The sequence below is a fragment of the Lissotriton helveticus genome, chromosome 1_1, assembly GCF_964261635.1.
Source record: "Lissotriton helveticus chromosome 1_1, aLisHel1.1, whole genome shotgun sequence".
NCBI classification, from domain to species: Eukaryota; Metazoa; Chordata; class Amphibia; order Caudata; family Salamandridae; genus Lissotriton; species Lissotriton helveticus.
This window is the reverse complement of record NC_136057.1, coordinates 527,148,711-527,292,889: the sequence shown is the minus strand read 5'-3', so window position 1 is coordinate 527,292,889 and position 144,179 is coordinate 527,148,711.

Below are 144,179 nucleotides of genomic sequence, written 5' to 3'. Positions count from 1 at the left end.
CGAGCAGGGAAACAGGCATTAATTTGGGATCGAGGGAGCTGCATGTTAGCAACTCCCTGGATCTCAAAGTAATGCCGGCTCCCGCAAGAGGCGTGAACAGCTGGCAGGGAATACAGGGGCCTTGACGAACCCCACGCGGTCCCCAACGAAGAGGCCTGGCCCCGGGGGATGGGGTTCCTAGGGGTCCCGAGCCCCCAGCCAGTTAAAGCAATATATATTTTAAAGCCTGGCCCTTGTGGATGGGGACCCTGGGGCCAAAATCGGCCCAGCCCCCTCCCTTGTTATAAAAAAACAGAGGTGCAAGTCCCGGGGGATGGGGTCCCTGGGGCCAAAAATTGCCCAGGAGAGGAACACTCAGCCTCCCTCCATTTCAATTATAAAATAAAAAATAAGAGGCTGGGCCCCGGGGGATGAGGTCCCTGGGGCAGGAATTGGCCTGCGAGAGGCCAGCCACGTGGCCCCGCTCCCTTTTTTATAAAATAAAAGATAAAAAAGGGGCAGGCACCCGGGGACCAGTTCCATGGAGCCCAAAAGGGTCCAGGGAAATGGGGGCCACATGGCCGCCTTCCTTAAAAACAAAAGCAGTAGAGGTGGTTGAAGACCATGCCCCCCTTTCTCCACCACTCTGCAAACGTGCCTCTCTGTGCACTGCTGGTGGGGATATGAGGTACCCTTGCATCCTGAGGGCCTAAGGACTGAATTGGGCTTTTTGCCCCAAGAAGCAGTGGGCTAGGAGGCAAGTTTGCAGAGTGGTGGAGAAAGGGGGAATGGCCTCTGACGACCTCTCAGTAATCCAGCTATGTTGGTCTTACTAGAGGTAACAGGAGGGCTAGTTGGCCCCAAGAACCCACAAGAGCCAAGAGAACTTCATCCCCAAAATAGTAGTGTGCCAGGAGGCGCTTTTGCAGTGTGGTGGAGAAAGGGGTCATGGCCACTGAAAACCTCTCAGCACACCTACTGTGCGAGACTTGCTGGAGGTAACAGGACGGATAATTGACCCCAAGGAACCTCAATTGCATTTGCAGAGTGGTGGCGAAAGGGGGCGTGACCTCCTATCAGGTCTGAGCAATCCTGCTGTGTGAGCCTTACTGGAGGCACCACGAAGGGTAGTTGACCCCCAAGGACATCCTTGAGGGCTAACTAGCCCTCCTGTAGCTCCAATAATTCCAACACAGCTGGATTGCTAGGAGGTTGTCAGAGGCCACGCCCCCTTTCTCCACCATTCTACAAACGCGGCTTGTGGTGCACTTTACTCCTGAGGTATCTTAGGGACCAAGAAGCCCTCCTGGTATCTCCTGTAAGTCCTACATAGAGGGATTCCTGAGAGCTGGTCAGAGGCCCAGCCCCCTTTCCTCACCCATCTGCAAACATGACTCCTAGTTAAAAAACCATAGCAATTCACTGAAAAAACGAAAGGTTAGAGGGACGTTATAGTTAGGAACTAGCATTTTAAAAACCTTAGAAACTCACTGAAATAACCACAGGTTGCAGACACATTATAGTTATGCTCAGGTTTCACTCATACAAAACCAGAGACATTCAGCAAGTATAGTTAGCCTAGCTAACTATATCTCATGCCCCCGCAATGCACTGCTTATGACATGGTCACTGACATCACTCATGACATTTCAAATTACATCATTGATGACATCATCCACAGTGTCTCTGACACACCCACTCACACCCCAATATAACCTTTCATATATCCACTCCAACTTTCACACATCTATTCTCAATAGCATTGACACAACCATACCAGTACTTACCCCCACCCTCTGATTCATAGGTCTACACACACATCCACTCAGTCACCCCTACAGCCACTCATACACCAACACACTCACCAATACAGCCCCTGATATATCCTCTCATACAGCCACTCACACACTGTCAGGCACTCATAGAGCTACTCACACACCTACTCATTCACCCATAGTGTCAATCCCACAGCCACTTACTCACCTATATAGTTATACACACACCCACTCTCTTATTCATGCAAATACTAACACATACTCACTTATCTATATAGTCGTTGACACAAGCACACACCCAGCCATACAGCCACTCTCACAATCACTCACTTACACAGTCACTCATATACTCCAACACTCGCCTATACTGCCTTTCACATATGCAGTTACTCACTTATATACCACTGACCTATCCATTAACTCACTGACACAGCCATAAACACACTCAGTCACCCATACCCCTCACAGACGTACTCAAAAACCCATATAGCCACTGGCTCACCCACTCACTCATCCATACAAGCAGTCACACCCCCCCCCAACCACCCACACAGACACTCATACAGGTACACTGACAACCAATCAATTACCCATACAGCCAATCAAGTAGCCACTCACAAACCCATGCACCCACTTAGACACCAACTGACAGACTGATACAGGCATTCACCCAACCTAGTCACTCCCCATTCATTCACTGAGAAATTTAATCAATCACTTATGAAGTCAGACATGCAACCACTGAATCGTCCATACAGGCACTCATATACCCACTGATTTACCAATACACATCGGTATATATATTTTTAATACTCATAAACGTTTTTAAAACATTCACAGTCACTGAATAATGTCATCAGTGATGTCATTTGAGATATCATCAGTGATGTCAACATTGATGTCACTGACCACGTAATGAGTGATGTAATATATGAGACCATTAAGCAGTGCATTGTGGTGGCGCGATTTATAATTAGCTCAGCTAACTATAACCGTTGACTTTCTCTGGCTTTGTGCAAGTGAAATCTGAGCCTAACTATAACATCTCTGCAACCTTTGTTTTTTTCCAGTGAATTTTTTTATATATATATATATATATATATATATATATATATATATATATATATATATATATATATATATATATATATGCAAAAAAGAAGGAGAGAACTCTGGGTAGTTCCCAAGTTTAGGTGGAAGGCAGCACCCTCAGCACCAGCGACACTCTAAATTTGCTCACCTCAGATGTCTGCTTTTCTATCAAAGTTTTTAAGCATAGGATTAGCAGAGAGCTATCCACGCCGAGATAGAAATGGACAAAGTCTTTTGCCATTTGTATAGCAAAGTCTTTAAGCATAGGATTAGCAAAGTGCTATCCACGCCGAGCTGCAAAATGACAAAAGCCATTTATCACTCCAGGCACAATATTACAGCTTTGAAATATTGAAGCTTTAATATTGTGCCTGGAGTGATAAATGGCTTTTGTCACTTATAGGACCAACACTCGGAACCATTCGATGTGAACATCCTGGAAATTCATTGCTACGGACGCAGCAGGGCATCTCAAGAGCCCGTTTAATATATCGGAAAGAGCCAGCTTAATTTCTTTCCTCACTGTGAGAACCCGGCCGGGTCCTCACGTGAGTCTCTTTATTCTATTCCTTCACCACTATTGGGTCACACCACTCACATTAAGCTGCGCCACACGACATCAGATGTCCCCACAAAAACAGTCCTGAGGAGACCCCCCACACTTAGTGGGTCGAAACGTCGTCGACAACCTTATAGAACAGACCAGCATACAGCCAGTGTCATCATACACCTAGGCTGTTGATAATTGCACAAACTGAATGGTCGATTCTTGTCTATGGAAACCCCGTGTAAATTGTACACTGTATATAGCCACACCTGTTTTTCGTTGCATGCTTCACTTGGGGACACAACGCACAAAGTGTAGCGATAATGAAAGAAATGGTAACCAGGTATAGAATCTGGCGCACAACTAGATGTAAGGCAAAGTAATATGAAATATAGTTAACGAGTGCTCCTAACCAGGTGTAGAATCTGGCGCACAACTAGATGTAAGGCAAAGTAATATGAAATATAGTTACCGAGTGTTGCGCTTTTTGAAGTTAAGAAAGTGTCCTATACTATCTGTGTATTTATTAAAACGTCAAAGATCAAACTGTGTAGAGTGTCCATTCTGCCCTCTGATGTTAATAGGGTCTTTACAATATTCATTGCCATTGTGCATACTGATTATCATAATTGTTTGTCTATTAGCCACCAGAACCATTGTTTTCTTGTATAAACCTAATACCCTGGTTCCCAGTGAGTAGGGTTTCCAGTGAGTAGGTTTCCCCAGTAGTTGTGGCAGAAGATAATGGGTCTTCAGCAGGTATCAACATTAGTAGGTAAAATTGGCATCTGAGGTAAGGGGAGTAGTTTGCGACCTGATAGGATTTATTGTTGGTCTTTGTGAATTAAGAATCTGTGCACCATAATACCTCCATTGACTAAAGGATCCTAGAGATTATCATAGCCCAAATTTAGCCTGGCCTTGAGGTGAATAGGCAAACTGTTCAAGGTTTCAGGATTAGGACTCAAAATTACAATAACCTCTCTTGTGGTAAGAAGGAGTTTTCCTGTTTGTCTAAGCAGAGTTGTACCAGTTGAGGATTCCAAATATAAGTAATGCACTTTAAGGTTTGTAAAAGTGTATTGGAAATGAATTTGAGCTGCGAGTCTTACACCTGCCCAGCATTTCGACAGCCTTCTTGAATTAAGTCATAGTAATTTGAGCCTTCAATTGCTCTCTCTCTCTGCTCACATGGCTGTCTAAGGAGACAAGCATCCACTAGAAAGCTGTTTAGTTGATTTACACGTTGAGTTTGAGGCTAAAAGTAGAAGAGAGGCTAGTACTGCACAAACATAGCATTGATCTAGGCAGGGTACATAATGGGATTCTGCCATTGCCCTTAAAGGAAAGAAACTCGGTTCTAGAGATGTCAGAGTGCAGACAACACACAAGTAACTTTCCTGCTTTGTCACCCTCCAATGTTTTTGTCCATATAATAGCAGAAATCAAAGAATGTTCCTTGTTTCCGCGAGTGCTGATTTGTGCTGGTCACAGGTTGCCTCATACATGTAACATTTAGTTCCACACAAAGATCTTCACTTTATGGTGCGTCGAGTATTTGTACAACTCTAAGTCATGCAAGGCACCCCTGGCTCTATAGGATTTCCTGAAATTCGAGGAGACTGTGGGCCAGATGTAGGTAATTCTATTTTACCGACTCATAAATACCGAATTTTACCGATTCGGTATTTATGAATCGGTAAAAGAGAAGGTGGGAGATGTAGGTAAAATCGGTATTTGAAATACCGATTCTGTAATTACAGAATCGGTATTTCCCATTGATTCCTATGGGATTTGAAGCCCATAGGAATCAATGGGAAATACCGATTCTGTAATTACAGAATCGGTAAATACCGAATCCTGCAAGGGTGCAGGGGTGTCACTTTGACACCCTCTAGCACCCCAAATACAGGCATGTGTGCCATGTGGCACACAGACATGCCCTACGGGCACGTCTGTCTGTCACATGGCATAGGTGTGCATGCACACCTGGATTTGGTATTTTACCACCCAATTGGATTGGACACTAAGCCAAAATGATCAAACACAAAGAAACATATAGCTTAATTCAATGAATAAAACAAGACCAAAACAACAAAAATCCAATTTGTAGAACCGGAGATATTGACTTTAAAAGTTTTAGTTAAAAATAGCACCAAAAAGCACATCAAGGATGCGGCATGCAGTTGGGGTGAAGTGTTGGTTCCAAAGAGTTGTGAAGCTGTGATATAAAGTCTGTCACCATCATTTATGCTGCCATTAACAGGAGATACAAGGGCCTGCACCGAGGATGCATCACACAGTGATGGTTATGAAGGCATCATGGGTTGCTGTAGTGATGCAGGTCTTTGTGAAGTGTACAAACCCCGCAACAGCAGAGAAGCCTCAGTTTTGCTCGGGGTTGTGCCATGAAGTAGAGGCGATACGTGGGTTCCGCTCAGTCCACAGAGGCTGGTAGAGAACCTTAAGCTCACTTCCAAGGGTCTAGGACTGGGATGGCACCAGTTGGCAGGGTGGACTCACAGATGGCAGAGTCCAGGTGCCGATGAATGGTTGTTGGAAGCTACCCAACTAGCCCTTGGAGTCGCTCTGGGTTCTGGGTTCAAGAGATGCAGGTCTAGTCCTCACCCAGTCATGAGGGCAGGAGGCTGCAGGTTAGCACAGCAAAGCATGAGTCCAGCAGTGTTCAGTTCAGCAGAGTGACAGTCACTCAGCAGCACAGCAGTCCTTCTCCCTGGCTGAGTATCCGCAAGTCCAGGCGTGCACTGAAGTGGTGGTGTCTGAGGTCTCTCATTTATACCCAGTGGTGCATTTGAAGTAGGGGAGGAGCTTCTAGTGGTTTCCCCCTTGACGTCCCCAGTCATCCTGCCTCCCCTATGCTGGCTCCTGACAAACAACAGGGGGTGCGCAGCCCTTAAGGTGCAGGCAGGACACAGCCTATTAAAGTGTAAGTGGGGCCATGCCAAGCTCCTCCCTCCCATCCAGCCAGAGATTGCCCATCGAGGCACACCCAAGTGTCCTGTTGTGTGTAGCTGTCTAGAAGGAATACACAAAGTTCAACTGTTAACTACACCCATCCATGTGACCAGAGACAGGCTGCAGGCCCCAAATGGTAAAGGCAAAAAATGCCACCTTTCTAAAAGTGGCATTTTCAGAATTACAATTTAAAATCAGACTCCACCATAAGTTAGGATTTTAAATTGTGATTCCAGAGACACCTAACATGAAGGGTTATCTCTTCCCATTTGGAAATTACATTTATGAAATGTATTACGACAACTCCAGTGATATTCCATGGGCCTGTATGATAGGCCTTGCAGTAGTGAAAAAAAAAATTCAAGAGTATTTCACCACCAGGACATGCAAAAGTTTAAATTACATGTCACACCTTTTAAATATATTGCACACTGCTTCTGGGCTGTCCAGGGCCTAACCTAGGGGTGACTTATTTGTATTAAAAAGGAAGGTTTGTGCCTGGCAAAAGGTTAATTTTGGCAGGTTTAAAGGGCAACTTGAGTGGGTGACAATCAGTTAATTTATTTATTTAGAACGTTTTTTATAGCACGAACATGAACACCGAGGGTTTCAGAGCGCTTTACAGTTTATGCATCAAGCAGAGTACAAGCAAACAAAAATGAATCAACAAAATGACAAATTCACAGTCCTAAAATGTCAGACATTCTCATGAAAAGCCTTACTCCGTGTAAGGACAAACACTGAGCACGCTCTTTGCGACTTGGCGCGTAATGACAGTAATCAAATCTGTGAGTTGACTATATTGAAAATTCTCACAATCCCAGTCAAATTCGTTTCTTGGTTTTGGAAGTCATTGAAAAGTTGCCACACAGAGACAACAACAAACATCTGCTCCAGCGTGAGCTATATTGAATACACAGACTCAATGCACTACAGCCCAAAGGCCTCAATGAAAGACTGGAGTATAATTGTCACCTATGACACTTATTGACATTTCTATTTCCATTTACTACCTTGTGATGAAATGCTTAATATTAATTCGTATTTCTCTCTTTGCTGTCAACCTGGGTTCATTCTCACTGTACATACTGCATTGGTATAACATACTTTAATGGTTACTTCACTTCCTTTATTTCTTTATTCCTTTTTTCATCGCCATTACATTCACTCTATTTACATCTGTCAGCCTTTCCCATTTTCTCATTTTCTCAATACTCTATTCTATACTCTATTTTCTTTATCTTTAGTCTAGTTTCTAAGTTTCCCCGTTTTATTATTTTTATTATCCTCTTTGTTATCAGTTTTGATTTCCGTGCCCGTTTATTCTATGTTGACTTTAAATGTTCGCCTAAATTAACATGTGCACTGAGATTTATTCGTATTTACCCGTTATCGGCACATTTTTAAAGTCTTGTTTCTGTGTTCACAATACCGAGCTATAATACGCATGCGCACGCTTCTCAGCGTCTTCCGGGATTTTCCATGGATTCACTCGCGTGTAACAACGTACCGGGTTTAACTTCACCTAGCGGGTAAGCTCTATCATTTGGCAGGCCCAGTATTCCTTTAATACTTTGCGTTTTGCATGGTCACGGATTACTTAACTTCCCGTACGAGTCTCGAGTTAATTTCAGTCTACGCTGGTAAACGTACCGCGCATCTTTAAGGTTTCTATTTTCACCAATGCATGTTCACGTGTAAGCCGTTATGAGTCCATTTACATTTACCTGGACATCCGGGACTTTTTTCTACACGTTGCATGTCACTGTTTTTCATACCACTTTCTAGTTATTTTTCCACTTTATTTTTTTTTTTCATTTTTTCACTTCATTGACCAACACGGATTATGTTTGTCTTCATCCTAATCTTGGGATATGCACATAGCGAATCTTTTTTACTGTGATTTTTTTACTGTGGACTTTCACTGTTCTAATACCTTCACCACATGTTTTCTGTTACCTTGCGTCACAGCTTTGTGCTAAGCATTCCCCTCTCTTTATAGATCAGTGATGGACACATGTTTTCTTTGCTATTTGTTTACAGACTCCCCTGATGAAGTGCATCGCACGAAATGCATAGGGGATAAAGTTCACGCTGTTTCCAAATATTTATCAATATTGGAATTCATGTTGAGATTCATCCAATTGATGCAAACTGCTTTAAATGCACTGATCATATGATGGAATATGAAGAAGAGTGACATGAATATGTTTAAAAAATAAAGCAAGAATTCTTTGAATCAACTCACAGATTTGATTACTGTCATTACGCGCCAAGTCGCCAAGAGCGTGCTCAGTGTTTGTCCTTCCACGGAGTAAGGCTTTCCATGTGTATTTCAGCCCCGCACCTCAAGGACTAAGAGGTGACCACCCTGAGCACCCATAATAGTATTTACAACTTTTTGACTATTTTTAACTTGAATTACCCAGAGAGTGCAGCGGTATCCACATATTTCAGACATTTTCAGGAGCCAGGCAGCTGGGCCACAAATCAACGTCAATGGGCCCAGAATCAGATGGAGAGGCCAGACTGAGGCAGAAATGTCTTCATCAGGAGCCCTTTGACTTCTTTTTTGAAGAGGACCGTGGAAGGGTTCACCCTTACTTCGGGGGGAAGGGAGTTCCCGGTTTGAGCAAAAGAGAGCTGGCGCTTCTGGAAGCTCTACAACCACATGAGAGCTTGTAGCCGTGGGACTGGGCAGGAAGAGGACACAAACATATGCACTGACTGGTGGACCACTGACCTGCGTTCCATCCCCTCTCTCCCACCGTATCAGGGCACTTGGGAGACCGAGTCCAAGGAATGGTGGAACCAGCAAGAGAAAAAGAGGATGGCTCCTTTAACTGGGCCTACAGCGATGATAAGAACACGCCCCCCTATGACGCGCTGCACTGTGGATTGGCCAAAAGACCGGAAGAAGAAGGTCAGGTGTGTTTCGATACCGAGGAGAGTGGATTGGAGAGAGGAGAGCGAGCTGAGGACGAGGAGGACGGAGTGAGAAGGAGAAGATCGAAACCGGAGGAGACGAGGACGGAGGACGCTGTGCCTGGAGGCCAACAGTACCACGCAGCGCCCAGCCACACTCACGGAGGAGTGTGGCTCAGCCAGGTACATCAGCGTGTATCGGGCTGGTTGGGAAGGCGAGGCGACGCTGTGTAAATAGTATAAATAACCACTTCCCCTTCATTGCCTTCACTCCTCCTTACCTCCCTTCCCTCACAACGTACCCCTCACGATCCTACCACTGAGCGGACTGTATATTACACCTTCACCGGTGTCCTCACATCCCGGGAACCCATTGGGATATCGCCTAACTGAGCAGCATACTAATAAAATCTTCTTTCCTCCGCCTGTGGCGTTGGGACATAACCAGAGGAGGTGAAGCGGTCCGTGAAGAGCCCGGACAGAGACGGACAAGCCCCAGAGGTTCCCGCGCACTTCAAGCTACCATAGACCTGGCTACTTTAGCCCCAGAAAGACAGACTTTGAGAAAGAAAAAGACACCTGTCTCCGTGCTCCTTCATCAACCCCGCCACAACTGGTGTCAGGAGTGGGATCCGCCCCTTCCATCCTGGTACCAGAGATGGATCAACTGATTCAACACCTTATCAAGGGGCAAGAGCAGGTTGAGTGGGCTGTAGCGCGCCAGATGACATCAGCCCAAGCCGACCGGGAGGTGTTTAAAGCAGCCATGTCAGCACAGATGGAGGGTCTACAGGAGGCAATAAAGGAACCAGGAGGGGCGCCCCTGGTGGACGGAAGAGGACCGGTACCCCACCCTTTGGGGGTGTCGCTCCAGGAATATACCACAGGCGAAGACCCTGATGCCTTTTTAATGAACTTTGAAAGGGCAGCCCGGGCATGTGGATGGCCCGAGGATAAGTGGCCGTATTTTTTGGCTCCACTGCTGTCAGGAGAGGCGCAGGCTGCGTACCAGGTGGCAAATGCATCAGGAGATACCCCCTATCAGGATATAAAGACTGTAATTCTCGACCACCTGGGGCTGGATGCAGAAGCGTATCGAGTCAGGTTCAGAAGAGAGAAAGGAATGCCTGGAGAAAACCCGAAGACCCTGTTCTTCCGGCTTAAACACGCAGCGAATAAATGGATAAAACCTGAGAATAAGACCAAACAAGAAATCATGGACTGTATATACATGGAGCAGTTCATGGAAGCCCTACCCTATGGGACACATTGGTGGCTAAAAGAGCATGCGGGGTTAACACCAGCCCAGGCCATAGAAATGGCTGGTAATTACTCTCGGGCCCAACCCAGAGCGTTTCCCTGGGACTCTGAGAAACCGAAAACGCTACCACCTTCCAAGCAGGAGAAAAGAGGAAAAAGTGGACTAGAGCCACCCAAACCAAAACCATACAGAGTAGAGTACCCGGTGGTGAAGGGTCCCCGATGTTTTGACTGTGGGGAATGGGGCCACATCGCCCGCCTGTGTCCCCTGAGGAAACAAACAGAAGAGCCTATGGAAGTAGGCTACGCTCCTAAGGCTGTGATGTACACCGGAGAAATGGGCCCGTCCTTTTATGTAAGGGTGATGGTCAACCATAAATGGGTTAGGGCATTGCTGGATTTGGGGTGCCGACAATCAGTTATACAAAGGGCCCTAGTCTTACCACACCAGGTCATACCCAACACCCAAGTGTATATCAGATGCGTACACGGGGACGTAAAGCCCTATCCAGTAGCTGACGTTACATTACAACCCGTAATGAGAACACCATGTACGGTGAGAGTGGGAATGGTAGATGCACTGCCAGAGGACCTGATCTTAGGGGTAGACAACCCAGACTTTGTAGCCCTTTTTCAGACAAAAACCCAGGGAGCAGAGGGGAAATCAGGACCTCCACAAAGTGCCCTCATAGTGTCAGAACCGTGGGCGCTGGACCGGAACTTCCGCTTTGCCCAGGCAAACGATGCCACACTATTCAATGCCTGGGAGGCGGCTCATGTTAGCCAGAACGACCCCAATGCCCCTTTCCCCAGATTTGTCATTTTGAACGAGCTCCTATACAGGGAGGGAAAAGAAGGGGAACCACAACAGTTGCTAATCCCCAAGGACTTCCGGGAACAGATACTCTACTATGCCCACACCCACCTAACAGCAGGCCATACAGGAGCAAAAAAGACCCTACAGAACAATCTTTAGTGGTTTTTCTGGCCCGGTCTCTATAAGGAAGCCACCGCGTTCTGTAGAACCTGCGAAGTGTGTCAAAAGAGAAACCTGCAGAGACCCCCAGCAGTACCGCTACAACCGATGCCAATCATCGGACAACCCTTTGAGAGGGTGGGCATGGACATTATCGGACCCCTACCACGTTCTTCAAAAGGGAATACCTATGCTTTAGTGATCATAGATTACGCTACCAGATTCCCAGAAGCCTTCGCCCTTAGCGCTCCCACCTCCAAGAACATAGCAGAGAAGTTCCTGGAGCTATTCTAAAGGGTTGGGTTCCTCAAAGAGGTCGTAACGGACCAAGGGACACCCTTCGTGTCCAAACTAATGAAAGAGGTCACTAAGATTCTGAACATACGACAAATACGCACCTCAGCGTACCATCCACAGATGGATGGATTAGTGGAGCAGTACAACCGCTCCCTCAAAAGCACGTTACGAAAAATGTTGTCCCTGGAAAACCGGGATTGGGACCGGCTGCTCCCATTGGCCCTATACGTCCTGCGGGCCCAAACACAAAGCACCACCGGCTATTCCGCGTTCGAGTTGCTTTATGGGAGACAGCCCCGGTCGCTTCTGGAAATAACCCAATAGGCATGGGAACGAGAGGAGCAGGAGGAATCCAGGTCACTTCTGGAGTATACACAACTCTTGAGGAGCAAGATAGGGAAACTTAGAGACTTGGCATACTCCAACATAGAGCGTAATCAGCAGCGCGAGAAACTGACTTATGATAAAGGCAAAAAGTGGAGGGTCCTGAGGGAAGGAGATGGGGCACTGGTCCTCCTACCATCTACCTCACATAAGTTCCATAGGGAGTGGAAAGGCCCTGTCATAGAGGTAATAGGAAACACTACATATAGGCTACAGATATCTCCGGCTTGGAAACAATGTTTCCACATCAACCTATTAAAGAAATGGTTGGAACCTGTCCCCAGGAACGCTCAGTTCAGTTTGCCTTCTACCCTGGAGTCCTCTACATTGGGGGCTTTACCGGTGAACGCCGAACTGACCCCAGAAATGAGACAAGAACTGGACTCCGCTCTTAGCAACTTTGCGGATCTGTTCTCTGATCGCCCAGGGCGCACCACATTGACAGAACACAGGATAGACACCGAACCTGGTAAACACGTTAAAATAAGACCATATAGGATACCAGCCGCGCGACGCCTGGAAGTGAGAAGAGAGTTACAGGAAATGCTGCGTCTTGAGGTTATAAGACCATCCCGCAGTAGCTGGTCGTCCTCTATCGTGATGGTACCAAAACCAGACGGTACCACCCGGGTTTGTATGGACTTTCGCGCCCTTCACTCCATATCGTCACTTGATGCATATCCCATCCTGAGGGTGGACGAGCTGATAGAGCGCATAGGAGAAGCACGCTTCATAACTACGCTAGACCTTACAAAAGGATACTGGCAAGTGCCTGTCTGTGAGGAGGACCGGTGTAAAACAGCCTTCTCAACTGACGAAGGACTCTTTGAGTTTAATGTTCTGCCGTTTGGGCTCCATGGAGCCCCTGCTACCTTTCGGCGATTGATGCACGAGATACTCCACACTTACAGTACATTCTGCTCAGTGTATCTAGACGATATAGTCATTTTTAGCGGATCCTGGCAGGAACACCTAAACCACCTCCAGACAGTTCTATCAGCGTTGAGGAAAGCAGGTCTACACATAAACGCGAAGAAATCCAGGGCCGCCTACACCAAGGTCAAATATCTGGGGTTTATGCTAGGGGAGGGGGCCATTGCTCCACAAGAGGAGAAAGTGAAAGTCATAAGGGGTACCCCCTTCCCTTCTACCAAAAAGGATTTACGGGCCTTTCTAGGCCTCATATGGTATTATAGGAGGTTCCTCCCCAACTTCGCAGAAATGGCCAGCCCCCTGACCAATCTCCTCAGGAAGGAGGTGAGCCCTAAACAGATACAACAGCCCCCAGAAGAAGCTAAGCAGGCCTTTGAGAATTTGAAAAAAGCCATAACCACCAGCCCGTCTTGATTGCACCAGACTTTGACAAACCCTTCCTAGTGGCCACAGATGCCTCGGACATTGGCATTGGAGCGGTCTTGTCACAAATAGGCAACGACGGGCTCGAGCATCCCCTCCTGTATATCAGTAGCAAACTGCACCCAAGAGAAAAGAAATACCCCACTATCGAGAGGGAATGTCTGGCCATACGCTGGGCAGTAGAAAAATTGAAATACTATCTGGAAGGGAAACCCTTTACCCTCTCTACTGACCACGCTCCACTACAGTGGATGTATCGGCAAAAGTCGCAAAACCCCAGAGTTCTAAGATGGTTCCTATTCCTACAACCATACTCCTTCACCATCCTACACAAGAAGGGCAGAGACCATGGTAATGCAGATTACCTATCTAGGGCCTATCCTCTCCCCGATCGGGAGAAACCAAGGGGGGAGGAGTGTAGCCGTGGGACTGGGCAGGAAGAGGGCACAAACATATGCACTGACTGGTGGACCACTGACCTGCGTTCCATCCCCTCTCTCCCACTGTATCAGGGCACTTGGGAGACCGAGTCCGAGGAATGGTGGAACCAGCAAACTAGAGAAAAATGAGGATGGCTCCTTTAACTGGGCCTACAGCGATGACGAGAACACGCCCCCCTATGACCCACTGCACTGTGGATTGGCCAAAAGACCAGAAGAAGAAGGTCCGGTGTCTTTCGATACCGAGGAGAGTGGAGTGGAGAGAGGAGAGCGAGCTGAGGACGAGGAGGACGGAGCGAGAAGGAGAAGATCGAAACCGAAGAGACGAGGACGGAGGATGCTGTGCCTGGAGGCCAACAGTACCACGCAGCGCCCAGCCACACTCACGGAGGAGTGTGGCTCAGCCAGGTACGTCAGTGTGTATCGGGCTGGTTGGGAAGGCGAGGCGATGCTGTGTAAATAGTATAAATAACCACTTTCCCTTCATTGCCTTCACTCCTCCTTACCTCCCTTCCCTCACAACCTACCCCTCACGATCCTACCACTGAGCGGATTGGATATTACACCTTCACCGGTGTCCTCACATCCCGGGAACCCGTTGGGATATCGCCCAACTGAGCAGCATACTAATAGAGTCTTCTTTCCTCCGCATGTGGCGTTGGGACGTAACCAGAGGAGGTGAAGCGGTCCGTGAAGAGCCAGGACAGAGACAGACAAGCCCCAGAGGTTCCCGCGCACTTCAAGCTACCATAGACCCGGCTACTTTAGCCCGAGAAAGACAGACTTTGAGAAAGAAAAAGACATTTATAAAAATAAAGCCTTATCTCCCCCGCACCTGTCTCCGTTCCCCTTCATCAACCACGCCACAGAGCTCCTGTTGCTGAGCAAGGTACAGCGAGGTCTTGAATTGGATGGCTTTGTGTGCCATGCATGCAATTTATAACTGTATCTGAGCTTCATATGGAAGCCAGTTCAGGGCCAGCAAGTCCAGAGAAATATGGTTGAATTATCTTGTGCCATTTATGAGCCTAGCAGCAGAATTGAGGCCAGCCCTCAGAGGAGCCGTCTTTACTCTGGGCAAGCTGCAAAGCGTTGCGCTATCATCGTCCATCTTTGGTATCACTAATGCTTGCACTGCAACCTTTAGGTCATGAGCAGGAAGATAGAGTTTGAATTTCCTTAGGATGCTGAGTTGGAAGTTCACTCCTTTGGTAAGGGAGCTGATGTGCTTCTGCATGTTCAGACTTTTGTCTAATATGATACCCAGATAGGATGCTGAATCCACAAGGTGAGGTCTGCAGTTAAGAGCAGTAAGTTGATTCAACCATTGTTCCATGACCAGAGATTGTTTGTGGGGTGAGATTAGAAGTTTTTAAAGCATTTAGTTTCAGGTGGTTACGTGTCAGCCAGCTTTGTGTTTCCAGCAGGATTGAGTTGAGGGATTGAATGTCCTCGGGGGAGGCGATCTTCAGCTATAGTTGAGTATCATCCGCATACATGTGTTAGTGAATGCTGGATGATTTCAGACTTTCTGTCAGAGGCTCCATGAACAGGTGAAAGAGCGTGGGAGAAAGTGCGGAAACTTGGGGAACCCCCAGCGTGACCGGTGCAGGATGGGAAAGGGATTGGTTCACCTTCAAGCTTTGGGATCTGTTCTGAAGGAACAAAGAGAACCAGTTAAGTACAGGCCCAGACAGCCCCATCCTGTGTTTCAGGAGGTTGATTAGGTTATCGTGTTTGACAGTATCAAATGCTGACGAAAGATCAAGAAGGATCAATAGGCACGACTCATTATGGTCCAGCATTCTTAGCACACCATCGACAATGTGCGTTAGCGCAGACTCTGTACTATGGGCCGGGCGGAAACCAGATTGGCATTGGTCCAGGAGTTAGAAATAGTCAATTTGGTTACAGAGTTGGGCGAGCACACATTTCTCCAGGAGCTTTGACAAGGTGGGGAGGTTAGAGATTGGGCGAAAGTTATGAAGGTCCATGGGATCAGCAGATGGTTTCTTTAGAATCTGGATCACTTGACCCGATTTTAGGCAATCTGGAATAGCACCTTGTCAAAGTGATGCATTGACGATCGTAGTCCAAAGTGATAGTAAGGAGGATCTAAGTTCCGGGAAAAGGTTCCATGGCAGAGGGTGGTTGCAGTGATTGGAAGGCTTCAAAGTCGACAACATTTTACAAATAGAGCCTTCATCCCAGGTTTGTAATTATGGGTTTGTCCGGCTTGTGGAAATTGAATTTGGGACAGTCCTAATAATTAACTTGTGGGTTGGTACAATGTAAAGTGAGCTTTTTGGAATGTAATAATGTATGTGAAAATGTATTCCATTGGTCAGAATTTGCCGCAGTGGGTGTGCATTTGTAATTAATCGAAAAAAGCATAAAAGGTGATGTCTTGCTCTATGAAAATTGAGCAGTCTCCTGAGTTGTACACCGTGTTGTATTGCTTGGTTTATAGTTACTAGCTGCAGCTAATAAATTTGATCTTTGACGCCATCCAGAAGTATTCCGTGTCTCTGTATTCCAAGACAGGAGAATCCGAAGACTTCGGGTGTGTCCCTGGCACCGCTGGGTTCTAAGAAACCCGGTTCTTCAGTGGGGGCAGAATTGAAGTTAGCCACTGTATTCAAGATGGTGGGGAAAAAGTTATCAAATACCACAAGATTGCGTTCTGATGCTTGTATAAGGAGGGCTCCGTATTTGTAAAAGGAGATGGTGGCTTCAGCTCTGTAAGCCGAGGAGGGCGCAACCATCAATCTAAGACCATGTGGCGTTTTCAGGGAAGTGGAGATCTTGAGCAGAGAGTACATGGCCTTCCACCATTGAGCATGACGTTTATTGTAGAAGATGAGATCATTTAAGATAACACCCTTTCTGATGGAGAAGAAAGGGTCTGAGATAATGGTTTCTGGATGGATTTTATGTTGTCTGTGTTTGAAGTTTTTTGCGGCATTTTTTTGATGGGTTAGGGGGATATATGATTCGGAAAGCATTATGGCCAGCCTGCTCCAGGTTGGGAGAGATGAGGTTCAAAGGTTTAGGATCCATAGCAACACAAGTCATGTTTGCCAACAAAGGAGGCGTAGGTAAGCCAATGAGAGGCATGGGTAGGTCAAGAGCCTGGGCAGAGGTCGGGGACTTGTCGAAGGAGTTCAGAGTGATAGCAGACGGAAAGTTTCTTGGGGTGTGGAGTTGAAACACACTTGCCCGCAACGCGCCGGTCAGTTCAGGCAGGCATTTCACGCACTATCTTACAGGAAATGACCGCCTCAGACTCTGTGGTACTGGTGCCACCTAGGCAAGGCCACCCTCTGTGGAGAATTGTATTTGAATACAATAGGTAGTGAGCGCAGGGTATTTCGTGCAGGTCCTTGAAGGACAAATCGATATCCTGGGTGGTCCACATAAAAGGATGTACTTATCCTATTGGCCGAAGGGAGTGCCTTAACAGTAGACCATGTAAGATGTTAAGAAGGGAACTTAAGAACCAGGCGTGTGGGAATCAGTGCTGCAGCTCCACTAGTAGCATTTGATTTACAGGCCGTGGCCACAATTAATACGACTTTACTAAAGACTTCTAAGTGAATTAGATATGCCAATTGGGTATAAGCTGAAGTTACCATGTTTAGAGGAGAAAGCAAAAGCACTTTGGCACTGGGTAGCAAAAACTAATTTAATAAAAAAATAAATCGGAAGAAGGCAAAAAGTTTGGGTGTGACCCTACAGAGAGGGCCAGTTCCAACACCTTGTGCGGAGGTGTATTGTTTTATAGGATGTTTTCCTTCTGCCAAGGTCCGTTTTATATGTTTGTATAGTTTCTTTCACTGTCATTCTTTCACCCTTAGTGGACTTCTAAATTGTAGCACAAGGCTTTTTTCTCCTCTCTCGCCAGGGACACATCCATTCAACATGATCATCCCTATGTGTTATATCACCTTTCAGTGGGGAATGTGGGGGTAAACTATTTCCTTCTTCTCCACTCCACCATTTAAGTGAAGGCCCCGGGATACTGCCTAATAGATTGCTATCGCTGGTGACCCGGACCCTTAGAAGCTATTTCTGCTGGCACTTACCCCTACTTGTTATCTCTGCTGGCACTGCTACCTACTTGTGACCTCTAATGGCTCTGGCCCCTAGCAGCTACCTCTTCTGATACTGACTCATATCAGCACTGGTCTCTAGAAGCTACCTTTGGTGGCACTGATGCCAAGCTGCTACTTCACCTGACATTGAACCCTAGTACGTACTTTTGCTGGCACTGACTCCTAGTTTCTACCTCTGCTGGCCAATTCCTCTGAATGCTTCCTCTTCTGCCCCTGACCCCTAGCTACTTTAGCTGGCCCTGATCCCTAGCATCAGCCACTCCTGAAACTAAATATTAGGAGCTAGCTCCACTGTTACTGATCCCCATCTGCTCCTGCTTCTGGGATTGGATCCTGTAGCTATTTCCACTCACACTGATCCCTATCTGTGACCTCCGATGGCAGTGATCCCTCACTACTCCCTCTGCAGACTGATGGCAATGGATCCTTGCTGCTGATACTGATCACTAGCAGCTACCTCTGCTGGCACTGATCCCTAGCTACTCCCTGCGCTTGGACTGACTCCTAGCAGCTTCCTCTGCTGGCACTGATCCCTAGCAGCTATCTCTGCTTGCTCTGATCCCTAGCAGCTACCTCTGCTGGCAGTGATCCCTACCAGCTACCTAAGCTTGCACTGACCCTTAGCAGCTACCTCTTCTCCCACTAATCCCCAGTTACTCCATATGTTTGCACTGACTCCTAACAGCTACCTGTGCTGGCATTGATCCCTACCAGCGACCTCAGCTTGCACTGACCCTTAGCAGCTACCTTTGCTGGCACTGATCTCTAGCAGCTACCTCTGCTGCGACTGATCCCTAGCTACTCCCTGTGCTTGCACTGACCCTTAGCAGCTACCTCTTCTCACACTGATCCCTACCAGCTACTCTCGATGCTGGCACTGACCCCTAGTAGCTACCACTGCTGGCTTTGATGCATAGCTGCTACCTCTGCATACACTGATCCATATCACCTGTCCCTGTTGGCACTTTTCCCTAGTTGCTGCCTATTCTTGGACTGTCCTGCTGCTTCTACCTCTACTGACACTGACCCCTAGCATCTGTCTCTGCTGGCACGGTCCTCTAGCATCTACGTCTGCTGACACTGACCCCTAGCATTTGTCTATGCTGGTACTGTCCTCTAGCATCTACGTCTGCTGACACTGACCCCTAGCATTTGTCTCTGTTGGAACTGTCCTCTAGCTTCTGCGTCTGCTGACACTGACCCCTAGCATCTGTCTCCTGGCACTATCCTCTAGCTTCTACGTCTGCTGGCAGTGACCCCTAGCATCTGTCTCTGCTGGTACTGTCCTCTAGCTTCTATGTCTGCTGACACTGACCCCTATCCTCTGTCTCTGCTGGCACTGTCCTCTACCATCCACTTCTGCTGACACTGACCCCTGGCAACTGTCTCTGCTCGGACCGTCCTCTAGCTTCTACTTCTGCTGACACTGACCCCTAGCATCTGTGTCTGCTGGCACTGTCCTCTACCATCTACATCTGCTGACCCTGACCCATAGCATCTGTCTCTGCTGGCCACTGTCCTCTAGCTCCTACTTCTGCTGGCAGTGACCCCTAGCATCTGTGTCTGCTGGCACTGTCCTCTAGCATCTACATCTGCTGACACTGACCCCTAGCATCTGTCTGCTCGTACTGTCCTCTAGCATCTACGTCTGCTGAAACTCACCCCTAGCATCTGTCTTTGCTTTCACTGTCCTCCAGCATCTAGGTCTGCTGACACTGACCCCTAGCATCTGTCTCTGCTGGAACTGTCCTCTACCATCTTTGTCTACTGGCAGTGACCCCTAGCATCTGTCTCTGCTGGCAGTGTCCTCTAGCATCTACGTCTGCTGACACAGACCACTAGCATCTGTCTCTGCTGACACTGTCCTCTAGCATCTACATCTGCTGACACTGACCCCTAGTATCTGTCTCTGATGGCACTGTCCTCTAGCATCTACGTCTGCTGAAACTAACCCCTAGCATCTGTCTTTGCTGGCACTGTCCTCCAGCATCTACGTCTGCTGACACTGACCCCTAGCATTTGTCTCTGCTGGTACTGTCCTCTAGCATCTACGTCTGCTGACACTGACCCCTAGCATCTGTCTCTGCTGGCACTGTCCTCTAGCATCTATGTCTGCTGACACTGACCCCTAGCATCTGTCTCTGCTGAACCTGTTCTCTAGCTTCTGCGTCTGCTGACACTGACCCCCAGCATCTGTCTCTGCTGGCACTGTCCTCTACCATCTACTTCTGCTGATACTGACCCCTAGCAACAGTCTCTGCTCGCACTGTCGTTTAGCTTCTACTTCTGCTGACACTGACCCCTAGTATCTGTCTCTGTTGGCACTGTGCTCTAGCTTCTACTTCTGATGACACTGACCCCAAGAATCTGTCTCTGCTGGCACTGTCTTCTAGCTTTGACGTCTGCTAACACTGACCCCTAGCATCTGCCTCTGCTGGCACTGTCCTCTACCATCTACTTCTGCTGAAACTGACCCCAAGAATCTGTCTCTGCTGGCACTGTCCTATAGCTTCTATGTCTGCTGACACTGACACCTAGCATCTGTTTCTGCTGGCACTGTCCTCTACCATCTACTTCTGCTGACACTGACCCCTAGCAACTGTCTCTGCTTGCACTGTCCTCTAGCTTCTATTTCTGCTGACACTGACCCCTAGCATCTGTCTCTGCTGGCACTGTCCTCTACCATCTACGTCTGCTGACACTGACCCCTAGCATCTGTCTCTGCTGGCACTGTCCTCTAGCTCCTACTTCTGCTGACACTGACCCCTAGCATCTGTGTCTGCTGGCACTGTCCGCTAGCATCTACATCTGCTGACACTGACCCCTAGCATCTGTCTGCTCGTACTGTCCTCTAGCATCTATGTCTGCTGACACTGACCCCTAGCATCTGTATCTGCTGGCACTGTCCTCCACCATCTACGTCTGTTGACACTGACCCCCAGCATCTGTCTCTGTTGAACCTGTCCTCTAGCTTCTGCGTCTGCTGACACTGACCCCTAGCATCTGTCTCCTGGCACTATCCTCTAGCTTCTACGTCTGCTGGCAGTGACCCCTAGCATCTGTCTATGCTGGTACTGTCCTCTAGCTTCTATGTCTGCTGACACTGACCCCTATCCTCTGTCTCTGCTGGCACTGTCCTCTACCATCCACTTCTGCTGACACTGACCCCTGGCAACTGTCTCTGCTCGGACCGTCCTCTAGCTTCTACTTCTGCTGACACTGACCCCTAGCATCTGTGTCTGCTGGCACTGTCCTCTACCATCTACATCTGCTGACCCTGACCCATAGCATCTGTCTCTGCTGGCCACTGTCCTCTAGCTCCTACTTCTGCTGGCAGTGACCCCTAGCATCTGTCTGCTCGTACTGTCCTCTAGCATCTACGTCTGCTGAAACTCACCCCTAGCATCTGTCTTTGCTTTCACTGTCCTCCAGCATCTAGGTCTGCTGACACTGACCCCTAGCATCTGTCTCTGCTGGAACTGTCCTCTACCATCTTTGTCTACTGGCAGTGACCCCTAGCATCTGTCTCTGCTGGCAGTGTCCTCTAGCATCTACGTCTGCTGACACAGACCACTAGCATCTGTCTCTGCTGACACTGTCCTCTAGCATCTACATCTGCTGACACTGACCCCTAGTATCTGTCTCTGATGGCACTGTCCTCTAGCATCTACGTATGCTGAAACTAACCCCTAGCATCTGTCTTTGCTGGCACTGTCCTCCAGCATCTACGTCTGCTGACACTGACCCCTAGCATTTGTCTCTGCTGGTACTGTCCTCTAGCATCTACGTCTGCTGACACTGACCCCTAGCATCTGTCTCTGCTGGCACTGTCCTCTAGCATCTATGTCTGCTGACACTGACCCCTAGCATCTGTCTCTGCTGAACCTGTTCTCTAGCTTCTGCGTCTGCTGACACTGACCCCCAGCATCTGTCTCTGCTGGCACTGTCCTCTACCATCTACTTCTGCTGATACTGACCCCTAGCAACAGTCTCTGCTCGCACTGTCGTTTAGCTTCTACTTCTGCTGACACTGACCCCTAGTATCTGTCTCTGTTGGCACTGTGCTCTAGCTTCTACTTCTGATGACACTGACCCCAAGAATCTGTCTCTGCTGGCACTGTCTTCTAGCTTTGACGTCTGCTAACACTGACCCCTAGCATCTGCCTCTGCTGGCACTGTCCTCTACCATCTACTTCTGCTGAAACTGACCCCAAGAATCTGTCTCTGCTGGCACTGTCCTATAGCTTCTATGTCTGCTGACACTGACACCTAGCATCTGTTTCTGCTGGCACTGTCCTCTACCATCTACTTCTGCTGACACTGACCCCTAGCAACTGTCTCTGCTTGCACTGTCCTCTAGCTTCTATTTCTGCTGACACTGACCCCTAGAATCTGTCTCTGCTGGCACTGTCCTCTACCATCTACGTCTGCTGACACTGACCCCTAGCATCTGTCTCTGCTGGCACTGTCCTCTAGCTCCTACTTCTGCTGACACTGACCCCTAGCATCTGTGTCTGCTGGCTCTGTCCTCTAGCATCTACATCTGCTGACACTGACCCCTAGCATCTGTCTGCTCGTACTGTCCTCTAGCATCTATGTCTGCTGACACTGACCCCTAGCATCTGTATCTGCTGGTACTGTCCTCTAGCATTTATTCTGCTGGCAGTGACCCGTAGCATCAGTCTCCTGTCACAGTCCTCTAGATTCTACGTCTGCTGGCAGTGACCCCTAGCATCTGTCATTGCTGGCACTGTCCTCTAGCTTCTACTTCTGCTGACACTGACCCCTAGTGTCTGTCTCTGCTGGGACTGTCCTCCCGCATCTACGTCTGCTGACACTGACCCCTAGCATCTGTATCTGCTGGCAGTGTCCTCTAGCATCTACGTCTGCTGACACTGACCCCTAGCATCTGTCTCTGCTGGCACTGTCCTCTAGCATCTACATCAGCTGACACTGACCTCTAGCATCTGTCTCTGCTGGCACTGTCCTCTAGCTTCTACATCTGCTGACAGTGACCCCTAGCATCTATGTCTGCTGACACTGACCCCTAGCATCTGTCTCTGCTGGCACTGTCCTCTAGCTTCTACATCTGCTGAGAGTGACTCCTAGCATCTATGTCTGTTGGCTGGGACCCCTAGCATCTGTCTCTGCTGGCACTGTCCGCTAGCTTATACATCTGCTGACACTGAGCCCTAGCATCTGCCCCTTTATCTCTCTCTGTCGCGACCTGTTCCACTCTGGTCATAGGTTATCAGTCTGAAGCGCCAGGATACCCGTAGGGTGACAGTATGCGCTATACAAGTTCTAAATCAATCAATCAATCAATCAATCAATCAATCTGTCTCTGCTGGTACTGTCCTCTAGCATCTGTCTATGCTTAAAGTGACCCCTAGCATCTGTCTCTGCTGGCCCTGTCTTCTAGCATCTGTCTCTACTGACAGTGACCCCTAGCATCTGTCTCTGCTGGCACTGTCCTCTAGCATCTGTCTCTGCTGGCACTGTCCGCTAGCTTCGACATCTGCTGACAGGGACACCTAGCTTCTACCTCTGCTGACAGTGACCCCTAGCATATGTCTCTGCTGACAATGACCCATAGCATCTGTCTCTGCTGGCACAGTCCTCTAACATATGTCTCTGCTGGCACTGTCCTCTAGCATCTGTCTCTGCTGACAATGACCCCTAGCATCTGTCTCTGCTGGCACAGTCCTCTAGCATCTGTGTCTGCTGGCACTGTCCTCTAGCATCTATGTCTACTGGCAGTGACCCCTAGCCTCGATCTCCTGGCACTGTCCTCTAGCTTCCAAGTCTGCTGGCAGTCACCCCTAGCATCTGTCGATGCTGGCACTGCCATCTAGCTTCTAGGTCTGCTGGCAATGACTCCTAGCATCTGTCTCTGTTGGCACTGTCCTCTATCATCTACGTCTGCTGACACTGACCCCTAGCATCTGTCTTCTAGCTTCTACATCTGTTAACACTGACCCCTAGCATCTGCCTCTGCTGGAACTGTCTTCTAGCTTCTACGTCTGCTAACACTGACCCTTAGCATCGGTCGATGCTGGCACTGTCCTCTAGCTTCTACTTCTACTGGCAGTGACCCCTAGCATCTGTCTCCTGGCACTGTACTCTAGCTTCTACGTCTGCTGACACTGACTCCTAGCATATTTGTCTGCTTGCACTGTCCTCTAGCATCTAGTCTGCTGACACTGACCCCTAGCATCTGTCTCTGCTGGCACTGTCCTTTAGGATCTATTCTGCTGTCAGTGTCCCCTAGCATCTGTCTCCTGTCACAGTCTTCTAGCTTCAAGTCTGCTGGCAGTGACCCCTAGCATCTGTCTCTGATGGCACTGTCCTCTAGATTCTACGTCTGCTGACACTGACCACTAGCATCTGCCTCTGCTGGCACTGTCCTCTAGCATCTACATCTGCTGACAGTGAGGCCTAGAATCTGTCTCCTGTCACAGTCTTCTAGCTTCTAAGTCTGCTGGCAGTGACCCCTAGCATCTGTCTCTGATGGCACTGTCCTCTAGATTATACGTCTGCTGACACTGACCCCTAGCATCTGTCTCTGCTGGCACTGTCCTCTAGCATCTGTCTCTGCTGGCACTGTCCACTAGCATCTGTCTCTGCTGGCACTGTCCTCTAGCATCTGTCTCTGCTGCCACTGTCCTCTAGCATCTGTCTCTGCTGGCACTGTCCTCTAGCATCTGTCTCTGCTGGCACTGTCCACTAGCATCTGTCTCTGATGGCACTGTCCTCTAGATTCTACGTCTGCTGACACTGACCCCTAGCATCTGTCTCTGCTGGCACTGTCCTCTAGCATCTGTCTCTGCTGGCACTGTCCACTAGCATCTGTCTCTGCTGGCACTGTCCTCTAGCATCTGTCTCTGCTGGCACTGTCCTCTAGCATCTGTCTCTGCTGGCACTGTCCTCTAGCATCTGTCTCTGCTGGCACTGTCCACTAGCATCTGTCTCTGCTGGCACTGTCCTCTAGCATCTGTCTCTGCTGGCACTGTCCTCTAGCATCTGTCTCTGCTGGCACTGTCCTCTAGCATCTATGTCTGCTGACAGTGACCACTGGCCATGCACCTTAGCAGCTCCCCCACCCCCAGATATTTTTCAATTCTTCCCCGTGGTCGACGCCAGCTCTTGTGCTTTATCCTTTCCTGTGCTTAATCAGATGGCTGTAATTGGCTGTCTGTGAGAGGCGCACTTAAGCGAAATATGCTGTAGAATCATTGACCTCAGAGCATTTCCTGTTGCCACAATATTTACTTTAGCACTCCTGCGCCTCCTCTCTCAGAGAACAGCCACTTGTTTCTTCTGACGTCAATCTTGCCAAAGTGTTTTTGTGGTACTTATATGAAAGGAATAGATCAGGCCACCTAATGGGTTATCAGCAGCACCACGGCACGGCAGCCCCTGACTCCCCCTGTAGTGTTTCCGATGCCATCTTTCAAGCCCAACCCATACTCAGCCGACGACTCCTTCTGCAGTGAGCGCAGATGTGTTTCGGACGCTTTTCTTAATGTCCTCTTTACTAACATCAAGTGCAGCTTCCTGGGCCAGTGACATGGCTAGGGATGACTCCACACTTTCGCTTCTGGCATGCAAGTCAAGGATTTAAATCATGTCAAGGCCAACACAGACTTTTATTTTATATTTGTTTAATTAGGTAATAAAATGTCTGTTTTGGCAATATTGTGATAGCATGTGCTAGAGAAATTCTTTGCACCCCCATTTTTGTTTTTGTTATTATTACATATATTTCCAAATAGATTCATTGCTTTTTGCCCTTGCTTTCCTCGTAGCATTCCTTCTAAAGCTAGTATTATATCTCTGCTGTTACACCTTTCCGTTTCTTCATGCACACTTTAACATTTATGCAGTGTTTAGTGGATGAATGTGAGACATCTGCCCTATTTTGTGTACACTGACCTGTATACACTGTAAGGGCCTGAATATAAGTAAAGGTGCTATTTATTGCACCTGGTAAATAACAATACCCCGGGATTTTTATTTATCAGTTGCGATAAAGAGCACCTGTTAGGCATAACATGCGGATTTTGGTGTTTACCACACCAAAATCGGCATGGTACAGTAAATAACATACACATTTCCCCAGTTAAATTACGTGCCGAAATTTAACAAAGTTTGAGGTATTTAACCCGTCGGATAATTATCGTATGCATTAAATACCTTTGGGCCTCATTTATGAGGCCGTGCGTCACTTTTACGCCGTCGGTGCGGCACCAGTAGCGTAAAAAATGTGCCCTGTTGCACCATATTTACAAAGTGACGCATCTAGGTAGATGCGTCACTTTGTAAACCCCTGCACCACATTATACCTGCGCCAGGTATAATGTATGCAGGGGGGGGTCCCGGCGCAAGAAAGGGTAGTAGAAGTGACGCAGTGAAATCTATAAGATTTCACTGGGCCACTTCTAGGACACAAATGCGTCAATATCTTACGCCTGCCTCACAGCAGGCGTAAGACTGACGCAGGACCTTGCACATGGGGCTTGCCCCATGTGAAAGGACACATTGCTGGAGTTGCGTCACTTTTGTGACACACTCCAGCAATGCGTCACTTTTGCGCCATACAGATACGTCAGAAATACTGACGGATCTGTAACTCCTTGCGACATGATGCGTCATACAATAAATATGACGCATCAATCATGTCGCAAGGAGGGCGCACTGAGAAGTGACGCATCGCTGCTTTAATGCAGCTGCTAACGCGGGATTACTGGTTACTAATTATCTTACCAAATCCCAAACTATGTCGACTGAATCGTTGGTACCTGTCGTTGAGTAAAAGGTAATCTCACAATAAGTCAATCAATTTAAGAACTTACACCACGCTAAATGACCACCGACCAAATTTAAGTTTTAAAGATTTAATATAAAGTCAAAGATAACTGAAGATACAAACTTCTCAAAATGAGATTCAAAAGGTAAATTGGTATCACTATAAACATGAACTTCTTGAATAATCTAAGTCTGAAGAACAAGATAATAAGTACAAGCTCAAAAACCATTAGGGTTGTCAAAATAGATATAAGTTGCAATCTCAAAGTCATTACAGAAAAGAAAATTAAGGTTAGTCTGTCCCTACACTATCCTAAGTGACATCCCTACTTAGCAAGATCTTAACCCTCTAGGTGTCAGCCGTGGTGACTTCCTAAGAAGATCACGCACTTCTCTTTGTCTCTTCTCTGATAATGGGTCTCTCCTGATCAGCCTATCTGCCTACCCATCCGCTTCCTTAGGCTCCCAAAATCATCTGCTCTGCTCTCCTCCCGGGTCTCTTTCCCTAATACCAAATCACATTTCTGATAGGAACGCCCTTTGGGACGCCCCTCACGTGGTATCTCTGTGCGCGGCAAACTCCATGATGGTACTCTTGAAGACCCTCGTTAAAGTTGACCTTGGTTCCCAGGCTTCTTCTCCAATGCGCCGATACCCCCTAAATTCCTGGAAACTCCTACAGGCCTGCGCAAGGCGCCACTGAACAAAGTCCCTTTCATTCGAGCTGATTAGGACCCTCGCACCTGCATACAGCTCGTCCTGCAGTGGGCCTCAAATTCCAGACTCCACCATATCTTAAGTCGTAAAACACTCTCAAAGCTCTGTGCTGGACACCTCACGACCTCTTCTCTAACGAGCACATGGCAATTTAAACGACATGACATTATCTGCTCTGGCCTACTTGATTTACATGCAGCAGGTCCCTGCACTCTTAAAACGTTAACTTGATTTAAACAGCAAACATTCTTAACTAGCATACGTTTCTAAAATAACACATCTATAAAGCATATACTTTTAACCCTAAGTTCAACAGTACATTTGGAAGAACCATGTCAACCTTATCTCACATTATTTTAGCAGCACGTTCAGGTTTGCTGTGAATTGCCCTAAGGCCTACACATTATACTGGATTTCAAAGTTACATTTAATTCGGACATGATTCTTTTAACATGAGAACATGAGGTTTTCACATATATTCTAACCTTTCTACATTATCTCACACCGTTATAATTATAGTTACTCCACTTAACATTCTATACATTTCGCTACTGAATATAAAACACTCTATATATTTCACTCCTAGATATAAAACACTCGTGTGCAAAACATGTTTAAACTAACTACGTGCTTGTAAATATGGCGTACTTATACATTTTTTTTCAAACTTGTGCTCTCTCACAGCGATGCGTCACTTCTCATAAATGAGGTCCCTTTGTACTTAGTTCCCACACATGGATAAACAGTGGTTTACGGCACCGATCAGAATATAATGAGCAACTCATAATCAGGGCCTAAATTGGACAGATGAGACGCAGCCATTTTTAACTGTTCAAAAGATGTTATGTTATTAATTCTTCACAAAAGCCCAAAAAGAACTCCAGATCTAGAGGTCAGTCCCTTCAGCCCTTGACTTGCATATACTGGGCCAGATTCACAAAGTTAAAGTTTGAGGAAAGTCTAACTTTACGACTTTTGGTATTCACAAAGGGCATTTACGATTATTAAATGCCCTTTGTGAATACCAAAAGTTGTAAAGTTAGACTTTTGTCTCACTTTACATTTGTGAATCGGGCCCGCTATTTTCAGTTGTCATCATTTGGATGGTCTGTTTCTCAGGGCTATAGCCTTTCCTGAAGTGTTTCATTCTGCCCTATGTTTTAATTTTAGGTTTTGTTGATGAGGCTTCAAATAGTCCGTTTACTATGCCGGAGAGGACCTGGCCGTATCGGGCCCCAGGCATTTTCCCAGGAGGCTGGAAGGGTGGGAGCTGGTTTTGGAGTGGTTGGGGCTAGTTTTGCAGCAGTGCTGGAATATCGGCCCCCATTAACAAACCAGCAGTGTTTGTGGGTGGTTAAGTGAAGCAGCAGTTCTTCACATTTGCACCCTCGCCCAACACTCCCCTCCAAATCCCCTGTGCCGGTCTGATAAATTGCCAGGGCTGCTTTGTGTTCTCAGTCCAACCCGGCAGATGACTCATAGCTTGTAATTAGATCTTGTGTGTATTGTTTGATGTATTTATTTTGCTGGCACTGCAACAGTCTAATTTCTGATTTATGTTTCTCTTTTTTTGAAGGAAGTGCATGTAGTTTGGATGCATTAGGCACAATGCTATTCATTCATCACCCTTGCATGGTCATTTGTCTTTCTTTGCTCTCACAATAACATGATGTCAGATGTACCGTGTAACTTTTATTTTGTTCAAAAATCAGTGTTTTGTGCACATATATGATTTCTTAAAGATGCAATGGCAATGCAGGCCATTTGTTAAAAGTGTCTACTGTGCAATATTTTGCTAAATATGCCTTTTATGCTTGCAATTAACAATGCACACTTCATCTTCTGACTCTTTTCGTAGAGTACTATTCTCTCAGCGTTTAGATTTACTCTGCTAATGCATTCAATGTAATGAATAGCCTGTTCTTTTCATTCTACTGCATGAATGGTTGTGTTATATTTCACAATGTGCAATATAAGCAATGTTATCATATGTCTTAAGGCTGAGAATTGTAATTATTACCATCACCACAATTAACTCCACCATTACCAATATAATCACCATAATTACACCACCAATACCACAAAACCCATACTTTTTTTATTATCACCTTCACTCCCATCATTAGCACTGCTGCCCTTACCACTATTACCATCACCACCATTACCCGCAATGCCATTACCATTTCCACCACCTGTATCAGCACCACAATCACCGCTATCACTACTACCATCACCAATGCTATAGTCACCATTATCATCAGCACTGTCCCCAATATCACACACCACCACTTTAACCACTGACATCACCACCACCACCACTAGCACCATCAACACTAATACTATCACCACTACCAGCACAAAGACAGTCACTACTGCTAACACTGTCACCAATATCAGCATCAATCACCACCCTTTTCATCACCATAACCATCATCACTGGAGCCCCTATCACCAAAACCCCTAACATCACTATTACCCCCATCACTACTACCAAAATCACTTCCACCCAGGGGCGTAACACAGGCCCCCGCAGCCCACGCTGTGCGGGGGGGCCCCTAGCTCCAAGGGGTCCCCTCGGCACTGAACTCTGGCCAGGAGAGCTCCTGATTGAGCCCGGAGGGGGCCCCCCTAAGTACCATGCAGGGAGGCCCCCTCACTTTTCGTTACGCCAGTGCTTCCACCATGGCTACCACCATCACCGCTATGATCACTATCATCACCAGTCTAACCACCTCAACTATTAACAAAACCACCAACATCAATACTACTACAATCACCACTATCACCATCACTGGATCACTGAAATATTATCGACGGTCACATTATCGACTAGCAATAATATCGTTGAAAAATTATCGACTACAAAAATATCGACTTTGTATACTTATTACACAAAATACAAAAATATCGACTACAAAATATCGAGTACTTAGAATATCGAGTACATACATATCGTCTTATTAAATATCGACTACTAATATATCGTTGTTCATGAAATTACACCTAACACTACCAAAATATCGACTACTAAAATATAGAGTACAAAAATATCGTTTCTAAACTAATATCGAGTTATTTTTTGTACCCTTTCATGTCTAAAATACCATATTACTCATCTATAAAAGTCATTGCTCTATACAAAAAACATTTTACATATAAAACCTGTTACTTTTATAACATTACTATTTATCATCATTTCCTATACATTATATTAAATTGGTTATATCATTTGAAAAAGAATCTTTACATGTAATTCAATTTTTCATAATATTTTTATACTTACACATCTATTTTATTTAACAACTAACCTGCTTTAATGCGGAAACCACCACATACCACCATTCTCACATCAACAAACACACCAATTAACTTTAAAAAAATTCAAACTAGCCTATACAATTCTTCCTTTCATCCTACAACCAATCAAATCCAAGCACACAAAATACACATACGATAAAAGGGATAAATCCATTCTACCATTTGCTGTTGCTAACTCTATAGAAAGAAGATGCCAACACTATGAAGATTTTGTTCCTGAACAAACATCTTTAAAGATCCAGCTCACTAGCTAATCATTCAAGTAAGTTACATTGCATTATTTAAAAATCTAAATTAGTAGTCTACTATTTTACTTATATCTCCTAACTCTTCCACTTATGTAATTTTTATCTCCTCCTACTTTTCTGATAGAAACTACTACAAACAAAATCCTAATACCTGCTCCTATTTCTTCCCCTGCAAAATAAGATAGTAAGTATATATTAATGCTCTGTTCTACAACAACAGCTGTTTTTAAACACTATTTCACAAGATTCATACTTTACTTAAAACATTTTATTCACAGATATTCAGCGATTTTCCGATTTCAACACTACAAATGTATAGAACTACACTAAATACACATGTAAATATATATGTTTTTGTTATTAAACAACCTAAATTTAAAATGCTAGTTTCTAAACAACATATCTTGCATATTACATCTTCCCTACAGATCAAATAAAAACATCCTACATCAACTATACCAAAAGACAAGACTACCCTTGTAAAAAATGTAAGTATACATCAATTAGTGTAAAACTTCAGAAATAAACAAGAACTATGTTCTTAACACCATGTTATGTATTTTATATTTCCTCTACAGATATTGTGAATACATCATACATCTATTCTACCTACAGCAAAGAAAAGTACATATTTAGAAGTTAGTATACTTTTAAATATTTCCAATTTCCCAACGTTAAAAATAATTTTTATAATATGTGACATGTATTTATTCTATCTTCTCTACAGATCTAAACTTGACTACCTTGATGTACTCCATCAAATACTACAACTCAACTATTTAAACAAGTAAGTATATGTAATGTTCACATCAAATGTAGTACTAAGCAAATTAAAAAACTGCTTTCTCCTAGGAAAAACGTGTGTTATGTATATACATTAACTTAGCATTTCTATATTTTCTTACCAACAGTAAATAAAGAAATACATACAAGAAAGTCCTTCAAAATACAGTTCTGCATTTGTGATTACTACTTTTAGTAAACGTAAGTATAAATACAACATTAATTATGTTTGCACCACTAAGTGAAATATATGTAATTTGATTTGGTTTCTTTCTACTCTTTCCTAGAACAAGTAAAACAAAATGACAGAAGGTGCAGAATTTGTAATGTCACAGAAAAATAAATTACTGTTATGTTATATGGGTTATGTTTATAGTCAGGAAAGACAAAGTGGTAGAACAGTTTTCTGGAAATGTACAAAATATTACTCAAACAAATGTTATGGAAGGGCTACTACAGAGGAAACTAATGTGCTATTTACCAGGGAACACAATCATCCCCCCAATGTCACAGAAATTGAAATAAGAGATGCTTTAGAAAGTATAAAGACTGCTAGCACACAAAGTGATAGACCAACAACACAAATCCTTAAAGAGGAACTGTTAAAAGTCCCAGCCCATGCTTCAGGTCAACTACCCTCTATTGACTCACTAAAACGCACAATTGCATACACTAAAAGACGCACTTCCACAACTCCACCCAACCCTACTACTTTTGAGGAAATTATTATTTCACCAGAAATGTCCATCACACACAATAAAGACAAATTTATCCTTTTTGACAATGAAAGCAGTACAAACAGAATCATAATGTTTGCAACTGCAAGTAATTTAAGAAAAATCCAACAGTGTCCCCAATGGATGATGGATGGAACATTTAAACCATGCCCAAAACCTTTTTATCAACTATATTCCATCCACGGGTTATACCATAACTATAACATCCCTTTCATTTACTGTTTGCTACCAAACAAACAGCAAAACACTTACACAGAAATATTAAATGTTCTCAAAAATGAAATCAATAATTATTTTCCAGAAAAAATAATTATTGATTTCGAATTAGCTATGATTAATAGCATTTTGAAAATATTTCCCCACACAGCAATCCAGGGTTGTTACTATCATTTCAATCAGAGCATATGGAGACATCTCCAAAAATCAACTTTAAGTATTTTGTACTCAACAGATAGCACCTTTGCCTATCAAATTAAAAAATTGATAGCACTGGCCTACGTTCCTGTTACCGATGTAGCGGAACACTATAATTTATTAATTGACAGCACATATTACAAGAGAAATGAAGATAAACTAACCCATTACTGGATTATTTCGAAGATACTTGGGTGGGAAGGTTGCACAGATCTGGACATCGACGCCAACCCAAATTCCAAATCCCTTGGTGGAATGTCTATCTTAGTACTTTAAACAAAGAGGCAAAAACCAACAACAGTGTAGAAGGGTGGCATAATGCTTTCCAAGCTACCACAAGCAGAACAAGACCCACATTCCATAACCTACTAGAAGCTTTGATAAAAGAACAAAGCTATCAAGAACTAAGAATGGAACAATCAGTGACCCAAATTGGTCCAAAACTAAGTAAACAAACTAAACAAATGTTCCGACAACTGCAAAGTCAAGTCACACTATACCCTACAACTAGAGGATTCGAATATCTGTCAATAATAGCTAAAACCCTACTTTAAAAATGTCTACAAAATATACTAAAATCTTCTTACAATAATGGTACATATAACAATCATAAACATTTCTAAACAATTATAAATAATACATATTTGTTTTACAAACTTATCAAAATTTTGGACATTATTTCAGAACAAAAATGCAATATTTATAATTACATCACACATACACATTACATAAAGATCGACATTTCCCACCCAATAAATAGAAATATAAAATTACGTACAATTTTTGTAGATGACAGAGACGTAATGAAGCAAAATACAATCCATACAATCCATTACAAAGTAAGAGAAATCCAATATGGGAAACCATCAAAAACTCGAAAATAATGTTAAAATAAAATAAACGCTCCAGGAAATCCCGAAAACTGTAGTGTGGACACTTTATTATTTAAAGTGATATACACACAACTTTTAAAAAAACGTTGACGCATACCAATGTATCAATCCAATACGAAACCCTCAAAAAACCAGAAAAAAGGTAAAAATTATTAAAATCCGCTCCTGGCAAACACGAAAAATAGGAGATACACGTTAAAATATAACCATAATAAGTCATACATTAGTATCTCCCAAAAAAAAAACACGCTTCCTTCCATGTAGTTTTCATGCGAGGAACCGGAACCTGTAAAAAAACATACATAACGAAACCCACCCACAAATAGCCTATAAAATTTCTAAATACACTCACAATTAACATTAACCATGTAAGAAAACATTTCCTAACAATTCAAATAACACTAGAACTAAAACATACACGATGCATCTATAACGACGACATTACACCTAAACGCTACATAAACAATTCATACATACACTCAAAAACACTACACAGTTCGAATATACCCTCACACATTACCACTCAGTCATAAATAGTATATAAAATTTACCTTACCTCTCTCCACACGAAGCAACACCCAACCGCGAGCTTCTCCAGTCCTGAATGAAGCGCAATAACCTTACGTGGTAAAAAAGTAGTCCCCTTAAACCAATTTTGAGAAGGTATCATAGAAAATACAATGTTATAGTCTAAAAATATAATACATACATATTGTTATTGTAACAAATTAATACAGTAGACTCATTATAATTTAAACTGTTTAAAAAATATATATTTTTTAATATTAATTAATATATAGTAATTAATATATATTAATAATATTAAATAATTATGTAACACTTGAAATAATATATGTAAAAAATTTAATTTTGTGTACATTAATAGGAAAAAAATTGTGTTTCTTTATAACTAAACATGATTAATTGTTTTGTTAATAATTAATAATAATAAATAATATAACTTATTTATTATTATTAATATAAAATTTATAACCATTTACTATATAGAAAATGGCCTTAAATAATGTATTTTTATTTCTCTGAATGTATGTATTTCTGAAAAGAAAAGATAAATGTTTAAGTTCATTAATTAATAATAATAATAATAATTATATTTGTTATTATTTTTATTAATTAATTATACATTTTAAATAATAATGTCTAAGTATTATAAAAGTATATAATTGCATAAATAATATTTTACCAATACCAGATATTATTATTATGCATATTATTCCCCTTTACAGTTATAAAGTTAACAACATTATATATTTATATGTATAATTTAAAAACAACATTGTCAGAAATATGTGTAAAAAAATGTCTTAATTAGTATTTCCATATCTTGAGCAAATATAATAATTGTCATGTTACTTTATACAAATGTAAATATTTAAAATAAATATTTAATAATATTAATATCTAATATTAACATTATTATATATAAATGGAAGAAACAGAAAAAAACTGGTATTTTATTTATTTAAATATAAAGACTTGTAACAGAAAGTGATTGATAATAAGATTTTGTTTTGACATAAAAAATGTTGTGAAAAATTGTTGTGTCACAAATTAAAACATGTACATAAATGATAATGTGTTATTCTGCAAATACAACCTTTCCAAAAATCTTTATGTTATATTTGATAGTGATTGTATTGTATTACACATGAAAAAATAAATAAATTGTAATAAAGTTTTGTGAAAACATCCATTTTGCATTTTCTTGTAATATAATAACACACTAAATAAATGTATATGCAAATGTGCTGGACACTGACCAATTAATAATTGCTATTCCTACTCCAGTCAATGTATTATCAGAGAAGTTGCTGGACACTGACCAATTATTATTTACTATTCCTACTCAAGTGAAAAGAATATCTTGAAAGGTGCTGAATACTGACCATGTATAAATTAGAATAGCTACTTTAGTATAATGTTATTGAGTAAAAATTGTCAAATATTTATATATATTGTATAAATATTATAAACATATTTTTTTAGTATATTTTTTGCTGAATAGTTCCAAAAATTATTATTAGCATTTAAAATAGCAAGTATTAGTCACTCAAAAATTTCAAATATTTGTAATATTTATAATAATTTTTCTCACACTTTATATACCCAAACAGACCCTGAACCCTAAAAATACCCCTTTACCCTAAAACTAAAAAGTGTCCATGAACTCAAAAATATACTCCTTTACCCAAGAACTGGAAACTGACCCTGAACCCTAAAAATCCCCCTTTAGCCAAAAACTAAAAACTGACCCTGAACTCAAAAAATTCTCCTTTATCCAAAAACTGAAAACTGACCCTGAACCCTAAAAAATACACCTTTACCCAAAAACAGAAAACTGACCCTGAACCCTAAAAATTCCCCTTTAGCCAAAAAGTAAAAACTGACCCTGAACCCAAAATATACCCCTTTACCCAAGAACTGAAAACTGACCCTGACCCCAAAAATATACCCCTTTACCCAAAAACTGAAAACTGACCCTGACCCATTAAATATACCCCTTTACCCAAAAACTGAAAACTGACCCTAAACCTAAAAATATACCCATTTACCCACAAACTTAAAACTGACCCTGAAGCTTCAATAAACCCCTTTACCCAAAAACTGAAAACTAACCCTGAACCTTAAATATACCCCTTTACCCACAAACTGAAAACTGACCCTGAACCCTAAAAATACCCCTTTACCCAAAAAGTGCAAACTGACCCAGAACCTTAAATATACCCCTTTACCCACAAACTGAAAACTTACCCTGAACACTAAAAATACCCCTTTACCCAAAAACTGAAAACTGACCCTGAACATTAATTATACCCCTTCCCCCAAAAACTGAAAACTGACCCTGAACATTACATATACCCCTTTACCCACAAACTTAAAACTAACCCTGAACCCTTAAAATACCCTTTTACCCAAAAACTGAAAACTGACCCTGACCCTTAAATATACCACTTTACCCACAAACTGAAAACTGACCCTGAACTCTTAAAATACCCCTTTACCATAAAACTGAAAACTGACCCTGAAACATAAAAATACCCCTTTACCCACAAACTGAAAACTTACCCTGAACACTAAAAATACCCCTTTACCCAAAAACTGAAAACTGACCCTGAACATTAATTATACCCCTTCCCCCAAAAACTGAAAACTGACCCTGAACCTTACATATACCCCTTTACCCACAAACTTAAAACTAACCCTGAACCCTTAAAATACCCTTTTACCCAAAAACTGAAAACTGACCCTGACCCTTAATTATACCACTTTACCTACAAACTGAAAACTGACCCTGAACTCTTAAAATACCCCTTTACCATAAAACTGAAAACTGACCCTGAAACATAAAAATACCCCTTTACCTAAAGAGAGAAAACTGACCCTGAAAACAAAAATTCCTCCTGTACCCAAATGTAAATAATATTATGTAATTAACTATTAATGTATTATTAACTATAAATAATAAGTTAATATATTAGCAAAGTATCTGTAATTAATTGAATGTAATTATTTATAATATTTATTCCCAAACAAATATTTAATAATAACAAATTATTAAATAAAATATTTGTATAAATAATAATGAAATTAACTAATTATTATTAATTAATTACTAATTATTTACTAATGATGAATATGTACCAAAATATATGATTTAATTAAAACAATAATATTTATTGATAACCAATTAATTGATAATTTAAATTTATCAGAAACATATCATAATTAATTATTATTTTTAAATTACTCCCCACCCTTATCCCCTATTAACCCAACATCCCGCTCCTAAACATTAAGTACAATTTATACCAATAACAAGGATAAAAATAATATAGCACATTAACTGTAATTTTTTTATTTAATTATTAATGAATTTCCCCCAATTATGTAACAAACTATAACAACTTTTATATATATAACAATTACTCTGAATAAATTAATTAACTAATTGATGTTAATTATTTATCAATTTATTAGTAATACAAAATTTAAACAAAATTATAATAATTAATTAACTAATTAAGAATATTTATTTTCCAATTAACTAATTAATAATAAATAATTACCAATTAATTACTACTTAAAATTTTATTACCAATTATATAAATTAAATAACTAAATAATATTATTAAATTTCCAATTAACTAATTAATAATAATTAATTACCAATTAATGACTACTTAAAATTGTATTACCAATTATATTAATTATTTAACAATATTCTATTTCCAATTAACTAATAATAATTACTTACCAATTAATTACTACTTGAAATTTTATTTCCAATTATATGAATTAATTAAATATTTAATATTATTTATTTGCCAATTAACTAATTAATATTATATTACCAATTATATTAATTAATTAACAATATTCTATTTCCAATTAACTAATTAATAATAATTACTTACCAATTAATTACTACTTGATATTTAATTTCCAAATATATGAATTAATTAACTAATTAGTATTATGTATTTTCCAATTAACTAATTAATATTATTTAATTACCAATTAATTACTAATTAAAAATTTATTGATATTTATATTAATTAATTAACTAATTATTATTAATTATTTCCCAATTAATTAAAATATAAAAATATTTACAAACATATATAAATTAATTATTTATTTTAAATTACTCCCCACCCTTATCCCCTATTAACCCAACATCCCGCTCCTAAACATTAACTACAATTTATATTACTATTAAAATTTATTTATATTTTTTACCTTTTTTCAACATAATATCGATATTTTTTCCTTTGACTATTAATCGATATTTTGTCATGTCGATATTTTTGAGTCGATATTTTTGTACTCGATATTTTATTATCATTATTGTACTCGATATTTTTCACAACGATATTTTTGTTATCGATATTTTATCATATTCGATATTTTTAGCTCGATATTTTGTCCATTCGATATTGTGGAGTCGATATTATGTCTGTGCACCACCATCACTATCAGCACCATCACTATCACAACAATTACCAGTATTTAAACTATCACCATCATGACTGCCATATTCACCACTGGATCACCACCACTATCATGGCCTGGTGCAGTCTGTCCAAGAAAACCCGACGTCAGTCTTTTCCTGGAGGGTCGGAGAGCAAAGCGCATCTCTCTGCTCCTCCCCCTCTCGCCTCCATCTATTAGGCTAGGATAGGCAGAGGATAAACCTGCGGAGCTGCCTCTGATCCACAGGGCCCTCTTCCCATCTTACACTACATAGCATCTGCTGCAGCCTTAGTATCTGTCTGCTGCCCCCACCAACCACCTCAGCATGCCAGCGAGTACAGAGGTGGAGAACAGCCTATGGATGCTGCTACCACAAGCTGCCCTTCCCTGCTGACATGTCTACGGCACCTGCCACATTCTTTTGAAGCCTAATAGGCTTGAGCAGTCAGCAGCAGGTATGCAAGTTACACAGACTCTCAGCCAGCACTGGACCTATCAATCTCTGTTACCAAACAGGGCCTGACTGCATCTTCTTTCTTGTAAGCCGTACCATCTGTAGAGTCCAGAGTAGGGGTGTGAAAAGAGTTTTTCTCACCACTACACCGTGCTCTCAATGGCTCAACCCTGCTTCTGTTATCTATCCCAACTCAGCACTGCATTCTTCATCACTCAACCATGCTCTATCTCTCTCCCTTCTCCAGTCTGTAATTTTTCTTCTCTTGCCCTCACTAATAGCTTTGTCTCCACCATCTCATCATTAATCTACTGTTGCCCTATTTCTGCCTCCATCTTCTATACCTCAACCTGTGAAATAATGAACAAAATTTAAAGGGCACATAAGGGAGGAAGGATGTGGGTTACCCTCTGTTTAAAGTTTTTTTTGAAATGTTAAATTATGTTCATGGGATCTAAAATACCAGTGCCTGGTATCACGGAGCCAAGTAAAACACCATGAGGATCTTTGGTACTACTGTGAACCCTTGGAGATGGTGTCCTGTGCAAGGAAAGCTTGCTCCCGAGTAAACACAGAGCAAAAACTGTTGTATGCGATTCCAAACACTCGGAGGCGCAGCGGTGATGGCGCAGCAGTGGTGGTACAGCACTGGCGGCCCGACAACGGTATTACAACTCTGGAGGTCGACTGCCATTGTACCACTGCAACTGCCAAGGAACCATGGGACATGGACAGAGGCTCACAATATGGTGGGAGTGCCACTGCGGCACCGCCATGCATATTACGAGTTTCAAGGACCACCAGCGGTGCCATGGAGGTTCTTCCTCCATGAAACTGCTGGCGGTCATGAAACACCTCGTTCCCCAGGCATAAGGGGAGGCATGCGGGGGTGGCTCTTCACATCCATGTTGTGCTGGAACATGATGTGGCTGTCCTGTGGCGGTGCCTTTCTAAGGCATACATAGGTGGATTTGAAAGGCACAACTGCAGGACTGCCACACTGCCCGCCAGACCACGAAAAACATGTAATCTGGCGGGCGGGCTGCAGCCCTGTTTGGCGGTACTGGAGTTGGGTGGTGGCATGGTGGCCCGCTTCAGGACCGCCAAATTCATAATCGGGCCCTTAGTCTCGTTTCTATGTGCAGCAGGGTTTGGTATCTCTCATCTAAACGCAATGTGCATCTGGTGTTCGATCTTTGTAAAGAGTGGGGCACAGGGCATAGTTGCAGGCCAGCCTCCATGCCCCACTTCCACTTTGCACATCCAGCGACTGTCTGCAACTGGGGTCAGACACCTGCAAAGGGAGGCGTGCAAAGCCTAGCCAGAAGTAAGCTGTAAACAGAAGTGAGGCCGAAAACTAAACAAACAAACAGAAATTACCTTAAAAAACAAAGGTTGGCATGGCCAAGGACGTCAAGATGGACTTTAAGTGCGCTCCGGACCCCCATCCGTCATCCGTCCTAAATCCCATGTCAACAGCCACCATCTGAGGTCCCTGCTGTAGCGTTCTAGCATGGACACGGTCTAGTGTTCAAGAGTGTTTGTATTACACTTTACACCCACCCACCACAGACGTCATGGTGTCACATGACGCTGCCAATAAAAGGGGCCGAGCGCACGTGCTCGAGGCCATTCCCACTACCCCTAACTGGTGTCTGTGTCCACGTCATTTGCTGCTCTCCACCATGCGGGCCTAGGGCCCTCCCCAATTCTACACTGGCGACGAGGCCGGTAGTGCAGCCCCTGCGTGCCACTACCCTCGGCTGAACAAGAAGAAAAAAAAAGGGGAAGAGAGCTGCCTGCCTAGAGGGCATCCCCTGCAGCAGGGCGCAGCGCGCCGAGATGCCGGTGGGCACGTCGGAGCCCCGCAGCGACCGGGAGCCCCACAGCAAGCCGACCGGAGCCCACCCGCGTCGACCGCCACCAACGAGTGCCACCTGGAAACAGCGGACCGCCCAGAGCCCACCTGCGACGGCCGCGAGGCTGCAACCCCCACCGGAGAGGTGCACGGGCCGGGCGGAGCCCACCCGCCGCGACCGCGACGGAGCATCTGGCCCGCCGGCCGAAGGTGAGCGCCAGGGGCGAAACGCCCGCCATGAACTATGCCCAGTAGTAGGCAGGACCAGCGGAGCCCACCCGCGGCCTGCCCGAGTCATCCCCTGCCCCCACCGCGTGTGTGGCGATAAGCGGTGGGGCACAGAGACTGAAGACGGCGTGGGGAAGTGTGGCCGGACCCGCGACCAAGATACACAACGCGGGGGAGGGAGCGGAGTAGCTAACCGCCTCCCGACCCCCCTCGCAACGTGATCAGCGCCAGCGGAGCCCACCCGCAGCCCGCCGGTGGCTCCCCAACGAAGAAAGAACAAGCCGTGCCAGCGGAGCCCACCCGCGGCCTGCCGACGGCACCCCGAGAGAAAAGAAACTGCAGAGCCAACGGAGCCTACCCGCGGCCTGCGATGTCAGTGGCAGGTCTCCGCCGCGCAGCGTGTGCGAGTAGAAGCTGCTGCGGCGGGAGACCGGAGAGCAGAGTCTACAGGGCCGGAGGAGTACCAGCGTTTATATAGGCAGAGCCGGCGGAGCCTACCCGCGGCCTGCCTCAAGTGCCCCCACCCAGCGAGGAGTGAAGGGGGGCGACGCGCTTCCCCTGCCTGCGGGGGAAACATCACCATTTCTCCCCCCCCCGCCCGCCCGCGTGAGGACTGCCGGAGGCTGCTGCGAGCGAGGAGGGTGGGGAGGTCTACAGAGCCTGCATGCGGCCAGGAGCCGCCGAGTCCACATGTGCCCTCACAGAGACATGAAATGAAAGTGCCGGTGCACCCGGCACTAACCCCCCCCCCCTTGGTGCAGATCATTTTAAGCACAACAGTGCCTTACACCGCAAACCTGCTCCAAAGAGAAGTGTGCAGAACACCTTAAGCACAGCAGTGCATTCCACAGGAAATCTGCCCCAAGGAAGGAAAGAGACACACTGTGCATCAGCAGCAGCTCCAGCCCCACGATTGCTCTGAGGGATGGATGATAGAGTGCAAGGTCAGGGAATAAGGTATTTAGCAAAGCAAGCTGCTGCAAAAGTGAAGTCTACCGCCATCTAGTGGCCAGAGAGGAAAAGGGCACCTGCATCAATAGGCAAGACAACAAGCACTGCACACTACAAGTCCATTCCGCAATAGCAAGGGGTAACAGACTAAGACGAAACAACGCCCCTAAGGAGAATTTACGACTGCGCAGCGAGTAAGGGCGCAACCACGCAGAAGACACCCACAAACACCAGCAAGGAGTCGGCAGCAGCCACTTCCAACGCGACGTGGGAAGAGGCACCAATGCCTCACTAAGCATCCAAGCACTCACAGGACGTCTGGAGGAAACGACTGCCAAGCACCGGAAGAACGTCCAGGGAAAAGACTGCCGCGATCAAAGGACGGAGAGAGCAGCGACGCCTTGTGGCCACAGGCGCTCACCGCAGCATCAACTACTCCCGCTAACGGTCCGAAGCATCAAGTACCTGACGACAGCCAAAGCAGCAAGTACCCAACATCACGCAACAGGCGTCCCAGAACCCTGAACAGTAAGTGCGCAATCAACGCGCCACGTGGCAACGCACAGCCGCCGCAAGCAGAAAGAAGAGTGCATGCAGCGCCATCGCGCAGAACAATCTTCGCGGACGACCCCACGACATGGCGCCTCCAAGGAGCCGATCCGCAGAACGATCGCCCATCAGGTGCCGACCCGCGACAGATCCATGGCGCCTCCCAGGAGCCGATCCGCAGAATGATCGCCCATCAAGTGCTGACCCACAACGGGTCCCCAGGAACTGTTGTAGCGCAAAGTCCGACAGGACGACCGAAGGCAACCTGCCAGGCATCGGCAGAAGTGGACCGCCAAACGGTCCAGGACGTTCAACCATGACAAGGTCTACGGACGTGGACCCACGAACGTCACCAACCAGCATCAAGAAAAGAAAGCGTCAAGAAAAGAAAGTTCGCGACACCAACTCTGGCTGCTGAGGAAGAAGAAGAAAGTGTCCCCGACGGGGACAAGACCAGGGGTACACATGCAGGGTGCGTGCACTGCATGGAGGACCCAGGTCAGAAGAGAAGACACAAGATCGGTCCAAGTGATGTCGCGATGCAGGAGGAAGAAAAGGAGAGACCCGAGTGGCACGTCTGCCACCGCGAAAAGGAAGGAAGAAAAGAAGAGATCTGAGTGGCACGTCTGCCACTGCGAAAAGGAAGGAAGAAAAGGAGAGATCTGGGTGGCACGTTTGCCACCGTGAAAAGGAAGGAAGTATATCCATGTGGCCTGTTGCCACAGTTAAGAGTAGAAGAAGAAGTCAGTGAGAAGCAACGTCCCCACAGTGAACCAACTAAGGAAAGAGAGAGGAGTGCAGGAAGAACACTCACACTCCCGAAGAGAAGGAAGGCGACAAGTGCCAGGACAACGGTGCGAGGAACACGAGGCCGGAAGAACACCAGTGGCAAAGAAGACCAGCTGACAGACGATGTTTCCGCACACCCAGGATCTGCGGAGAGGAGCAAGCGAGACCGTTTGTGACATCCACCTTTGGGGTCACACGGACACTGGACACCTGCCAGCCGTGGTGACTCAGGGGCAGAGGCCTCCGGAACGCAGTCCCCGCGACGAGAGACGGTCCTCCGACGCCCATCCGAAAGGTCCGGGGAGGGCGAAGCCATCGCAAGCAAAGACAGAAACCAACAGCTACCTCGGGACGAGGCTGCGGAATCTGAGGTGAGGCACATGGTCTGCTACATACCCCCACTGACGGCGGCGCAGGAGCAACCTGATGTGGCACATCCAGCCCAGCGCAAATCCGAGAAAGAGGACCTCAAGGATATCCCGTGGCAGGGGAACACCGACGAGAGGGGTCATCCTAGTGAGAGGGATGCCTTGCAACGGATCTGCCTTTTGCCAAGTAGGACACAGACTACAAGTGAAGCTAAGGCCGAGACCGGAAATCGTGCATTATTCCCCGGCGAACGACAAGAACTCTAACTGCACCCGTCGCCATGGAAGTGAGCAAAAGAAGGACTGTGAGGACAATCGTGTCGCAGAGTCGTCAATAGACTGGTTCCATTGAGCACCCCCAAACCGGTGCCACTGTGAACTGACGTTCCCCGCAGCAGAATGAACATCATCTGTGATTCCAAGCAGCGGCGGATAAAAGGACTCAGCGGAAGTTGAACACTTTATTGCATCCTGATACAGTTTGTTTTCCCACAGGTTGATTTCTGTATGTGGGTTTTTGCGATTAAAAAATGGGAGGGATGTAGCGTTCTAGCATGGACACGGTCTAGTGTTCAAGAGTGTTTGTATTACACTTTACACCCACCCACCACAGACGTCATGGTGTCACATGACGCTGCCAATAAAAGGGGCCGAGCGCACGTGCTCGAGGCCATTCCCACTACCCCTAACTGGTGTCTGTGTCCACGTCATTTGCTGCTCTCCACCATGCGGGCCTAGGGCCCTCCCCAATTCTACACCTGCCACCACCCTGGCACACACTTACCCCTGCGGCGTCCTCCGGTGCCGTTTGTGACCCTGCTAGAGGCCGGACACCGCCTCAGTTCACTTCGCCTCTCCGGTCCGCTCGCCAGCCAAAATGGCGGCCCCCAGGCGAGGACTGCGGCGACTTTCTGCCCAGCTTTGGACCCGTGCCCGTGCCCTGGGGAGTCCGAACTCATCGGCGGGGCGGCCTGCCCCGTTTGCGGGTCCGGAAGGGTCCCATCCGTACACCCGACCGCCCAAGGTCTGCCGCCGACTCTGAGGAGGTGTTGGACCGCCGTGTGGGGCCTGGGACCGCCCGGAGTTGCGGTGAGATGCCTACACGTGTGGGGGCCGTTCCATGCTTCAGGGGCCCCCCCGCCAGCAATTGGTGATCTCCAGCGAGAGCAGAGGTCGGCGATCAGGCGACGAGCCCGGTGGATGAGCCCTTGCTGATGCCCTGGTAGTGCCGCTGGTGGAGAGAGCCATCCCACGTTGTCCTCGAGGGGTGACGCAACCCGGATTCGGCTTGTGGGGGTGCTTGAGGTCGGCTGCTCCTGCCCCTCTCCCAGCATCACGCCGATCTACACCCTACCTGGTCCTAGCCTCTGGACACTCCTGACTGCCCTGATCACCGGACGCCTGCGCTGCAACACACCACTGCGGACCGACTTGACTGCCTGACCACGAAGAGAGTGAGGTGAGGAGGGGGCAGGGAAGGGGTCAGTGCCCCTGGGGGTCTCGCCCGTGAACTGGTGTGAGGGCTGGGAGACCGTCCGTCCCTGCATCCCCCGCGCTGCGCCTGTCACCAAGACTGCCCTTCGTATCTCCCCACCGGGAGAGAGCTGGCCTGGGACCCTTTCCCTCACGACCTGGCCTGGCCTTCCCTACGATCCGTGGCTGCCTTGCGCTGCACAGCCCTAAGCCCCCTTCTCGGCGCCCCGACTGAAGGCCTGTCCTGAACGACCATCTCGCCTCCTGCCTTCTAGGGAGTGCAACCTGTGGATTGGTGAGGAAGCCGCCTGACCCCCGTCCTGCCATCTCGCGGTTGGGGCTAATTCCGCGCCTTGAGACACTGTACCCGGAGCGGCTCCAGGGGTGCCTTTCCCCTCCCCCGGAGGGGACTAGGCGGCGGCCACCCTCTCCTCCCCCCCGAGTCGAGATGACCTCCCAGCAGCGGAGCTCTCCACCGAGGCCACCGGGGGTGAGCCATTGATCCTAGATATGGACCCGCGCCAACCTGGATCGGACCTGGACTTGCCCGGCAGCCCGGTGATCCGGGATTCTTCACAAGAGGCGGAGGCCTGAACCTGGTTTTTTGTGCTATCTCTGTCCATAATAGCCCGAGGGACTGCTACGCTGAAACGTCCCCTCGGGACTTGGTCTGACGCATGGAGAGCACGCGACCGACGGAGGGTCTCACCTGAGATCTGCACTGTGCCCCCCTCATGATGCTCTTCTCGCCTGACTCGCTCCTCCAGCAGGCGATTGGGGATATGAGATCCTCCCTGCACTGCCCCAGGGATGCAGACCTGCTCTCAGACTGTCACCAGCCTTATTTACTAACTTACACTGCAATGTTTCTTACTTGACACTGTTGGTTTGTATACTGCACCATGGAGGGGGGTCCTCCCTAATGATTCCTTGACCTTAGTTCCTACCCCTAGCTAATCGTTTTAGCTTAGCACTCATCCCCTGACTGGGGTGTTTTCTGTTGTGGGTTTATATTTAGGGCGACAGATGCTTCCTGTTTTGAAGTGTAGGGTGGGGGATGTTGGGGGGTATGGGTGGGTAGGGAATCCGTTGACTCCCATCAGCTGGTTTTTATTGTTTTTGGCTGTGGGTTCGCGATGATTTAGCACTCTGGGTTCGTTCGTGGGTCTCGGGGGGTGGCCATTCTCGTTCGCAGAGGTCTGCCATTCACCTTGACTAAGGCCGACACTGATCCCCATGGTCGCTTTGTGGTGGTTTCGGGTGTGCTGGAGGGGTGCCCATTGAACATCCTGAGCCTGTACGTCCCGTCTGCTCTTCTCCCCTCGACACTCCGGTGCCTCACGGGAATCATTTCCGCCCTTCCGAGGGGCTTGACGGTGATGGGAGGGGACTTCAACGCCATGCTGAACCCTTCTTGTGACACAACCGGGGCCCCCTCCGCGGCTCGGACCGCCTCGGCCTCGGCCCTGTCGGGATGGGCCTCTGCCCTGGGGTTGTGCGATGCGTGGCGAGTTTGGAACCCCCACAAAATGCAATTCACCCACACATCAGCCGCTCACCATACCCAGTCCTGTATCGACCTTCTCCTTCTCCTGGCCACTGACTGCCACTTGGTCTCCGAGGTGGCTATTCTACCCCGCGGGCTGTCGGACCATTCTCCCGTCTCCCTCCACCTTGGTTCGTCAGGCAGGCCCGCGTACGATGTGGCATCTTAACGCCTGGTTCCTTCAGTATCCAGAGCTGGTGGACTCGCTGGAGCAGGAATTGGCTAATTATTTTTCGGCTAATGAGGGATCGGTTCCCTTGCCTAGCACCCTATGGGAAGCTGGCAAGGCTGTGATCAGCGGGGTGGCGAGAGGACTCGTGCATGCTAAACGTGCAGACCGGCTGGCCCGTCTCGTCGAGCTAGAGTCCAGGGCAGCGCCGATGGAGGAGGAACAGGCACTCCTCGATCGCGCTGACCCCACTAGGCAACTCGCGCTGATTCGCGAGGAAATCCGGCAGATCTCTCTGGACTCGGGCCAGATGCTCTGGCGCTCCTCTGTGGTGCGGATCTACGGCTGGGGCGACAAAAATGGCAACCTCCTCCATAACCTAGTGTCCTACCGCAAAGTCCACCGCATCATTCCAGAGGTCTGGGCACAGGACGGCTCCCTGCGGACTACTTCGAAGGCCATAGCAGGAGTCTTTGCACGTTTCTACACGGCCCTCTACGCGAGGCAACCGGCTGAGGCCTCCCTGGCGACCCTGCTGGAGGAGACGGGCGCCCAGCTGCCCTCCCTCCCGCGGGAGTCCCCTCCTACATTCTGGCAAGACGCCTGGCCCTGATGGGTTCCCGCAGGAGTACTATGCCGCCTTCCGGGACACCCTTGCCCCTCACCTCTTGGTCCTATTCTGCCATGTGGCTGACACTGGCTCCTTTCCCTCTGAATCCGACCAGGCCACAATAGTGGTCATCTCTTAGACTCATCCGCCCTCTGTGGATTGTGCGGACTACCGCCCGATCTCCCTTATCAACTCGGCGATCAAACTTTATGCCACTATACTAGCCCAGAGGCTCAAACCTCTCTTATCGGACCTGGTACACCCAGACCAGTGCGGCTTCATGCCCACTAGGGGCACCCGACACTGCATCAGACGCCTCCACTTGGCCTTGGCCCACCGCGCTCGGCTTTCCCCCTATCTGGCCCTCCTTTTCCTAGACTTTGAGAAGGCCTTCGACACGGTGGGCTGGGACTACCTATAGGACGTCCTGGCGGAAATGGGTTTTGGTCCCAACTTCCGCCGTTTTGTTGGTGCCCTCTACGCCAGTCCCCGAGCCCGAGTGCTGGTGAATGGGGTGCTCTCTGAGACCTTTCCAATTTGTAGAGGCACGCGCCAGGGGTGTCCCCTCTCGCCCCTTCTGTTCGCACTTGCGATGGAGCCCCTGGCCGTAATCATTCGCCACGACCCCCTCGTCCGAGGGTGGATGTGGAACGAGAGCCACATCGATAAAATTGCCCTCTATGCTGATGACGTGGTTCTATACCTGGCTGATCCAGCGACCTCCGGCCCCAGGAACTTACTAACCCTCGCGGCCTTCCAAAAGGTCACTGGTCTCTGACTTAACGCCGCCAAGTCTACACTGGTCCCACTGCACCCCTCAAGAGACTGCTTTGACTGGCAGTCCAACATCCCTTTAAGGTATCATTCAGTCAGATATCTTGGGATATGGGTGACCCTGTTGCCAGAGCTCGAATGGGCACTGAACATCGCCCCCTTGATTGCCCGAATGAAGGCCGACCTTAAACGATGGCAGACACTCCCACTCAATCCCTTAGGGAGAAGTGCACTGTTTAAAATGATGGTCCTCCCACGCTTTCTCTATGTCCTACAGAACACTTCCATCCCCATTCCCCGCGCCTGGTTCCGTGAGCTTGATGGACACCTGACCCGATTCTCAATGGGGAATGGTCGCCCGCGCATTTCTTTGACCCGCACTTGTATCCCCCCCTATGATGGGGGACTGGGGGTGACCCATCTCTTACTCTATTATATTGCCTCTAAACTCCTTGTTGTTCATGATTGGTACGCGGGTGGCTGGTCCGACCCAGCATACCGGGTGGAGCTTTAGGAGATGGATTTCCCCAAATCCAGGCCCTTCTGTATGGCAGCCCGGTTCCACAATCTATGGCGCCCATCACTAGAACAGTCTTCATGGCATGGAGAGCTGCTCTGCGTCACACGGGCTGGGACCGGAAGCTCACTCGGCAAACACCACTGTGGTATGGCACCTGGCTTCGAGAAGTGGCGGCATTGGAAGGCTTCCGCTGGTGGGACCTGGTGGGCGTCTCGGTCCTGGGGGACGTCTGGGTAGGCGACCACATCCGGGCCTTCGTGGACCTGCAGCGGAGCCATGCCCTCTCTCACACCCAGCACTTTAGATACTTGCAACTACGCCACACACTCCAGACCCACCTCCCTCTCCCAGTCCCCCTCCCGGAATTCAGTCCACTAGAGGCCCAGGTGATGATGGGGAATCTGGGGAGGGGAGGGGTTTCCCGCATCTACCGCTCCCTAGTTAATAATGGTCCCGCATCCCTGGACATGCTACGCACTCGCTGGGAAGGATGGTTGGGGCCCCTGGAAGAGACGGACTGGAGATATGCCCTTATGGCGCCCAGAACCCTGACCACCTCAGCCAAACTCCGTCTGGTCCAGATTTACTACCTTCACGTGGTCTATCTCTCCCCCGACTGCCTTTTTCGAGCCCGCCTGCGACCCACCCCGGAATGTGCAAGGTGCGGGCTCGCACCAGCGGATTTTTACCATATGGTGTGGCTCTGTCCTAGGCTGGCACAGTTCTGGAGGGGAGTGGAACGGGAGCTCACGCGAGCCTTGGGGTGGGAGATTCCTCACAAGCCACTGCGATTGCTCTTGGGGGTCTTTGACGGGCTGGATGGTTCCGGGTCGGATAAACGCCTCCTCGGGACTGCGCTTGCAGTAGCCAAAAGAGACATAGCAAGCCATTGGTCGCGAACTAAGCCGTCTGCGGTGGGGAGGTGGAGGAGAGGGGTTGACTGGTGCGGGGCACAGGAGGAGGTCCTATTTGACGGCAGGGGAGCAATGGAAGTGTTCCATAAGGTTTGGGGGAAATGGTTCAATTTGATGCCACCATGATCCACGCTATAATATTTGAACTGTGCCTCCTTCTCTTTACCCCTATGATCCTAGGTACGGACTGGCATTGGAAGACCCGATTTACACGACTTATCTGTGAAAATTTGCTGTGTGATTCGACCGTGCTGCACCCGATGAAGTCTGTATTTTGTGATAAATACCAAATAAAGTTGATTATCAAAACAAAAACAAAGGTTACAGAGATGTTATAGTTAGGTTTGTTAATGAGATCTTAATATACATTAAAACCCAGAAATTCAATAAAAAAAACATCCACAGAGGTTAAAGTAAAATCAGTAGTTAGGTTTGGTAAGAAGATCATTACATACATTTAAAAAAATCACTGAAAAAAACACAGTTAAAGTGCTGTTATAATTCCAAAACCTAAAAACCACTGAAATGTGCCAGTTATAGCTCGGTGATCTAGCTACAACTTGTGTCCCCGCCATGCACCGTTTAATTCTCCAAAAGCTGAAGTTCTCGTTTTCCTCTTTGACCGCATCCACATCAACACCTAGCACTATGGACATCACGTCTTCCCAGCACCTTCAGTTTCATCTCATTGGCTAGAAATCTTGGAGGGTTATTCAGCCTTACAACAACAGTGGATTTGTTTATTACCATGACAGCCACAGCAACACAGTATCAGGCACTCACCATAAAGTACATTTTTCTTGTTTTACCTAGTCTATTTTCTAAATCAGTAATCACTTACCTTGTTGTGCTCAATAAATATGATTAATACAATGGGTCTATCACAGTGTTCCTTTCTCTGCATTAAAATAAGTTCTTAGATTGGCTGCAGAACGCTATTTAAATTAGCAAGGTACTCTTTTAACATGCCTTTGACATGAAGCTGAGGAGATCTCCGCAAAAAAGCTGGGCCCTTTATGAGTTACTCACACCAGTACTCAAAGTTTTTGATCAATGTGTTATCGCTGTTTAACCCCCCAAAGAAACAAATAAACAAGCCTTAAGAAGGATTCCATGTAATAATTTGTTCCTGAAGCAGGATGCCTGCAAATCCCTCTCATAAAACTAGCAATTTTACTCCCCTCATCAATAAATAGCCTTTATGTTCTCTAAAAGCTTTGACATAAGTGAATTTGAATGCTGCGCTCATTTTGCCAAGGTACCTCTGGTACCATTCAACATGAAGCAATCTTTTAACAGTGGTATGATTCACTCACACACACACTGGGAGGTACACAGCTGTAAAAAAAACACAGTCATATCAATTTCACAAGAAAATATTGTGCGTAACAGATCACAATCAGTTAGATAGCCTTTCCCAAACCAAACAATTCAATATTTGTGTTTGTGTTATCAGAAAAAATGATTATAATGTGTGTATGCATGCGAGCGAGAGAGAGAGAGATAGAGAGAGAGAGATAGAGAGGGACAGAGAGAGAGGGACAGAGTGTGTGTGTGTGTCCATTACTTGTCCACACTAAGGTGCTCTCTCGTTATTCCTCACAATATAGGGATGTTCGTTTTTAGGCATGCATTGTCAGCAAAATCTTTTGTCAACAAACCTACCCCTTAAAAATGGGGCTTAGAACCCTCCCATTATCTGCCTTTACTTACCATTGGTTGGCTTCCACATCACTCTTGTTTACTTCCTTCTGGATGGTTGACGCCTCCTCCTCCCTCCAGGTGCTTCCAGTGTGTTTCCCTGCCTTTTTTCCTTGAACCTAACACAGCTTGCTGTCTGCGGCCAGTCTCCGCCCACTGGTCGCAGGCTCCTGTAGGAACTTGTTTTTTGTTTTCTAAATTGCAATCTATAAAATTGCATGTTTCTTCAGTCCTTCCCTCCTCCCACTGTCTGCACTCTTGCCCCCCTGGCCCGCTCTCCATTGTGTTGCTGTTCACGCCCTCCTCCACACACCTCTATTGTGTTGCTTGTCCCTCCTGCACTCCCCCTTCCTTTCAATTGTGCTGCTGCTCTCTGCCCTCCTCCACCACACCTCCCTTGTGTTGCTTGTTTATTTTTTACACTGACACCACTTGTCAATGTACTGTTTCTCTGTTTGCTACCTCATTCCTTTGTGCACCTCATCAGACACCATCACTCCTTGATCCACCGAGTGTCAGTGCTTTATGTCAGGTGTGTAGGGGCACTATTCTTCTGTTTCACTTGTATTTCAAGGTTCTTGTACCCATAATGTCCTTTTGTGCCCCACCGAATGGAACCTTTTTTTTCTGTCTCCGGTCCTTTCTGACCTCTACTTTCAGGTTATGCACCCACTTCCCTGCTGTGGTGTTTTCCATTCTGTGAGCCCTTTATTCAGGTATGATACCAATCTTTTAGGGAAATGTTCTGAGCTGCCATGGGTTATTGTACATGCATACATTTGTCCCTGCCCCAAGAACTCTTATCATTCACAGGGAGTTCTCTTTATTTTATTTATTTTATTTTCAAGGTTTTGTATAGCGCGAACAAGATCCTTAACAGATATTAGAGCGCTTTACATAGATATGAAAAGATAAAACAATGTAATACAGGGGAAATAAAAACAGTTAAATAGTATTTCCAAAGTTTATGTTCAAGTGAATTTAGCCAAGAGGATCAATTTGACTTCCTTTTTGAAGGATGCAGTGGATGAGATAAGTCTTGTTTCTGGAGGGAGGGCATTCCAAATCCTGGGAGCCATCCCTGAGAAGGAGCGTTTGTATGTTTTTATCTTGTGGAATTGTTGTGGTTTCAGAAGGAGAGTTTGTGCGCTTCTTGTTGTTCTTGAACTTCCTGAGATTGTCAATGTCTGAGCAATGTAACTGGGCGAATTGTGGTGTAAGGCCTTATGAGTAATGCACGTGATTTTCAGGTGTATTCTGGCTTTGAAGGGTAGCCAGTTCAGAGATTTTAAGTCGGGAGAGAGCTGTGTGAGCGTTTTTTTGATCCAGTGATGCGTCTTGCTGCAGCATTGATAGAGGCTCTTAATGGTGCGGTTGTAGATAGGGGAGGCCGTTGAGGGCAGTGCTTCCATAATCAATCCGAGGGATAACTAGCGCTTGGACCTCAGTTCGGAAGTCGTTGGCTGGGAGGAAGGGTTTCAGCTTCCTCAAGCTGTTGATTTGGAAATTAGCCCCCTTAGTTGCATTGCTGATATGTCGTTGCATATTGAGATTGGAGTCGAGGGTTATACCTAAAGATTTTGCTGAGTCTACAATGATAGGTTGGACGTTGAATGTATTGAGGTGTTTAAGCCAATCCTAAGCGATGTGGATTTTGGCGGGGGGAGCTATTAGTAAGAACTCCGTTTTTAGAGCATTAAGTTTGAGATGGTTCTCTGCCAGCCATGTCTGTGTGTCCTTAAGCGTTGAGTTGAGAAGTTTGATGTCATCCGGGTATTGTAGTTTGAGGTAGAGTTGGGTGTCGTCAGCATACATGTGGAATTGAACATTAGAGGCATTAAGCAGTGCGGTGTGTGGCTCCATGACTAGATTGAACAGTGTAGGGGATAAGGCTGATCCTTGCGGGACACCTAGTGTTACTGGGACAGGGCTGGAAAAAACGTTGTTGATTTTGAATTTCTGAGTCCGATTATGGAGGAAGGAGGTGAACCATTTGAGTACTGTCCCCGAAAGACCCATTCTGGTATTCAGCAGATCGAGTAAGTTCTCGTGTTTGACCGAGTCGAATGCTGAAGAAAGGTCGAGAAGGATGAGGAGGCAGGTAGCATTTGGTCAAGAATTTGAAGCGCGTCATCAATTATGTGTGTCATGGCTGATTCTGTGCTGTGGCCTGCACGGAAGCCGGATTGGTGTCGGTTGAGGAGGTCAAAGTGATCGATGTGTTTTGTCAGTTGGAGGTGAACACATTTTTCTAACAATTTGGCTAAGGTAGGGATATTGGAGATAGGGCGAAAGTTATTGAGGTCAGTAGAGTATACCTTGTTTTCCCCTCTGGGCCCACATTGGTTCTTCCTTCTTTGCACGTATTAGCTGTTTTAGGCTGCTTTTGCTTTGCACTGCCACACATAATATATTTGTTTTTGTGACATGATATTTTTTTAGAAATACGCTGCACATTTATATGTTATTTAGGGATTTTTCTTGGGATTCAGTCTGAACATATCGTTCAAGGTTGAACAACATGGTGTACTGTTTTCTTTAGCCCGGTCAGTAACATCTAAAGTTTTAGTCATAACAAAGTAGCACAGCTGCAGTTTTCTAAAACAGAAGTTTTTATTACATAAACTGTGCCCAACCCCCTTCAAAACTAGAGAGGAGAATTCCAAAAGAGAAACCTGACTTGGAATGGGGCCTTGCATACACTGAGATTACACCTATGATGTGGACAACCTATCTACACACCAGGTATGGGGCCGGTGGTAATCCCAGAGATCACTAATATATCCTTCTGCTCACATAGCGGGGGTAGGCCTAGCTATGTATTAGTTGCTATGGTGGGGCTTTTCATTGTATACAGTCTCCCTGTAATGTTGATTACGTTGCTCAGTTGTATTTTCTACTAATCGCAACATACTTGCTTCAAAATAGACTATGATAGTTTCAATAAATATATTGTAAACATCGTCCATGTCTTTTCTTTGTTTACCATGGGCATGCAAGAGTGAAAACAAATGATGATTGGGGACTAGAGGTTTATCTTCTAGGTTTGCTGAAATCACCTGCTAATCTGGAAAGGTTAGGAGTTCAAGTGAGGCACTGGGAGCTAGTCGTATTCGGGCCTACAGGTACTGATGTAGTATAGCGACTCCATCCCTACATCCTGACGTCGTTTTCTCCCAAGGCACGGTTCTGTTAACAAACAGAATCCCTGCAACATTTTGCCACCAATGATGGTCCGGTACTAATTCAGCGGGTCTCGTGAGTAGTGCTTGTGCATGACCATAGTACCCTCACACCTACCATCTGAGATGTCTGTGGTGTTGGGGATATATCTTCCACAGTATCTTTAGGTAGTACCTAATTTTCTTTTTTTGTTGGTTGTTTAAGCTTGAGCCTTTAAAAGGATTACCCATATTTGTGAATGCTGTTTGTTTCAATACTGTTTTAATAATGGTGCCGCCACTGCCTATTCCAATTGCTGACAATTGTAGACTTGCAGTCTTTGCACATGTAACTTTGCATGGCCTTGGGGCTGCAGGTGGTGACTTTATACTCGTGGTTAAAGCCCACGACGGCTATCGCTTAGAAGTATTAAACCCTTGGGTCAATTTTCCAGCTGTGGATGCTAATTCAGGCACATTTCCTGAATAAACTAATGTTAGCACTCCGCAACAATACAGAGCATATTTGCTCTTTGAAATTTCACTTTCACATTGGAAACATCAAAATTGGTTCAGAGGCGCCCTTATACACGTACTTCCACCAGTACGCACAGGTTCCCTTAGTAGTGCAGGGGCCACTTGGCCAGCATTAGCTGGTTATACACCATACCCTACAAGGTCTTAATGTTAATGAACTACAATGATTGGTCAATGATCTAGTTAGTTAGTGATCTAGTTAGAATATTGACTAAGTTGCCATAATAGGTGACTGAGCTACCTGGGGCACAGTCTTTGCCACAGTCCTTACCGTAACACATGGTACTCCATCTACGTCAGTCTTGCCGGAGGTATTAAAACAAAAACAGAACGAACACGGGGCAGCTGCTGCCCTGGATTTGGAAATTGAACTAGTGGGAAGCTTTCCCATAGTCTCCGCATTGATTCTAACATTAAAGGCGAAGTGGCTTCTCTTGCTATACGCCAGCGGCTCGCGCAGGTTGCACTACTCAACCAGCAATACAAGCTAACTATAATTATTGCTGAAGTATATACTTCTATAGGATGCTATAATTTGGGAACCAGACCCAGCAAACCTTAACTTGGCAAACTTAGTGCCTTCAAGGATACTGCCATGCTGAACCTGGAGTTAGTTAAAAAAGATGGGACAAATCCAAACCTATAGAAAAATCTAAAGCTCATGGGGATCTCCATCTGACAGACGCTACAATTTGCATGATCGTACACAAATAAAAGCACTTGATATATCTATGTTTTCTGATAAACAGGAATCATCAGAGAAACAATACGAAAGAGGAGAGCGCTCGGACCACAGACAGGTAGAGTAAGTGAAACTGAAGAGGGACTCACAATGCTCGTCTGATGTGAAGAATAATGAAGGAGAAACCTCTTCAATTTAAGCTCCAATCTCAGAAAAAGAAAGTTGCAAATATATTCGCAGACTATGCCGCAAACACTGAGAACTCTCCTCCTGAATGGGAGGTGGCTGGTGACTCTCCTTGACAGTGTGGAATAGGTCACTATAATGCATCGGATTCTCCAGGAGTTTCAATAGTAACTGATAACTTCATTACAGTTGAAACCCCAGGCAGGCGCGTAGCCCCTCCAGACAGATGATCTAATTTGGATATACAAATTGAGGGTGACATACAGCAAACTGTTAGAGTAATATTCAGGGAAAATGTAACTTCATCGTGCTTCATTCTCTTAGCGGAGGTCAATTACCCCCCGCAGTTTGTCCAAACATTCCCACAAGGTGAAGATGTTATACTTCCAACTTTTTCTGCACTAGTCCTCGACAAAGTCAAACAAGCCTAATGCAGCAGAACGGGCTCTTGCACCAGCAATCATGTCGGCTGGGATAAGGATTCCCCCTATCATATAATACCTATAAGGTCCAGCCCACAAGTAAAACCATAATATTCAATAAAACGGGATGCTAAGGCACCTGTTAGAGAAATGCTCTCCCAGTTGATGTACCAGGGACTAATTGAATCCTGTGTATCTCAAATTAATAATCCCCTTTTTCCTGTTTTGAAACCAGATCCTTCATAAAGCATAGTCTTAGACTACAGACATTTGAACAATCATACACTCACATTTGCCATTCAAAATACATACAGTAAGGTGCTTATAAATAATATAGTCCGTAAAAATTACAAAACAACCTTGGACATTTACAATTATTTTTTCTGCCAAAATACAGAGCCTTAAAGCAGAGATTGGACTTCCTTCTCGGCACTTGGCTTTCAGCGTCATTTTGCACAACTCCCTATGGGCTATAAGAACTGTCCTGGATTGTTTGCTGCCCGCATGGTGTCAATTCTACAAGATATGAACCCAGTTGCACTGTCCTACATAGAGGATATCTACTTGATGAATGATGAGTTAAACACACATTTGGTTAGAGTGGATCGCATCATTTTGGGATTCACCGAAGCGGGCTATAAGTTCAACTTTAGGAAATCTAATGTAACATTTCTGAATGTCCTATTTTTGGGACATGAACTTACACATGAAGGTAAAAGCCTTGTACCACACTTCCTGGAGAAGTGTGCTTTGCTGCAGCCTCCTAACACTTTGCAAAAACTGCAATCCTTGTTAGGATCTCTTAATTTTGGCAAAACCTACGTACCGGATTATGCACAATTCATTAAATCATTATATGAATTGATTCATTCTTATTTTTCCAATTCTTATTGGATATCAGAATGCACAGACATACTCAATAAAATCTTAAATATAAGTGTCAACACAACAAACCTAGTCATCCAAATATTTGCGGGTGCCATTGGCATTACCTATGTCACCATTAACGACGGCGAGACAGCATATAAATCACAATTATATACTTGTGAGGATGCATCTTGCATCCACTGAAAAAATAGTGACTGTGGTGCAAACGGCTATACTTAAAGAGCAGCCACTTGCACAAGGGAAACTCATTGTTGTTATTACTCCCATTCCAGTCTTAGAGGCTGTTACCAATGCTAGCATTCCTAACGCTAAAGCCCTTCATCCTAGATGGATACAGAGGGCAACATCCTTGACAGCTGTTGACGTTTACTTTGTCTTTGACCCGTCTTTACAGCCACAAGAGTTTCTTCAATATGAGCATCTTTATGCCATGTCCAGCAATATTTGACCTCTTGAGTAGCATAAATATATTGTTTATACTGATGGTTCAGCCCAACCTGCTAAAGGTACTAAGCACAAATATTCAGTGACATACACCACTGTTGTTTGTGTGATGTTGGATGGAAAATTACAACCACAAAAAATGTGCATGCAGTCATGAACTGAAAACCTTATTACTGTCTCTGGATCATATGGATCCTGGATTCCCCACACCTATAATGTGTGATACATATTATTGTACCAAGTCTTTTAATGATAATTTGCATTATTGGCACCAGAATGGATTCAAAGACGCTAAAGGCACCACAATAAAGCAAAAAAGGCTTTGGGTAAAGGTGGCAGATCTTAAAGATAAGTTACCACTGACTTATGTCTTCATACACATTTTAGGGAATTTTTTGGCAGCTGAGGGCCCAAATCTGCGGTTGCAACTGCAACAGATGCTGCGGTTACTTGTTCTCTTGGCTGCTGCTAATGCTAAACACGCTGGCACCCCTTTGCCTTGGGGTTTTACAGCTAAATACACATACAATCTCAGGGAACAAAAAGCTCCCTTTGTAACAATTCCAGGGGTTGCTGAGTGTTTGATTCCCAACCAAGACTGTAGGCTAACCTTTGTGATAGCTGCACATGAAGGTGTTGCTTCTGCACATGCAGGTGTGGCGACCACAATGTTGTTGCTGTAGCAACATTATTCGTGACATAGCTTATATAAACAGCCCAAAAACTATGTCCTATGTTGTGACATTTGTCAACAAATTAAATCTTACCCCGTGGCTCGTCCACCGCAAACACTTATTGATTTCCAACAAACCTTTCCACAGCATTTCCTTGGACCACTATGGTCCTCTTAATTCAGATGGAGCGTCTAAATTAATTCTACTTGCACTTGACTCTTGCTCAGGGTACCTCCGGGTGTGGCCTCAACGTTTGGCTGACGCTCAAACTGTTATTAAGGATCTGCAAGGCTTTATAGGAATACGTGCATCCACTACATTCAACTCCTACCAGGGCCCTGTTTTTCTTTTCAAAAGCGTATAGGGATTCTATGGCTTCCCTGGTGTAGAGATACATTATTCTTCTCAATATTGGCCCAAGGGCATTTCTGCTGTGGTGAGGATGAACCATGACTTAAAGCAGACCTTAACAGGTTGACTATTAGGTACATGGTGTAGTTAAATCCACCCCTTTTTGGAGTACAATGAACACTTAATAATCTCTCTAAAACATCTCTGGGTGGCTGGACTCCACACACAGCTTTTTTGGCATCAAAATGTACATTCCAGAACTTGATGGTCCAGACATTGTGGCGGTAGCCACACACTTTCACGTGAATTATCTGTGAGCTGTCCTACAGGTCTGACAAAACTTCCGCGACTGCCAATCTAATGAGCAGTCGAAGGCATCTGTCTCTACACGAATCAAGGAGCAGCCAGCACCTTCTGGCTGGATTCCACAAGTTGAGGATCTCATTCGAGAAAGGATTGCGGTAAAGAAGGAGTTTGGCCCATCATACTGAGTTCTTGGCATTCGAGGTACAACAACTCTAATATTGCCACTGCTTGCTGGTTCTAAAGACAATCATTTTGTTTCCATTGATCACATCAAGTTACATCATGTGACCAATTCTAACGAGAAGGACTTGAGAAGTCCTTGTTACTCCCCTAACACCTCTCACTACCATATAGGAAATTCCTCTGCAGCTTGTGAGTTCCATCGAAGCTGTTTCTCTCCAGCTAGGCGGTTGGAGAATGAACTTCAGTTAATTCCCAATTCTACAAATTCCAGTCACACAACTGAAGTCAGTATTCTACTTTCTACTGCGTCTTCTGCAGCTGATGTTGTTTCTACTGACCCACTTTTTGTGGACATTTGACAGTTTTCTTACTGCACAAGTGGCTCCTGTTTTTCAACACACATCTGGGACAGATGATTTTTCATCAGAAACTTCTGACAGTTCATTCTACACACTCCACCTACACAGATTTGCATTTTCCTTTCATGGCTGGAACACATTTATCTGATCCCTCCTTGGATATATGTTTGGATAACACTTTCCTTGGTTTTTCTATTCATTTGGATTGGATGTGTGACTGTTTTCTTCTTGCTAATAAATGGCCATTATCTTCCAGAATGCTCTGCCATAGACCTTCATCTTCACATAAGTTAAAAAGAGACTTGTCCCATGTGAGCATTTCAGCTGTTCCATTAACTGAAGGGATAAAGTACCTTTTGATATATTCAGATTGACAGAAATACTGCAAATACTGTATGTTTTTAGGGTTTCTATAGGTGATGTTATTCTACCTGGGTTCAGTAGCGGCCCATGGTAGGAGTGCTACCGGGTGCTGACATCAGGCAGGGGAGGGGCAGTGTGGGGGGTAGTAAACTACGGATTACGGCAGATTAGAGGTAAATAAACATATAAATAAATAAAACAAAATTCATTTTATTTATTTATATGTTTACTTACAACTAATTGGCCGTAATCCGTAGTTTACTACCTCCCACCCTTCCCCTCCCCAATATCACGTCAGCACCCGGCAGCACTCCCACCACGGGCCGCTACTGCCTGGGTTACATTCTGATGATTGGAATGCTGAGACTGTAAACTCCATGCTCTTGAAGCTGGAGTACTATAATGTTTTCACATCTGAGGACCTGTATGTCTATTCTGCTAATTATGGTGCAATGTTCTGTTACTATCATTAATGGACATCATTATTTACATTGAGCTAGTCTTCAACACACACTTTTTAATTATACATAATGGGAATATTGTACTACTCCCCCACAAAGGAGCTCCAAAACATATAGGGATAAATACACATATTTTTCTGGATATGATGCATTAGACCGGAAATCTTCTTATTTTAAACTTGGCCCTACACCAGTAAAGAAATATATACTTACACAAACTAAGCCAATATGTACATATTTGTTTGTCACACAATTTGCTGTGAAAGGCTATGACTATTGGAAGAATACCATTGACATGAAGTCAATGTGGGGTGCCAAATCTTGGCAAGTTCAGGGGAAAAGTCACATTGTTCCAAGCCTGCTTAAAACCAATAAAATGGATTTTTCTAAATGATACAGTTCATCAGACTACTTGTCTAGGGCTGGCGAAAACTAACGACATGAATGCATCAACCATTCCTTTCATTGCCTGATTTGACAATTGGCAATATTTAACAAATTCCACTGAATAACAATTCAATTGTATGTTACAGAATGGTACATTTAATTTCACACTTTCAGGTCCCGATGGGTGGTTACTGTGGCGAGTGGACACAAGTGGATGTTATGCTCATTTTTTTAATTCCACACCAAAATTTAAGGCAAGCAGACCTGACCACATTATTCCCATTCTCAACACTCAGGTATTGTCACCACCTATTTGGTTGGAAAATTGTACAAACAATAGTTGGAGCATTCTACAATGTCTGCAGTGAAACAACATCTTTCCCTCCTTTCAGAACACATGGAGCTATCAGATTTTATGTTGGGTCCTAAATGTCCGCGTTCAAAAAGATTTATTTATGCCACATATAATGAAAGTTGGAAACTATCACAAATTGAAGCTGCTGTACATTTACAACAAATTGATCAGGATCATTTGGATAAAGTGCCTGCTGTTGTTGAAAATAGTATTAATTCGTTATTTTCTTGCATTTACAATTTGAATACCATTGTGTCACCTGTTATCGATATTATGTATAGTGATGGGCAAAGTCACCTTAGATCTATCATGCAGTTTAGTTGGACACTTCATGCCTTCCAAAGTGGCTGTGTGCTATGGCGTTACCTTAATTCTACGCAGCTATTTTTAACTTTCAATCTGGCACGTACACAATGGCTTATGGCTAAGAAAGATGCGACTTACACAATGTTACATCTCGAAAAGTTAGAACAGCTCCCATTCACAATAGCAAAAGTAACCTTTGCATTGTAGCTGATACATTGCGTAATATCTTTGTCAAATTTTAATATTCCGGTTTACATCTTGCATGAAACATTTTCCAGTGGGCTGATATGAAGCTCTGGAAGGGAGCTTTATTCATGAATGATGGTCACTCCGATTCTCTTACCGACGTGAGCAGGCTGAAAAAGAGGTATTACTTACTAGAAAGCAATGCAACTTTTCGGTCGGTCACTCACTTGTTTGTAAACATGTTACCATTCACGGTGTATGCAATGCTTCAGTGGCAAATTTGGCTTGTTTTCTAAAAGGAATACCAGTTCCTTCAATTCTCCCCCTCATCACTGTTCATTCAAATGGAATCTATTTAACGTTGAGCAGCCAAGACTATTGCAGCATGAAGGATGGGATTCTGTATATTTTATCAGTCTCCCATATAGTGACTTGCTGCAATAATGTGCTTTTTCCACCCACATACGCATACGGTCTCCGATACTAACAATATTGTGTCCTTCAATTCCAACTTTGAAGACAGATTTTAACAAGCCAAGCTGACTCAAAGCCTTATTTTTTTAAAAGGATGTGGCATTAACTTCTGCCTGAGAAACCTTTGAACTGCAGGTTGGAAGGAGGTCCAGTGAAAGATAGTCCTTGTTGAATGCAGGTCTTCGTTACACTTCAGCGTGCTTGTGCACCGAATATTTAATGCCTCCAATACCACCGGTGTAGCACACTTTTTTAAAACAATCGGGGCTGGCTTAGTCAGTACCTTCCAAAAGATTTTTGGAGTAATACTGGTGTTTATCCATTCATTATTTTCCATTGTGTTCGGGGGCATACTTTGCTAATATTCCTCATTTGCGGCATTTTGGTTCTATTTTTGTTACTCTGCAATGGATGTTTCATTTCAAAGCTCATTGGTATTGGAACTACCACCAGTCCAGCTGTGCCTTGAGCACATAATACAACTCTTTAGAGTCCCTGTGCTCCAGGAACTGAACTCTGACTGATGATTGTCATTCAGACCTGACTGGTTCATCTGCGTACAACTCATGTTTTATTGCCTATAGTGCCCCTTTGAGTGGGCATGGATGTCTGCTTGACTTTGCAATTGCCTATTCCTGTGGACATGAACCTGTTGATGAGTCAGATAACAACCCATTTTCGGAGTTGTCCCATGAGCTTGTGGCTGTTTCAAGATGCATGGTACGAGCCACTCTCTTTGGGGAAGATGGATGCTTCAACACCAGGAATACCAAACTCTGGCTCTAATAACTCGAATGCAGGTCTCTAGGCTACTTTCTCAGCATTAGCTGATAACGTGGATCATATCTGTTCTTTGGAGCTTTTAAATGGGGCAATTGCGGAATCATCATCTGCAGAGACAGAATTCGTTCTGAATTCACTAAACATTGATCTTGTGGAAGAAATCTTGGGTGCCTCTAGCTCTCCTTCATTCGGCCACATTTTTTTAATTGTCATGCTATCGTTTTTTATTGTGATTATAATTTTCTTTGTATAACGTATCATATTGAATTTGCTTAGCATGTGCTTGTATTTTTATTATTTTGTTAGTCGCTAAAGTACTTTTCCGGCCAAGGGAGTGTGTGAATTTTCCCCTTCTGGGCCCACTTTGGTTCTCCCTTGGTTGCACGTATTTGCTGTTTTAGGCTGCTTTTGCTTTGCACAGTCACACATAATACATTTGTTACCGCCCTGATGCCATCAGAAGCGGCCGCTCCTCACGCTGCTCCCTGCTCTACCTGCCGCCTGGTATCGTAGCGCTATACCGCCATACTGCTGTCTGCTACCTCGCCTTGCTCCCACAATTGCTATTGCCTGATTGATTATCACAATTATATCGTAGCGCTAGATTGCCTGATTGTTTATTAATTGCTAATCATAATTATATCGTAGCGCTAGATTGCCAAAGTGCGCTTTAACATTCTTTTCAATTGTGCTGTGCTGCCTGTAGAATCCATTTGTGCCTGATTGTGCCGGTGCCACTGCCATTTGCATTGCGTTTATTGTGACTGTGCCCCAATCCTGTTTCGATTTTGGCTTGCTGCCATCTTGTTGTTGTTGTCGTGCCTCCCTGCCCGGATCTCCACCCCGCTCCCGCCTCCCAGCTGCTCCTCCCTCGCCCCTCCCCCTCCACTATCCACATATGACAGATGCCTCTGCGCGCAGCGTTCACGCGCAGCGACCGCGCCACATGCGCACCAAAGGTGCGCCAAAGGTAAGCCCGTCTACGCCCGTCCACGCCTGGACCGCGCCCAGCGCCAGACCCACTGTCCCCCGCAAAATCCACTCCACCCGCATAAAGTACGACGCTGTCACCCTCTCGGCACTCAACCCCGGCCGTCTCCCAGACTGCTACCAAGCCGCCCCAGGACACACCCATGGACCCTTCACCTGCCACTCCTGCAAGTTCGCCTGCATCAGGACCCACACCAAATCCGCAGACTCCAACAAGAGCTCCGACACTAACCACCTAAAGTGCATCCTACTCAACACCCGCTCGGTCCACAGACACGCCATTGAACTCTGGAACCTACTCGACACTATATCACCGGATGTCGCAAACATGGATGAACGCCTCATCAGCACCCGACATCGCCATAGCCATCCCGGACGGCTACAAGATCATCCGGAAGGACCGCACCAACCAAACAGGAGGAGGCATCGCCATCGTCCATAAAAACACCATCCGCATCACGACCAGTTCCGATGACAACCTCACGTCCGCCGAACACCTCCACTTCCAGATCCACACAGACCCCAAGACCACACTCAGAGGCACCCTCATCTACAGACCACCAGGACCCCGCACACATTTCAACGATGACATCACGGACTTCATCAGCCCACACGCCCTCCCCTCCGAGGACTATATTCTACTGGGAAACCTCAACTACCACCTGGAAAAGAAAAACGACTCCAACACCACCACCCTTCTGGACAACCTGGACAAGCTCGGACTCGAACAACTTGTCAATACCCCCACCCACTATGCCGGACACATGCTCGATCCAATCTTCACCTCCAGCACGCACATCTCCTTCAAGCACACCACAACCCTCCACTGGACGGACCACAGCTGCGTTCACTTCAACTACAATAAGACCACGACCCACAACCCCCCACAACCTATTCCCCGAAGAAACTGGAACAAAATTACTACCGACCAGCTCTTCACATCGCTTCACCAAAACCCTCCTGCCAAACCATCAGACCCAAACCAAGCAGCCACCAACCTCACACAATGGATCACCCACAGCGCAGACGAACTAGCACCCTTGAAAAACCATCAAATCAAGCACGGTAACAAAAAAGCCCCCTGGTTCAACGACGACCTTAAGAAATCCAAGAAGTTATGTCGCACCCTCGAGAAAACCTGGAGAAAAAACCCAACCACTGACAACCTGACCACCTTCAAGAACGCAACTCGCAAACACCACCAACTGATCCGTTCCTCCAAGAAATCAGCATTCAAGGATCGACTGGACAACAACACCCACAACAGCAAGGAACTATTCAACATCGTCAAAGAATTTACCAACCCCACCTCCGTCACCAACGACATCACTCCCTCCCAAGACCTCTGCGACTCCCTAGCCTCCTTTTTCTACAACAAAATCGCCGACATACATAACAGCTTTGAAAACCAGCACGGAGACCAATCCACTCCACCCACCTCCGAACCAACACCCCCCTCTAACAACCTCCTCGCCTGGAACCCAATCTCCACTGAAGACACCATCCGCCTGATGAACTCCATCCACTCAGGATCGCCAACCGACCCATGTCCCCACCACATTTTCAACAAAGCAGACTCCATCATTGCACCCCATCCCTGAGACGTCATCAACTGCTCCCTCAACTCCGCTACCTTCCCGGAAAGCTGGAAACATGCGGAACTCAGCGCCCTTCTGAAGAAACCCACAGCAGACCCCACTGAACTCAAGAACTACCGCCCCATATCGCTCCTCCCATTCCCTGCCAAAGTGATTGAGAAAGCTGTCAACAGTCAGCTCGCCGCCTTCCTCGAAACCAACAAATTCCTCGACCCTTCACAATCCGGCTTCCGAGCCAAACACAGCACCGAAACCGCACTCATCGCAGCAACAGACGACATCCGAACCCTACTGGACAACGGAGAAACAGCTGCCCTCATCCTACTTGACCTCTCCGCAGCCTTCGACACAGTCTGTCATAGCACCCTCATACAACGCCTCAGCAACATCGGAATACAAGGAAAAGCATTGGACTGGATCATCTAGTTCCTCGCCGGAAGAACCCAGAGAGTCCGCCACCCCCTTTTTAGATCAGAGGCCACCAAAGTCATCTGCGGCGTACCACAAGGATGATCACTCAGTCCCACCCTCTTCAACGTATACATGAGTCCCCTCGCATCCATCGCACGCCAACACAACCTCAACATCATCTCCTACGCAGACGACACCCAGCTGATCCTCTCCCTCACCAAAGACCCTAACACCGCCAAAACCAACTTACACGAAGGAATGAAAGAAGTAGCCGAATGGATGAAGAACAGCTGTCTTAAACTAAACTCGGACAAAACGGAAGTCCTCATCTTAGGATCATCCCCCTCCGCCTGGGATGACTCATGGTGGCCACCAGCCCTGGGAACCGCACCCATACCTACGGACCAAGCACGTAACCTGGGCTTCATCCTGGACTCCTCCCTCTCGATGACCAAACAAGTCAACGCCGTCTCATCCTCATGCTTCAACATCCTACGCATGCTCAAAAAAATCTTCCGCTGGACCCCCACCGAAACAAGAAAGACAGTCACCCATGCACTGGTCACAAGCCGACTGGACTACGGAAACACCCTCTACGCCGGAACCACAGCCAAACTACAGAAAAAACTCCAACGCATCCTAAAAAAACGCCTCAGCCAGACTCATACTGGACATCCCCCGCCAAGCTCACATTTCCGGTCACCTGAAAGACCTCCACTGGCTCCCCGTCAACAAGAGAATAACGTTCCGTCTCCTCACCCACGCACATAAAGCCCTCTACGACCTAGGACCCGAATGCCTCAACACGCGACTGTCCTTCTACACCCCCACCCGCCAACTACGATCATCCAATCAAGCCCTCGCCGCAATTCCGCGCATCCATAGATCCACCATGGGAGGAAGAACCTTCTCCTACCTAGCGGCCAAAACCTGGAATTCTCTCCCCACCCACCTCCCCCTTGTACAGAACCACCTCTCCTTCAGAAAGCAACTTAAAACTTGGATATTCGATAAGTAAAGTACCCTCCCCCTCTTTCCCCCCCAAGCGCCTTGAGACCCTCTGGGTGAGTAGTGCGCTATACAAATTTACGAACTTGAACTTGAATTTTCCCCTTCTGGGCCCACTTTGGTTCTCCCTTGGTTGCACGTATTTGCTGTTTTAGGCTGCTTTTGCTTTGCACAGCCACACATAATACATTTGTTATTGTGACATGATATTGTTTTAGGAATACACTGCACATAATATTTGTTATTTAATGAATCTTCTTAGGATGCAGTCTTAACAATTCGTACAAGGTCGAACAGCATGGTGTGCTGTTTACTTGTGCCTGGTCATCAACATCTCCTAACGTTTTAGACATAACTCGGTAGCACAGCTGCAGTTTTCTATAACAGAGGTTTTTATTACATAATCCATGTCTCGCCCTCTTGAGAAGTAGAGAACAGTATTCCATCATACAGATCAGACTTGGAACGGAGGCATCAGCCTTGCGTAAACTGAGTTTACGCCTACGATGTGACCCACCTTACTAGACACCAGGTATGGGGTCCAGTGCTAATCCTACAGATCACTAATTTATCCCTGTGCTCACATATTGAGGATAGGCCTAGATAGATATATTAGCTACAGCGGTTGAACTTTTCAATGTATACAGTCTCCTAGTGATGTTAATTACGATGCTCAGTTGTATTTGTCTACTAATCGCAGCACACTTGTTTAAAAATAGACTATGATAGTTTCAATAAATATATTGTAAACTTCCTTTGTGTCTTTTCTTTGTTTACTACGGACATGCAAGAGTAAGAATGAAAGGTGATGATCTGTTTCCAAGGTTCCCATGGGGACTAGAGGTTCATGTTCTAGGTTTGCTAAAATCACCTGCTACTCTGGGAAAATTAGGAGTTCAGGTGGGGCACTATTGTCATGTAGATCCCACATAACCTATATGGGATCTGCTCATTTGGATAACATAAACTGTGGGATTGGTGGCAGACTGATTCCATGCACCCCCACCGGATATATTAGCCTGTCTGTATCAGCTAGCTCACAGTGCCACTATAATCTCCTCTTACCGAGGAGAGAATAGATTCTGGCAACCTCAGAACATGACAACCCTGATCCCTCAGAATCTTGGAAACAATATACTACTTTTTGCTCAATCACTCGTGCTTACTTAGTTTGTCTCAGAGATACACAGAATAAACATACTGGGCGTTTCTCAATAAAAATGTATTGAACAGTTGTTATTCTAGTGTTGAATAGATGAGCTGTAAAAACCATTAGACAGTAGCAGAGATATTAGATTAGAAGTACTATGAAAGTAAAAGGATGGTACAGTACTACCATTTTTCAGTAATCATGAATATAAACAAGTACATAAAATACATGATAAAAAGTGCTTACTCCTACGATGCCTCCCTAACTTACCTTAACTAAATGTACCTAGCATCGGTGTAGGTGTTATGCCAAGAATCCCTCTAGGATCTAGTCAACTCCATTACCTGAGAATGAGAGAAAATGGGACCCTGTCCTGATCTCGAGTTGGACACTCCGCGAGGGATGTTAGACCACTGTGAGCTGGAGTGTCAGCATGCAGGAACCTCAGCATGTCTGGACAGTGTGTCAGCCTGGAAGTCTTGGTCTCCTCTGTCCTTCTAAGCAAGATGTGATGTATATATAACCATAGGTCTCCCCAGGGGTTCTACCTTGCTGTGTTACTGTGTCGGCCTAAAGGATGACGTTGGGCCTGAACTTTATACAGAGATATTAAACAGGAGATGGTAGTTCTGCTTTCCTTCCAAGAAACCTCATGCATAATGCATGAGATTCGAACTAGAGAAAAACCCTCGTTCTGAATGCAGTGTTGTATCTAGGTAAAAGGTCAGTCCCTAAGAACCGTTATTTATGTAATGTAGGGAAAAATATAGGTGAAAGGGTGCAATGTTACCCGCGCCTATAAAGGGTACCTATATGGAATATAACACTATGAGTAGTCGGAATTTCTGTTGTGGTAGAGCGACTCAGTCCCTATATCCTGACGTACTGTTCTCCTAGTGCACAGTTCTGTTTCCAAACCGAATCCCTATAACACTGCTACCCTGCATCACCAGATCCGTAGTGTAGAGTTGTGCCAAGCTGGGCACCAGGCCACGCTGTGCTAGCGCAGGGGTGGGGACGCGCAGCACACACCACTGAGGCTCACACTGGTGTCACAGTCGGAAGTGACGTGCCCGAGCGCACGCCTTCCTTTTATTACCTCCCCGCAGGCCACGCCTGGCCTGCGGATGTGGGGATGCATGCCTCAGTAAACTAGAGTGCTAACAGCACTACATCCCTATCCAACTTCACAAACTTTTATATCTTCATTACATATTGTCTCAAAATGGGATAACCAGTCTCTCATGGTTTCAAGCAAAACAACATGCTGTACTTGCGTGTCCCTTGTTGACGGATTCAGGGGCTCAGCTGACAGGCATAGTCTTTTAGCTTCTGACTTGGGGGTGGATTGGGCCGTAGGTTGTATCGCAGGTTCTGACTTCGCTCAGGTTCCCGATGGTGTGGGGTGTTCCTGGCGGGGGTTTGCGATGTTGGAGGTCCGTCTTCTAACTCCGGCAAACCTTCTTGTGTCCCTGCCGGCGAGTTGCTTCCATCCTCTTGGGTCAGAGTCTTGGGCATTGTCTCCGCGCTTTCCAGCGCTTCCGAATTGTTGGTTATCCCCGGGGCCACTACTTTGAACCACGAGGTGTTCCTCGATACTTCTTCTCCCTCCTTACGTGCGGTCACCATGGTTCCCTTCGTGGCCGTCACAGTCCACGGTCCCGGTTCATAGGGCGTTTGGAATTTTCCTCCAGGACGTCGGTTCCGTATGACCACTTGATCTCCCTGGCGCAGCCGTCGCGTGGTCGCCCTCCGGCGCTGGCTTGTTCGCCAATTATTTTGCCTTCTCCGTTCCTGGGTCCCCTCTGTGTCATTCGGGATTGGTGTTGTCCCCGGGGCAGTGGGGAGGAGATCTCTGCGGTGTCCTTGGAACATGAGTGCCCAAGGGCTTCTCTGTGTAGTGCAGTGAGGAGTCCCTCTATATTCCCGTAGGAAATCATGTAATCTCTGTTCAGGGTCTGCCTGTTCTACCATTGCTATGCGGAATGTCTTATTTAGAGTTCGCATGAACCTTTCGGCCTCTCCATTTGCTTGCGGCCATTGGGGTGTTATGCGTCGGTGCTTGATGCCTCTGGCCTTCAGGAAGGTGGCGAATTCCGCTCCCTGGAAAGGTGGACCGTTGTCACTTTTCAGTTCCTCCGGATAGCATGGAGAACATTTTCTCTAAGGCGGGTCCTACATGCGAGAAAGCCGTGGAATTGATCCTTTCAACCAAAGGGTACTTTGAGTACGAGTCAATGGCCACTAGCGTGTGTCCCTCTCCTGGGAAACTCCCAAAATCCACACTTATTTTGGTCCATGGCGTCGTGCAGGCCTCCTCCGTGATGATTGGGGCCGGCCTCTCTGGAGCACTGGTCAGTTGGCAGGATAGGCAGTTTTTCACGTAGTCCTCGACCATGGTCTCCAGCTCGGGAAACCACACCTTCTCCCGCATGCGGGCCTTCATCTTCGTGGTGCCTTGGTGGCCGCCATGGGCCAGCTGGGTAGCCCGATTTCGAAGACGTTGCGGTATTACCAGTCGTGTCCCCCTTAGCAGCACGCCATCATCTGTGGCACTGAGTTCATGACGGACGTGCCAGAATTTCGTGAGGGTCTCCTTGTCTATTGCCGTCCAGGTATCGGGAGGGTGTAGGTAGTTGGCCCATGTGCCTTCCTGAATGGCCTGTATTGATCGCATGTACGGATTGTCGTCAGCAGCCGCTTCCTTGATCTCGTCGATGGTCATACACAGGGGGCATGATGTGAGTGCTACCCACCGGGCATACTCCTCGCAGTCGTCATCGGTGGAGGGCGGTTCCTGGGGAGATGGATGGCGTGACAGGTAATCCGCCGGGTTCTTGGCTCCTGGCCGGTATACCACCTCCATCCCGTACGACTGTGGTTGGATCACCCATCTTTCAATGCGTGGTGGTGGATGTGGAGCTGTGCCCTTGAAGAGGTGTACCAGAGGTTGGTGATCTGTAACCATAGTGAATGGGTGGCCCTGGAGATAAAGGTGAAAATGGCTGCAGGCCCATTTAATCGCTAAGGCTTCTCGCTCTATTTGGGCGTACCTGGTCTCGGTGGGGGTCAGGGCCTTGCTGGCAAATGCTAAGGCCGTCCATTGTCCGGGCTCGTGTTCTTGGGTCAGGACTGCTCCCAGGCCTACCGGGCTGGCGTCGACGATGACCTCGGTGCGCTTCCCTGGATCGAAGTAGGACAGTGTCGCGTTTTCCAGTAAGGCCTCCTTGATGCTCCGGAATGCTTCCTCTTCTTTGGTGCCCCACTGCCATACAGCGTCTGATTTGGTGAGAGTCCGTAATGGCTCGCTCTTGGTGGCTAGGCCCGGTATAAATCGGCCACAGTATGTGGCCATCCCAAGGAAACTCCTCACCTCCGTTGGCGATTTGGGCGCTGGTGCGTCCTTTATAGACTTGGATTTTCTTGGGTCGACCTGGATCCCCTCCTGATTGAATATGTAGCCAAAGAATTCAATCGATGATTGGAAGAATTGACATTTGTCCTTGTGGAGTGTCGCTCCGTGTTCACTCAGTCTCTTCAGGACGTTTCGCAGGTGCTTATAATGGTCAGATGCGGTGGATGAGTGTATTAGGATGTCATCGCTGACGTTGATGACTCCTGGCAGTCCTGATAGGAGTTCTCTAATGGTGTTTTGGAACACCTCGGCCGCCGATGATATGCCGAAGTTGAGGCGTTTGTAGCGCCGTAGGCCGAGGTGGGTACTGAATGTGGTAATGAATCGGCTCTCCTCCGCAAGGGGCAGCTGATGATATCCTGCATTGAGGTCAATTTTGGAGAACCATTTGGATCCATTCACGTCGGCCACTATGTCGTCCATGGTAGGCGTCAGGTGCCTCTCCCTCCGGATGGCTGTGTTGGGTAGCCGCATATCGATGCATAGCCGAATTTCGCCCGGCTGCTTGGGTTTTTCGACTATTACCATGGGCGACACCCAGGGGGTGGGTCCCGTCACTTTTTCGATTACCCCAAGATTCTCCAACTTCTCCAGTTCTTTCTCCACTAGGGGTCGGAGGTGGAATGGTATCCGGCGGTGGCGCAAGGCCGTGGGGGAGACTGATTTATCGATGTGGAGTTTGATGGGGTCGCATTTGATGCACCCTAGTCCCCTGAACAACTCGGGGAACCGCTCCAACAGCTCGTCCACTTGGTGGGCTCGGATCCGGTTGGCGAAAGCTATCAATTTCAGATCCTCTGCCGTGTGACTACTCAGGAGAGTATCAGCCTCCCGGTTGATGATGTGAATGGTTGCCGTTACCTCCTCCTCATCTGCCCGAACCGGTATCACAATCTTCCCCTTAAGGGGTAGAGGCGTGTCCGCGCCATATGCGAAGATCCTCGTTTTGGACGGTAGGACCTCTGGGCGGGGGCGTAACTTGTTGAATTGCTGGAGTCCCATCACATTCACGGTGGCCCCCGTGTCGATGATCGCCTTCACCTCGTTCTGTCCCATTTGCACCACACATGTGGGCTGCGGCCGCCGTCGCTGCTTGAGTTCCCGGGCAAACGAGACGACATACGCCTCCTCGTCTTCCGAATCAGAGTCGTCGCAGACCGTGGGCAGGTGTCTCTCTGACCTCTCTGGGCCCGGGTCAGCTGTAGCTAGTGACAGTTGGCGGACCGCTTTGGTGGGTGTCCACGACTTCTTGGGGTTCCTAGACTGGTTCTTCCTGCGGCAGACAGCCGCAAAATGGTTCGGGATCCCACAGTTCCCACACGTCTGTCCCTGGGCCGGGCAGTCCTTGGCTGCGTGTGGTTCATGGCCGCAGTATCCACAACGGGCTTGAGGTGATTTCTTCCTAAATCCTTTCGGCGCCTGACCACGTGTCCGAGGCCGCACCGCGTCCGCGCGTTCTGTCTTGACATTTTCCACTTTGATCGGGGTCTTATGTAGGGCTTGTTCCATGGCCGCCGCTCTGGCATCTGAAAGCTCGTGGGATCTGGCCAAGATGAGGATATTCTCCAGGGTTATTCCAGGTTTTCGGAGAATCTGGCCCCTCAGTGTCTTATCCCTGCATCCCTGAATCAGTTGCCTCCTAATAGCTCTGGGTTGATCCTCGTCGGTGGAGCTGGCCAGTTCCCTGACTCGCGTGTGGAATTGGTCCATGGTCTCTCCGTCTCGTTGACGTGCCTGTCCCAGTTTGAAGACCTCGAAATCCACGTTTAGTTGGGGATCAAAATGTCCGTTGAGGGCGGCCACTGCGGCCGCGTAGCTAGCCGCCGCACCCGTGTTGGGGAGATGTTTGAAGAGCCTGAAGATCTCGTCCCCTGCGTAGTGGAGTAGTAAGGATCTTTTCACTGCATCGTCCGTTTCACGCGTAACCACAAAATAGTTTTCAAGTCTCTCCAGCCAGATTTTCCATCGGGGCGACGCCGTGGCCGGGTCACTTGCCTCACTGAATGGCGGGAGAACCCCCGTTGCGGCATGCTGGAAAGGGATATTTATCACGGGCGCTGCAGGGTCTTCGTCCCCCATAATGTCGACTCCCGGCTAGGGCAGGGCGTTTCCAGGCCTGGACAGTCTTTGCGTTGCTGCGTCGCACCCACGTGTACCTGGGCGATGATCCGCTCCGTCCGCTCACCACGTGTCTCGGCTGCGTCCTGCGTCACGTGCGCCGCTTCTGGCCGGGTGTTGGAGGGTCAAAACCCGCTCTGGGCGAATCTCCGGGGCCCTCAGGTGAAAGCAGCAGTCCTTCCAGGCGACGTCACTCCCCTCCGGAACACAGCACACCCAAAACGCGTTGCACGCGAGATGCGTGAGGTTCGGCAAGGCGTTTTCTCACTCTCACGCGAAATGCGTGAGGTTTGGCAGGGCTTCGGCTCCGCGGACCACGCGAGATGCGTGAGGTCCGGCAATGCGTCGCAAATACAGGTCGGGACGCAGCGGGAGGCAGCCGGAGGCTCGCGCCCACGCCGGGGGGCAGCCAGGAGGTCGGTGTTGTGCCCCAGAGGGCCGACAAAACAGTGGCAGCAGCACCTCAGGGGGGGCTCCCAGGGCAAGAGCCAGCCCGAAGCCACACGGTCACCGCCGCGGCGGGGAGCGGACCGCTCCGCCGGAATCAGGTGCACGGGCGAGGGTTGGGCCCCCTCCGCTCGTCGCCAATGTAGAGTTGTGCCAAGCTGGGCACCAGGCCACGCTGTGCTAGCGCAGGGGTGGGGACGCGCAGCACACACCACTGAGGCTCACACTGGTGTCACAGTCGGAAGTGACGTGCCCGAGCGCACGCCTTCCTTTTATTACCTCCCCGCAGGCCACGCCTGGCCTGCGGATGTGGGGATGCATGCCTCAGTAAACTAGAGTGCTAACAGCACTACACGTAGCACAGTCCCTACCCTTGCAGCAAAGATCCACTTGTCCCGGTGTTAAACAGTAGTAGCCAACCCCCTAGGGCTGCTCACCCTCTGTCGTGCATAGCAGTGACTGTACGTGGGAATTCCCAGATGAGGGTGCCCCTTCACAAGACCTCAAAAGATAGATGGCAGTGAAGTGAAATGGCAGTGAAGTATGTGGTGCTCGTCGCAGTAAATCAACAAATTTCTCTTCAGCTCAAATTTCATGGGATTCATCCTAATGCAACATGCATGGCTTCACATTAGTTATTTATTTGCATATGCTTTTGTCTCTCCTCCAACCTTCCTGTCCATACAAAAAAACATTAAACAAAGCCAAATAGATTGTGTGGATGCAAGTTCTATTTGCCTTTGTTTAATGATTTTTAGACATATTGCACAGCAGCGCAGGTTGCTGTGCAACATGGCTTAATGAAAAAAAAGGCGATATGATGCAGCCAGTACTGGCTGCGTCATACTTTTTCTTTACTTTAAGCTAAGTTGCACTCTAGCTTCCACATGTTGTGCAACATGTTAAAAGAAACATTGAGAAAGCCTATTGATCATGTGTAGGTGAAATCTATTGACTTTGCCAATGCTTGTTTTTCTTAGAAGCAGCAGTTCACAGCAGTAGAGTTTCGCTTATACTGATGTCACAGTGATAAAACAGAAATAAAATACGAAGCAAATTCCTCTTGGCCATGGGGATTGAGAGCTTTAAACTAAAACTGACGTTTTAAAAAATATTTTGCATTAAATTAATCTTTTTACAAGTATTACCAAAAAAAAATAATAATATTTTGCATGCTTCACACGGTCACACTCAAGTAATATATTTTTCGTACAAAATGCCACGTTCAAACTTCTTTGTGGTTGTTTTGTGCATACAATGTGTATAACAAGTATTAACAAGCATAGTGTTTGCTCTTGTGCTCCTTTCATATACATAATTGTTTGACTGTAAACAATCGCGTGTATTTTTCGTTAATGGAGCTGCAAGAAATAGGCAGAACAGGCTGATTATATGTTTGCACCGTAATCACTGTTATTGAGCAGACAAATGACCACAAAGCAAAGATGTGGGTATTACTGCCATCCTAGTGCCTAAAAATGCTCCACAGTAAAGAGATGAAGCAATAGCCCACAGGAACTGTCTGATCTAATCATGAGATGAAAGGCATGGCACGACATTTTGACATGGGTGGGGGCCAACTGAGGACGTTAATACCGCACATAGAGTCCTGTACACTCAATGGCTGCCTGTGCTATGAACTTCTTGGCCCTTTTGTTATGAATTTGTGGTTTAGACAGAGGGTTTGTAGTTTTACGCTGCAAAGTGTTCTCGAGTTACAAAATGGTTGTTGGAGGATACGTAAATGCGAGACCTTCCAGTCAGAGTTTGAATACACGTTTCCTGCTTAAGCCATCAACGATCAAGGCTAATCCAAATGTTGCCCAAATATTACCCTGAGAATTCATTGAGCTACTTCCGCAGAAACCTTAAATCTATCAGACAAATTCAGTTGGCAACGAGCTCAATTAGGCTTTCTGAATATTCTCTCCGTGCATTGTGTTGTTCTCTTAAGCAACTAATTCGAGCAGCAGCATCTACCTGCTCTAAAATGTCATTGATCCAAATTGTTAAAACAGTTTGAGTCTACTTTGAGCATAAAGCAGTGCTTTTACCCCCAACATGTGGCACTAGTCAGGTATCTCCAGCTTTTTGTATTGAAAGGACACACATCTTTTACATTTTAACACTTATCTGGCACCTCAACACCAGGGGAATCACGTCCAGGCACCTAAAACGGTATCAGTACCTCAACATGAGGCTACTAACCAATAAAGCATAGTTGGTGTGCGCACTCCGGGGTGGATGAGCAATGGTGCTGGCGACCTGAGAGCCAAATGTAGTGATAAGGCAAGGAGATGCAGTCCAGGGTTAGCCTAGGTCACAGTGTCAATAGACCTGCCCAGATTTCTCATAGGAATTGCTCAATTCTTGAGTTCATCTAAGCATCCCAAGTAAGATCTAAGAACAGTTGGAGTCTTCAGTAGAACAGTCTATTCGGGTACTGGCATTGAGGCTACACTGTTCCTTAGGCACAAGGTACTAATGCATCAAATATACTAGTGTAACAAAGAAACGAGTTTGCAATATTTTTTAAGATTATGGATCACATTGAGGATTACAGCATCCTTGATAAATGGAGAAAGTCTCATTTCCTTATATGGCAGTGGCAATGTTGATAGGTATTTAGAATGGCATGCACATTTCATGCAAATTTGGCTTGCAGAAGTGTCTGTTTACATGCTGCAAGATGTGCAGTGCATCACTGTGAACAATTCTACAAAACATTTATGATTATTGACCCTGGAATCTATTTTGTGATGTATCTTATATTGGATATTTCCACTGACTACGAGATGGCTAAGTTATCAAAGGTTTGACAATGATGATTGTTATTCACAACCAGTTCCCCTCAACTTCAACCTCTGCCTGAAACGTACTACTCTCACTAAAGCCAGGAATACCCCCAAATAGCTGCCACATACAATAATTAAAAAAGTGGCAGACGAAGTAAATGAACCATTTTGTATGATCAAAAACCAAGCAATGGCTGCCTGATCCCTCCATCCTTTTTAAAAATTGTTCCTCTGAGAACCTTAATAAAACATAAAATCCTAGTCTCAATTGCAAAATACTTCCAAATCATCAGCCGATACATTCATAATAAATATGCTACAAACGTTTCTGTCCTAAACTTTTCTGACTTTTAAGAGTGACTGGATCAATCATAATCTCAGTACTGGATGATCGCATAAGCAAATCAGATGATGACTTGGCTGCCATCCCTTACTGGTAACCATGAACGTCTATTAGGCCACCTGTTGCAAGCCCTACCACCTTGCTTGGAACCCCTTGACCAGCATAATCATTACTCACGCTTGTATCCAGCCTCCAGGGGCCAGCCAGCAGTGCTTACATTGACTCAATTGTTATTTAAACAAAACTAGCACCATGTGACCACCCCCTAGTGGTGTGTTTGTGCACCATGTGGCCACCCCAGTGGTGTGTTTGCTCACAGGGCCATCAATATGTAGGAGCGTGTGAAAGCGCTACTAATGACAGCCCTTGTATAATATCACACCAATCATATCACTATGTCCTGCCCCCGCGTTCACCACCCATACTTCCTCACCTTGTAAACTCCACATCCTCTCCTCATTCTGAGTCGTTAGAAGACCTCGTGGTGGTGCTTTCTCTTGGACACTGTGCAAAGCAGAGCCAGATCCATCATGGCTAATCGGAGCTATTGCTCCGTACAAGCCCCAGCGCTCCACAACCAAGCGTAGCGCTTAAAGCCCACTAAACCAGCTGATAGAGCCATCTCCTGACATCGGAAGTTTGGGACCATCTGCCATTGTGGTCGCTGTTCCACCTGGACGCTGCAACACTGTGATATCGGCAAAAGTCTTGCCAGGCGATATTGCCTTAAGATGGAGCCTGGGATGGAGCAGACTCGCGTTTAGATGAATCTGAGTGGGGGCTGCGACATTGGGAGCTGAATCCTGGGAACCTACTCCTGATTAGCGGTGTATTCTGGGGCTCTCCTACCCGCTTCCCCGGTGGGCGCCCGCAGCTGAAATTGATCAGTTACACTGTAGGCACAGCCCTGAACATTGTACCTACACTCAATACGATCCTGGCATATGGTGAGCCTCCTTCCGCTTGTGTGGGCCGACCGCTGCATGTGGAAAGCAACCTGCGGCCACAGCAGACATGCCAGAAAGTTTTCCTAGAACCCAGAGGCACTTGTTGCCAAAGATAGAGGTGAGTGGTCCCCCCTCACCCCCAGCGCAAGGCAAAATGATGGCTCCTACCGCACTGCCTACCGTAATGGGAGATGTGTCCTAGTGTGCTTACAGGGACTGCGCTACTCCCGAGCGCCTAGGGACGCCGGGGAGTTCTTGTGTCCCTTTTAAGAACTAAGGGAGAATGGCCCTTCCTTCCCTGTAAAGTTCTGTCGTACCCGGCACACTCACGGTGTAGAAAAGGGTCCCAGGATGCCTGAACTCAATATGGCCACCAGTGGTGACTTTTTTTCCCCCTTGCTGAACTCTTTCTTATAAAACCATGCCAGGACTGTGCCTGACCTCAAGATGGCAGGGTATGCTCAGACGTGAGTCCCTTGCTCACTTTGCCACTGGATTCAAGCAAGCCGGACTGAAGACGGCTGGAATGCCAGAAACCGGTCCTCGGATGCTTGTTTCCGGTCCAGGGAAGGCATGGCTTCGCAGTTCGGGCTGGACTGTTCCCATGAGGCACAGGGTCAGACTGATTTGCATATAGCATGTCTGAACTGGGGTGGCAGAGTAGGCTAAAGAACGGTGATGGATCAAACCCAGATCTTTTGACTGGGTGTGAGTGTTTGATTGGTTCAGGTGCTCCGTCCATCACCACCCCCTTTTGTACTGACCTCAAGATGGCGTCTGGAATTCTTTCAGACCATGCTCCCCCTGCACTAATCTGACAATCCCTGAGTACACATGATCTCTATCCTGACAGCGGAGTCCAAGCATTATGTCCGACGCCCGGTGGAGCTGCTCTGTTTAGATAATGAGGAGATCTGCCTTGGTTCATCCCCTGACCGTCACCTACCCAGCCGGACCTTGGGCACAGTTTCTCCCTGTCTGCCTGTCTCGCCCACTCTCCCTCATCGTATTTCTGCAAATCTGCTTTTTCCTTGTCTCCTTTCTATATATCTTTCTGACCGATGCCCGTTGGAGCTACTCCCCTTCTCCCCCTTTCCTCTCTACTTATCTTTCCTTCTCTCCCTTTAATGTGTCGCATATATTTGATGTAACGTGTAATTGTTATAATTGTTGCAACATTGTTGACCTTATGTAAAGCGCTCTGATACCTACGGGTCTCGCCAGTGCTAAATAAAAAGCTTTAAATAAATAAATAATGTGCATTGGGCAGACGGCCCCCGCCCAGGCCAGCAGCCAAGCCCGGGCCAAGGTAGAATCCAAGAGCAACCAATAGCAAGTGGTAGCAAATGGTGGCCCTGGCTCCTGACATAATTATTTCCTCTGCCCCAACCGGCCCCTCGCTTTTGTTCCCCTCCTCCTGCGGTAGCTTGCTTCACTTAGGCCAACATCACAAGTCAGATGAATAGTGCTGAGTGAAGGTAAGAAACAGTTCCCCATTAACAGTTGTCCCTAACACCCAGGGTCGGATTGGTATACTGGGCATTCGGGCAACGGGCAAAGGGCCAGTGCCTGTGGCCCAGTTGTGGGCTTTTTTTTATCCAGTTGTATGCCCATTTTAAAAGGTTTCACGGTGAGCTGACCTATATTGTCTACTGTCACCAGTGGCTATGTGGGGCATAAGCACGCTCTCTCAAAGCTTGCAGCAGGAACAGACAACATCTTATAATTTCACCATCTGTTAAGAGCGGGCTGGCAGCGTCCTTACATGTCCCCTGCTGGGCTTGCCCATTTGTGTATGGGGCTGGCTTGGGCCACCCATGGACACAATAATGTGTGCATATTGAGAACAGCAAAAATACGAACAACAGTACTGAAATAGAACTAGCCATAAAAGAATACCTCTCAAACAATGACAGCCCAGACATAGATAGGGAGACCCTGTGGGATACGCTAAAAGCCACGGTGCGGGCACGATAATTAGCATCAAAGGAAGACAGAACAGGGAAAGAGGCAGGAAGATAACTGACCTAGAGAGAGAAATCAAGACACTAGAATCAGGACACATAGCTAATTTAGAGGACAGGAACACCCTCACGACCCTAACAAAGAAAAAATACGAACTGAACAAGATCCTTAGCGAGAGGGCAGGGACCTGGGTCAACAAATACAAAGCAATAAACCTATGCTTGGCCAATAGAGCAGGGAAGGCTCTGGCGTCGTACCTCAAAGGTAAACAGAGACAACACACAATAGCAGCTGTCAGAGACAGGGCAAACAAATCACACACGACGAACAAAGGGATACTTGACACCTTCAAAGAATTCTACACGCAGCTGTACAAGGAAGACGGAACACTAAGCGTAGATGGGGGCAAAGACCTGCTAGAACGCATCACAACACCAGAATTGACGGGAACCCAAAGAGAGAGGCTTGACACTGAAATAACTAGTGAGGAGATAGAAAGAGCAGCCAAGAGCTTAAAGGATAACAAGGCACCAGGCCCAGACGGGTTCACTGCCAAGTTCTACAAACACTTTATCACCACACTCAGGCCAACGATGACATCAATATTCACAAGCTGTGTACACAAAGGGCGTATGACCCAATCGATGGCAGAAGCCAACATCATCGTAATCCCTAAGGAAGGCAAAGACACGCAACACCCCAAAAATTACAGGCCAATCTCACTCATAAATGTGGATTGTAAAATATACGCCAAGATCCTAGCAACCAGACTTAACTCATACCTACCCTCCCTCATACACTGCGCTCAAGTGGGGTACCTGAAGAACAGGACGTCAAATGACAACACAAGACTACTCTGCCACATAATTAACCACGCAGCCAAAAGCAACAATGCGGCGGTCATGATCGCCCTTGATGCAGAAAAAGCCTTCGACAGAGTATCATGGCCGTACCTAGACCAATGCATGCAAAAATTCGGCGTAGGCAACAACTATAGGAAGATGGTAATGACCCTATATAACGAGCCCAAAGCACGCGTAGTAGTGAATGGAGGCACGTCAGAGCTGCTAGATCTTAAACGAGGAACCAGACAGGGATGCCCGCTATCACCAGCCCTTTTTCTACTGGCTATAGAGCCCCTACTCAGCATGATACGAGCAAACCCAGACATAAAAGGGATTCCGATAGAGGGAGAGACCTTCAAGTTAGCAGCATACGCTGACGATGTCCTCATTGTAACAGAAGACCCAGAAAGATCCATTGCAGCTCTAATGGACACTATAGATCAATACGCCCAGGTATCAGGATATAAATTGAACAGAGAAAAATCAGAGTGCAAACTACTAAATATCCACACCAACAAGACGATGCTGGGGTCCTCTGGACTGACCTGGCAGAGGAAAGCCATCAAATACCTAGGCCTCCTTTTCGAAAGAGACCTGCGCACCACACTAGAACAGAACGAACAAGCTATCCTAAACAAAATCAAGGAGAAGCTCGAGGGATGGTCACCCAAATTCACTACATGGTGGGGGAGGATAGAAACCATCAAAATGATGGTCACCCCAATGGTTAACTACTTGCTCAACATGCTACCACTAACCAACACAGCAGACTTTCTCAAAAAGTTAGACAAGCTAATCAACACATTCCTATGGAGAGGGAAGAAACCCAGAATTAGCCTTCAAAAGCTCAGACTGCCCAAAACATTAGGAGGTCTTAACTTAACAAATTTTCAACTATTCAAACAGCCTGCATAGCAAAACAAGGCCTGTACTGGCTAACTCCGAAGAATGACTACACCCCGGCCTGGCTCTCTCTAGAAAGGAGAAGTTTAGGCGGGATGGAACCCGTAGCCCTGCTCACGGCAACGAAGCACCCCGCAATAAAACAAAACCCAATACTAAGGAACACAAAACTAGCCCTACTAAGAATAGATAAGCTACTAGACACCAGCATCAGGCAAACCCAACTAGAATTCCTTTGGCACAACCCTAAAATAAAATACAAGAACAACACACTAGACATGCACACATGGTACAGACACGGTATTACCACAGTAAGCCAGCTACAGCACAAGGGAGCCCAAGCCACTTTCGACACACTCAAAGAACAATATAAGTTTGACAACGCAGAGCTCTATAACTTCCTTAAAATAAGAGTTGCAATCACCAAAGCAGACATAAACAAGCTCACACCCTCAATACTACAATATGCTACTAGCCTAAACATAATAGGACACCAAGTAGCACACATGTACAAAGCCCTGTGCCCCAAGACTTCTAAACTAAACAACAGAATCACAGCCCATTGGGGAACTGTGGCTGGGAGGGAACTTAGTGACAATGAGAGCGCCGACCTCTGGTCCTCTACATCAAGAAGGAAGGTGACAACAACACTAGATCAGACAAAATTCTGGCTGATACACAAGGCATACTGGACTCCGGCCAGACTAGCATCCATGGGTATTAGAGAGACCGATTCCTGCTGGAACTGCAATAATCAGAAAGGTGACCTGGCACACCTCCTCTTCCACTGCACCAAGGTCAGGAAATTATGGGACTCAGTAAACACACTAATAAACGATGTCACAGGGGCCACCCTAGCACTTGACTTCCACCATCTAGCACTGGGGTACGGAAGAAGAAGCAAGAATAAAATGGACAAACGGCTGCAAGTCACTGCCTAACCGCCCCCCCCCCCCCACCCCGGGGCGCCTCTTCCGGGTCCTTTTTCCCTTGTCTTCAGTTATCTCCCATGTATATCCTGTATATCCTCTGCACCATGTAAATATAATTTTCAATAAAATTTACTGAAATAAAAAAAGAGAACAGCAAAGGTAGGGCTGAAGCCCAGCTGTGAGGATCTTTACATATGCATGATTCATTGGCTCTGTATTGTGTGTGAGGTAAACTGCTCTGACAAACTACACTACTGCTATGAGTTGCGCTGTAAAACAAATGCATGTGAGAGAGGGGCCAACAAATATTGTCGCACTGAGTGCCACAAGCGCTAAATCAGGTCAAGCCTCAAACAACACAGACGTTACACGTACATTTACAAGTCGATCATTCATATACTATCCAGGAGACCAAAGGAAATAACACCTCTTCTGAATAATTATTTTTTTTAAACGATTATTAACTTGCTGTGCTTCCCTTGAATCCATGCATGCATTTAGAGCCGGTGCCGGTGAGAGATGCGGTAGCAAGAAGCCACAAAAATACTTTTGACATACATCAACATCTCTTTTGGCTTTAAACTCTCACAGTACCCATCTGCGGCCAATATCATTTCATTAGATTTGGTTTAGCTAAAACATTTTTACATTTTATATTTTCAAAACATTTAATATTAAAAACACAGAAACATTCTACATTTTAAAGTCCGTGCAAGATACGCCTTAAATGGCTATGTTTCAGGAGAAACATTTGCCCTTCCACCAGGTTTCAAAGGCTCATTCGTGTAAAAAACAGAAGCTGTGAAGAGCCATTTTCACTACATTCCTCACTTCATGAGGCCGGCAGTGACGTTCATCTGACCCCTCTGCTGCCCTGCCAGCACATGATAGACGTGGGTTGGGATACTGAGCAGCCTCACTGAAGCCCAGGGGTGGTTGGCCATTTCACAATTTTACCTCCTTGCTGGATCCGGCTTTATATTGCTCTTTTCCCTGCCCCGTCAGGCTCTCTGCACATGTACTGCAGCATTGTTGATCCTGCAAGCCCATGGATCCTAGGAGTACTCGAGAAAGAGGGAAAGTGGGAGAACTAGGAGAAAAGTTAACGAGTGAGGGGGTAGAGAAAGGGTAGAGCAGATCCTGGATAAGAAGAGATAGAGCAAGTTAGGTGTGGGATAGGAGGGAGGGAAAGACAGAGATAGGGCTATGAAAAGAGTAAGAAGCACAGAAAGACACGTAGATTCGAAATAAAGTGCTGGCTGGAAAGAGTACAATTGTATTGAAGGAGCCGGCAAGAGAAAGGAGTACCATAAGTGAGTGGAAGACAGATCAGGAAAATAGAGACAGTGAAAAAGAGAACAAAAATAATGAGGAGTAGTGTGATCAAGGATGGTGAAAAGGTGAGAAGTAGAGAATTTTGTGTGCGCACATGCATAAAAGAGGGAGAGGGAGAAATAAGAGAAAGAGGAGCAAGGCTGTGTCTCCTGGGGGTGTGCAACTGAGCTGCTTTAATTATTGGTGATGCAAGCTCCGCTGCGGGGACTAGATTTGATACACTTACCTGTTTATCTGTAGTGTGTATTTGTAGAGGATGGCCAAGTGCTTTCATATATTTGTATTTGTATTTGTAATTGTTTGTATAGCGCTAGAATCGACCCCCGAAGGGGTATCTCTGCTCTTCAGCGGGACCATGAAAAGATAGTAGTGCATTTAACAGAGATCAGTGCTGACAGAAAAGAAAAGTCTTGAGCATTTTCCTAAATTGCAGATGTTCAGAGCACTGTCTGAAAGGAAGAGGAAGTTTGTTCCATAACTGTGGTCCCCGATATGAAAAGGCTCTACCTCCTAATCTGGCCTTTTTTACTCGTAGAACCACCAGAAGATGTTGAACACTGGAACGTAGGGTTCTAGAGGGGACATAAGGCAGAAATTTCTCAGCAAGATAGGAAGGGCCCAAATTGACCAAAGCCTTGTGAATGATACAGCATGTTTTAAACTCAATCCGTTGATGGATTGGAAGCCAATGCAGTTCTGTAAGAAGAGGTGCTGAGGGGGTCCGGGGTGGAGCGTTAAGGACCAGGTGAGCTGCCGTGTTCTGCACCACCTGTAGTCTACCGAGTGGGGCATCATTTGCTGAGATCAGTAGACCATTACAATAGTCCAGGTGACTTAATACCAGGGCTTGGACTAAAGTTTTTCGTGCAGAGTCTGGAAGAAGATGGAAGACTCGACGTAGCAGACTGATTACATGAAAGCATGCACCTGTTGTCTGGGTGACATGTTCTTTCAAGCTAAGCTCGTGGTCAAAACGGATCCCCAAGTTTTTGACTATAAGTTTGGGGGATGGAGGGGAGCCCAAATCCGTTGGCCACCAGTCAGGGGTCCACAGGAGAGGAGCTTCTCTCAGCAGCATAATCTCAGTCTTTCCCACATTGCACTGGAGGAAGTTATTCCGCATCCAGTGCGATATAGACCTCATCCCATTGGAGAACGCCAGCTGTACCGAGGGTGAAGAGGTATCAAAAGGGAAAAGAAGCTGAGTATCATCGGCATATGATACGGGGATGAACCCATACATCCTCACAAGGCTGGCCAAGGGAGCAATATAGAAGTTAAAAAGAATTGGGCTCAAACATGTCCCTGTGGTACTCCCTTGGTCATGCCCACCGGAGCCCACTGATACGAGCCCAGGTTAACAGTCTGAAAGCGATCCGACAAAAAGCTTTCCATCCAAGATAGAGCTGAGTCTCTTAACCCAACTTCCTCCAGTCTTTTGAGCAAGACATTATGGGAGACCATGTCAAACACCGCAGATAGGTCCAATAGCACCAGAATCATAGAATGACCCTTGTCTAGGGTCATTCTTATGTTATCTGTTACTATAAGTAATGCAGATTCGGTGCTATACTTGGGCCTAAATCTGGACTGGGAAAGATCTAAACTACCAGACAACTCAACATAGTTAGATAAATGGGTGTTCACGTGTTTCTCCATTATCTTGCTCCAGAATGGAAGAAGGGAGATGGCACGAAGGTTAGAGAAGTCAGTCCATGGGATGTTGGATTTCTTGCGGATAGGTCTGACCTGGGCAACCTTCCATTCTCTAGGAACATATCCCTCTAAAAGAGAGAGGTTGATGATATCTTGCACCACCGGGGACAGCTGATTCTCCAAAGAAGGGATGAATTTAGCTGGGATGTGATCCATAGGAGAACCAGATTTTATTCTGTGAATCAAGGTTTCAACCTCTGCTAAGGTAATGGGAGAAAAGAACTCTAGCTTATGTTGATTCCTCATTTCTAAATGAGCCAAAGCCATAGGGGTCTATGACGAGTTGCCAGCTGCTATTATTTTCTCATATATGCTTTCAATTTTCTGGGAGAAGTATGAGGCAATATAATCACATAATATTTGAGACGGGGTTTCTAAGCTCTCGCATACTTTTGGGTTGGTAAAGGAGTGAAGAATTTGGTAAAAAATTTTAGGCGAATTTCCAGCCTGAGTCAGCTGAGACATAAGATGCGTCTTGCGAGTTGCCTTTATGTTTTTGTGGTAACTGGTCAGTGAGGTGCCATACCTTTCCCTATCTAACTCGTTATGAGATGAGCGCCACACTCTTTCCAGTTTCCTACATATTTGTTTCTGGCTTCGTAAAGAAGGGGTAAACAAGGCTGTTTGCGGGTGTTTGGGTTGGCTCAGAAAAGGTTTAAGTGGTGCAATATGATCTATAGCAGTAATGACCGCCGAGTTAAACTTTGACAGGGCTTCCTCTGTGTGATCTGATGCAGAAAATTGCGGTTTTATGAATGTAATTTGAAAATGTTCTGCTGATACCTTCTGCCACTGCGTCCGTAGGTACGGTATAGCTTGATTAGAGGTTTTAGGATTATTGATGTGCTGGATATCAAATTCTATAGCTAAATGATCTGACCAGGTAAGTTGTTGAGGTGGTTTACACTTAATCCTAGAAGAATTGGAAAAGAGAATGTCCAAAGTGTGGCCATCTATATGAGTTGGGCCTTCATTTAACTGCACCAAGCCTAGGAGGGATAGATCTGCCAGAAAAGTCTGTAGATCAGGATTAAAATGGCTTTCGCTATGGACATTAAATTCTCCTAATAATAGGAAGTTATTTCCTTCTTTCACATGGGGAGAGAGACACTCCACAAGTTGTAGGGAGAAGTCCAATAGCCGTCCTGGCGGGCGATAGAATAAAGCCCCCTTCCGACTCTCCTGTAGGGGCATGTCTATTCCGAAGATTAGCATCTCTAGTATTGCGCCACTACGTTGGTCTAGGACAGAGATGCTAATATCATCTTTATGTACAATGTCTAAACCCCCCCCCCCAGTCTTTATTGGTCTATCTAATCTAATAATAGCAGTGAAACAACCCAAAAAGATCAGTGTCAGGATTCCAAACACAAAATGTGTACAATGAGCTGTTTATCGCATTCAATAAAAAACGACCTAGAAATATTTTAAAATGTGTACTTTTTAGCTGTGACAAAAGCGTAAGCAGCTAGCGCAGGGCAGTTTCTCAAAAATACACAGCCACATTCACGCGCGTCCGCTGCGCGCTACTCACTGCATGCCCCTTTGTATCGAGGCCCGGTCTGGAAGCTAGACCGCCAACCGCTGCCGGAAATACCTCTTCCCTCCACACAAACGGGACTAAGACCCGCGATGGACCGAGGAAGGGAGACTGGCACTAATAACAGTAAAACAATCCAAAAAGGTCAGTGTCAGGTTTCCAAACACAAAATGTGTACAATGAGCTATTTACCGCATTCAATTAAAAAAGACCTAGAATTTTTTTTAAATTTGTACTTTTTAGCAGGGACAAAAGCGTAAGCAGCTAGCGCAGGGCAGTTCATAAAAAATACACAGCCACTTTCACGCGCGTCACGCACTTCACTTTGCATTTTTGTAAGCGCTGTCTGTAGAAATATCCCCTTCACCCAATTGAAAGGTACTCAATTTTCCAACCTCTTAAGGATGCGTTAGCTTTGCCTTTATTTGAACACTTCAACTGCAGGTCAATCTGTAGAGATTTTCCAACCTCTGTGTGTGATATAAGTAACCAAAAGTTAGATACTTTACTTCCTGTGATAGCAACAAGTCAAATGTCATGCAATGTTGTTTCCTTTGATTTCATGGGGGTCCAAAGGGCAGGTGATGCCACTTCCTGTGATGTCCCCAGGTCAAATTCTGTGTGATGTCACTTCCTGTGACATCATCAGGGTGGGTCAAAGGGCAGGTGAGGTCACATCCTGTGATGTCATCAGGTCAAACTTCCTGTGACATCAGGCAGCGGTCACATTGCATATGATGCCACTTCCTCTTGCCCAGGCATTTTGATGAATCAGCATCCATGCGGCAAAAATACCCATCAAATTTAGGATTCAAAGAATCAGCCGCAAATGGATTTCCTTCTATTTATCAGTGATGCAGCAATTAGTTTCAATGACAGATCGTGGGTCATCTTCCCAAAATATATCACACCGAAGTCTTCAAGGTTCATCTCTCAGTCCAGTTTGTTTTCAGATGTATATCATGGAGACAGCTTTACTGAGAGGAAAACATGGATTTACTTTTTTACTTGTACACAGATGACACTCATATTGGGATGTATGACATTACAACGCATGCTTTTACCACGCATGCCTTTACAACACGGTATTTACAACGAATACCATTACAACGCATAGTGCTTTGGGGCGCTGGATAGTGAATAGTTTAATTTACTATTCCAACTCCAGTCCCCGTGGATAGTATGGAAGGTGTTGGATAGTAAATTAAATCTATTCCCTATCCTAGAGCGCCCCCCAGCGCAATGCGTTGTAAAGGTATTCGTTGTAAATACAGCGTTGTAAAGGCATTGCGCGGTAAAAGTTGCGTTGTAAAGGATGTTTCCCCTCATATTGTAATGTGCCCTAAGAATGCTGCTAGCCAACACTGCTAACAACATGTGCTAGACATTTCAAAATTGAGAATCCCTGATTGTAAGGGGTCATTCTGATCTGTGGAACTCTAGTTTTTCTCTTGGATCTCCTCCACCTCTGGCTACCATAATTATCGATTTTAGATTCAATTGCCAACTATCTAGGGACCAAAGACAGCTGGTGTACACATTATGTCTTTGGCAGTAGGCAGAAAGATTCTCTCCTTTTTTCTGAGTCAGTTTAATAATTTAATTGGAAATGCCCTGATGCACGCCTAGATTACACAAACTGCTTATATTTGGTATGATCCATGTAGCTCATTCAGTACTCAAATTATATATGTTAGCTCTTTAAAAAGCAGTATTCATCTCCAATCCCACTGGCTTGAGAACAACGTCTGGGATCTGTTCAATGGTGCTAGATTTAGGTGGCATAGAAACATTGAACCAGACTTGAAAAGGCCTTAAATTCCATGCAAATTCTTAAAGATTTCTCATTGTGAATGTATAGCTGGCAATGAAATTAAATGCCAGTGGTGATGATAAAAGCCCTACATTCTTTGGTTGGTTGAAAAAAGAATGCATTCAACCTTTCAACAAGAGGTTCAATTTTAAGGTGCAAGATGCTGAGAACGGAAGAGTCTTTTTTCATAGTACATTTCCTATGCTGTGCTTGTGCTGCTCTTAGCATCAAGCTAAATATACTTAACTTTCAGCCTCCCATTCATTCATTTTAAAAAGAATATTTTAAATTTTATTTTTTCCTTTTGGATTTATATGTGTCTATATTTTGTATGTATATATGTCATATTTTATTAATCTACCACTAATATTTAAGTTTCTAAACAGTTGTGGACCCCCTCAGTATGTGCTGTGGACCCAGAGGGATCCATGGACCCCAAGTTCAGAGCTCCTCTTTTAAACCAATTTTGGATCTTCAGTGAGGCCTTCAGTGGAGGGCAAACATGAGGTCATATTACAGAAACTTTGCAATGGTGTGAAAAACTTAAAAAGGAATGGTGATTAGATGGGCAATATAGAACGGGGCAAGCAGATTTTTCTCACGTTAGTATCACTCAAAGACTTTTGCATCATGGCGAACGTAAAGGAAATACATTCTGAAACTGCATTACAGCAACATTGCATCAGTGCAAAAAAACTGATGACTGAGTCACATGGTAAGTTACTATTGAAAAAAATGGGGGGAACATTTATTTGCATGACCTATGTTGCTTGTTTAACATAACTTTACTTAGCATTTGTATTTTTAAAGTGCAAGTTCACCCGTGGGCATCTTGGCATTGAATTATAAATGATTATTATGATCCAACTCAACAGTACTCATTTTATCGAGCTCAGTAGGATGAAAGGCTGAGTGGACACACTGGGATTTGAACATGTGACCATGAAGTCAAACTCATGCTCCTACAGTGGATGCATTAATCCACTGAGCAACCAGACCTGGCACTTGTTATAATCACCTATGCAAACACATACATTTGTGACTAGCCAAAAAGTAGTAAACCTACTCAAAAGCTTAAACCTACTCAAATGTATATAGCCCCCCAGGCCATTTAATTTGGTGGAGACAAGTAAATTACACTTCTGGTAAAAATGTACACTCAGATTTCATGAATAGCCAAAAAGTGGCAAATTTACTCAAAAGTGCCAATTGCTCCAAAGTGTAAGTTACCTTTGTGAATCAGGCCCAACGTGTCTAAATATATTTTCCTGTCTTAGCTTGTGCATTGGAGATTACAAGTTTTGAAAAAGTGAGTAGTTGCAGTTTGTCTCAACATCTTGCAGTAATTGTGAAAACAAAGGAGTATGGGGCATATTATCAAGGAACAGTGTTAAAATTATCGTCGCTAAAGCGGTGATAATGGGCTTGATAATATGCCCTTGAGAATTCCTATCGAAGCCCAAGTTCTGGTGTAAACATGGGCATCTATTGGAATTCTCTACGGCATATTATCAGCCCATTATCGCCGTTTTAACAGCAGTTTTGTGCCCCTAAAGCGGCAATAATTTTCAGCCGTTGCTTGATAATATGCCCCCAAATTAGTTAAGTCTGCCAGTTTTCTCCTGTTTGTCGGAGGTCTATCAGCTCAAATGTGGAGTGCCCCGGGCTCATCTTTGAGCCCCATCCACTTTAATGTGTATGTGCGTCCCCTACCCGACATCATCTACTCAGCAGGTTTTACTATGGTGTTATATGCTGACAACACCCAGATTGTCGTTTCCATGGCCCTCAACATCAGCCTTACAGCAGAGAAATTGTCTGTGTGTATGGACCAAGTGAACAATTGGATGGCTACAGCGACAAAACAGAAGTCATGGTGGTTGGGAACGATCTATCTCTCTGGGACCATCTCCTCTGGCTGCCATGCATAGGTGACCGCCCTTACCCTAAATCGGAAGTAAAGATGGTAGGTGTTTTCATGGATAAAGACCTAACCGTGACCCCTCAGGCCAAAAACGTGTCTCAACATTTTTGGGGAGAATCCCTGATTGTAAGGGGTCATTCTGATCTGTGGAACTCTAGTTTTTTTCTTGGATCTCCTCCATCTCTGGCTACCATAATTATCGGTTTTAGATTCAATTACCATCTATCTATGGACCATAGACAGCTGGTGTATGCATTACGTCTTTGGCAGAAAGATTCTCTCCCTTTTTATGAGTCAGTTTAGGAATTCAATTGGAAATGCCCATATTCACGTCTAGATTATACAAACTGGTTATATTTGGTATGGTCCATGTATTATTCAGTTCCTACAAGTAGTTCAAAATACAGCAGTGAATGTTATTTCAACCAACAATTAAGGAACACCTGATAGACCAGCTTTGGCTCTTTGTGTCAAAGAATAAAGTTTTAATTCTTAGCTTTCTAGGCACATCTCTTCCTGAAGTCAAATAAAAGAGCCAATAGCCACAACCCTCAATTGCAAATATCCAAGATAAGTACAGCTAAAATGGGAGGCATATCTTTCTCTCACCTTGCGAGAAATCTGAAACAGCCCTCCATCATTGATAAAAAACAAATATGCTCACAATATCTTCATGGAAAAAAACTAAAAACATAGCAATTGTGCTTTTATGTCTACGTTGGCTTCGTCTAAAAGAAGGAACAACTTTCACAACTGTTTTCGTATTGCATAAGTCACTCCATGGTTCACAAGCAAACTATCTCAAAAACATTTCTTCCTTTATTTACTGACTAGTAATCTCAAAACAATTGTCTTTTGACTACCTGTCCAATCAGATGAATGAAAATTAGTTGTTGAACTCTCTGTGTTCAGGGATCTTCCCTCTACAACTCATTCACAACATTTCTGAAACTTGTTGATCACTTCTTCCAGCTCGGAAACCTGGAGACCTATCTATTCTCTCTTGCATGTGGATATTTCTATCCCCTCCATTTCCTCTTACTCAAATGGCCCTTGAAGATCAGACCAGCATGCACTCTTTACTGTTGGCTTTAGAACTCTGTACTTTAGGGCTTTGTCACCTTTTGGGCACATTGACAGCAGGTGTTTGCAATACAACCTACCCTGCATGAGGGACAAACTACATCTTCCATGCCATGGCCTGCATTGGATTATCCTTCTACCTTCTTGTTGGTACTGGAATGTCCTCTGCATGGTGTACAGTCGGATTCCCTTGCCCTGAGTGTCTAAATGCGTGCATTTGGAATTCTAGTTTTTGATTTTGGCTCTGCCTGACACTAATCTAATGTGTGTGTAAAAGACTAGTCTTGTCTCTTGTCGTGAGTCAGGTGTTGGAGGGACACACCAAGTGTGCCCTCATTATACAAACAGTGGACTACTGTCCATTGTCATGGGTTTAATAAATAGAGCGGTGGTGCTAGCATAAAGTGTTTTGTGAATCCATTGTTGCAGCCAGACTTTTTTATCTGTGTAACTGAAGTAGACACCTACTCCCACTCGCATAAAAAATAACTTTCATGCGCTTACCAAGATCCTAGGACTAACATCCCAAGTGAATGATATGTGTGGCTGTATATGTGGTCTGCTTGGTACAAGAATTGTGTGTATGAGTGAAATAATGATTGGAGACCTGTGGGATATATTTTGAATACGCCTTGCCTTGGGTATAAGATGGAGATGAGGTTATTTTATTTGACAATGAAAGTGTACTTCTGACTGTCCTGGTGTGGGAGGAGGCTTAGGCGCTGAATTGTGGAGAGAAGATAAAAGTCTCTTTTAGAAATGCAGTTAGGCATTTTGCTGAGAAGAGCTAACTATTAGTTTTCCTGGAGCACTGCCATTTGATAGATGGTATGGGTGACGTGTGGAACTGCAGTCTCTATTGTTCAAGGGGACAAGTCCCCTTAGATGAGGCCAGCCTTTTGTCTTTCCCCTGTCCACTCCTATGTGTGGCTGCTGATATCCAGTTGTAGAATGCACAAACCTCTTTGTGCCTCTTTTGTGGGTTCTGCAGACTTGAAACCACTCTTCTGCAAGACACTTCAGTATACCGACAGGCTGTGTCTAGAGAGCAGCCGGGAATTGAAACTTGAATACAGAATCACAATAAACTGGTTCTGAAAATACAGACAGTGGATCTACATCTCTTGTCTGCTTTGACTGTATTAAAGTGAGACCCATTGGTTTTTCCCATACCAAGTTCTATTTGAGCAAGGAAGGGAATGCTCTGCTAGGTAATCAAAGGGCTGCTGTACACTTAGAGCTTTGTGCATGCTTGACAACTAGTTCCCCTTTGGTGAGGGGACATCAACCGAAGTCTACCCCTTGCGGAAAAATCTGGACACATGTCCTTAACACCTAGAAGCAAGCCTGCTTGCTAAGACAAGGCAGGATCCTGCTAACCCTGAACTAGGAGTGACTGTTCAGGATGAGTGAGGTAAAGAGTGACCCTGCGATAGTGAGTCTGCAGAAGTGAGGACTACAGAGAGTGATCTGTGCACCCTGGTATCAGTGGGCTGAAGACTTTCCTGCGGTTCCCTGTTGGAATTGTGAAGATGTGGTGCAATCTAGCTGCTATGGCTGACATTTTCTGTGCTGGCATGACTGGAGCTGCTGTGCTAAGAGATTGTGTTTTGACCTGAGTACTGTGTCAAGAGATCGAGTATGGCATGACTGGAGACACTGTGCCAAGAGATCAATTGTAGCATGATCTAAGTTGCTGTGTCAAGAGATTGAGTGTGGTATGACCTGCCCCTCTGTGTCAAGTGATCAAGTGTATTGTGATGTGAGCCGCTGTGCCATCGTGGGATGAGGCAACAATGGACTCTAGCGCCAGGACACTAATTAAATCCTGACAATATCTCTGTGTACTATTTCATCCTAGTTTGTATTAAACATATTTTTCCTTTTGAAAGTCAAGTACTGGGTTGAGATATCCTTTATTATATGAATGAGTGTATGTTGAGTACTAAGCTTGAGTGCCCGCACAATACCTTCTGAGTAATTATGACTGATAACCATTGCAGCCACTGAGAGTCAGGTGCTGAAGGAATTTTACGTGGTCAAGTTTGCATACTCATAGTTTGATGGACTACAGAACATCAGAGGCAAATTTCATTAACCCCCATGACTGAGGTCCAGTAGTCATTGCTTGCACCTTGGTCCCTCGACTGGGGTCTTACACCATTATTATTGATTGTACACACACCCAAATTACTCTGCTGCCACTGGAGGTTTGTTGGTAGTTCTTTATGAAAGCTCAAAATAAATAAATGAACCCAGGCATAAAAAAAGCTGTGCTTTATGTGTTCCATTGTATTATGTGTTCTGGAAGAGTCTGTTGTTCAAGTGTCATGACACCAGTTGAAGCCTTCTTGCTGTTTTTGTGTTCAGAGAGTAAATTGATGTTGTCCCTGATATATTGCATTTCATTTGCACCCCTTTGAGATTGTGGAAATCATACTGTGGTTGTGCCATTTGTCAGAACATGTTACAGATGTCCTAAAGCTGGGGTTTTGCTGACAGAAACAAAATGAAGGTGAGTAGGAATGGTTAGAGAATAACCTTTTGTCACCAAGATCTGGGTGCAAGTGGACAAACCAGGACAAGTAGTAAATAATGGCATGTTTAACAAGTCAACATCAAACATCTTCAGATCAGCTTTGTCAGGTTACACCTCACAAGGAAATGTAGGAATGTAAGAATTGTCTTTTCTTGTCTCTGTCTTAAAATGTTGCGCAACATAAATCCATTCAATACACAACTGAGTCTCCAGTAGTGTCATCTGAACCCTTCTTGAGAAACTGCACCACCTTGCAAAAAACAAATAAAACCCTTACTTGACAAGAGTGGATCCACCGTTTGAGCTTTTGCAAGCTCTTGCTACCTATGTTGATTTTATGTTATGTTGTGTTAAAGTATCTCGTATAGCGTGTGGCTGCCAAGATCAGGCTTCCCAGCACTTTGACAGAGATCATGAGATGAGGAATGTGCTTATTTCACAAAGAGGTAGGTCTTCAGTGGCTCTCTGAAACTGAGTAAGTTGCCGTTGGCTCTTAAGTAAATACGTAGGGAGCTCCACATCTTGGACACTAAATATGCAAAATAGTGCCCTCCACTTCTTGCTATTTTCTTTCTGGGCCTAGCCAAAAGGAAGTGGTTAGTCGATATTAGCTCTGTTGCATTGTTGTTAGGATTGATGAGATGCTTAAGGATCAGCCGCGGGCCGTGGAGAGAGTTACGGTGGGGCAGGGAGGCGGGGAGGGGGAAGGGGCAGCGTGGAGAGGGCTAAAAACCGGCATATGGATAAATACAGGTAAGTAAACAATTTAAATAATAAAACGAATTTCGTAGCGCGCACTGCATCGCATTTTGCGATGCAGTGCGCGCTGCGAAATTCGTTTTATTATTGAAATTGTTTACTTACCTGTAATTATCCATATGCCGGTTTTTAGCCCTCTCCACCCTGCCCCTCCCCCTCCCCGCCTCCCTGCCCCACCGTAACTCCCTCCACGGCCCGCGGCTGTTAAGGAGGTGAGGGCCATGGGCATGTTTTACCTTATGTGCAATACAGAGAGCTTTAAATGTTATTCTTTTTTTCACCGGAAACCAGTGAAGGCGAGCCAGAGCTGGGTATGCTGAGTGTGACTTTGGAAGGCTCCACAATATGCAATTTCCTGGTGATGTAGTCAGGGCTGTAGTCGAAGCATGAAAGTTTGAGACCTTGTATCACTGTTCTGTGTAGTTTTTCAGGGAGCCATTTGAGTGTGTTCCTGAGAGCTCTAAGAAGCCTAAAGAATGTCCCTGGCACTTTTTTGGCCTGAGGGGTCATGGTTAGGTCTTTATCCATCAAAACACCTAACATCTTTACTTCTGCTTTAGAGAAAGGGTGGTCAACCATGCAAGGTGGGCAGACGAGATGGTCCCAGAGAGACCACCATGACCTCTGTTTTGTCGATGTAGTTTCTCTGCTATAAGGCCGATGTTGGGGGCCAGGGAAATAACAATCTTTTTGTCATCCGCATACAACACCATAGTAAAACCTGATGAGCAGGTGATGTCGGCTAGGGGATGCACATACACATTAAAGGGGGTGGGGCTCAAAGATGGACCTCCGACAAACAGGAGAAAACTGGCAGGCTTAACTAATTTGCAACTTTGTTTTCACAATTACTGCAAGATGTTGAGACTAACTGCAACTACTCACTGTTGCAAGAGAATCTAAACATTGTAATCTCCAATGTACAATCTAAGATAGGAAAATATATTTAGACGCTGTGAGCCTGATTCACAAAGGTAACTTACACTTTTGAGCAATTGCCACTTTTGAGTAAATTTGCTACTTTTTGGCTATTCATGAAATCAGAGTGTAAATTTTCACCAAAAGTGTAACTCACTTGTCTCCACCAAATTGAATGGCCTTGGGGGGGGAGAGGAAGGAGGGGGGGCGCTGTATACATTTGAGCAATTTACACTTTTGAGTAGCTTTACTACTTTTTGGCTAGTCACAAATTCCGAATATATGCTTATGTGATTATCGCAAGTGTCTGGTCTGGTTGCCCAGTGGATTAATAAATGCACTTTAGGGACCTGTTTTTGACTTCATTGTCACAGGCTCAAATCCCAGTGGGTCCACTCAGCCTTTCATCCATATGAGGTCAATAACATGAGTATCATTGAGTTGGATAGTAATAATCATCTGTTATTCAGCGCCAAGATGCCCACGGTTGAACTTGCACTTTACAAATGCACATGCAATGTTATGTTATATTAAACAAGCAACATAAGTCATACAAATAAATGTTACCCCTTTTTCCTTCAATAGTACCCTTCTATTTGACTCAATCATAATACAGTTTCAGTATCTATTTCTTCTATCTTTGCCATCGTGAAAAAGTTTTTCAGTGAAACTAACAGGAGATAAATCTGCTTACCCCATTCTATATTGCCCATCTAATCAATAGGAGCACATCCCTTTTCACATTTTTCACACCAATGCAAAGTTTCTGTAATATGACCTCATGTTTGCCCTCCACTGAAGGCCTCACCGAGGATCCCAAATTGATTTACAGGAGCAGTTCTGAATTTGGGGTCCATGGATCACTGAGGGTCCACAACACCCTCTCAGTGGGTCCACGACTGTTTGAAACTTAAATAGTAGTAGATTAATAAAATATGACATATATACATACAAAATATAGACACATATAAATCCCAACCGAAAAACTAAAATTTAAAACACTCTTTAAATATGAAGGAATTTAAACTGAGAGGCTAAAGGTTAGGTTGTTATATTTAGCTTGATTCTTGAGAGCAGCACAAGTACAGCATAGGAAATGTACTATGGAAAAAGACTCTTCCGATCCTAGCATCTTGCACCTTAAAATTGAAGCTCTTGTGAAAAGGCTGAATGCGTTTTTTTTCAACCAATCAAATAACGTGGGGGCTTCCTATAACACCACTGGCATTTAATTCTATGGCCAGCTATAGATTCACAAAGAGAAATGTATAAGACTTTGCATGGGATTTAAGGCCTATTCAAGTCTGGCTCAGTGTTTCTGTGCCACCTACATCTAGCACCATTGAACAGATCATAGGAGTTATTCTTAGGGCAGTTGGATCGCAGAAGTGTACTGCTTCTTAAAGAGCTAACAAATATAATTTGAGCAGTGAATGATCTGCAACGTCATGTTCTAAATCTGACTGATTCCCTTCAAGTCACATGAAATCACCTGCTTCTACCTCAAGGTTTCAGCTTTTTTTGGTGCAATATGTCATAATAACATAATGATTTTTATATTAAAAGATTCGGAGACATAAGAGCTGTAACTCATAATAGGTGAATAAAAGTTGTAACAGTCTGGAACACACTCAAATCTGACTTCAAATCTCAAAATGAACACAAAGGGGTCGATTCTGATTCGGTAAAATGCGCTCCGAATCGTCGTACGGAGCGTTTTTTCTCCGTACGTACCCGTAGACGTCTTGTACGTACAACGAAGTACGATCCGTACCAGGAGCCGAACTCCGTACGAGTCGTACAGGACTCCGTATGACTCAAATCTCCATACGAGTCTCATTCGGAACCCGCTGTACGCGACTTCACTACGGTTCGCGGCTGGTTTTTACGACCCAGCAAGTACGATTCGTGTCGGGTACGCACCGTACGACCCTTTTCCTACGGGAGCTGAAAACAGTCGTAAAACGCAGAGTTCGTGCCGAAACAGGTACGGAACGCCCCCCCCGGGTATGGCACGTACCCCCCATGATCGCAGGGGTACGGCGCATACCCCTGTGATCATGGGGGGTACGTGCCGTACACCCAGCGTACATGAGGTACGCACCCCATGTGGGTTACGGTGCATACCCCATGTACGCTGGGTGTACGGCACATACCCCCCATGATCGCAGGGGTACGCGCCGTACCCCTGCGATCATGGGGGGTACGCGCCGTACGGTGTGTATGTGATTGTGCGCTTTTCCGTACGAATCGCCCTTACCTGACGTGGACCGTACGAATAGCGTCCCGATCACCCGGTCTGGATCGTACTCGCCGAGTCGTACGGTGTGTGTACGTGTCGGATACGATTCGTACGGATGGGGATTTTACCGGATCGGAATCGACCCCAAAAAGTCCTGAAAGCTACTCAAATCATTTATGCCTGCCTAGCATTCAACTAATCCTTCTTACAGCATTGGTGTTTAAGCCTCACTGCCTTTTGTTACACCTACAAATATGTAGCCTATTAAATATTTTAACTTGTAACCAATCTGTGGCTGAAACAACTTTGCAACATCATGCAATGCACGTAAACCACCGAAATAAACAAGAATATGAATTAGATTAATTTTGTGCTTTCTGTCAATGGTACAGAATCACTCTGGATAATAATACAATTTGAGACTGCCTTGATTTAAGCGTTTTGTCATTTTTAAAAGTCTTAAATTGGTACACCTTGTGCCCCTAGTAGTGGCTACTGATATTTTTTATAATTGGGATTCCAAGTTAGCAAGCAGTAGGTAGTGTAGTGTCCTCCTCAGCCCAGGTACTCGCCAATGACTATGCCACACATGGAGCTTAGTATAACATTGTACAATACAATATTTTCTACATATGTTGGTCTGTTCCATTACAAAAGAGTACGTCTTGGTGTGTCATCAGCTGCAGAGTTTTTTCAAGGTGTCATTTGATGTATCATACAGCCTTTCATGAATGTTTTTAATATAAATTGATGACATATGGGTTTTCGGAGCAACACAGTAGGAGCACGACAGAGCTCTAATGCAAGTGTGTCAGTTACTCACTGATGCTGGTTTAACTATGTATGCCAAGAAATATGAGTTCCCCAAGACAAAGTTACAATTATTTGGCCATATCTATTTTGATGGGGGCATGACAACCGATTCAGCTAAAGTACAAGCGCTATCAACTGCCAGTCCCCCACAAGGTGTTTCCATGTTACATTCTTTCCTTGGCATGGCCAGCTATTACTCTAGAGACATACAAGACATTTCCACTGTCAGGGCACCATTAAAAGACTTGATAAAAATGTTTTTTTCTTTTCTTTGCTCACATGAATGTGAGCAAAGCTTCCAGAAAATCTAACAAATTTGAGTTCCAACTGATGATATCCTTTATTCAGATCCAGGTGCGGGAATACCTTTGCACCAATCAATTGTGTTATCATGTCAGCAATATGTGGACCTGGATGTCGTTCTCTTTCATTTGCCTTGTTCCCTTGACACATATCCACGCAGATGTGTACAGATCATTCACTGTTTGTTTTGGGAAAGCACTGGAGTTGGTGTTTGTGTAAGGATTCAAGTTCTATTTCAACAGCTTCCTGTAAGTGAAAGGCAATTTGTTTGTGTCTTTTAGCAATAGAACAGACATCCTATTTAATGTGTAATTGGACTTCAATAGTTTTGAGTATTCCCAATCCATGAAACAGCAAAGGGAATTGACTTACTATGTTGTTATGAGCATGCATGTTATAGTTCACGGATATCACTCCCATATCATCAGCTGTGCTGATGCTGAGTAAACAGATTCTTCAAGCTGTACTTTGAAGTACATGAATGGGTGCCTGTACTTTTGTATTCTTATTCTTCATCATTGCTAAAAATGAACCTTGACTTGTTAGTGGTGTTGATGCAGCCCACGTATACACTTTAGTTTTCGATATTGTAAGTCTGGGCAATAGAGACAGTTCAATATATTTCTCCTCATGCACAATATCTAATGATGCACCACTATCGATGATGAAAGTTATTGAACAACCGTTGACTTTTAGTGCGATTTTCGGACAATGTTTAAATGACTTTGATGCACTGTCATGTCGACTACTCTTGGACCGGTATTTTTCCTGATATGCAGTCAGTCCAACATGTGCATGCTTCTCACTGGGCCTTATGAGCGTGCGTTGAATGTCGGTTCTGGAACGTTCGGGCAGCCATGTTGTCTTTGTGCTATAATGCACCTGATTTTTCCTTCGCCTTGCAAACTGTCACAAAATGGTTCTCCTTTCCACAGTTTTTGCAGATTTGCCCAATGGCTAGACATTTACCTTGGTGTGGAAAATAAAATCCACACCTGAATCACAACTTCTTTTTCTGTGAAGAATTCACTCTTCATCCTTCAGCCTTGTACTTTGGCTTATTTTTCACATTCATGACTGACTCATTCTGAACACCTTCGGCCTCAATGTCAGCAGCTTGTTGAACAGCACACTCTTCAGCTCTGGCAGCCATAAGAACTCACAACAGACTAAGAGTTTTTCTCAGCAGTCGTCGTCTGAACGAATCTGACAAGCATTCGTCAATCACTCTGAGGCGTATAGCTTCCACATCATTAAATTCATTGAACTTACAGTGCTTGATGAGCAAGTCCAGTCTCTCAATAAATTTAGCGATAGTTTCACCAGCTTTATGTCATTCTTGACTGAAGCTTTACCTTTTGTATTCTGTATTTGGCATTGGATTGAACTTGAGATTCAAGGCTGCTTTGATTTGACTGTATGTAATTTCGTCAGCTCCCTGCATTGTCTTTATGACTTCTTTTACACCTTCACCAGCAAGGTTCCTGAGGTACTTGATAATCATTTTGTTATCTGCTTTTTAAATTGCATGAATTAAATCATAAAATGTCTCTATGCATGCAGTCTGTCTGTCACCGATATTCAGCGTTTTGGCAGTATCAAATGGTGGTGGAGGTTTCAAGAGGGCGGCGGCATTGTAACCATTTACAAGATTGATTGACACTGAGAGTGGAGTTCTTTCTGACACCGTCTGCTAGGACCTGTTTAATCCATGCCACTATTAAGGCCCTGTTCAGTGCTGGTCTTTGGGACATCTTGGATAGCCCGTGCAATTTGACCTCTCTCTTGGTCTCCGCGAGCAATCTTTGCTTTTAGGAGACCTTGAGAGTTGTTCTGAGCCGCCACCTGGCAGTTTTGATGGTGTGCTCTGCAAGCTCAACCCCAGATGCTTTCTCTGGGTTTACTTCCTCTAGCGCAGTAGCACAATGACTCTCTTCACTAAACTCTGGTAAGCAGATTATGTTTTTGTATTTGAATTTCGTTGCTTAGAAGCATCACTTTCTGTTGTCTAACACCTGGTTGATGTCTGCCTACCGGCACCTCTGTTTGCCTATCTCTGCCTAACCTGTTTCTGCCTATCCCGGTAGGGAGTCAAAATATCGAAATTAAAATATCGATATACAATAATATCGATGTTTTAATTTCGATGGTATAGAATATCGATGTGCAATAATATCGATGGACAGAATATCGATTTTAAAGTATGTATGTTACTAATATCGAAATTTTGTTTAGTGTTATGTATTTTATTATGTATTTTATATGTTTGTTAAACATGTTTTTAATGTATGTTTAGAAATTAGTAATTTTGTTTACATTTTGCGTTTTAGTATCAGAGGGTTGTGGGTTTATAGGGGAATAGGGTGGGAAGTAATTTAATTATAAATAATTAATTATTATAACGTTTTTTAAAACTTTGTGATTAATAATTAATAATTAATTAATAATTATTGGTAATTAATCATTATGAATTAGTTAATTAAATTAATTAGAGTTAATGTAGTAATTTTGTATGTTTTGTTATTGTTAATTAATAATTAATTGGTAATTAATTATTATTAAGTAATTAAATGATAATTACATTTTTATGTGATTTATTTATGTGTAGTGGGTTGTGTGTTTATAGGGGAATAGGGTGTGAAATAATGAAATTAAATTATTTAAAGAGATTGTATTTATTTATTGCTATTTATTATTAATTAATTGTTAATTAATTAATTGGTAATTAGTTTTTTTGAATATTTTATAATATTAATTATAAATAATTCATTAATAAATGTTGTTTATTCTTGTAAATATCGTGTTAATTAATTATTAATTGGTAATTAATTTTTAATTGGTAATTCATATTTGTTAATTAGTTAATTTATAATTACATCAATTTAATAATATTATTCTGTTATTAATTGATTAATTGATATTTATATTAATTGTGGTTTTTTTGTATGTGTAGTGTGTTGTGTGTTAAAGGGGGAGTAGCGTGGGTAGTATTTTTTTGTTATTTAAGTAAATATTAATTATAAATATTTGGTATTTACTAATATATTTTTGTAAATAAAATATTATATTTTTTTGTTTAAAAAAATTATCTAATTGATAAGTATGTTAATATAACGCTTATGCTATTCTGCACTTTTGCTACTATTGCCCCCTCTGGAGTGGGAATAGTATTTTTTACCCCTACGCTATCCAATGCTTTCCCTACTGTTGCACCCTCTGGAGTGGGAATAGTAACTTTTACCCTTACGCTATACAACGCTTTCCCTACCGTTGCACCCTTTGGAGTGGGAATAGTAATTTTTACCCCTACGCTATCCAATGCTTTCCCTACTGTTGCACCCTCTGGAGTGGGAAAAGTCATTATTACCCCTACGCTATCCAACGCTTTCCCTACTGTTGCACTCTTTGGAGTGGGAATAGTAATTTTTACTCCTACGCTATCCAACGCTTTCCCTACAGTTGCACCCTCTGGAGTGGGAATAGTAATTTTTAGCCCCATGCTATCCAACGCTTTCCCTACTGTTGCACCCTTTGGAGGGGGAATAGTATTCTTTTCCCCCACGCTATCCAACGCTTTCCCTACTGTTGCACCCTCTGTAGTGGGAATAGTAATTTTTACCCCTACGCTATCCAACGCTTTCCCTACTGTTGCACCCTTTGGAGTGGGAATAGTAATGTTTTCCCCTACGCTATCCAACGCTTTCCCTACTGTTGCTCCCTATGGAGTGGGAATAGTAATTTTTACCCCTACGCTATCCAGTGCTTTCCCTACTGTTGCACCCTCTGGAGTAGGAATAATAATTTTTACCCCTACGCTATCCAACGCTTTCCCTTAGCACCCTTTGGAGTGGGAATAGTAATTTTTTCCCCTACGCTATCCACCGCTTTCCCTACTGCTGCACCCTCTGGAGTGGGAATAGTAATTTTTACCCCTAAGCTATCCAGCGCTTTCCCTACTGTTGCACCCTCTGGAGTGGGAATAGTAATTTTTACCCCTACGCTATCCAACGCTTTCACTACTGATGCAATATACAGAGTAAGTATATATATATTAATTTATATGTAGAGTTTTTAATTTATTTTTAATGTATATGTATTGGTTATTATTTTTTAAATATGTTTTAATGTTTATATCTATAATTTGTTAAATTATATGTATTTTTCAATTATTTTTACATTAATATTAATACATTTAAAAAAACGATATTTTTGACTTCTATATTTTTGTACTAAGATATTTTTTCCCCCAATATTTTTGTACTTACCTTTATGTAGATAGAACTTCGATATTTTTTATGTCAATATTTTTGCTTCGATATTTTTGTATGTCTATATTATGTCTGTCGATATTATGTCATAGATTCGCCTATCCCTAATCACTCTGTAAGAATATACAGCTTTGAGTTGCATAGTATAGCAGTACCTCTCTTTGCGGCCTTCCATGAAGGTTTCGGCCACCGATGTGTAGAATTAGATCTTTCATTAACTTCAAATGCTTTACATGGAACTGGGGCTGTGCTTTGATTCCAAATACACCAAACGTCGATTCCACACTTCAACAGTGGCACATGTGGCACAGACGAGCAGTTTGCTGGATCACAGTAAACTCTGGATGAGCACTGTCGATCTTTAGGTTACTTATTCTCTAGCTCGTTGCCAGTTGTAGTGTCCTCCCCAGTGTGGGTACTCGCCAATGACTATGACACACACGGAGCTTAGTATAAAATGTGTTTATTTTTCTGCGAGTAACATGAACCCCAACATTCCAAACCTGCCTTCACTCCACTACGATTTAATGAGTACATCACAGTTCTACGGAGTACATCAGTAGCTGTAAAGATTCCATCATTACAAACTGATACAAGACTCCAAGTAATATAGGTCAGAGCAAATGAAATAGTGCTTAGCCAGTGTGACTCATGTGTTGATTGAACCCAAATCAATCATGGCTTAATTCCTGATTAAGATCTTAACAGACGGGTTACTCCATCACAACGGTGATAGATAGCCCGTCTACTGAAATGTAAATCCCATAGGATATATTGGGGTATATATTTCAGTGGACGGCAAATCCGTCTCGGTTGTGACAGACTAACTCGTCCACCAAGATTTAAATGAGGCCCTTAATCTACTAATTCTTGCTTTTCTGAAGGCAGAATGATCAGACATCAGGAGACCACCTAATAATTTAGCCGTGTCCCTTAGAACTTTCCTATCTGTTGAGCGCACCATCACAACAGGAGGGCCACAGGGCTCTTCGCTAAGCCCAATGTTATTTAACATTTACATGACTACACTCATCTCGCTGTTAATATCATTTGGGATCGAAGTTACTTCCTATGCAGAAGATACCCAAATGATCCTATCCCTAGATCAAATATCCAAGGACGCAGAACTCAACTTCAAAAGATGCCTAACCAAGGTCCTCCAATGGATGAAGGATAACCACCTCAGGTGCAACACCTATAAAACTGAGATCCTACCAATAGGGAAAGAGGTCTCATTCTAACCGGGCGAGTGGTGGCCGGAGGGCACATCACCTCCACCTGATACGATGAAGGTTGCAAGAAACCTAAGAGTGCAATTTGACTCCGTTCTCACCACACGCAGTGACAGCAGCCTTATAAAAATCCTTGAAAAATGTTTTCGATCTACTTCCACTCGCTGCAAGGAAATCAGTAGCAGTCACCCTGATCCTTTCGCGGCTTGACCACTGCAACAGCCTCCTGGCAGGAGCCAATAAGCGAACATTAAAAAGACTCCAAGTAGTCCAACATGCCGCGGCGCGGTTGGTTTTAAAACTACCACAAAGGTTCTCTGCATCCGCAGCCCTAAAAACCCTTCTTTGGCTCCCACTACATAAGAGAATACTCTTTAAGATTCTCCTAATCACCTTTAGAGCCTCATTCAAACTGGGGCCAAAATGCCTCTCAAGATTCACCCCCTACATTACGACCAGAACCCTCAGATCCTCGTCAGCCAACCTACTCAAACCTTCGAGTTTTAGATACAAAACAAAGGGAGGGAAAACAAGGGCTGTATTAGGTACCAGAGCCTGGAACCCACTGCCTTTGCAACTGAAAACGTTCAAATCCGAAACACAATATAGGAACGCACTAAAGACTTGGATTGTCTGATATTCAGATGAATTCTGCCTCTCTCTCATCTAAGAACATCAGAGCTTCCTCTTACCTCCATACAAGCGCCAGGATGCTCTTTTCGGAGTGGCAGTCAGCGCTTTATAAATATCCCTTTTCATTCCATTATTTTTTTTAAACTGTTCTCCCTGTCAGCACACAGACAATGTAAAATTCAGTGGCAGCCATTTATTGTTAGTTTATCGGAACATTTTGAGGCTTTTGCAAAAGACAATACAGTCATTGTGCTTTCAAATGAGAATTAGGATGAAATCTTGCGTCAGTAATATTTAACTGTGGGTAGCATGCCAGAAAACACGTTTTCACTCTGACAATTATTAAGGTCTCTGTGATTCAGCCTGGGGTGTGGCCATTTCTAGATAAAGTACGAGCTATCTGCACTGGTGTTTTGTAGATAGCTTTAATGACAGCCTTTCTTTGCAGCGCACCTATATCATGGATCTTAACACTTGGACTTTAGCCTTTAGATTTTTATGAAGGTGATTGCTTTTGCTCATGGTTTGCAATTCATAAATGTATTTTCTGAGGCACTATCTCCATAATGACTCTAATGTCTGAAAGTGTCTATTGTTCCTCTTTAAAGGGCGCTCATGTGGGTCATACATATTCACTGTGAGAACCAGTACATTTAGGCTCCCATAATCAGTGGCTGGTAATTGATGTGATATTTATTGCACCCTAGAAAGTCCGATTCGGCTAAGTCGAAATGTATCAACTGCAATATTACGACATAACTGCCAGTTTTTGATTTGGTGCCTAAAGCACCAAAATCTGCAGGTTCTGGTAAACATCAGTTATTTTTACCCTCAGGTTTGACCTGCTGATATTTATCTCGTCATAATTGTGATATATGTGGTAATAGCAGCTACCACACTTCCCAATTAACTGTGCTGCTCTTGATAAGTGCCTGTGTTCCAAACATGCATGTAAACCTGCATTACTATGCCACATTATGTGCACCATGATGATGATTAAATACTAAAATTTGAGTGGGAGTGGTTCAGTCTATGTACTTGTATGTAATCACAGTGCACAAATGTACTAACCAAGTCTATTGTGTGCTCCTTTATTTTGGAAACCTTCGGTTGAAGTGCTTGTTTTCATTGGTTAAACCTTTGCTCTGCACATCTTCCAATAATGGGTACGAGCCTGCAAGAGGTGGCATGTACCTCTATAAGGACATGTGACAAGGCAATTAAGTATCAAGTAACGTTTTTTCACTAGCTAATATTTTAACTAATCACAAAGCCTGCCATATGTCCAGTTGGAAATTGGAGTAGTTGGGTTTGAACCATATATTCGGCCTGGAAAGACATGAACTTAAGCATTTACCTGTGGGTAATGTAGTTAGTAAATTCTGAGGAGCAATATCATGTTAACGTCTGGAAAATGCTTGCTTGTAAGGCAGTGAAAAACAATGCCTTAAACATACACTGTCGCAAAAGAGATCCCTAAGCCACATCACACATTGGGCTAGCAATGTTGGACCTGACCCTTTCTACTGGATCATACTCAAAACTTTTGCCTTTCTCCCCCTACTTTTTGCTAAAATCATTTTTACTGTCCTTCAGATCCTGGGCACCTTACCACTGTTAATCAGTGCTAACGTGCATGTGCTCTCATTCTCTACTCTTCAAATATTAATATTAGCTTATATCTAATTGGCATATTCAACTTCTTAGAAGTCCTTAGTAAAGTGGCACTACATATACCTAGGTCCTGTAAATTAAATGCTACTAGCAGGCCTGCAGCACTGGCTGGACCACCGACCTAAGTAGCCCTTTTAAACGTGTCTCATGCCTCCCATTGCAGACAATGTGTGTGCAGTTTTAAACAGCTGTTTCCACCTGGCAAAATAAACCTTTTGCCAGGCCCAAACTTTCCTTTTTAATACATATAAGTTGCCGCTATGGTAGGCCCCAGACATCTCAGAGGGCAGGGTGAAGTGCATTTAAAAGGTAGGAGATGCATTTTTAAGTTTTACATGTACTGGTAATAAAAAACTCTTCATTTGTTTCTCACCTCTGCAAGGCCTATCTCTCCAGTAGGATAATATTGGAATTGCCTATTACATTTTATATATATTATATTTCCAAATGGGAAGGGATTACAAGTTCATGTTTGGTGTCATTGAAATCTTTATTTAACATCCTAATTTATGTTGAAGTGGAATTTTAAATTACAATTCTGAAAATGCCACTTTTAGAAAGTTGAGAACAAAAAAGGCTCGGGTCCTTAATCTCCTGGGCTGGACCACTGAATACACAAGAAAAAAAGAATGTGTCCAGAAGGACTAGTACGCACACTTTTAAGAGAATACCCTGGACCATCAATTCTAGGGTTCCTATTGCTTTATTAAGCTTATTTTAAATTATTTGGATTAGCAAAGCAAATAAATATTTTTCATGTCTTAGAGAAGAGACCTTCCCTTTATAGAACACCACATTTACAAAAACACATTTATACACAATGTTATATTCCAATCAAAAACAAAAGGTTTGTGAACAAAAATGACAAGTGAAACAAACTTAAACAATCAGATAAAATAACATTAACATTGAAAGTACAACACCAGTCCTAGTTTTAACATGAAGCACCAAGCGGACGTTAGATTCTTGACTAAACGTTGTTAATTGTCCTGCCTGGACCAAGACACTGGGGCTAATGTCTTCAAACTAATGTTGCATACACAAGAAGAAAAAATTATTACTACATTCCTCAAGGCACAATATATACACACAATCCCCCGAGCTCGGTAGAGCCAACGCATTTTGAATCCACACAATTCACGGATTCTCCTCAGGACTTGGACAAGATTGATATCTTGAAGGCGGCGCGATATGCGTCCTCCCGGTGTGTAGAGGAATAGTTGAAACCTCTTCTGAGTACCTGAAGGATCAATTTGCCATGAGTAGTGATGTAAAATCTTTAATTAGAAATCCCAGTTGCCAAAAGGACTTTGCAAAGTTGTCCTGACGGCTTGACTGCAGTCAGTAATTGGCGTCTCGCTGCCAGTGGAATCAATTTCACTCCATGAGGCTGTTCAAACGACGCCCATTCCGATTCCACACTTCTTGTCTGGATTAAATTGTTTTTGAACGTTCTCCACACACCTGGTGTCTGCTGAATTGCAGCAGACATCAGGTATGTGGAGAACGTTAAAAAACAAATGATTCCTCTGGACTTTGAACATAAACTGGCAGAGCTCAAGCGATCTGAACATTCATAGGATCCAATCTCTCGATGGGAAAGCATTTTCAAGCTAAAGCTGTACAATTTCTTGCTAAGACTCTTTTCTTGTGAAATTTCTTCCCACATTTCTTTCATATCTGTCTTTTCAGATTTGGTTATATATCCCCCTCTCTTGTGCCCCATTTTTTCCTTATGTGACACTGTTTTCCCCCTCTCTTGTGCCCCGTTTTTGCCTTCTGTGACACTGTTTTCCCCCTCTCTTGTGCCCCGTTTTTGCCTTCTGTGACACTGTTTTCCCCCTCTCTTGTGCCCCGTTTTTGCTTTCTGTGACACTGTTTTCCCACTCTCTTGTGCCCCATTTCTGCCTGCTGTGACACTGTTTTCCCCCTCTCTTGTGCCCCGTTTTGCCTTCTGTGACACTGTTTTCCCCCTCTCTTGTGCCCCGTTTCTGTCTTCTGTGACTGTTTTCCCCCTCTCTTGTGCCCTGTTTGTGCCTTCTGTGACACTGTTTTCCCCTTCTCTTGTGCCCCGTTTCTGCCTTCTGTGACACTGTTTTCCCCCTCTCTTGTGCCCCACTTTTGCCCTCTGTGACACTGTTTACCCCCTCTTGTGCCCCATTTCTGCATGCTGTGACACTGTTTTCCCCCTCTCTTGTGCCCCGTTTTTGCCTTCTGTGACACGGTTTCCCCCTCTCTTGTGCCCCTTCTCTGCCTTCTGTGACACTGTTTTCCCCCTCTCTTGTGTCCTGGTTTTGCCTGCTGTGACACTGTTTTCCTGCTCTTTTGTGTCCCATTTTGCTTCCTGTGCCACTCGTTTACTCGCCGTTGTGCCCCCTGCGGCCCCACCCCCATGACTGCCCACTCGCTGCTCTGCCTCCCACCTCCCAGCTACTGCTCCTCCCTCCCACCTCCCCATATATGCCAGACGCTGCAGGGTGAGGAGAGCGGCCCCTGACCCTCCTGGTAGGTCGTTCCCCCTCCGCACAGCTCCGCCTGTGTGCCTCTGCCCCAGCTGCCGCTGCTGAGGACTCGCTCGTAAATCTGCTCATCCCCCTCTTTGTGTCCCGTTTCTGCCTTCCTTGACACTGTTTTTCTCTAACTTTTTTTCTTTTGTATCCCAGCCGTCCCATTCCCGCCGCTGCTCCCCTGTGGCCCCGCCACCCTCGCTATCCCATTTGCCGCCCCGCTCCCAGCTGCTCCTCTCTCCCTCCTTGCCCTAAATGGGTGCCAGAGGCGCACCAGAGGCAAGCCCATCTGCGCCCGTCCGCACCTAGACCGCGCCAACACCTGAACCCCTGGACCCCACGAATGCCACACCACCAGACTCCGATACGACGCCACCACCCTCCCCGCACTCAACACCGGCCGAAACCACACCTGCTTCCAGGGCGCCCCGAAATGGACCCACAAACCCTTCTCTTGCCACACCTGCAGGTACACCTGCGACAGAACCACCAAACCTCCAAGGACTGGACCCAACAACCTCCGCTGCATACTCCTCAACACCCGCTCCGTACGCAAACATGCCGTCAAGCTCTGGGATCTGATCAACACCTCCGCCCCCAGACGTGGCCTTCCTGACTGAGACCTGGTGGAAAGACTCTCAGTGCCCGACATCGCCATAGCCATCCTGGACGGCTACAAGATCACCCGCAGGGATCGCGCCAATGGAATTGGAGGAGGAATAGCCATCGTCCATAAGTCCACACTCAAGGTCGCCACCCATGCAGACGACACCCTCAACACCACCGAACACCTGAACTTCTGGGTCCACACCGATCCCAACACCACCCTCAGAGGAACACTCATCCACAGACCCCCCGGACCCCGGGCTCAGTTCAGCGACTCCATCGCCGACCTCGCCAGCACCCACGCACTCGCCTCCATGGACTACATCCTCCTCGGGGACCTGAACTTCCACCTCAAGAACAACGACGCCAACTCCGCCACCCTGATCACCAACCTCGGCCTCAGACAACTCACAGCAAAGTCACCGAAGACCAGCTGATCACCACCCTCGCCCAAAACCCCCCCATCGACCCCACCAACCCAGACACCGCAGCCCAGACAGTGGATCGACGACTGCGCCAACACCCTCGCCCTGCTCAAAAACTCTTCAACAGCCACGCCAACAAGAGAGCCACCTGGTTCACTGACGAGCTCCAAAACTCCAAACGCGCATGCCGGAAACTGGAGAAGATATGGCTCCACGAACGCACACCGGACAACCACGCAGCCCACAAGGACGCCACCTGCAGACATCACCACCTCATCAGATTAGCCAAGAGATCCTCCTTCAAAGACCGCTTGGATAACATCACACATGACAGCAAAGAGCTCTTCAGGTTCATAAAGGAACTCTCCAACGCAACGCCATCCCACCCTCACAAGAACTGTGTGACTCACTAGCCATCTTCTTCCACCGCAAGATCGCTGACATCCATGACAGCTTCAACACCACCACTGCCCCGACCACGCCAGACTCCACTTCCCCTGTCAACACCACCAGCGCCAACCGCCTGACCTCCTGGTCCAACGTCAACGATGACGAGACTCGCAAGGTCATGAACTCCAGCCACTCTGGATCTCCGTCAGACCCGTGCCCACACCACATATTCAACAAAGCAGACGCAGCCATTGCACCCCAACTACGGAAGGTCATCAACAGCTCCTTCGAAACAGCGACTTTCCTGGAAAGCTGGAAGCACGCCGAAATCAACGCCCTCCTCAAGAAGCCCAAAGCGGACCCCAAGAACCTCAAGAACTTCCGGCCCATCTCCCTGTTCCCGTTCCCGGCAAAGGTCACCGAGAAAATCGTCAACATGCTATTGGCCCGCCACCTGGAAGACAACTACATCTTGGACCTATCCCAGTCCGGATTCAGATGCAACCACAGCACCCAGACAGTCCTCATCACCGCCATAGACAACATCAGGCGCCAGCTAGACAATGGCAAAACATCAGCCCTCATCCTCCTGGACCTGTCAGCCGCCTTCAACACGGTCTGCCATCGCACTCTACAAACACGCCTCCTACAAGCCGGAATCCAAGAGAAGGCCCTAGACTTGACCATGTCCTTCCTCAGGCAGAACCCAGAGAGTCCGCCTCCCACCCTTCCGATCCGAAGCCACCGACATCATCTGCAGCGTCCCCCGGGGCTCATCCCTCAGCCCAACGCTGTTCAATGTCTACATGGCCCCCCTCGCACAAGCGGCCCGCCACCACAACCTCAACATCATCTCCTACACCGACAACACCCAGCTCATCCTCTCCCTCACCAAGGATCCACACACTGCCAAAACCAACCTCCACGAGGGAATGAAATCCATCACCGACTGGATAAGGAGCAGCCGTCTGAGGCTGAACTCGGACAAAAGGGACCCACCCTCTCAGCCTGGGATGACTACTGGTGGCCGACCACACTGGGAACAGCACCAACACCCACCGACCATGCACGCAACCTAGGATTCGTCCTCGACTCCTCCCTCTCCATGTCCAAGTAGGTCAACGCCGTCTCCTCCTCCTGCTACAACACCCTCCGCATGCTCAGCAGGATCTACAAGTGGATCCCGACCAAAACAAGTAGAACGGTGACAGAGGCTCTCGTCAGCAGCAGACTGGACTACGGCAATGCACTCTACGCAGGATTTGCATATGACCATGTCTGAACTGGGGTGGCAGAGTGGGCTAAAGAACGGTGATGGATTAAACCCAGATCAGTTGACTGGGGGTGAGTGCTCGTATTGTCAACGCTGCGTCCATCATTTCCTTTGGTTTTTCGAGGATGTAAATCTCTTCACTCCTAGACTTATCCACTTTTTCTATTTGACACTTGAAATTTCAGTTTCATCTTTTAAGCAGACTACCTGTTCATCAACATTTACATTCTTATAATAAATATTATATATTACCAGATATAATGTAGCCTTTTGAAGTTTATTAATATCTACAAACTATTGCCATATTTTACGACTCTTTGTTGGTACACCATTAACTAGAATACCTACTGTCTCATTTTCTTCCCTGTCTACACTAACAATTTCAATATTTTTCTGACAATATAAAAGAAAGTACACAACTCGTCCTTTCAGACCTCTATGTAAATCTGTTGGAGGCAGAACTATACATACGAACTATAGCCTGACATGGGTGCACAGATTAAATAATAATGGACTCATATGCATTCAAATCTGCCAGTTCTGGAGGAATAGCTACCAGCTCTAAGTTGTTATGTACACCTCTAGCTGGCATTTTGTTCTCTGCTAATTTTTTTGTAACAATATTTACAAATAACTGGATCAGTAGCCAACTCAAATTGAACTTCAGACAACAAATAAGCACCAAATTGCTGCCACGTATCATTGTTTTCCTTTTCACTTTTTAAATATAAATCAACATTCCTAATTTGACTTTCATAATGAGTACATCGACAACAAATACAAATATAGTTTGGTTTTTCACATGTAACTGCCTTAAACTTTGCAATTTCTTCTGCAAACTCATCAATACTAATGTCTTTCCCATGTTCTTCAACACCAACACTTATCAAGCTCTCACTTTCTCCACACTCCTCTTGTGAACAGAAAAAACAAAACTGTATATCATCACAAACCTTTTGTACATCTGAAACTGATGCTCAAATTCACATAATCAAGGGATAGAGCTTCTTCCATAGACATTGAAATTAGAATGTGTCCTGGATTAGTCTCTCACAATCGGGTTCCCTGATATGTACACATATGACAAATAGGATTGTCTGTTTCTTGTTCTCTCCTTTTCTCCTTCTTTGATGATTATATATGGTTTAGAAACCTTTTTAGTATAATTTTTATTGTTATTTTAATGGAATGTGGTGTTAATGTACATGTATTTGAATGCATTTGTAAGGTACTGTTTTTAATTTTTGCAAATATTCAATTTTTAAACAAAAAATAAAAAAGAATCATAGAATTTACTGATTGGTTTTGTAGCATTCACTTCTAATATAAGGGCTAAATTTGTGTAAATTATATATCAATTTGTTGTGTTAGTTAATGTCACCAAGGGATCCCTTCTTTCTCACCATCTGAAACCGAACCATGCAAAAGAGCTGTGTTCATTTCACTTAAACATAATATAGGAGTTTTTACATAGTAAAATCTCCTTACTAACTTCCCCATTTCTGAGTGGTGTACTGCTAACATTCTTAGATGACGAAAAGTACTTTTACACATTTTTCTTGAAAAACAAGCCAGAGAATGGCCATGCAATTTAGTAAATGTTCGTATCTTATTTTACATTAATCTGGTCCTTGTAACATCTTAATCTTCTGTTTAAGACTTTTTTTTGCATACTCTCGTAAAAAAATTCACATGTCAAAAGATTCCTGTCAAATACTGCAAATACTGCTACAATCCCACTTATATACAGAAGCTTGTGTACGCTTCCCTTGAACTTCTTCAGCTAATACTTCTTCCACACTCCTAACAAACATTTTTTTCTTTTAGAATGTGACAACCATCTTTCATCTCTTAGCATCGACTACTAGTATCACTGCCTGCACTAATGTGTTCTGTTGAAAATAGCTTTCTTCTTTAAAGAAAGGCTCAGTAATTGAAGTGTGCTTCCATTCACCAGTAAAAGTTTTACAAAAGTTACTTCTATTAACCAGACTTTTTCTTTTTCTTTTCTCCTTCATGAACACCATTGTTTTATTAAATGTTCTCATTCTCTTCAATATTAATACTTTTCATTTCAATGGCAGTTTCTACTACACTTTCAATGTGTTTTTTCTTCTTATACACTGCTGATCGTTTATACTTTTTACAATGTTTTAAATGTAAATGTGTTTGTATTTATATAGCGCACTTCTACCCAGAGGTCTCGTAGCGCTGTATTCATACCACTGTGGAACTCATCCAGGCTTTCCTGTGAAATGTCCACTCCTGGGCACCCCTAAGTTGAAGCCAGGCATCCAAGCGCTGCTGGGGCCGTTGTGGAGATTAAGCAAGCTATTGCCCAGAGTCACAGAGTGGGACCCATGATTAGACTAGGCACCGAGACAAGAATTATCAGGTCCGAAGAAATTGAGTCTAAGAACCACCGAGGTGGGAATTGAACCCTGGTCCCAGGCTAGGCCTCTGCATCAGGGTCTGCCGCTCTAACCATTGAGCCACGCTTCTCCATTAATACATTTTGAATTACTTCATATACGTATCTCTTTAAAAAAAATTGTCTTCTTTTAACACGTGTTGTTTTTCTAAAAACAAATGGTTTTTACCATTAAAAATCAATTACTCCTTGTGCTTTGTTGTAAAACTTTCCTTTTTCCTTTCATTATTGTTCTCTTTCTTTAATCTCTCTGCAACTGTTTTAAGAAACTATTTAGTGCTCTTACCAGAACAGACCTTATCATTGGTAACATTTTTGTTTCTTCCTAATACACTATTTTACTTTTGTTTAAGTAGATTGTTTTTTTGTTGTCTCCTCTTTTCATATTGTCTTGCCAGCTTCAATTTGGGATCCAAACAAAATAGCAGTTTCAATAGTTTGTTACATGAATTAACTATTTTAAATTATTACATATCAATATTCCTATTAACTAGTAACCTATTACTTACAATTACATTGCTATTCTCTTTATTACAAATAAAATACATAAGTGTAGAAACAAGCAAGAGAACTGGAGAAAGAGGAAAAAGGTGCTGAAAGACAAAGAAAGGGAGGGAAAGAAAAAGAAAGTTTAGAAACACCAAAAAGAAATACACATAGAAGAACACAACTACTAACAAATGTGAGAATTACAGAAAGAGGCAACACAGGTGCACAAAGAGACAATGGGGGTGCACAAATAAATAACAGAGGTGCACAAACAGGCATGAGACGTGAACAAAGAGACAAGAGAGATGCAGAAACAGGCAGGATGGGTGCACAAAAAGGCAAGACGGGTACAAAAAGAAGCAAGACAGGTAAAGAAAGAGGAGAGAGAGATGCTCATAGAGGCAAGAGAAGTGCAGAAAGAGAGACGACATGGGTGCAAAAAGAGACAAGATGAGTGCCAAAAGAACCAAGGCAGGTGCAGAAAGAGATAAGACAAGTGCAGAAAGAAGCAACAGACGTGCACAAAGAGACAAGAGAAGTGCATAAAGAATGAAGAGATGCACAGAAAGGAAAGTGAGGTGCAGAAAGAAGGAAGACAAGTGCAGAAACCTGTAACAGAGGTGTAAAAAGAGACAAAAGAGATGCAGAAAGAAAGGGAAAGAAAGAGAAAGAAGGGGAAAGAGGGTCGCAGAAAGAAGCAAAAGTGGTGCACAAAGAAACAAGAGAAGTGCACAATGAAGCAAGAGAGGTGCAGAAAAAGATAAGAAGGATGCAGAAAGAATCAAGAAAAGTGCAGAAAGAAGCAAGAGAACTTCAGAAATTCAAAACAGCAATATTTGCAATGTTTCTGTTGTAAGTCTCACCATATTCTGGAAAAAATGCAACCATGCGTCTCCACCTTTCAGTGAACGCATCATACAAATAGTAGTGTAGCATGTTCAGATGCATAACACATCTGAGAATATGTTTGCAAGTAGAAACATACCTCAGTCACAAGACCAAGCAGACCTTTAAACTTGACAAACTGTACTTCCCATTCCAAGCAAACACCTAACATTATACGGCATACTCCGATGATATCTGGAGAAGTGTGGCTCACCGATTAGAGCGGCAGACCCTGAGGCAGAGGTCTGGCTCGGGACCAGGGTTCAATTCCTGAAGCGGGAGGGTCTTGGGCTCAATGTCCATGGACTCGATAATTCTTGACTCGGTGCCTACTCTAATCATGGGTCCCACTCTGCAACTCTAGGCAATAGCTTGCTTAATCTCCACAACGGCCCGAAAGCGCTGGGATGCCTGGCTTCACCTTGGGGGTGCCCAGTAGGGGGCATCTCACAGGTGGTATACAGCGCCAGGATGCCTGAAAGGTGATAGTGCGCTTTACAAGTATACATACATTTACATATCTTTCAACAGACTCATCCAACATTGCCTAATCATTCATTAATCACTCTGCCAACATGTTTTAAACCTTACTTTTCTCTGACAATGGTGTTCGGCCTAGCCAAGTATAAAGCAGCAACCCTTCGCATGTCACTGTTGTAAGTCTCACCATATTCCTGAAAATATGCATTCATGTGTCTGTGCCTTTTGCTAGTGACATCAAAAATTGAAAGAAACATACAAAGAGATGTATACCTTTTTTATAGGTCTAGCATCTTCAGGTGCATAACATGTGTGAAAATACATCTACATGTATAGACATACCTCAGTCACAAGTCCATGCAGTCCTTTCAACTTGACAGACTGCATGTCCCATTTCAAGAAGATACCTACATTTATATGGCATACTTGAAGTGTACCTTTCCAAAAACTCATACCAAGTAGCTGAATCACTAATCCCTCTGCCAGCATGTCTTAAACCTCACTTTTCTCTTGCAGCTCCACTAGCCAGCGACTACTCAGAGTGTTGGGCCTAGCCAATTATAGAACAGCAACCCCTTGCATGTCACTGTTGTAAGTCTTACCATATTCCTAAACACATGCATCCATGTGCCTGTGCCTTTTGCTAGTGGCATTAAACATACAAGAAACATACAAATAGACGTATAGCTGTGTTTTATAGGTGTACCATATTCAGGTGCATAACGTGTGAAAATACATCCACAATGTAAAGACATACCTCAGTCAAAAGACCATGCTGTCCTTTAAACTTGACAGACTGCACTTCCCATTTCAAGCAGACACCTACATTTATGCTGCGTACGTCAAGTTACCCTTTCCACAGACTCATACAAAGTAACCTAATCACTAATCCCAACGCCAGCATGTCTTAAACCTCACTTTTACATTGCAGCTTCACTATTCAGCGACTACTCAGAGTGTTGTGCCTAGTGTAATATAAAGCACCAACCCTTTGCACGTCCCTGCAGTAAGTCTCATCATATTCCTGAAAGCATGCCTACATGTGTCTGTGCCTTTTGCTATTACCATCATACCTAAGTCAAACATACAAATAGATCTATACTTGTGTTTCATAGGTCTAGCATCTTGAGATGTATAGCACATCAGAAAATACATGTACAAGTAGAGACATACCTCAATCACAAGACCATGAAGTCCTTAAGACTTGACAGACTGCATTTCCCATTTCAAGCAGATACTTAAATTTATATGGCATACTTGAAGTGTACCTTTCCACAGACTCATACAAAGTAGCCTAATCACTAATCCCTCTGCCACCATGTCTTAAACCTAGTTCTACAATTTGTATAGCGCACTACTCACCCAGAGGGTCTCAAGGCGCTTGTGGGAGAGAGGTGCTTTACTTATCAAATATCCAAGTTTTTAGTTGCTTTCTGAAGGAGAGGTGGTTCTGTGTAAGGCGGAGGTGGGTGGGGAGGGAATTCCAGGTTTTGGTCGCTAAGTATGAGAAGGATCTACCCCCCTTGGTGGATCTGTGGATGCGTGGAATTGAGGCGAGGGCTTGATTGGATGATCGTAGTTGGCGGGGGGTGTAGAAGGAAAGTCGTGTGTTGAGGCATTCGGGTCCTAGGTCGTAGAGGGCCTTGTGTGCGTGGGTAAGGAGACGGAAAGTTATTCTTTTGTTGACAGGGAGCCAATGGAGGTCTTTCAGGTGGTCGGTGATGTGAGCTTGTTTAGGGATGTCCAAAATGAGTCTGGGTGAGGCGTTTTGGATGCGTTGGAGTTTTTTCTGTAGTTTGGCTGTGGTTCCGGCATATAGGGTGTTTCCGTAATCCAGTCGGCTTGTGACCAGTGCGTGGGTGACCGTTTTTCTTGTTTCGGTGGGGATCCAACGGAATATTTTTTTGAGCATGCGTAAGATGTTGAAGCATGATGATGAGACGGCGTTGACTTGTCTGGTCATTGAGACACTTTTATCTTACAGCTTCACTATTCAGCGACTACTCAAAGTGTTGTTCCTAGCCAAATATAAAGCAGAAAACAAAACTCTTCCTTTCCACGGACTCATACAAAATTGCCTAATCACTAATCCCTCTGCCAACATGTTTTAAACTCACTTTTCTATGACAATGGTGTTGGACCTAGCCAAATATAAAGCAGCAATCCTTCGCATGTCACTGTTGTAAGTCTCACCATATTCCTGAAAATATGCCTTTGTGTGTATGTGCCTTTTGCTAGTGACATCAAAAATTGAAAGAAACATACAAAGAGATGTATACCATTTTTTATAGGTCTAGCATCTTCAGGCGCATAACATGTGTGAAAAAAACATCTACAAGTAGAGACATACCTCAGTCACAAGACCATAAAGTCCTTAAGACTTGACAGACTGCATTTCCCATTTCAAGCAGATACTTAAATTTATACGGCATACTTGAAGTGTACCTTTCCACAGACTCCTACAAACTAGCCTAATCACTAATCCCTCAGCCAATATGTCTAAAACCTCACTTTTCTCTTTCAGCTTCACTATGTACTCAGAGCGTTGGTCCTAGCCAAAAACAAACAAACAACCCTTTGCATATCTCTGTTATACATCTCACCATATTCCTGAAAGCATACATGCATGTCTCTTTACCTTTTGCTAGTGGTAGCATACATAAAAGAAACATACAAATAGATGTATACCTGTGTTTTATACGTCTAACATCTTCAGATGCATAATACGTATGAGATTGAGAATATATGTGGAAGTAGAGACATACCTCAGTCACAAGACCATGTAGACCTTAAAACTTGACAGACAGAACTTCCCATTTCAAAGAGGCTTCTAAAATTATACAACATACTTTAAATGTAGCTTTCCACAAACTGATTCAAACTACCATAATCACTAATCCATCTTCCAATGTACACATATTACTATGCACAAACTATTTAAATCATCATTTCAGAACAATAAAACAAAGTACAATACACATCTGTGCATTTCGTAACATATTTCAAACATCACACTTCTCTAATAATTTCAAAACTTTGAAAATAATGCTTTTCAAATCTAAAAATATCACTACAAAGTGTGAAGCACTACTACATAACACATAACATCTTACAAATGTGCATCTCACCTTTCAAATAGTATTGCAGAATATGAAATATCAGAAACTCATAAAAGATTTTCTTTTGCACACAATGAAAGTAATGCACCACTGGCAACAACATTAAACCAATAATGGCAAACTGTCCCTCTCTTTGTCCACACACATAAATGTAAGTAACAAATCAAATTACTTCCTACATTATTTCAAATTGTGAAACACATTTCTATTGGTTAGACATATTGACCCTTTCTAACTGTCTTCTAAAAGTGTCCAAACTGATTCTGTAATTTTCTGGAGTAGTGACTCCTTCGCGGTGCCGAAGTGTAGAATCGCGATGGAGACGCGAACCTACTTCCAATAATACTAGTATTATTTTTTAACAACACACTACTTCTAAATACACTATTGATTTGGGAAAACTAACTTTAAAAGCATATGGCTTATATTTAAATTAGGATTTCATATTTTAATACCACAGTTAAGTTTCAACCCTTCCCCAACTTCGCTTGATGCCAGTTTCCATAGTAACAGTTTATGCAACATTCAACTCTACTGGCAGGTCACAAGTTCACCATATTTTCAAGTTCAGCAGAGTAGCTTCCAAATGCAAATAGTAGGTGTGGTTGATTTTTGAAAAATATTAACATATCCTATCTACAGTACCTATCAAACAATTTTAAATAACCAATCAGAAACATGCTTCTTGAGCAAAATAACATGCATCCTATTTTTGAGTGCACAGTGTTAATGAACAGCCAATCACTTATCAGTTTTTTCAAAAACAGCATCTCTCATTCTACCAACTGACTACCTGAGCTACAGACATCTTTTAATTCCTTCCAGACATCCCTTCAAGATGCTAACAGTATGGATTGTAGGCCACAGCTATGTTTTCTGGTACAAAAGGTATGCTGAAGACAGAGGTATTGACAAAGACCTAGGTTGGCGAAATGTGGATATTAAATGGTATGCACAGAGAGGACCAAAGTGGCACCAATTGATGCCTTTGGTTAAAACCTTTTTGCATCTCCAATCCCCTGACCTCATGATTGTGCACTGTGGTGGCAATTACCTAGGCACATTGATTGGGGTTGGGCTTGAAATGCTCATGAAGGATACCTTTGCACAATTGCTGTTGCTTTTGCCTCAAACTCTCTTTGTAGTCAAGGCAAGTCAAGTCAAGTTACAATTTGTATAGCGCACTACTCACCCAGAGGGTCTCAAGGCGCTTGAGGGAGGGGGGTACGTTATATATCAAATATCCAAGTTTTGAGTTGTTTTCTGAAGGAGAGGGGGTTCTGTGTAAGGCGGAGGTGGGAGGGGAGAGAATTCCAGGTTTTGGCCGCTAAGTAGGAGAAAAATCTTCCTCCCATGGTGGATCTTTGGATGCGTGGAATCGCGACGAGGGCTTGATTGGACGATCGTATTTGGCGGGTGGGGGTGTAGAAGGTCAGGCGCGTGTTGAGGTATTTGGGTCCTAGGTCGTAGAGGGCTTTGTGTGCGTGGGTGAGGAGACGGAACGTAATTCTCTTGTTGACGGGGAGCCAGTGGAGTTCTCTTAGGTGACCGGATATGTGATTGTGGCGGGGGATGCCTAGGATGAGTCTGGCGGAGGCGTTCTGATGCGTTGGAGTTTTTTCTGCAATTTGGCCGTGGTTCCGGCATAGAGGGTGTTTCCGTAGTCCAGTCGGCTTGTGACAAGTGCGTGGGTGACCGTCTTTCTTGTTTCTGTGGGGATCCAGCGGAAGATCTTTTTGAGCAAGCGTAGGATGTTAAAGCATGATGATGAGACGGCGTTGACTTGTCTGGTCATCGAGAGGGAGGAGTCTAGAATGAATCCCAGGTTGCGTGCATGGTCCGTTGGTTTGGGTGCGCTGCCCAGGGCTGGTGGCCACCATGAGTCGTCCCAGGCAGAGGGGGATGATCCTAGGATGAAGACTTCCGTCTTGTCTGAATTAAGCTTTAAACGGCTGTTCTTCATCCACTCGGCTACGTCTTTCATCCCTTCGTGTAGGTTGGTTTTGGCAGTGTTTGGGTCTTTGGTGAGGGAGAGAATCAGCTGTGTGTCGTCAGCGTAGGAGATGATGTTGAGGTTGTGTTGGCGCGCGATGGATGCGAGGGGGCTCATGTAGACGTTGAAGAGGGTGGGGCTGAGCGATGATCCTTGTGGTACGCCGCAGATGACTTCAGTGGCCTCTGATCTGAAAGGGGGGAGACGGACTCTCTGGGTTTACTTCCGGTGAGGAACGAGATGATCCAGTCCAATGCTTTTCCTTGTATCCCGATGTTGCTGAGGCGTTTTATGAGAGTGCTATGGCAGACCGTGTCGAATGCTGCGGAGAGGTCCAGTAGGATGAGGGCAGCTGTTTCTCCGTTGTCAAGTAGTGTTCGAATGTCGTCTGTGGCTGCGATGAGGGCGGTCTCGGTGCTGTGTTTGGCTCGGAAGCCGGACTGTGATGGGTCGAGGGAGCCTTTAGACTCGAGGAAGGCGGCGAGCTGACTGTTGATGTTTTTCTCAATGACTTTGGCAGGGAATGGGAGGAGCGAAATGGGGCGGTAGTTCTTAAGTTCGATGGGGTCTGCTGTGGGTTTTTTCAGGAGGGCGCTGAGTTCGGCGTGTTTCCAGCTTTCCGGGAAGGTAGCGGTGTTGAGGGAGCAGTTGATGGTATGTTGGAGATGGGGTGCGATGATGGAGTCGGCTTTGTTGAAGATGTGGTGGGGGCATGGGTCGGTTGGCGATCCGGAGTGGATGGAGTTCATCAAGCGGATGGTGTCCTCAGTGCTGATTGGGTTCCAGGCGCAAAGGTTGGTGTTGGGGGCTTCTGTTCGGGGGTAGGAGGGTGGGCTGGTCACCGAAGCTGTTATGTATGTCAGCGATTTTGCTGTGGAAGAACGAGGCTAGAGAGTTGCAGAGGTCTTGGGAGGGAGTGATGTTGTTGGTGCCGGCGTTGGGATTGGTAAACTCTTTGACGATGTTGAAGAGTTCCTTGCTGTTGTGGGCGTTGTTGTCGAGGCGATCCTTGAATGCTGATTTCTTGGTGGATCGGATCAGCTGGTGGTGTTTGCGGGTGGCGTTCTTGAGGGCGGTCATGTTGTCTGTGGTTGGGTTTATTCGACAGATCTTTTTGGAATTCTTAAGTTCGTCATTAAACCAGGGGGCTTTTTTGATACCTGGCTTGTTATGATTGTTTTTCAAGGGTGCTAATTCGTCAGCGCTGTGGGTGATCCATTGTGTGAGGTTGATGGCTGCTTGATTTGGGTCTGATGATTTGGCGGGAGGGTTTTGGTGAAGCGATGTGGTGAGCTGGTCGGTGGTAATTTTGTTCCAATTTATACGGGGGATTTGTTGTGGGTGGTGGTGGGTCGTTGTTTTTCTGTAAATGAAGTGGACGTAGTAGTGGTCCGTCCAATGGAGTCCTGTGGCGTGATTGAAAGAGATGTGCTTGCTGGAGGAGAAGATTGGGTCGAGCGTGTGTCCGGCGTAGTGGGTGGGGGTGTTTACTAGTTGTTTGAGTCCGAGATTGGCTAGGTTGTCCAGAAGGGTGGTGGTGTTGCTGTCGTTGTTCTTTTCCAGGTGGAAGTTGAGGTCCCCTAGGAGAATGTAGTCCTCGGAGGGGAGGGCGTGTGGGCTGATGAAGTCGGTGATGTCTTCGCTGAATTGTGTGCGGGGTCCTGTTGGTCAGTAGATGAGGGTGCCTCTGAGTGTGGTCTTAGGGTCGGTGTGAATCTGGAAGTGAAGGTGTTCGGCGGCTGCGAGGTTGTTGTCGGAACTGGTTGTGATGCGGATGGTGTTCTTGTGGACGATGGCGATGCCTCCTCCTGTTTGGTTGATGCGGTCCTTTCGAATGATCTTGTAACCGTCCGGGATGGCTATAGCGATGTCGGGCGCTGATGAGGCGTTCATCCAGGTTTCTGTAAGAAATGCGACGTCCGGCGTAGTGGAGTCGAGTAGGTTCCATAGTTCAGTGGCGTGTTTGTGGACAGAGCGGGTGTTGAGAAGGATGCACTTCAGGTGGTTAGTGTCGGAGCTCTGTTTGGCGTTAGTGGATTTAGTGTGGGTCCTGGTGCAGGCGAATTTGCAGGAGTGGCAGGTGAAGGGTCCATGGGTGTGTCCAGGGGCGGCTAGGTGGCAGTCTGGGAGACGGCCGGAGTTGAGTGCAGAGAGGGTTGTGGCGGCGTATGTTATGCGGGTGGAGTGGACTTTGCGAGGACCAGGGGGTCTGGCACTGGGCGCGGTCCAGGCACGGACAGGCGTAGACGGGCTTACCTTTGGCGCGCCCGCTGCGCGTGGCCGCTGCGCGCAAATGCATCGGTCGTACGTGGAGAGTGGAGTGGGGCGGAGCGAGGGAGGAGCAGCTGGGAGGCGGGAGCAGGGTGGAGAGATGGGCTAGGAGGCACAACAACAAGATGGCAGCAAAAACGAAAGCGAAAACAGGACGAGATTGGGGCACAATCAGAAATATCGCAATGAAAAGGGCAGTGGCACCGGCACAATCAGGCACAGACAATTAATATTAACAATGCGAGCAATGCAATTAATAATAGCAGCAGTGAATAGTATAGCGCTAATGCGAGTAATGCACAATTAAATATAAGCGGCAGTGAGCGGTATAGCACTACGATATAGTCAATGTGAGCAATGCACAAATAATAATAAGTGGCAGTGAGCAGTCAAGAGCTACGATACCCAGTTGATCAGGGGGCGTGAGGAGCGACCGCTTCTGAACAAGTCAGGACGGTCACAGCGCTAAGCTACACGAGTCGATCCTTAACTTTCAGTGGGAAGGAGGAGCAGCTGGGAGGCGGGAGCGGGTGGAGAGATGGGCTAGGAGGCACAACAACAAGATGGCAGCAAAAACGAAAGCAAAAACAGGACGAGATTGGGACACAATCAGAAATATCGCAATGAAATGGGCAGTGGCACCGGCACAATCAGGCACAGACAATTAATATTAACAATGCGAGAAATGCAATTAATAATAGCAGCAGTGAACAGTATAGCGCTAATGCGAGTAATGCACAATTAAATATAAGCGGCAGTGAGCGGTATAGCGCTACGATATAGTCAATGTGAGCAATGCACAAATAATAATAAGTGGCAGTGAGCAGTCAAGAGCTACGATACCCAGGTGATCAGGGGGCGTGAGGAGCGACCGCTTCTGAACAAGTCAGGATGGTGGGTATATCAATATATACGAAAAACAAAAATGTAAGTGGTCAAATCAATTCTGTCCACAGATTGAAAAAGCTAGGAAGAATGTCAATAAAGCGGTTTCTACTTTCCTCAGAAATCATAGGATGGGCTCCATCTATAACAACAATATACATTTTGATATGCATGAGATCTACAGAAGTGATGGAGTTCTTCTCAACAACCTCCAGCTGTGCATCTACAATTACTTGTAGGTCAAACAAAGTCATATTATAAACAATGGCTCTTTTTGGAGCAAACCTATAACCCAACAGTGAATCCTATTTATTTTTTAACCTACATACTCTTTCTAAATATTTTTGGATTTGCAAACCCATTGCGACTCCCAAAAAGAAAAAGCACAAATTCATTATACTACAACACAATACATTTTTTAAATTTTACTTTTAATTTTTTATATTACGTTTAACTCTATCAACTGTGACAAGATTACTAACTTCAATCTCACTAGCTCTATAAAAAAACTACATAAATGCAACACTACCTACTGAATTATATACCATTAAATTATTTATTTAAGGTGGATTCGCGAATCCACTGCAACGTTACACAAGGGGCCACACTGAGAGCTGTGATGGAGTCACGACTCCTATCTCAAAAGAAAAAAATAATAATAATTGATACCTCCTAGTTACAACGCCCGATATCGGCCCCGGGACCCCATCCCTGAGGCACGGCCAATATGTTTTTTTACAGAATAGAGGGGCCAGAGCATCCCCCATCCCCCATACCAGGGCTATTTTGGGCCCCAGGGACCCCATACCCTCTTATTGGAGACTGCGGGGGGAGCCCAAACGCCCCCGCGGTCCCTGCCGGCTCCCTGCCTCCTGTATAATTTTCAATCAAATCATACTTTTTAATTGTTCCTTGTCTGGGACCCTTTCCTTTGTACTGCATAGCTACCCAGGTCCCCTTGACTTTAGTGGGTATAACCCTGTTTTTCTATAACGTATCTGTACAGGCGCTGGCCTGTGAGGTTACGCTACCTCCCCTGGAGGTTTTTGCGTGTTGTCAATTCTCTATGATTCACAAACATGGTAGATAAGGAAATACTTACCTACACAGAAGACTACATAGAACAATTATTGCATAATCCGGCCAACAATTTCTTGTCAGCTAGCACACCCATTATAGACATTACTCTTAATGATAAAATCTCCCAGCTCGAGAGGTTAGAGAAGAAATTAATTCGTACCAAATTACATGGACATTTTCTCGCACAGTGCCTTCAACAAAACATCATACCTATAGGCCTACAAGTCAGAGTAGAACCTGCCATCTTTGTAGATATTCCTAAATTTCGAGAAGGTTTCAGTTTTGTTGCTAATAATTGTTCCCGCCATTGGATGGTGCTTGGGATAGAGACTGGTCCTTACTAAACAGATATTAGAACTGAAGGCAGCCATCTCTGGTGACAGTACTCTTACCAATTCCAGAGAGGCATTATCCAAGCTTGTCGCCACCCATCAGGATTTTGAAACTATTACCATCAAAAAGAAGCTTGAAAAATTAGCTAGAGATCTTAAATTTTACGACAAAAGGAAAACCTACTCTTACCTATCCGACGATTACTTTCGACAGGATCAACAGGGCCGCTTTACAAATCGTGGTTATAGAGGTGGCAGATCAAGAGGTGGCTTTACCACTTTTTCAGATTCGTCATATAGTTCTGGAGAAGATTCCGATCAAGCGGGCACTAGTGGCTCTTACGGCTATCAGGACACATATCGCCCTCAATACCAATCCAATTCTTCTTTTTTAGAACAAGGGACATGGAGACCGCCCCGGGGACGAGGCAACAACTGGAACCGTGGAACCGGACGAGGTCAGCAAGGTCCTCCGATGCAGTGGGACAACGACGGCGGCATAGGTCGCGGGATGAAACAGGTTCGATTTCAACCGGAGGAACACGGCGAACGCTCGACCAGACGCAAGAACTACAGGTGGTGAACAATACCGGCACGCCGGTTATCAATTTGTCATCGCAACAATTCAATGAAGACAAACTCAGAGTTTTGAGCAAGGGTTTGTCATTTGTCCCAACATCACCCCCCAATTGCTTCAATACATTAATGGAACTCTCCAAATTCTTCAGAAAAATAAGAATACGATTTTTCTTCAAGAATAGACCACCGCCTATGACTATATCCGTAACCGGATTCAGGGTACCATCTACTTTTGTACCTCCAACTAATACAATGAGTCACCAAATATTGGCGTATGAAAGCATTGTCACTGGAGAAGTCAAGAAGATTTTGAATGAGAAGACGTATGTAAAATACAATATCAAGAAAACTGAAAGAGCAGCTCTAGAAACTCTAAAATCCAATGGTGATGTTGTGGTGAAGCCAGCTGACAAGGGTGGGGCCATCATCATCCAGGATGTATCAAAATATAAAGAAGAGATCTGGCGGCAATTAAATGATGGCGTCAGTTATAAGAAGCTGACATCTGATCCAACAAAAGATCTGGCGGCTGAGATCCAGAGGGTCACGCAGGAAGGAGTTCAACAGGGTTTCCTTACGGATCATGAATATCAATACCTGAATCAAAGCTACCCACGCATACCAACTATTTATACCTTACCGAAGGTACATAAGGACATACATAACCCCCCAGGACGACCCATCGTCTCCGGATGTGGGTCCATCCTCGAGCCTTTATGTCGTTACGTGGATTTCTTCCTTAAACCTCTGGCGGAGGCAACTACTACTTATCTGAGAGACACCACACACACCATCAATTTGATAGATGGGCGACCTTTCAATCCTGAGGAGGAATTACTAGTAACTTGCGACATTGTGTCGCTTTATACGAGCATCCCCCAGGATGAGGCTCTTTTGGTGGCCACTGCAGCCCTTGATAGTCGGGAAGCCCCGGTACAAGTACCCACTACATTTATCATCCTTCTATTAAAGATTGCTATGATGAGAAATTTTTTTATGTTCCAAAACGTATTCTATTTGCAAACTAAGGGCGTGGCAATGGGGGCAGCCTTTGCCCCGGACCTGGAAATTTTGTTTATGGCTTTCTATGAAAAGACCTTTGTCATCAGCAATCACAACCCATTTCGGCATCAAATACAATTGTGGATGAGGTATATAGATGATGTCCTGGTCATATGGAAGGGCAGCGACACTGAACTTGAACACTTCCACTCTTGGTTAAACCTGCAGTCTCGAGACATCCAATTCACGATGCAAGCCAGTAACAGCAGAATTGATTTTCTTGACATCACGATAGTAGCTGAGGAAGGCACACTGTATACCACACTTTACAGAAAGCCTGCGGAACGGAACTCTCTGTTGCAGTACTCTAGTCATCATCCTCGGAGTCTTCGAGATAACTTGCCATATGGCCAGTTTCTCCGGGTCCGGAGGAACTGTAGTAAAAAAGAAGACTACATGGCACAATCCGACATAATGATGAAGCGGTTGATAGAAAGAGGCTACCCCAAACGACTGATCAAGCGCTCCAGGAAGAGGGCATGGTTCTGCCACCGGGAAACACTTTTGGAACCCACCCTACGTATTTGTCAAGAAGAAAAACGCATGATTTGCGTTACTACTTTTTCAACTAAAAGCCATGCAATCAGAAAGACAATTAACAAGCACTGGGGTTTAATTGCTGAGGATTTGGAGATTACTAATGTACCCATGCACGCTTTCAAAAAAGCTAGGAATGTAAAAGACTATGTGGTATCATCCTATTTGGAGTGCCCACCTGCACCTACCTTAGCTTCATGCTGGAAACAACCACCTGTAGTGGGCCATTTTAGGTGCGGGAACTGCAAGGCCTGCCCCTCTACAATTCAATCAAAGGACTTCCTGTTTAAAAATCACCGACACACACACAAGAGCCACACCAATTGTAACACTAGGAATGTTATCTACGGCATAATTTGTCCTTGTGATCTTATATACGTAGGTCAAACTCAGCAGCGTGTAAAAGCTAGATTCCTCGCACACTGCAGCCGCATTAGATGCAAGGTATCTGGGGCTCCCCTAGTTGAACACTGCGTAAAAGAAAACCATATGCCTGAAACATTGAAATGGGTTGTTTTGGAACAGGTGACACTAGGCCCAAGGGGAGGTGATCTATCCAATATTCTCAATGTTAGAGAGTTGAAATGGATTCATATTTTCAATTCTGTAGTTGAGGGCCTAAATGAATTTGAAAGCAGTTTTGTACAGCTGGCTAACCTCTGAGTTTGTAGACAGCGTAACATGTTTGAACAGTCTACATTGCCCTGTGAGGAAAATGCACTGTTCACAGATATCGGATTAACATCACAATAAGAGGTATGGGTTACACTATCCTGTGAGATAAGTGCACTCTGCCCGTAATGATATTATGTATACATTGTATTGAAAACTAAGAACATGGTATGATTTAAGATATTCCGTGAGATGAGTGCACTTTGCCTGTACATATACCTTGTATACATACCAATCCTTTTGTATTACTGTGTGGACCTTGCCACCCTGTGCAGTAGGCTAACCAGAATTAAAAAACCGCCTCTTTTTTGCGTCCATGTGCCTCTAATAATAATAACACGTCTGTACTATTGATTCGTCCTTAACCGATTAGATTAGCAATGTCCCTTTAAGGTTTCTCTACACACCGTTTTTTTAGGGTTTGGAATCGATCCGAATATTTTCCATTTTTGGATAAATATTTAATCTGGGTCCCAAATAGCCTTCAATATCAGGCAATTTTTCCCAAATAAATCGGGTGTTTACCTAACTGACTTATAACGCATCGATTAACCGGGGAATAGTCTTTTTACTACCTCTATTGAGGTTCCGGCGATATGCCCCACCTCTTACAACTAACCAGGAAGGGTACGAGGTCCCGCATTTGTGGCGGAGATTTGAACACGTCGAGTTGTGGGATTATATTCCGGTCTAATAGAAAACTTCATAGGTAAGCGCTTGTCCTCCTCTTTTGGTTTAGGACGCGATAATACATTTACGCTTGGGTTGGATACTTTGACCCACCGATTTTTCGTCATTTTACAGAGAGTCGTGCCTGCCAATATAGGATCTATTCTGCCTAATATTGAAGTATCTGAGGTAAGCCCTGTGTTATAAATGTGCTGTTTTCAACGGAATAAGGTTTAAGTATAGGCCTTGTGAAAAATGCATTTTTTCTTTAATTAAAGGCAGAAGAAATACGGAATAAATAAATGGTTTCTGGCGAAACGCCCCCAGAACTCCTGTTTTGAGAGGTATGTCTTTGATGTATTCAGAGTGAGGCATTTATAAATGTGTTAAAGGCACTCCAGCGATAGCGCTATGTTCTTACTCTGTTCCCCTTACATAGGCGAATTTTCGACCTGCACGAATCAATAATATGAACCAGATAATTTTCTGAAGGCACAGAGAGACGATATACACTGCACACCAAATATACGTGCCCCTTAGCACCACGCCAGTGTACGGGAGGTATGTCTTTTTGTAGCCCACGTGAACAGTGACCGTTAGAAACTAGAATGGCTGAATATGTGAAACACAGGATCAATCATGTATTTTCCTGTTTTTTAAAACTAGCCTTGAATAAATCTCAAGACTTTTGCCCTTTGATTTCTAATTACCAGTCTAGCAATAATCCTGTGTATTGGGTTTTATCGATTCCTTGATTTGTATTTGATTAAAATCCAGCGATAAGATGTCTATAGGTGTGTTGGCACTTTTTAACAATTCCGAATTACTGATAGGAGATTGAATGAGCTGTGATCTTTAGCACAGTCAGAGATGACAATTGTCTCTCCTTGTAATTTTCAGTTACAACTTTGTAACGTGGCCCGGGAAACATCAGCCCCTGAGGATTCTGTTCCTACCTCCTTGATAGGTGAGCCACGACCAGATCTATGTATTTGAAATATAATCCCTTACTATGTGTCTTGTTTCTTTTGTAATTGTAACAACACGCTTTTAATTGACATATTTTTCTCTCAAATCCACCTTCCTTGTATTCATTAACAGGATAGGTGTGTGTTAATTGCTTTCTTTTTAACTACCCCTAGGAGGTCGCCCACCCACAACTGTTTTGTCCTGAAGAAGACCCGTTCTGTAAGGATCACTTTCCTACATATATTTTGGGTCGAAACGTAGACCACACGATAATTACCAACTCCTACTCCAAGCAAGACTTTAGCAGCTGAAGAGGAGTTTGGTTGTCTGCATCAGTTATTTCTGGACTCTTCATCAGCCTTATGTTGTGGCCTTTGGCTAAAGGAACCACATGTACTTATTTCTTGAATTGCGAATAATACTTGTAACTGAATGATTCAGACTATTCCTTTATCCCACCCCATCTTTGACACCTCCCTCACTTCACCCCCTCCCTGTTGTGAATGTGGGCACATACAAATACATTTTGCTACATATACAAAAAATGTGTTATGTGTTCTAACCAATGAAAGGTAATATGTGCAAATCTGAATTAAATTTTTTGTACATCGAATAACTTGGCTTCTTGAAATAATTGTATAATTTTCAATCAAATCATACTTTTTAATTGTTCCTTGTCTGGGACCCTTTCCTTTGTACTGCCTCCTGCGGGAGGCAGCATTGCTTGTAGGCAAAGGGAGCTGTTGACCTGCCACTCCCTTTGCCTAAAAGCATTTATGCTTTGCTTCTTAGAAGCGAGAGCAGTTTTTCTGCTTTTGCTTCCATGAAGCAAAGCAGAGATTGCTATGTCAGGGCGGTAGCAGTTCTACCGCTCTGCTATAGTAAACTTCAGTGTCCTGGGGGTAGGCTTCCCAGGAAATTACTGGAGCTGGCCTTGGGGAATGGCTGTCCCATGAAGGGCTCTTGGAGGAGGACCGCGTGCCCCCCCTCCCATCTTGTGTGTAGCCCCGGGGAGGTAGTGGTCCCCGGGCCCTGAGGTCCACAACAGACCCATGCCCTTAATTTATGTATGCCCCAGGGAGGTGGTGGTCCGTGGAGCAGTGTGGGGGAGGTCAGGAGCCCACCCACATTTCATTTTAAGAATTGAAGCCCCGAGGAGATGACGGTCCTTGGAGCTTGGGGGCGCCCACGAGGCCCCCCCACCCATAATAAAGGAATGCCCCGGGGAGATGGTGGTCCCTGGGGCAACGTGGGGGGGCAGTAGTACCCCACACATTTTTAAATATAAAGCCTCTGGGAGGTGGCGGTACCCATGGCTGCGGGGGGGCCGCATGTCCCCCATATTTTTCACAAAGCCCTGGTGAGGTGGCGATCCCCAAGGCTGCATTTATGCATTGCCCCTTGGACCTGGCCCAACTGGGGGCTTGATTAAATGATGGGATTCACGCGTGATGTGCGCACCCTATGCATATCCCTCTGAAAAAACCTATAACAAACAATGCTTACAAATGGCTCACTGACATGCCACGGGACTCAAACGCGCAGTAAGCTTCAAGATTCTGTGAATGATATTTCATGTGCTCTACTAGCATCTCTGACAAGCTGTTCATTGATATTTTCTGCTCAGGACACGTATAACATTCCGAACAAAGACACATTTTTCATAACTCACAATAGAGCCTTTTGAGACTATAATAGTTCTATATGTATCTATTTAACAGTTGAGCACTCTTTGGTGTGTGACCATTCATGTAATAGTTAAGTTCAGGGTCATCACAATACCTTTTTGAAACTTGCCTAGATGCAGATGAGCATTAACAATTTTGATGCTTGACTAGCTGTATTCGTGGTTTTCAAGCTAATTTAAAAAAATCATATTACAAAGTGGTCATGGATTCTCCAAAATAGATCATCTGAAATGTTATTGAGTTTGTCTATCAAAGAGTCGAGCTGTCCTTCTTGTGCGACCATCTGTGCAATAGTCAAGTTTATTGTCACTATAATACCTTCTTGACACCTGCTGAGATGCAGACGGGCAGTTGTTATTTTGATGCCTGATCACCTCTAATTGGGAGTTTTAATACAATCAAGCACTTTTTTGTATCATGAAGTGATTACGGATTTTTTTGTCTGATTTCAGGAATTGTGCATTTCAACATTTCAAAGGTTTTGTAAAAGCTAATTCCTAACTATATAACTCCTGAAACCTATGTTTTTTTCAGTGAATTTCAAAGTTTTTTTTAAATGCTAATTCCTAACTATATAAGGCCTGAAACCTATGGTTTTTTCAGTGAATTTCAAAGGTTTTTTTAAATGCTAATTCCTAACTATATAAGGTCTGAAACCTATGTTTTTTTCAGTGAATTTCAAAGGTTTTTTAAATGCTAATTCTATTAGCGGATAACGTTTAAATATATTAATATCCTAGTGGGACCACCTGAGCAGCCCTAGGGGGTCAAGGTGTTCCTACCCTGCCCCCTTTTTGTGTTCTACGCGTTTGTTTTTCTCCTTTCTTGTGCCTAATTCCTAACTATATAAGGCCTGAAACCTATGTTTTTTTCAGTGAATTTGCAAGGTTTTTTAAATGCTAATTCCTAACTATATAAGGCCTGAAACCTATGTTTTTTTCATTGAATTTGCAAGGTTTTTTAAATGCTAATTCCTAACTATATAAGGCCTGAAACCTATGGTTTTTTCAGTGAATTTGCAAGGTTTTTTTAAATGCTAATTCCTAACTATATAAGGCCTGAAACCTATGGTTTTTTCAGTGAATTTCAAAGGTTTTTTAAATGCTAATTCCTAACTATATAAGGCCTGAAACCTATGGTTTTTTCAGTGAATTTCAAAGGTTTTCTAAATGCTAATTCCTAACTATATAAGGCCTGAAACCTATGGTTTTTTCAGTGAATTTCAAAGGTTTTTTAAATGCTAATGCCTAACTATATAAGGCCTGAAACCTATGTTTTTTTCAGTGAATTTCAAAGTTTTCTTTAATGCTAATTCCTAACTATATAAGATCTGAAAGCCCACCAGGAATCTCCAGTATGCACCAGGGGACTGCATTGCAGAGAGGTGTAATTAAGCCACGGCCCTTTTTACACCTCTCTGCAACGCAGCTCCCGTGCATGTTTGAAGAGGGGGAACTCATTCCCCCTGCATACTGGGGGCCCCTGGGGGCCAACTAGCCCACCTGGAACCTCCAGTATGCGCCAGGGGGCTGCATTGCAGAGGTGTAATGAGGCTATGCCCCTTGTTACACCTATCTGCAACGCAGCCGCCTGGCGCGTTTGCAGAGGGGGAACTAATTCTCCTTGCATAATGGGGGTCCCTGGGGGCCAACTAGCCCACCAGGAGCCTCCAGTATGCACCAGATGGCTGCATTGCATAGAGGTGTAATGAGGCCACACCCTTTTTTACACCTCTCTGCAACGCAGCCCCCGTGCATGTTTGAAGAGGGGGAACTAATTCCCCTTGCATACTGGGTGTCCCTGGCAGCCATCTTGTGCCTTGTTCGAACCTAGGCACAAGAAAGCAGTGAAACAAAGGTGTGAAACTCGCAAAGGGGCCAGAGTAGAAACACCCTGACCCCCTAGGCCTGCTCAGGGGGTCCCACAAGGACCCCCAAGGCAAATAAGATATATATTTTTTTTTAAGTCGCAGGGTACAAAAAAAAATAAAAAAATATAAAACAACAATAAGAATAAAAAAACAGTTCTTTTTTTCTCCAGGGTACGCGTACCGGTACGTGTACCGATACGTGTACCGGGGCGCGCACCCCCTCAAAAAAATAAAAAATAATGAGTGTGTGTGTGAGTGGTGTGTGTGTGTGGGGGGGTGGGTGTGGGGTGTGTGTGTGGGGGGTATGTGTGTGGGGTGTGTGTGTGTGTAGGATGTGTGGGTGTGTGTGTGTGGGGTGTGTGTGGGTGTGTGTGGGGGTGAGGAATGTGTGTGTGGGTGTGGGTGTGTGTGTGTGTGAGGTGTGTGTGTGGGGTGTGTGTGTGTGTGTGTGGGGGGGGGTGTGTGTCAGAGGTGTGTGTGTGTGGGGGGGGTGAGGTGTGTGTGGGGGATGTGTGGGGTGTGTCTGTGAGGTGTGTGTGTGTGGGAGGAGTGAGGTGTGTGTAGGTGGGGGTGTGTGGGGTGTGTGGGTGTAGGTGGAGGTGTGGGGGTGTATGGTGTGTGTGTGGGTATGGGTGTGTGGGGTGTTTGGGTGTGGGTGTATGAGGTATGGTGGGGGGGTGTGTGGGGGGTGGGGGTGGGGTGTGTGTGTGTCGGGGTATGTGTGTAGGGCACCCCCTCAAAAAAATAAAAAAAATAATGAGTGTGTGTGTGGTGTGTGTGTGTGTGGGGGGGTGTGTGTGGGGGGGTATGTGTGCGGGGTGTGTGTGTGTAGGATGTGTGGGTGTGTGTGTGGGGTGTGTGTGGGGGTGGGGTGTGTGGGTGTGTGTGTGAGAGGAGTGTGTGTGTGGGTGGGTGTGTGTGTGTGTGTGTGAGGTGTGTGTCAGAGGTATGTGTGTGTGTGGGGAAGGGGTGAGGTGTGTGTGGGGGATGTGTGGGGTGTGTCTGTGAGGTGTGTGTGTGTGTGTGTCTGAGGGGGATGAGGTGTATAGGTGTGTGTAGGTGTGTGGGGTATGTGGGTGTGGGTGGGGATGTGGATGTGTAAGGTGTGTGTGTGGGTGTGGGTGTGTGGGGTGTTTGGGTGTAGGTGGGGGTGTGGGTGTGTGAGGTGTGTGTGGGGTGTGTGTGGGTGTGGGGGGTATGTGTGTAGGATGTGTGTGTATGTGTGGGATGTGTGGGTGTGTCTGTGAGGCGTGTGTGTGTGTGTGGGGGGGAGGTGTGTGTGTGGGATGTGTGAGGTGTGTCTGTGAGGTATCTGTGTGTGCGTGTGTGTGTGTTGGGGGGTGAGGTGTGTGTGTGAGTGAGTGTGTGTGGGATGTGTGGGTGTGGGTGTGGATGTGTAAGGTTTCGGTGTGGGGGTGTGGGGTGTTTGGGTGTGGGTGGAGGTGTGCATGTGTGAGGTGTGTGTGGGGAGTGTGTGGGTGTGGAGGTGTGGGGTTGTGTGCGTGTGGGTGTGTGTGGGACGTACTTGTAGGTACCTAAAACAGCCACATAACCAAAAGCTCTTTTCAGAGCTACCCTACCTGTAATCACTCAAAATGATTATTTTATTATTTATTATTATGATTATATAATTTTTTTCACTATTTTTCCCCATGGTACGCTCTCCGGTACGCTCCCCGGTGCGCGTACCTGGCGCTCCCCCCGCGAAAAACGTTTTTTTTCCCCGATTTTCGCGGGGGGAGCGCCCGGTATGCGCACCGTGGAGCGTACGAGGGAGCGTACTTAGGTGAAAAATAGTGAAAATAATAGTGTAAAATAATCATTTTGAGTGATTACATGTAGGGTAGCTCTGAAAAGAGCTTTTGGGTTCTGTGGCTGTTTTAGGTACCTACAAGTGTGTCCCACACACACCCACATGCACACAACCCCACACTCACACACCCACACACTCCCCACACACACTTCACACATGCACACTTCCACCCACAGTCAAACACCACACCCCCCCACATCGACACCTTACACATCCACAGCTACACCCACATCCCACACACCCACAATCAAACACACACCTCACCCCCCTTCCACCACACACACACACACATGCACATACACACAAATATCTCACAGACACACCACACACATCCCACACACACATCTCCCCCCAACACACACAGAGAGAACTCACAGACACATCCACACATCTCATACATACATACACATCATAAACACATACCTCCCACACCCTCACACACCCCACACACACCTCACACACCCACACTCCCACCTACACTCAAACACCCCACACACCCACACCCACACACACACCTTACATACCAATATCCCCACCCACATCCATATACCCCACACACCTATACACCTCATCCCCCTAGACACACAGACACACACATACACACCTCACAGACACCCCCGCACATCCCCTACACACACCTCCCCCACCCCCACACATGGGGAAAACTCAGTGAAACACTAAAATAATAATTTAAAGTGCTTAGAGGTAGGGTATCTCTGAATAGAGTTGTTGTATTGTGTGGGTGATTTAAGTACCAACATGTAGGTACCAATGCAGAGTCTTAAATTCAATGTACACCGTTTCCTCTGTAGATAATTTGCATGTTGTTATAGAAGTTAGTGTGGTATGTATATGGAATCTATACCATAGTCTGATAGGGAAGCAGAAACAACATGGAGGCAGGAGATGAAAAAGAGATGTCAAATACACATTGGAGATAATATAGTGGGAGAAAGGAAGTAACTATGAGCAAAATTACTATGTAACACAAATACATTGCACAGTATACTATAAGTCTGACTTTATATTATAATCAATTTGGTAATAGTTTATGAATTACATATAATAATGAATAATGTCTCGAACAATTTTTGATTATTAAATATAAATTTATTTTTCTGATTCTTTTTCAAAATGTAATAACACTTCTAACAATATATTGTCTGGAATCTCCTCATTTTCATTCTGTGATTCTATTGCTTCCACAAACTGAACTAATTCATGGTCCAGTGACTCATCCATAAAATCAAAGTCATCATTCTCATCAATAATTTCTTCAGGGTTGTTCTCCAGAACAATTTCGAAAGAAATATTCTGTTCTCCTTCCATTTTCTTGCTGTAAATTGCATAAAAAATAAATATATCAGTAGAGATAGGGCACTGTTGGGTTTAAGTTCAGACAGGTAGTTTTGATTTTTTAACAGTGAACTTATGTTTGGGCAGTGTATGGTATCAGGCTAGAAGTAGAAATATAAAAAAGTGTATGTGATAAAGCCTAAGTAAATTCATAATTATACAAGACAAGCCTAACTCCATCCATAACTATAACAGAGAAGCCTATCTCAATCTATAACTATTACAGAGGGATAGTATATAACTATCAGAAAATGTTTTCCAAATTACCTTAAAGTGCACAACATACTTCACTTTCCAAAATAACAACTTACCTTTGAGAAAGCAGTTGAATTTCTCAGTGAAAATCCTTTTCAAATGCACTTCAGGAAGTAGTAGTCAAAATGGCTCTGTTTCCCTCTCATTTTTCATTTATATTCATGTACATAACCAATCAAATGTCAGGGAAAAAAAATAGAAAATGAAAGTAACATTTTAATTGGTTGTCAATTCTAACACTTCAGATGTGTTTTTGTTATGTAATTTACCTCAGGATATTTAGACAGGGCTACAGGCCAAATGGCTGAATGGAATTCCACCAAATTTGGGAAAATGGTAGGGACTGGTATGTAGTATTGCCTATTCTATATTTGCTGAAAGTGTCTCCAGTGGTTTTTATGTAAATTATCTTTTATTATTTTTTTTGGAGCGCTTCCAGGTGCGCGCCCCGGTACGCGTACCGGCAGCGCTACGGGAGTCCTCCATTTTGTGTTTCGGTAGATTTGAGTCAGAAAATGGCGGACAAACAACGTTGGGAATGGGTATAAGGGGGCACGGTTGGCACTCCCTGACCCTCTAGGTTTTCTGAGGGGGTCTTAGGAGGCCCATATAGGACAAAAAATATATATATTTTTAAATTTTCGCTGGGGGAGCGCCCGGTACGCGCACCGGGAAGCGTACCGGGGAGCGTACTTGGTGAAAAATAGTGAAAAAAGTTAGAAAAAGATAATCATTTGGAGTGATCACAGATAGGGTAGCCCTGAAAAGGGCTTTTGGGTTCTGTGGCTGATTTAGGTACCTACAAGTAGGTACCAATGCACAGGCTTAAATTCAGGAGGAATATTCTATTCCCTTCATCTGAGAAGTGCACACCATCTTCTCTGTAAATATCTTGCATGTTGTAACGCAAGTTGTTGTTGTATATTGAACCCATTCCATAGTCTCTCATGTAAGCAGAAACAGATTTATTCACATGTTTCCGTGCTTTTTCAAATTGTGGACAAAATTGGTTGGACCACTTCCATTTCTGCCTTTGGCATATATTGGAATATACCAAGGCAGTTTGTGGAAAAAGTGCCATCAATTGATCAAAGGTGTCCTTTAAAAGCATTTCCAGACCTACACCAGTCAAAGTGCCCAAGTCATTTCCTCCACAGTGCAGAATTAACAGGTCAGGGTGTGGCAAATGCAAAAAGGTTTTCACCAATGGAATCAATTGGTGACATTTTAATCCTCTGTGGCCAATCCATTTTATGTTCACGTTTGATAAATCAAGGTTGTGTAAATTTCTGTTACTAGCATACCTTTGAGCCCAGTGGATATAACTATGTCCAATAATCCAGACAGAATACATGGTCAGAGGAGATTCTGGTAAAGTTAGATGAAGTTTGGAAAAGAAATGGCAGTTGGAATAATAGGAGTTTGCAAAAAAAAACTGTGGAGTTTCAGTGCTCTTGAATCACAAGCAATGATTGGTAGAATGAGATAGGTGAAAACTGAAAGTTAGGGTGCATGGTTGTGTTCTGTGTAAGAAGTAATTTGAATGGTTAAAAAAAAGTTATTTAAAGAAACCTTACACCAGATAAGCTGGTGTATTTGCTGTGTTAGGAAACACAGCACAGATCATATTTACAATCATCTGCCTCACATCAGGGATAAGACTGAGGCAAAATCTTGCACCTTCCTCACAACAGGAATAAGACTGAGGCAAACGCTTTCACGTGGAGCTTCACAATTTTACAAAATACAATTCCTCTATGCAAACAAACTCAATATGATTCCTACACTGATTTAAAACACAGCTAACATCACTGTAAAGAGTCAAATTGACACCTGCGTCTAAGAATGCAGACAGGTATATGCTTCATGAATCCTAGTCCACTGCACTCTTAGACACAAGCTTCACCAACTACGCTCCCCAGGAAAACCCAAACAAGTACCTTTTTGCTGCATATTTAAAAATTGATGCATGTAGGTAGATGCGTCACTTTTTAAACCTCTGCGCCACATTATAATCAAAAATGTAAAAACCAATCATTTTCTCCAAAATCGTTTTTGACATCACATTTAGGAAACACAGCACAGATCCTATTTACAATCATCTGCCTCACAGCAGGGATAAGACTGAGGCAAAATCTTGCACCTGCGTCACAACAGGAATAAGACTGAGGCAAACGCTTTCTCATGGAGCTTCACAATTTTATAAAATACAATTTTATATAACTATATAACTCAATATTTTCTTGGGAAGCATATGTGGTGAAGCCTGTGTATAAGAGTGTAGTGGAGTTAGACATAGGTCTGATCTTCTTTGTAGTTGTGGACAGAGCTGTCTTCCACTATATTTTTCAATACACTCCTCACCTTTTGTGCACCACTGGAGAATCCTCACCTGATTTCAAACCCTGTATTGATCGTTTGCTTTTTGTCATTGCTTTGTTGTTTGGTAATAGTGGTCTATAATGTGGTACTGTTTTTCTTTAACACAGATTGAAATCGTTATTTGAAGAAAAAGCAAAGATGCCCACAAAGGAAAGGACAAAGAAAGAACGCAACCCGGAAAAATCAAAAATAGCAACGGAATTACAGCATTCTTCCACAACAGATACTTCAAAAAACAGGAACAAAGCTCCTGGTAAGACAACTAAGTCTTTTTTACGCAACATATGTACATCCAGAAAAAATAATGGACACCATGTACAAAAAGAAAATGAGAGAGTAAAATTGAAAAGGAAGGAGAGAAATTCAAAGAATCCTAAAACTGGAGCAGGAGAGAATAATATGTATAGGAATAGAAGGCAGAATCAGTTTAGAGACATTCGTAGACGAATGTTTCGCAATAGGGTGGTTTTAAATTTGTTAAAAAACATTAGGAAAGGTAAACAGAGGGCTGCTTTTTATAAGAAAAAGAAAAGTGTAGAGAAGATTGTTGATCATGCTTTTGAAGTTAAGAAAAAATTATTTATTTTAATAATCAATAGAATTAGGACACTTAACAAGACAATTGATGTTTTCAAATCAAACAGTAGATGGAAAAGAGTAATTAATCGGACTAATTTTTGTAAAGTTTTTTCTGGAGAATGGATGCACAGTTCAAGTTGTGAGCCATTTTTTAATGAGGAGAGTTACTTCCAGGAGAATGATTTAGTGCATGCAGTTGACACCAGTGGTCGAGCGTATGAAGTGAAAGACGGTTGTCCGATTGAAAAAGAGAAACTTGTGCCTAGAGAACCAGAAGAGGTGTTATCTGATGGAGTTTTAGGGAGACGTACTAAGGGTCCAGTGTACACTTGGAAGTGTAGTAGTATTTGTAGTGTGCGACAGGAATCAATTGATTTGTTTTGTAATTTCTTACGTACATATAGTAATAAAAGTCTAAAGCAGAAAATGAAGTTGTTGCAAGACTTAGATCCTTGCAGAGTGAGAGGAATCACAGGTTTGCAAGGCCATTCACTGGCTTGTCTTTCTAGAAAAGTCTGTCAGAGTGTTTTTCATCATTTTAGGATGTTAGCAGTGCATCATACCAAAATGAGGAAATTAGTGAGAATGTTGTATTATGCAAAAAGTCCAGCACTTAAACAATTAAACAGTGCTCTTTTGCATGGAACAGAATTAGATGTGAAGAAGATTTGTGAAGAAATTAAGATTTGTTATTTTCGTGAGCAAGAGGACAGTGTAGAAATTGAGACAGCAATTCAAGGTAATGTGGAAGACAATGTACAGATTTTAAATACAGAAAAGTTTGAGAAGGAAATTTCCAGGTTTAAGGTGAAATCAAGTGAAAGGCCGAATTTTACTTGTGTGTGTTGTCGACGGACTCATTATAAGATTCAGACTAGGTTAGTTGATTTATATGCAAAAAGTGAAAAGATGGATAATTATGAGTGGAAAGATTTAGCAACTTATTTGTGGGTGGAGAATTCTTTTGATTTGAGTTCTGATCAGCGTATTTGTAAATATTGTTATGACAAATTAAATCAAAACAGAATGCCTGCTAGAGCTGTTCATAATAATCTGGAGTTGATAGACATTCCCCGTGAATTGATGGATTTAAATACATATGAGTCTATTTTGATTCAATGTGTCCATCCTTTTCAGGCAATTGTTCGCATGGAGCCTAAGATAGGGAAATTGCCTCCTACAGATTTGCAGAGAGGATTAAAGGGAAGAGTTGGTTATTTGCCCCTAGATTTGAAAAAAAATATTGATACAATTGATATAGAAAAAGTAGAAGAGGAACCTTTAGTTATTCTAGTTAATGGGGTTCCAACAAAGAGTAAAAAAATCTGGCAAGATTTAGTGGATGTTAGGAAAGTCAAAAAGGCAACGTTGTATTTAGTCAAAAACAATGAGTACTACAAAGATGTATGTGTTGCAGCAGAGGAAACAGCTACAGATGAAGACAGTGATTGTTCAGGCGGCCAAATTGAAAAAGTTGATGTGTCTAGAAGTGAAGAAATATATGAACATTATACTGTTCATCCTTTGCATTCCAAAGAAGTAATGGGGAATGCAATTGACTTGTTTCAAATGAAAACAGCAAAAGGAAGTCCCATTAGTGTATGGGAAGAAAGTTTGGAAGCTCGTTGTTTTCCTCAGCTATTTCCAACAGGTCGAGGTGGACGATATGACGATCGACCACTTCAAATTCCTGCATCTGAATATCGAACTGTAAGATTATATGCTGAAGATGCAAGGTTTCGTCAATGCATTCCCTATTTGTTTCATCTACTGTATGAAAGTGACTTGTCTGGGCTTTCCTATGCAGTAAACCATATTCTGAAAAGTGGAGCACATCTACAAAATGTTTCGGCGAGGGACTTTATGGAGAAAGTGAATCTTCAAGATAATATTTTAGAATCTCATCTAATCAATCTCATGGCATGTCAGCATGGTACAAATGAGTATTGGTACCGTCGCCATGGGGAATTGAAATGTATGCTAAGAAACTTAGGAACTCCTACATGGTTCCTCACTCTTAGCTGTGCCGAGTATGCATGGGAGGACTTACTTCAATTTCTACGAGAGGCCATTGCTAATATACAAAATATAGAATTCAAAACACCTGGAGAACTGTGCTCTTTGGATCCAGTGAATGTATGCAGATATTTTAATCATAGATTTGAAGCTATGATGTCTTTTATTACCAACAAAAAAAATCCTCCCCTTGGAGAGGTTTTGGATTTCTTTTGGAGAAAGGAGTATCAAGCGAGAGGTGCTCCTCACATACATATGTTGTTGTGGATTAAAGATGCACCCAAATTTGGAACAGATTCGGATGACACAGTGATGAGTTTCATTGAAGAGTATTCAACATGTGCTGTTCCGAAAACTACAGAAGAAAACAGTTTAAGGCAACAAGTTTTACGCTTTCAATCCCATCGTTGTGGAAAGTACTGTCGTCGAAAATTCAGAAACAAGGACAAGTTCTACACAA